This window comes from Apium graveolens, chromosome 3 (genome assembly GCF_009905375.1).
Source record: "Apium graveolens cultivar Ventura chromosome 3, ASM990537v1, whole genome shotgun sequence".
NCBI lineage: Eukaryota > Viridiplantae > Streptophyta > Magnoliopsida > Apiales > Apiaceae > Apium > Apium graveolens.
Window position 1 is genome coordinate 47,544,029 of NC_133649.1, and position 144,179 is coordinate 47,688,207.

General features: G+C 34.3%; 6 protein-coding genes across 18 annotated transcripts; 3 read left to right on the top strand and 3 right to left on the bottom strand.

Moving 5' to 3' along the window:
• Positions 1–30,403: 30,403 nt before the first annotated feature.
• Positions 30,404–39,070, top strand: LOC141712235 (phenylalanine--tRNA ligase beta subunit, cytoplasmic). The gene is made up of 19 exons (XM_074515086.1): positions 30,404–30,560; positions 30,644–30,699; positions 30,840–30,937; positions 31,035–31,167; positions 31,261–31,376; positions 31,902–31,968; positions 32,145–32,186; positions 32,893–32,934; positions 33,103–33,179; positions 33,503–33,629; positions 33,717–33,884; positions 34,944–35,072; positions 35,232–35,333; positions 35,733–35,867; positions 36,600–36,674; positions 36,746–36,853; positions 38,082–38,180; positions 38,274–38,357; positions 38,786–39,070. Exons 1-19 carry the CDS (start codon positions 30,503–30,505, stop codon positions 38,852–38,854), a joined length of 1,785 nt encoding a protein of 594 aa, XP_074371187.1. The 5' UTR covers positions 30,404–30,502; the 3' UTR covers positions 38,855–39,070.
• A 424-nt stretch (positions 39,071–39,494) lies between these two features.
• LOC141712236 (uncharacterized) lies at positions 39,495–41,531 on the top strand. Its single transcript, XM_074515087.1, has 2 exons — positions 39,495–39,644; positions 40,278–41,531. The coding sequence occupies exon 2, from the start codon at positions 40,309–40,311 to the stop codon at positions 41,353–41,355; it is 1,047 nt and encodes a 348-aa protein (XP_074371188.1). The 5' UTR covers positions 39,495–39,644; positions 40,278–40,308; the 3' UTR covers positions 41,356–41,531.
• An 816-nt stretch (positions 41,532–42,347) lies between these two features.
• Positions 42,348–45,685, bottom strand: LOC141712237 (ABC transporter G family member STR-like). Its single transcript, XM_074515088.1, has 4 exons — positions 44,953–45,685; positions 44,659–44,838; positions 44,283–44,551; positions 42,348–44,205 (listed from the first exon to the last, which is right to left on the bottom strand). Exons 1-4 carry the CDS (start codon positions 45,301–45,303, stop codon positions 42,555–42,557), a joined length of 2,451 nt encoding a protein of 816 aa, XP_074371189.1. The 5' UTR covers positions 45,304–45,685; the 3' UTR covers positions 42,348–42,554.
• A 498-nt stretch (positions 45,686–46,183) lies between these two features.
• Positions 46,184–53,969, bottom strand: LOC141712239 (serine/threonine-protein phosphatase 7 long form homolog). Of its 11 annotated transcripts, XM_074515096.1 has the most exons (7): positions 53,707–53,969; positions 51,541–51,602; positions 50,196–50,269; positions 49,652–50,011; positions 47,331–48,175; positions 46,763–47,243; positions 46,184–46,668 (listed from the first exon to the last, which is right to left on the bottom strand). In XM_074515096.1, the coding sequence occupies exons 5-7, from the start codon at positions 48,170–48,172 to the stop codon at positions 46,441–46,443; spliced, it is 1,551 nt and encodes a 516-aa protein (XP_074371197.1). In that variant the 5' UTR covers positions 48,173–48,175; positions 49,652–50,011; positions 50,196–50,269; positions 51,541–51,602; positions 53,707–53,969; the 3' UTR covers positions 46,184–46,440. The 11 variants fall into 11 exon arrangements, with proteins under 11 accessions (XP_074371197.1, XP_074371199.1, XP_074371198.1 ...); XM_074515098.1 differs by lacking the exon at positions 51,541–51,602 and having other exon boundaries at positions 49,652–49,987; positions 53,749–53,969; XM_074515097.1 differs by lacking the exon at positions 51,541–51,602 and having other exon boundaries at positions 53,749–53,969.
• Positions 53,970–56,537: 2,568 nt separating this feature from the next.
• On the bottom strand, positions 56,538–67,747 carry LOC141712240 (uncharacterized). 2 transcript variants are annotated; one of them, XM_074515101.1, is made up of 11 exons: positions 67,185–67,746; positions 65,684–65,941; positions 63,514–63,756; positions 63,225–63,374; positions 61,574–63,042; positions 59,733–59,806; positions 59,526–59,607; positions 59,280–59,405; positions 58,366–58,472; positions 57,492–57,649; positions 56,538–56,801 (listed from the first exon to the last, which is right to left on the bottom strand). In XM_074515101.1, exons 1-11 carry the CDS (start codon positions 67,623–67,625, stop codon positions 56,568–56,570), a joined length of 3,342 nt encoding a protein of 1,113 aa, XP_074371202.1. In that variant the 5' UTR covers positions 67,626–67,746; the 3' UTR covers positions 56,538–56,567. The 2 variants fall into 2 exon arrangements, with proteins under 2 accessions (XP_074371202.1, XP_074371203.1); XM_074515102.1 differs by having other exon boundaries at positions 56,666–56,801; positions 57,418–57,649; positions 67,185–67,747.
• Positions 67,748–109,592: 41,845 nt separating this feature from the next.
• On the top strand, positions 109,593–113,215 carry LOC141710702 (UDP-galactose transporter 1-like). Of its 2 annotated transcripts, XM_074513244.1 has the most exons (6): positions 109,593–109,840; positions 110,041–110,226; positions 111,604–111,853; positions 111,938–112,145; positions 112,385–112,616; positions 112,795–113,215. In XM_074513244.1, the coding sequence occupies exons 3-6, from the start codon at positions 111,607–111,609 to the stop codon at positions 113,005–113,007; spliced, it is 900 nt and encodes a 299-aa protein (XP_074369345.1). In that variant the 5' UTR covers positions 109,593–109,840; positions 110,041–110,226; positions 111,604–111,606; the 3' UTR covers positions 113,008–113,215. The 2 variants fall into 2 exon arrangements, with proteins under 2 accessions (XP_074369345.1, XP_074369344.1); XM_074513243.1 differs by lacking the exon at positions 110,041–110,226.
• The last annotated feature ends 30,964 nt before the right edge of the window (positions 113,216–144,179 follow it).

A 144,179-nucleotide genomic window follows, 5' to 3' on the forward strand; every position in this document is an offset into this window, starting at 1 on the left:
TCTTTTCCTGCTTCAATCTTGCCTTTTCTTCTCTCTTTGCTTGAGCAAATTGAGGATGTCCAGCCACTACACAAATTTCTTTCCCATTCATGAAAACTTTAGCAATTCTTCTTTTTAAAGCAGAATCAGCTGGATCCTTGTAGAAGGCAATTAACCTTGACAGAAGCTTCTTCTCATCAGGTTTAGGTGTCTCATACACTGTATCCAAAGGGTTCTTTAATGATGATTTTGGATAGTTCACCCTTGGCTTCAGAATAATTTCAGCTTTTGGAGATTTGATGCAGGATGGCTGTCATCTTTCCAGATAGTTCATGCTCATTTCATTCACAGAGATCTGTTTGACTTCAGAGAGATGAATGACTGACTTTACTGGCTCCTTTACTAGCCCAAACTTCCTTTGTATGTCCTCATCAATTTTCTCCCAGTTGATTGGCTTCAACTGCTCCTTTTCAGCTTCTCTTAAATTGGTTGCTGCTGCATTGATCAGATCTATACTATTTGTTACTGGTGGCTTGGTGAAAGTAATTGTGGGCACAATTACTTTGCTGATTTGAATTTGAAGCTTCTCCCCCTCACTTGGTCCTTTCTCCCCCTTTTTGTTATCATCAAATTGAGTAGAGGAGGAGGTTTGAGCAGCCACCAGTTTCTGAAGTAAATCTGTCTGTTGAGCTTGATACAGATGAATGGCAGTTAGAGATGCTTCCATAGTTGTCATCCTTGTGTCCAAGGCATCTATCTTTGTGGCAAGATCAGAATTCTTTCTGAGCTGCCTCTTGATGTCAAGCATTGTGGCTTCTGGAAGTTTAGAATCTATTTTGTCTGAAATGGCCTTCTTCATCTCATCAATGTCACCCTTGATGATGTTAACATCTCTAGCATGTTAGAAGCCTTGAATCTGTTGTAGTTGCAGAGAAGCAAGATGTGCTTGAAGGAGCTTCTTGGTGTTGGCATTCGTAGTGGTTTGAAGAGCAGTATTTGTCTGATTGATTAGTTGAATCAGGGTTGTCTTGAAGTAGTGCTCATCACAGTGCTTTGAAAATGCCCATGATGGCATTCCTGATCTTGAACTTGAACCTACTTTTCCCCCTATGTCCAATGCCTCTTCTTCACTATCTCCACCTTCATCACCAAAGAAATCTGCTGAACCACCAGTCTCATAATCCACATCACCAGCTGTAGAAGGCAAAGTTGTGATGGCATCCTTAGCTCTTAGCATTGACTGAGTGGTATGCACCAAATTAAGCATCCTTTCTGCATTGTCATTTCTCTGTTCAACTAGAAGTTGATAAGCTGGAACAGGGTGAGTAAATGCCTCAGCATCAAGGGAGGTGGAATCTATAACAGCTTGAGGTTGCTGAGATAGTCCCTTCCTGTCTGCATCTTGGACATTCATTGACTCACTAGCAATGACATTCATCCTTATAGCTCATGTACCTGCATTTCTCTTGTGTTCTCTCTTTTATTGCATCAGGGTCTCACCCTGGCTCCCCACCCTCACACCCTCACCTTCACCATCTAAGGCGGGACTCCTATCACTCTCTTTTGTCAATCCTGAAGAAATGGATTGCATAGTTTCACTCTTTTCCTCTCCTTTTTCCTGGGAGCAACCCAGACTCTAACTCATAACACTCTCTTCCCTCAATCCTAAGAGTGACTGGACAACCACTAAGTCTTCTACACTTGAAATAAATGAAGTTTGAAACTGTGCAGAGACACTCGACGGATGAGTAATATCCACCGAGTTAGTGATTTTGCTAACCGACGGATAACTGTTGTTAAGCTTATCCGTCAGGATATAGTCACTACTCGATGGATGAGCAATATCCATCGAGAGAGTATAAATGAATGAACTTGGAATAGAAACTATTGTGGACTCTGTGCTGATTGATGATATTTTGGGCACATATGATTCAACAATTCCTGAAAGAATTGGCAAGTGAGCCAACAAATCATCTAAAAGATGTTGCTCACTTGTATTAGATTTTGGCTTCCCCAACAAAGTTAAAGAAGGGGAACAGGAATTGATGTGTTGATCATATCCACATCCATAGAATATGTGGGAGAATTTGGTGTGTGAGGTGCTTCTATTACTAGAGATTTTGGCTGAATTTGAGAATATGCAGTGATTGTGTCTTTAGTACCAGTTTGCACAGTGTGTGTACCCTGTGCATCCCCAAGGGTTTTGGATTTCTTCTTTCTGGCATAAGTTTGGGATGAGCTTGTGACCCTTACCCTCTTGGCATGTGCTCTTGGTTGAGAGCTTTGTTCAATAGTTACATCCTTTTGGGAGGATACAACTAGAAATGAGATTTTATCCTTTTTAAGCACTGCAGTTTGTTGGGAAACTACAGTGTGGCTAGGCTGGGAACCACTCAACTCTCCATCCTTATCCTTAGAGTTTCTTTTATGTTCACTCTTTCCCTCACCTACCTTGCCCACCTTCACACTCCCCTCTTTGGTTTTGGTGGATTTTGCAACTGGCATCTTTTGAGAGATACCAGAGGGGGCTTTCTTTGATTTGGATTTTGAAATTTTTGTTGGTTTGGAAGCTTGGGTAGGCAACTGTTGCATCATTGACACAGTTGCCATAGCTACACTAGAACTCAAAGAAACTAGTGAGGTTGGAATAGTAGTAGGGATAGATGAACTTACTTCACTTACCTGAGGTGCATCCATTACAGGGAAATAGAAAAGTGGCACTTCTCTGTGATGATTTGCCCTGTTCAAATCTGCAATGATTCTTCTCTCTTGAACCCAACAATCTAATTTGTTGTTTAGGTTCTCAAGCACAATTTCCTCAAAGAGGTGGTTAGCTAACATCATGAAAAATCTAGCATAATAAACACTTTTACCCCTCTTATTTAACTCTCCTAATTTAAAACTCAACTCAAACATAACAAGGTCACTAAAGTTAAAGTACTTATCTGTAACTAGCATGTAGAGCATGTTAAGCATGGAAATATTGACATAATTAAAATTACTGATTTTACCAGAAAAGACCTTGGTCACTATATCACACATGAAACTCCATTCCTTCCTAAGACCCAATCTCCTAATGTCACTCAACTTAGATGTAGAAAGAGCAAAGTTCATGGAATTAAGCATATTAACTATATCAGTATATGTGTATGGTGAGGTCACAGTATTATCAGGAATCTTGAAACATGCTTTAATAACATCACTATTAATACAGAATTCATTACATTTGATAGTGAGTGTGATGGTTTTATCAGTTGAGTTATATGTAGCAGTGGTCCACATCTCCTCAACAACTTCACAAAAGATGGTGGGTGATTCCAGCATGGCATAGCTAAGCTTGCAGTTCTTCACAAAATCCATCATTTTATGGTAGTCACCAGAATGTTGAATCCCCTTATTCACTAAGGCTTTGAAGTTATTCTTCTCATAAATGAACCCAGTTTGAGACATAATCTTGACAACAGGTGCCATTGTTAGAGAATAAGAGCTTGCAGAGAGAGAGTGAGTGCTTTAAAAGAGAAAGAAATTGGAGCAGATAATTTGAGAATGATAAAAGAAAAGCAATGGAAATGAAATAAGTTTTTATACTATCTAAAAAAATAACTGCCAAAATTAATAAAGTAAAATAAAGTAGCCAATTAAAATTGCCTAAAATAGCCTTTTAAAAAATAAACTATAAAAATTCCATCAATTATCCGTCGTGTTATGCTTACAAATTGTAAGTATACTCGATGGATAATGTTCAGGAAATTAACGGCTAAGATTAAGACAATTCGACGGAGGAGGATAACCTGTTATCCGTCGAGTTATAAAATATTCCAAAAAAATAATTGATTTTTATTAGCAAATAGTATTCTGACGGATGATCAAACTCGATGGATAAAGATCATCCGTCGAGGTGTAAATTTTGACTTAGCCAAAATTTCATCCATGACTGAAAAATCAATTTAAATTTCTGGCTGAATTACAACTTGCAAATTATCTCATAAGGATTTAAGAATAATTAAGCATACCCAACTCACTTACCAACCTTGAGAAGGTGGATTCATCCAGTGGCTTGGTAAAAATATCTGCAAGCTGCTTTTCACTTGGAACAAAACGTAGTTCCACAGTACCATTCATTACATGTTCCCTTATGAAGTGGTACTTGATGTCTATGTGCTTTGTCCTTGAATGTTGTACTGGATTTTCAATGATGGCAATTGCACTTGTGTTATCACTGAAAATAGGAATACTTTCAACTTGCAAACCATAGTCTAGCAGTTGATTTTTCATCCACAAAATTTGTGCACAACAACTGCCAGCAGCAATATATTCAGCTTCAGCTGTAGAAGTAGAAACTAAATTTTGCTTTTTACTGAACCAGGACACAAGCTTGTTTCCTAGAAATTGACAGGTTCATGTAGTACTTTTTCTATCAAATCTACAACATGCATAGTCTGCATCTGAGTAACTAGTTAGATCAAAACCAGAATCTCTAGGGTACCAAATGCCAAGTTTTGGTGTTCCCTTGAGATATCTAAAAATTCTCTTAATAGCTACTAAGTGAGATTCTCTAGGGTCAGCCTGAAATCTAGCACACAAACATGTAGAAAATATTATATCTGGCCTACTAGCTGTTTAAGTACAGAAGTGAGCCAACCATGCCCCTATAACTTGAAATATCCACAGACTTTTCAGTAGTGTTTAATTCAAGCTTAGTTGCAGTAACCATGGGAGTTTTGCAGATGTGCAATCTATTAGATCAAACTTTTTTAAAAGATCAAAAATGTATTTAGTTTGACTAATGAATATTCCATCACTAACTTGCTTAACTTGCAAACCAAGAAAGTAAGTTAGTTCTCCCATCATACTCATTTCATACTTACTTTGCATCAATTTGGCAAAGTTTCTCATCTGTAGAGCCAAAAATAATATCATCTACATAAATTTGAACAAGTATGCTAGAGCCATTAACATTTCTAAAGAATAAAGTTTTATCTACAGTACCTCTTATGAAGTGTTTTTCCAATGCAACAAGAATTACAGAAGGGGGGTTGAATAGAAGTTTTATCTACAGTACCTCTTATGATTGACCTCAGTTATTGTTATTGTGACTTGTTAGTCCCTTAACAATGCAACAAGAATTACAGAAGGGGGGTTGAATAGAATTCTTGAAACTTTTTACAAATAGAATTGCTCTAACTTAAATATATATATATATATATATATCAGTGTGAATTGATTTGCAGAGTGCGGAATAATAACTTGAAATGAATCAAAACATAAGTAATTAAAAAAATAAGTCTTTAAAAACTTTGTGGTGGATTTGAATGTATCCATCAGAGATATATAATATATATCGAGAGAACTATGTGTAGCAAAGAGCTCACAGCTGCTTACAAATGAACAACTAAGAATACAGAGAAATAATGAGAATACAGCTTACAAATGTTTCTCTCTTGGTTGCTTAGTTAGATATTCTATTTGCTACTTCTTGGTTTATATATCACCAAGATTACAAAGTAATAAGACAAGATAATAAAACAAAAACTATCAAGTCTAATACTATGCTCCTTCATTACTCTATTCCAGCATCTTTGAATATCTTCATAATAGCATGGAAATGGCAATGCTTCTTTGTTCTCTAAAACCCAGTTGAATAGGCTTTCACATTCCATTTGCATACACTCGACGAATGTGATTGTGTTGTCACTGTCAACAGATGTTTGAATTCTTTATCCGTCAGGTTCATGATCATCCGTCGAGTTCATGATTATCCGGCGGGTTATCTTGTTGATCATCCGTCGAATGGCATTGTTGTTTATCCGTCGGGTAGTAATCTGGCACTTGATTTCATTTCATTTATGCAGGATTACAAGACATCGTCTATGTATAATTAATCAACTTATTCTGCATATCTAGATAAAGTCAACATGACTTGAGTACTACTTACAGAATCTAAATAATGTGTATGCAGAAATGTGCTACAGACTTATTGTTACATAAGCTACTCACTCGATAGATAATAAATCATCATCCGTCGGGACTATATTGAGTCATCCGTCGGGACTATAATCCTTATCCGTCAAGTGCTACATTTTTCACTAAGTAAAATCTACCAAGGTGTTTTGTTAATGAAATCATCAAGTACACAACATATACACAACATGACTTGCTGAGCTAGTTAGCTCACTCTTGCTAATCTTTTTATATATTTTATAGTTAAAAAGGATATGGATGATAGTGAAGTTCCTCAGTCCAAAGTACGAGTTAGGGTTCCAGTTTGAGTTGGATCGAGCTAGCAGGAGCTTCATACGGTAGTGAGATAGTAAGATTGTAAGAATAATTTCATTATCAGTTGTAAGTTAAATTAGTTGGGATTTGGTATGTTGTAATAAAAGTTAAGGTTGTGGCTTGTTTTCATACTTTAACCTGTTGTGATCCGTGGTTATGTAAAGCAGGGTCATTGCAAATGTTATTTTTTATACAGGTTTATATATTGAGTAAGTGTTGTGGATCCCAAAATTCTGACCCGGGTTTGGAGGGCGTCACATAACATGTTGTTTATCAGAGTTTATATCAGACTTTGTATAAGACTTTACACTAGATTGAATTAAAGTAACTTTCTTCAAAGAAGGTTTTATTTGATAATAATCATAGTACAGACTATGATATTCCTTACAAGTATAAATGGAATGCCATAAAACCACAATGAAAATAAGGATTTTGTGGCTTAAACCTAACAGACTAACTCTTAACTCCTGATCTAGGAGGTAAAGAGTTTATATCTTTATTTTTCCTGCAAAAAGAAGCAAGATGGTTAGAGTTTCCATAGTTATAACATTTCTTTCTAGGAGCATTAGGAACAGGCATATAATTATTGCTTTTATTCACACCTTCCTTTCCATTCCTATTTATCCTAGCTTCCTTTACCTTGTTGACATTCCTAATCTCTTTTAGCTTATGCTTAAGCTACTTCTTTGTCATTAAGCCTATGTTGACTTCAGCTGGTTTATCCTGTTTTAATTTGTCAGAAGTTGACTTATCCTTAACTTTTGTCACAGACTCTTTCATTTTTTCAGAATCAGACTTTACAATTTTTGCTACAAACTTAACAGGATTTTCCTTTGGCTTAGCAGTCTGTTTAACAACAATTGGCTCAATTTGTTTAGTTCATTTTCCACTTTTATCATCTCCATAACCTAAGCCCTCTTTCCAGTTTCCACTACTTAATAAATTTTGAGTTGTTCTGCCAGAGTTACTCCAAGTTCTGATAATCTCTCTTTCCTTTTTCTACATCAGCTTTTAAAGATTCATTCAGTTTTAATACTTCATCTCTAACATATAAAGCATCATCTTTTTCTTTCTTAGTTTAATGAAGAAAAACTAACTCCTTTTCTAAATAATCATTTCTCTTTTTATAAGCAAGATTTTCAGATGTTAATCTTTCACATGTTAAAGTCTGATCTATATAAATAATAAACATGGTTTTAAGATATAATCTCAACTCAGTAATATCATCAGTATGGAAGGCATAAGTTGTTTGAGGTACCTTCAATTCAATAGTTTCAGGGCTGATGTCAGCATTTGCCATCAGGGCATAGTTCACCTCATGTTCAAAATCTGAAGTGTATGTCCAGCTTCTCTTCTTTGTGACAAGTGCCTTGTCTTTGTCACTTTTTCCTTTCTTGTAGTCAGGAGATATGTGGCCTCTTTCACCACAATTGTAGCATTTAACATTTGAGTTGTCTCCTCTTTCAGACTTTCCTCCCTTGCCTTCTGACTTTCTGAACCCTTTCTTATCAGAACTTTCACTTTTCCTGGAAAACTTCTTGCCTTTTCTGAATTTCCTGTAGGCTATCTTTATGATACCCTTTACCATAAGAGCACACAATTTCATCATCTCTTCATCAGCATCTATTTCAGGTAAACTTTCAGTTTCTGAATCATCATCATCAGAATATGATGACTCTGAATCAGACTTTATGATGAGAGCCTTTCCTTTGCCCCTTTTTGAGGCAGCCATTTTAGGAGATTCCTCCCCATCCTTAAGAGCAACTTTCCTTGACTTTCTTCCATGCCTCTTGCTCCTTTGATCCATGTCAAGTTCTTAAGTCTTGAGCATACCATAAATTTCATCAAGAGTAGTTTCAGTAAGGTCATAGTTGTCTCTTATGGTAGTAGACTTCAAAACCCAATTTTCAGGAAGAGCTAAAAGAAATTTTAGATTTGAATCTTCAAGATCATATTCCTTGTCCATTAGTGACAGATAATTCAAGAGTTTGACAAACCTGTCATATAAGTCAGTTAAAGACTCATCAGCTTATGAGTCAAAGTGCTCATACTTTTGAGTGAGTGTAGTCCTCATGTTCTTCTTGATTGGATCAGTTCCCTGACATCTTATCTCCAAAGCATCCCATATCTCCTTTGCAGCTTTGCAATTAATTACCCTCAGTCAGCAAATTGGGTATGCTCTGATTACTCAATCTTATTTTGATTTTGCTATTGTTGTACTAGGATTCATAGGTGATAAGATGACATAAGATAGAAATACTATATATTTTGCTAGATTCTGTCAACTTATTTACAGCTTTTGTTACCCTGATACACCCCAATTAGCAAGTGAGTTGATTTCACCATTTAAACTTGCTAAGAGAGCATTTATTGACTTATTATCTGTTGATAATAAGAAAACTGTTTTGAGACCCCTCCAAATTCCAATTTCAGTCAAACAATTTTTAGTAAACTCTGATCCAGCCACATACACCTCCATATATATTGATGTCCAACCAACCCAACCTCCATCACCACTTACCACCACTACACAAACACCTCAAACTTCTCAACCTCAACCAACTCAACCCTCCATCAGGACATATTTCAAACCAACACAATCATCTCAACCTCAACCATCAGCATATACCATCGGACCTTCATCTTCCAGGCTAAAAAGGGCTCAATCTGTTCCTAAATCTCCAATAAAGAGAAGAAGGATGCTTCTAAAGGATAAGTCTGATGGTGAAGATGAAGCACAGGTTCATGCATCAGAACCTGTGACAGTTGAAGCTGAAACTCTGGATTTTCATAAAGCAACTGCAGCTGAAGGTTCTGATACCTAAAAGAGAAAGAGAACTGTAAACTCTGATGATAAAGCAACTCCTTCATTTGCAAGGAGATTAAAGAAAATGAGGGCTAAGAGGCATTTGGCTAAGCCTCCATCAGAGATTACTGAAGAAGCTGAGGAAAGGGATCAGGAATCTGTGATCTCAAATCCAATTGTAATTGAATCTCTACCACCTCCAGCTATAACCCAAGATAATGTTCCTGATACAGTGGTTACACCTCCAGTCTCTCCTCTTCATGAAGATATTACAGTTGAAGATTCAGGCTTAAGTCCTGAAATTGACATCAACAGGCTGCACACTCCTACTATTCTGTATTTGGAAACTCCTATAGCAGCTCAGACATCTCCAACTCATTCTCCAATCTTAAATGTTGATGCTGAGATAACATCTACACCAATTCTGGATCAAGAACCTGAAGATCATAATTTAGATGAAGTTGAATCAGAAACTCCTATAGCCTCACACACTGTTGTGTTATCAGAGGATAATGAGTCTTCTTCAAGCTCTGGAGATAGTGTTTCTGTACATACTCCTAATCTTGTACTTGGAAAGGAAGCATTGGTCAAGAAATTTGTTGAACAGGATGCTCCTGTACCTTAAGATGAAACTCATAGAGGAATAGAGTGGACCAAGAAGTGGAATGATTCTGATTTCATTCCAAGCTCTAAAGTTCTGACAGAGCACATTGTTAAAGCTGATGAGCTTGTGATAAATTCTGATATAAAGACACAACTCAAGATCACTGCTCTCTCTACCAAGAACCTTCAAGGTCTTCACTCTCAAACTCAAGTAAAGGCCGATACACTACAAGAATCATTTAACAAGCTAGTTATGCAAATCAAGCTTGACAAGACAAGGATTATCAGACCTACACTTGAGAAGGTGGAAGCAATTGAGAAAGCTCAAGAGAAGCAACAGGCCCAAATCTCTGAGGTTCTGGAAAATTAAGCTTCTCAACAGGCTCAATTGAATGATATTCAATCTTCAGTGGAACTTCTTCTCTCACTCCTACTATCAGATGATGCCAAAAAGGGGGAGAAGATAGTTAAGTCCAAATGCTCTAATGATCAAATACAAAAGAAGAAAGATGATGAAGCTGATGACCAGGGAAACCCTAGCAAGGGTAGAGGTCAAGTTCAAAGAAAGGGGAAGTAGCTCAATTGGTAGAGAATTTTCGGATCATGGATTCAATGGTCTCTTGTTGAGACACAGATCGAGAAGATTATACATCGTAACCTAGCAGCTCTTAGTGATATTTGTTCATCACTGAGAGAGAACAACGGTTCTTATTGTAACAGAGTTTATTCAATGTACTTGATCTTTAGTACATACTTTTGTTAAATAGATTTGATTGTATAAATACTATATTCAACCCCCTTCTATAGTGTTGTGTGACCTAACACTTCTTGCTCCTTTTGTGCTTTAGATCAGACTGCAAAGTCATGATCGGCCTCATATTTGATCTAACACAGAGTTTAGGAACAAGGAAGTGTTTGCTTTGTTTGGTTGTTGGGCAGATGTAGACTACTCCTTGGTGTGGATATAGATTAGCTTCAGGAAAAGCTGCTATCTGTGCTCATGGAGAAGTTGAGTGTCTTCTGGAATAACATGATTTACCTTGTCAATCATTATATCCAGTTCAGATGTTCTTCGAGTTTTAAGATTTAGAAGAGACACCTGAAGACATTTGTCTACACCCCCATCATTGATATTCACCACAATTTTTTTCTCCAAGAAATTATCAATCTTTACAACCACTGCCCAGATAAAGTTTATGTTCTTGGCCAAGGATTTCTTGTAGGTCATATAGTTGTTTTGAAGAGACATTCTTAGTACCGCAAGAAGTTTACTAAATTCTTGGTCTTGATTGGGTCCTTCTGCAGCCTTTTGAAGTCTTTCTTTGCCAACATCAACTTGAGCACTTGAGCACTTGAGCTTTGACCAACCTGAATAGGCTCTTTAGATTTAGCTTTAGGATCCCTGGATTGTTGAATCCTAGCCTCAATCTCCCCCTTAGTCTTGGTGACAGGCATGTGGAGGGGAGTTAAAAATTCTGGCCTTCTGTCTTCAGGTAGTGAGGGCAGTGGAATGTTGAGTTTCCCCATGATGACTCCCAAAGCAACAGAGTTCTGCATCTGCAGATGCTTGTGGGAGTCCACCAATGTCTTGATATCATATTGTTGACTTTTTACTAGAGAAGTCAAAGCCTGAACTTGAGCATTGAGAGAGGCATTTGAGGTCTATAGGGAAGCCACTTATGTCTTGAGAGCTTGAAAGGCTTGTGGAGAGGAGTGTGAAGTAGAGATAAAAGTAGATGGTCCAAATGTAGCTTGCACATGCTTCTGAATTTCATCCATAACAAAAAGAGAAGGAGTGTATCTTGCAGTATGCATTTGATCCAGCTTCCACCTTGTGTCATTGGAGTTGGTGATGTGATCTTGAACTACCTTGTGCAAAGCTACAAAGGACTTTTTTAGTTGTGTGACACTCTTATCAATCCCACTGAGATCATAACTTGACATTTGTGTTGAGAAAGTTTTGAATTGGTTTTTGATCTCAGTCTGAGAGGGGATGATTTGATCCATCTTTTCCCTCACCATTCTCAAAATCTTGTCTTGATGTCCATTCAATGTGATTTGGAGTGATTTTCCAAAATTATGAGAAGCCTTGATTTGAGCTTTGTAGGCATCATTGATGGCATCATAAAGCTATTGGGGAGTTAAGGATCTAGCATTGCTTCCCAAAATGGTGTTGTACCTCTCCCTGAACTTAGCTAGCATAACATCCATTTCAATAGTGAATTCCTTGTCCAGCCAAGCATCACAGTTAACATCCTGACCAGCTTCATCAACAATTTTTGCTTGGTTTTCTTCAACATCAGCCTGGTAGGTGAGCATTATAGTTTGATACTGGTTTGACATGTTGGATGTGAGTAGCTGTTGTGATATCTGTGCAAGGCCTCCAAGTTGATCAAATCTAAGATCTTCAATGGTGGAAGGTTGATTTGTAGTTTCTTGGAGCCATTGTGAGATTAAGTGTGGTTGTTGAGGTTGTGAGGTGGATGGTTGGGGGTCAGAATCACCTGTGACTGAAATCACAGTTAGACACAGATTTCTCTATGTTTATGACAAGTTGTTATTCCACACTAGTTGTGGGAACCTCAAATTGAATTGGAGGGGATTTGACTGGGTTACTGTCATGTGCACCAGTCTCAAACCCTTATGTGTCTTGCACCACACTGTCACTTGAATATGTTATTTTTGCCTCCTTTATGATAGGATCATTGGCAATTGTACTCCTAGCATCAACTGCTAATGCAATTTCTGCTAGGGTTTTGAGGGGAGTTATTCCTTGAACAGGAACCTCCAATTGAATTGGAGAGGATTTAGATAGCTCCCCCTTAGGAGTACTACCCTCAAACCTAACATCTTGTGAATGCTGATTTACACATGAAAGTGCATTTGTAACATCCATGGGGTCTTCAGTAAAAACTGATGAATCCCCCATGGTTTTGATGGTGTCATCAAGATCTACCCCAGCTAGTAGCCTCTCACCATCTGATTGTAGTGTCTGGGGGTGAGCAAGGTTTCTTGAACCAAGTCACTTGAATGAGCTTGCACTTGAGGAATGGATTCAAGTGCTGTATGTGAAGAAGAAATTTGTGAGATTAAGAGTTGTTGTTCAGTAATGAGTGTTGGCAGCTCCCCATGAATGGATGAGGTAGCTTTAATAGATGTGCTCTCACTATATATGTCATCCTTATTTCTTCTACCATACACTTGAATTTGATCAAGTGTTGGTTGTGCAGACTCTTTACAAGATGCATTGGGGAGAATGCTCTTTTCAATAGAAATACCCTGTTGAGAGGATGTATCTAGAGTCTGTTTTATCCCTATTTATACAACTGCATCTTTTTGGGAGGATACAGAGGTGGTTTGAGTGGTCAGCTCAGATTTCTTACCCTTTTTTGTCCTCTTGACCAATGGTGACTCAGCTTCTATTTGTTCATCACCACTCTCTTTCATAACAATTAAGGTTATCTCTTTTCTCTTCTTTTTACTCACTTCACCCTTTTGAGAGGGTGAAGTGGTTAGTTTCCTAGCTGCTAATGGTTGTGAAGAAATAGACTCAACATGGGTAGGTTCCTGTGGGTGTGCATGTGTTTGTGCTTTCACAGGCTCAGGAACCATTGTTGCACTAGGTTGGCTTGCACTGGTTCTCATGTCTGGCATAGAATAAGGGTAGGTCTTAAATCTTTCAATCATGAAAGGTGTTAACTTAAGACCTACTGGAACCTTATTCTTAGTAATAAGTGATCCAAATAGAATTTTGGACACTTGCTTACAGTTGCCAATTAATGACCTATTTACTCTTTTAAGCATATGTATGTCATTGTCTTTATGGTTTAAAGTAGACATAATAAATCTAGGAAGAAAAATGTCCTTACCTCTTAGCTCCAATGGCATCGGTAGCCTGGTGCTCAATTCCTCCAGTATGTAGTGTCCTGCATTGTTCTGTTTGTTGTGAGCCATTGAGTAGACCATCTTCTGGAAAACACTAGATATGTTGTCAAACCCTGACTTCCTGCAAGTGAAGGCCCTTTTCAGAATAGTTAATGAAGTCCATGAATTCATAGAGTTCATCCTGAGTTGGAGCCTCCACCAGCTTGTCAGTAGGTATTCCTAATGCTATATTGACATCATCCTCAAAGATCTCCACCTGTTGGCCCTTGATTATGCAGTTTATTACAATTGATACAGCCTGGTTCTCATGCATAATTGTCCTTGTCACTGTTGTGTTCCAAAAATCCCCTAACACATCCAAGTAAAGCACATGATTAGCAGTAAGAGCCCCTACAAAGTAGGTCTCAGACAAGAACTTGACAAAATATTTGAAAATTTCAGGTGCTTGGTTTGCATCTAAGAATGCAAGGAAGTTAGTCTCTTTTGGGATGAAAGGTACAATATTGTTAGATGTCATTGTTATGAGTATGAAGTTTAGTGGGTATGAAAAATTAGTAAGAAATGACTGAAAATGAGAGAGAAATCGGTTTTGGATTGAAAAGCTAGGTCACTTGAGTTCTCGAAGATGTAAGTATGTATATGTATCGAGATGTCTGGGTATTTAGAGTAAAAGAAAATGCCTTGTCGACAAGTCAAAAAATAGACGTTTGGAGTATACTTATCGAGAAGTCATTTTAAGATGTGAAAAATATATCGATAAGTCATTTTATATATTCTTGTAGAGAACTAAAAATTAACTTATCGATATGTCAAATAAATACCCAGTTTGTTCAAAATGGACTGAATTGTTTCCAATTTTTATTTGAATAAATTTAAAGTAAAATCATAATAAATTTGCCAAAAGTACTTTACCAGAATAATTAATTAAATTAAATTATTTCAGTTCTGAGTTATTGATAAGTCTAAAAGTTATACTTGTAGAAAACTCTGTGAGTTAACACTACTAGAGAACTCTACAATGACTTATCGATAATTTATAATAAAGCTTATCGAGAAGTCAGTAAATTGACTTATCGAGAACTCACTCGAGAAGTCTTAAAATGACTTGTCGATAAGTCAGTTAGACTTATTAAGAACTCAGTTCTCTATATACTCTTGATCATTTTGATTATGCCTTGTGTTAATTGTACATATTAAGAATGTAAATTAATCAGCTAGACAGTTTTCTTAGGATTTGAAAATTCCAAGCTGAAATTTTGTTTTTGAAAAATAAATATGCAGAGATCTCTGAAATATTTATAATTCATATTTCAGTTAATTTCCAATTAAATCAAATTAATTTTGATTTACTAGAAATTAATCTGCTGCAAAACATTAGCTGAGTTCTTGCCTTGGGATGAAGAATTAAGCATTCTAATTTCACCTACAAGTCTAGTGAAAGTTACTTCATCCGAAGGTTTAGTAAAAATATCAGCTAATTGTTTTTCCGTTGGAACAAAAATAAGCTTAATGGTACCATTTGCAGCATGTTCTCTAATAAAATGGTACTTTACATCAATGTAATTTGTTCTATAATGATTAACTGGATTAGCCACTATAGATATAACACTAGTATTATCACACATAATTGGAATTTTGTGTAACACTAGGCCATAGTCCATTAGCTGATTTCTAATCCAAGGCACTTGAGCACAACAACTTCTTGCAGCTATGTATTCAGCCTCTGCTGTAGAAGTTGACACAGATTGTTGTTTCTTGCTATAACAGGATACAAGTCTTTGTCCAAGAAATTGACAGCTTTCACCAGTGCTCTTTCTATCAACCCTGCATCCAGCAGAATCTGCATCCGTGTAGCCAACAGCTTCAAAATCAGTTCCCTTAGGATATCATAATCCCAAGTTTGGAGTCCGCTTCAAATATCTGAAAATTCTTTACAGCCATCAAATGTGATTCTTGTGGATTGAATTGAAATCTTGCACACAAACATGTAGCAAATATGATGTCTGGTCTACTTGCAGTTAAGTAAAGTAATGATCCAATCATCCCTCTATAGCTTGAAATATCTACACTTTTGCCCTTTTTATCTTCATCCAACTTTGTTGTTGTAGATATAGGTGTAGATGCGGGTGAACAATCAACCATACCGGACTTTTTTAATAAATCTTTGACATACTTAGTTTGGCTGATGAAGATTCCATCACTTTTTTGACTGACTTGAAGTCCAAGAAAGTAACTTAATTCCCCCATCATACTCATTTCATATTCACTCTGCATAAGCCTGGAGAATCTTTGACAAAGCTTTTCATTTGTAGAACCAATGATATAATCCACATAAATCTGAACTAGGATCATATCATCATCATGCTTCTTATAAAAGAGAGTCTTGTCTATAGTGCCTCTAGTAAAACCATGTTTAAGTAAGAATTCTGACAATGTATCATACCAAGCTCTAGGTGTCTGCTTTAGTCCATATAGAGCATGAGTAACTTGTACACAAAATCTGGAAATTCTGGATCTTCAAAGCCAGGTGGCTGTTGCACATAAACCTCTTCCTCTAGCTCACCATTTAGGAAGGCACTATTGACATCCATTTGATACAATTTGAAATTTGAATGTACAGCAAATGCTAGAAAAATCCTTATTGTTTCAAGTCTTGCAACTGGAGAAAAAGTTTCATCATAATCAATTCCTTCTTCCGGTGAGTAGCCTTTTGTAACCAACCTTGCCTTGTTTCTGGTAACTATACCATTTTCATCCTTCTTGTTTCTGAACACCCATTTTGTTCCAATTACACTTCTGTTCTTAGGTTCAGGAACTAACTCCCAAACTTTGTTTCTTTCAAACTGATTAAGCTCTTCTTGCATGGCAGATATCCAATTGCGATCCACAAGAGTTTCTTCAATTTTTTTGGGCTCTACTTGAGATAAAAAGCATGCATGTAGGCACTCATTAGCAGTTGCACTTCTAGTCCTTACACCAGCATTAGGATCACTAGTTATTGCATTTTGATTGTGACTCATATCCCAGTTTCTGGTATAAGTTTGTTGACTGGTGCCTTCATCTTTTTCTTCATTATTTGTATGATTGGTAGATTCTTCTTCTCTTTCTCCCCCCGAGTTTGTGCTATCAAATTCAGCTGTATGAGATGAGCTTCTATTTTCATGATTTTCCTGTTCAGTAATCTCTTTATTCATCATCTGTTGTGCATTGTCTTCATCCTCTTCATTAGAATCACTGTTAATATTGAGATTTTCAAATACAAGGGCTTCAACTTCATTTTCATCAAGACATTACAATCCTGAACACTTGTCATCATCAAAAGTCATATATGTGTTTTCCATAATCTTTTTTTGATCAATTACATAGACCTTGTAGGCAGTTCTCTCCAATGAATATCCCAGAAAAATTGCTTCAAAAATCTTTGAGTCAAATTTTCCCACATATTCAGAGTTGTCTTTTAAAATGTATTTTAAAAGATGCATTATTCTTGCAGCTTCTACTAATGTTATGTTCTTTCTCTCAACCACTCCATTTTGTTGAGGTGTTCTAGCAGCAGAAAATTCTTGAACAATACCTTTGTTTTTGTAGAATTCACTTAATATTGCATTTCTGAATTCTGTTCCATTATCACTTCTCAATCTCTTCACACGGTTTTGATCTTAAGCCTGTTTCTCTATCTTCTTTATGTGCTCAATTATGATGTGTGGAGTCTCATTTAGGATGCATAAATTCTACCCATGTGTATCTTGAGTAGTCATCCACCATCACAAGTGCATATTTGATAAGACATTTACTGGCCCAAACAGGTCCATGTGAATAAGTTGCAATGGTGCACTTATGGAATTCACAGCTTTTGACTTGTGACTTGATATTTTCATTTTTCCTTTCTGACAAGCTTCACAAACTTTAATTTTAGCAAACTCTAATTTTGGCATATTCCTTACTAACTCTTTTTTGACCAAGGTGTTTATTGCCTTGATGTTTAGATGTGAGAGTTTCTTATGCCATAAATTACTCTGCTCTATAGATGCCTTGGTGTAGAAGCAACAAATACCATCTTCATTTATTGAGTCCAAATCTGCAACAAACAAGCTTCCTTTCCTTTCTCCTTTCAAAGCAACTTCATTGGTTTTCTTGCTGATGAAAATATATTCTTCTTTGTCAAATAAAACTTTAAAACCTTTGTCTATAAACTGGTTAACAGTTGACACTAAGAAGATTTACTTCATGACCAACTACCAATACTACATCATCAATGACAACATTTCCAGAAATAATCTTTCCATATCCCATTGTGAATCATTTGTTGTTGTCTCCAAAGGTCACCAAAGGGTCGGTCTTCTCCTTAAACTGTGATAGCAGGGCCTTATCACCTGTCATATGTCTGGAACATCCACTGTCTATGATCCATATGACCTTCTTCAATTTTCCCTACACACAATGAATTTTGAGTATGTTTAGCAACCCAAGCAGTGTTGGGTACTTTTTCTTGTTAACTGATTTAGAAAAAGTAGAATGAGTTATTTTAGATAAAATAGAATTCATTGACTGTTATGCATTTTCCCTGTCTGTTATAGACCCAATTTTTGTTTCTTTGAGGTCTACTCTCAGCTTGTGGTAACTTTTCATTACTTTCAAGTTGCAAGGGATGCAATCAAACTTGTCACATAATGAGTAGGGATCATTTGCATCTGCTTCATTGTATTTGTAGGCTCCTTCAACTGGCTTGCTAACAGCCTTTTTACAAAGGTGAGTTAGGTGATTCACAGAGCCATATTTCTCACAGCAACATAAAGAACATTGTTGCCTTTGTTTATTCCAATCTTCCCATTTCTATTTTTCTTCTTCTTTCTTGCATCTTCAGTTTTTGTTTTCTTGACCGGTGTCATGAAATCTTGGTTGTCCATGAGCTTCTCTTCAGCTTTAGAAGATTGAGTTGTTTCTGCATTTTTATTCTCATTATCTTCATCAACAATCTCTTACTTTATAATCAACTCTTCTTCACTGAAGTTTACTTCACATGCTTTGAACACAGTTGAACCAACCTTTTTCAGAGTAACCGGAACATCATTATTTTCATTAGTTTTCCCTTTTTCACCTACAACTTTCTTCTTGTTATTCAAGGCATCATAGTCAAGACCAATAGCAATATTAGCACATGGCTTGCTTTTCTCATGGTATTGTTCAACCAACTCAGATGCATTCCTAAAAGATTTTAACTTGACTTCATTCTTTTCCAGCTTTTCCCTTAGCACTGCTTCGATTTCACTTGCACACTTGAGCTTATTCTTCGTATATGCATTTTCTTGTTTCACAGCTTCAAGGTCTACCAGCAACAATTCAGTTTCTTGTTTCTCATTTTTAAGTTTTTCATTTATCTTTGTTAGTCTGCTAACTTCTTCATTAGCAGCAACCATACTTGTATGAATGTGAAACATTTCTGTGCTCATCTTTTCTACAGTTTTCTTATATTGACTCACATTTAAATCAATGGTGGTAAGAGTTGGTACATGTGATTTTGATGAGGATGACTCTCCTTGCTCCAAGGCCATTAATGCATAATTTCCAACTTCCTCATCTTCATCTTTATCAAAATCATCCTAACTCTTTCCCTCAGCAATATAGGCTTTGCTTTGCTGTTTCTTCAGAAGAGCTTCATACTTTGCTTCCAGTTCAAGATAAGCTTTGTCTTTCTTTGCTTTCTTGGGTTTCCTGCATTCTGTAGCAAAATGGCCTAGCTCATCACAGTTATAGCACCTTATTTTTGATCTGTCAACATATCCAGTTTTGTAACCAGTTTTGCTATCAGATGTGTACTTCCCTTTTTCTTTCCAGCTACTGTCTTTGTTGAATGATCATTCTTTACCCTTGAAGAATCTTGGCTTCTTTACTCTAATATTAGAGAACTTTCTTGCCAAATAGGTCATTGACTGATCTAGCTCATCAAGTTCATCCAAGGTATAGAACTCATCTTCTTCCAATTCCAATATGACTTGTTCCTGTGAATCATTGTTTCTTTGCTCACTTGTTGAGGCAACCGAAGTCTGGGATCTTGGCTCATCATTAGAGGTCTGACTTTCATTGATAATTAGAGCACTTGAGCCATCTACTACATGCCCTTGACCAACCCTTAATGACTTCCTTTGAATCATTTCCAATTCATATGTTTTTAAGATTCCATACAGAACTTCTAGAGTTATTCTACTCAAGTCTCTCCCTTCTCTGATTGATGAAATTTTCTGTTCCAAATGGTCAGGGAGTGTGAGCAAAAACTTCAAGTTCACTACTTCAGCTTCATAATATTTGTCATGCAGCTGCAAGTCATTTATCAGCTTGTTAAACCTTTCAAAAACATCAGTGATACTTTCTTTTGGCTTGGCCATGAAACCCTCATACTGTGAAATCAGTATCCTTCTTTGATTTGACCTAACTTCCTCAGTTCCTTCACACAATATCTTTATCTTTTCCATATCTGCTTAGCAGTGTCACAGTTGACAATATTATTGTACATTGCATTGTCAAGTGACTCTATTAAGTTCAATTGCAAGCCACTGTCCAGGGAGACTTTATCTTTCTCATGCTCAGTGTACTCTGAAGGATCTTTAGGAAATAATGAGCTAGGATGACTATATCTCCATCTGTAGATTCCTCAACTCTAACCATAGGAGTGAAGGGCTCATTTTTGAGAATTTAAATGTATAGTGGATTGGCCATCCTGATAAACAATAACATTTTTTTCTTCCAAAGAGTGTAGTTAGTTTTGTCAAAATTAGGAATTTTAATGCTACTGTTTTCTGTGTATTCATTCTTCCAAGATGTTGAATCTGTTTGCTTTCGGATTTTGCTCTGATACCTCTTGTTACATAATAAATTACACACAGGGGATGAATGTGTTTTTGTGTTTTTCTGATTTTCTTGAATTATTTATGGTTATGAACAAAGTAAATTAAATCTTACAATGAGATGTGTTAAAACTTAATTTAAACGAGCAATAACGGTGAACACAAATCTTTTAAAATTCACTTAATTTTATATTAAAATTAAGAATGTTTTGCTACAAAATTTCTAGGCTCTTTGTTGCTAAAGAGCTTAGCTTCTTCCTTGAGAGAATGCAAGATTTTTATAATCTTAATTGTTACTTCTTACAAAGCATCCAATGTTTGCTTTATAGAATAGTAAACACTGGTTATTACACAACATGCAACAACATGTACTAAACCCTATTTTGGGAAATCAAATCTCTCTGATTTCCGACTTAGTGTATCTTTGCTAATCTTGCACGCGTGTGACTTTACTCTGTCAGTTAATCTTGGCTTTTGATCTTGTACTCTTCAAACTGCTTTTTGTAGACTTGTCAATCCAACTGATTGGATTGTTTGTTGATTGTTAATCTTGGATATTGAAATGGTCTGCACTTTGTACTTTGAGTTTTTACCTCGAGATCTCCAGTTTGGTATATAGAGAACTTGACATCTCGATAAATATAATGGCTTATCGAGATCTCTCATTGCTCTATAATTTTTTTGACTTTTAGAGGTCTCTGAGTTCTCTATAAGAGAATCTAGCTTTTCAAGATCTCTCATCTTCATGTCTTCACTTTGGCTTATCGATATCTCTGAGTTCTCTAGTGACTAATTGACTTGTCGATAACTCAAAGTCCTCTAGTGATATTTTGACTTGTCGATATCTCTGAGTTCTCTAGTGGTCAGTCAATTGATTTATCGATAACTCAGAGTTCTCTAGTGATATTTTGACTTGTCAATGTCTCAGAGTACTCTAGTGATATCTTGACTTGTCGATATCTCAGAGTTCTCTACTGATATTTTAACTTGTCGATATATCAAAGTTCTCTAGTGAAGAAATGACTTGTCGATATCTCCAATCTTCAGTATCCTCAGGACTCCCAGACCAGGGCTACCACCTTTGAAGAAAACTAAAACGGAGGCACCCGAGAAAGAGCCACTTGTGTTGTCTCCTGGGACGGTTGACCCTTCCTCTCTAACCGGTTAAAAGTGGTGGGTGTCCATTAATGGCCATGTCTTCAATTTGGCTTGTCGATATCTCTCAGTTCTCTAGTAGCTTTCCTGACTTCTCTATAAGTCATTCTGGAGTTCTCGAATGACTTCTCTATATCACTAAATTTGTAACTTGTAGAGATCTTGACTTAGAACATTTTTCACAAAACGGATTTATTCAACTTCAAGCTTCTTTATAATTCTTCTGAGGCATGATCTTCTTGATCTTCTTCCAGATAGAATTCTTAGGCTTGATACTGTTTACAGAAAAAAACTTCAGTCTGCTCTTTGACATTTTTACAGACTTTAAATGTTACAATACAAAATGCAAACTAAGATTACAATACAACTTACTTAGGGTTGTCAATTTGACTTAGTCTTGTTATAGTACAGGCATGTCTTGCACAACAATATGGATCTTTCTAATATGTGCACATAATAAGTGATAAATTCTATAAGTATGGATCATTTTTATTGGTGAAAATATTGTGCATGCAGGGGGTCCATTGACTAGAATGCCAATCAAAATACAGTAAACACATAAAATTTGGTATCTATTTTGTTCTTTTGGGCACATCGTAGAAAACCCGTATAAATATATTCATGATAATTGATAGCCACGACTCATCAACAACCAAGGTTTCCTTATATCTTCGGAGGAAAAAAAGTTTCATTTTTCGAAGAATCATCGTTCTGAAAATTATTTGAGTATAATCGATTAAAAATTAATGAGTAAAGTTTATTGGTCACATAATAAAATTATGCTAAATATGATTATAAATGGAATGATAAAGTTGCTAAAAACATTTGAACATTAGGTGTTTAAGGGGACACATATATGCTGATTTTTTTGAAATTTTAAATGTATGAGACTTATTGGGTGAGACTTAATTTTGGATTATTAATAGTTGATAATTGACTATTGAGTATTGATATATTTCAATTGTTAAAATTCTGGATTTTTTTTAAAAAAATGATGAGAAGATAAAAGTTCAATTTAATGATTAGGTCGTAATAATATGTGCTAAGATCTGAATAAAAAGTGAATAAACGATTACGAGTAAAGTCTTAGCCATAATTCTCGTTTGCAAGTAATGATAAATGAAAATGTAAGATATAAGATTAAAGTATTATGAGTACCTTAAAGCATGATATCCAATGTGATGCAACTACGTACGTATGGCGACAAAAAAGCTCGACACGCATTAGTGCACTAGTAAATGCATCTATTATTTTTTCAAAATTGGAATATTTGAATTCGATGATTAGTTTGTGCAACGCCCCCAAATTCGGGGTCAAAGCATTTGGTCGTCAAAGTGAAACCTCACAATAAAACAACTTGTTTAATCAATAAAAAATGCCAACAACTGCTCAGAAATTAAAATATATAGTTTCCAACCCCAATCTATATCAAGATCTTTTCAGGTTACAGTTCTAGAAATAAGAAATCCAAATTCCATAAAAAAAAATTGTTTCTTTTAAAACTCTTTTTTAACAATCTCAGATCTTATTACTAAACCCACTAGTATAACTTCGAAAAGAAGTATAGCAGGCCAAACTATACGATAGCACAACTATAATATATATACAAACAACTTTACATAATAGAACTTGCTCTAGTTCCGCAAACCCTGGATCAATCATCTTCATAAAAAATTTTCCTTTAATTTTCTCGAATTATGCGGCTAAACAGCGCAAGTTATTCCTCACTGGAAGGTTAAATTTAAAACAGGTAAGTGTGAGCGAAAAATGCTCAGCAAATTCAATATAACATATTATTGGTCTTTTGATATAAAACTGACATCTGCAATATAGCATAACATTTATAACAATAATTGATGAATTATAAAAATTTGTTAAGGAAACCAGTGATTGTTTCCTCAACCGTATTCAAATTTTTTTTAATATATTTGGGCAAAAGAGCTTCAGCAATAGTTTTGAATCTCATAAAAGATTAGAGCTAGTAAAATAGTGTTCACGAAAATATCATAAACAACAATATGAAATGGTGATTATGGACCGAATCATAAACTTTATATCATCTATATTCAAAACCCCAATCAAGCTATCAATACTCATTTTGATGTCAGCATCAAATTAGATATCAATACTATTTTTGCTGCTAACAACATCACATACAACTTAGATATTAATACCACTTTTTGATATTAACAACAAATTAAATATCAATATCAATTTTTAATGTAAACAACGTTACAATAATTTACAAAAAAATCATCTATTTTATGATTATCGACAAATGTTTAAAAGTCAACATCAATATATAGTTGTTAACACCAAATTAAGATTAAAACCAATTATAGACTATGTTGTCCCTGATGATCAGTCCCAAAATAACACAGGTATCCTGCATCCATACTGTAATTATAGGGCATCCCAAAAGGCATATATTCGCCTTGCAAGATATTACATTTTCAGATAATAGCTCACGTTGGACTCGTATCTCGGCCATTTACAATAATCAGTAACCTTGAAATCTCAAAACCAATTTATGAAAGGAGTCCAATCAATTGACATCCTTGCTAATTCAGTTCCCCCATTTCAAATGGTCAATAATGATCTTAAAACAAAATCATGTTTCTCAAAGTCTAAAACATTTATAAATCTAACATTTGGATATGTAAAAATACTTAACTATTTTGAACATAAAATAGCAGATGAGTACTTGCATAATCAGAATTAAACACTTTGATATGTAAAACATTTAACTATTTTGAAGGTAGAATATGGCAGGGATACTTGCCTTTAATTTTTAGCAGTTAAGCATACTCGCACTAACACAATATCTCTGCCATTCTGAATTTTCATGACATCACCCTTCTTTATTCCAATAATTCACTGATAATTCTCTGATTTGCCGTTCATGCGATTTCTAGACAGATATGTTGCAAACTCAATATTCAATACTATTCAACTTTACTCTTCATCCATTTCGCCTAGTCCTAGTAATCTCGAACGACCGACATCTATAATCAAATGTTATCACTTTAATCATCTTAACGATAATTATCTGACGAACTCCTCGTTTAAACTCTATCGTCTACCCATACGATAACCACACATTAAAAATACAATTAAGCACAAGACTATTGACCCACATAAACGCATAATTCATATAAGACATAAGTACATAATTCAGTTCGTCAAAAGATTCGACCCGGTGTTTAAAACTGATATCGAGTCAAAATACGACTTTTAGGTAATACGACCTTAAAAATGTTTACAAAACAAGCGACCTTTCGACACGAAAGAATTTATGTCTCGAAAATATTTTTAATAGAACGAAATATTTTTATGAGTCTAGACGCGTTCGTTTCGTATTAAAAGGACAACCGACCTATTTATTACGAATAAAATAAGAATTATTCAATTAATAATAATACTAATTGAATATTCAATACCTTTATATATTTTTAAAAGCTCGACATAATTTTAAAATATTATTTGGCTCAATTATAAATAATTTAATTTCATTTAACTATGTATCAATAAAATTAACTATTAAATAAATTACTAATCAACTAATTAAATTGATAAATAATAACCAGAATAAATTATAAACAATTAAATCAAATTAACATTCTTAAAAATAATAAAGAAAAAAAATCTGTAAATAAAATAATTTAGTTAATTATTTAAAAATAATTAACCAAATTAATTTTGAATTAGAAAAACATTTTTGGAATAAAAGAATATATTTTTGATTTATTTAAAAAAATAAATCACAGAAAATGTTTTGAAATAAGTTTAGGTGAGCAATAGGATCAAAGCCGAGTACAAAACGGGTCAAAACGGGTCATGAAGAACAACTAGAACTAGGGGTGTAATCGAGCCGAGTTGAGCCGAATACTGTCAGGCTCGGCTCGAACTCGACTAAAATAGTCGGGGTTGGAGCTCGAGGTCAAGCTCGATCGAGCCTTTAATTTCAAGTTCGAAACTCGGCTCGTAAATGGTTCGATAGGCTCGAGTTCGTCTCTAAAGCTCGAATTAATTCACTAAATATTAATAAAAAATCAAAATATGATCGGTTCGACACGAGTTCAGCTCGAGTTCGACTTGAGTTCGGCTCGAGTTCGACTCGAGTTCGACTCGATAAAAATAAATAATATATAATAAATATTAAATATTTACATAAAAATATATTTATAATAAAAAAAATTAAAAATAATAGAGGCTCGATAAGGCTCGCGAACCTTACGAGTCGAATAATTTGAAGCTCGAGCTCGGCTCGATTATTTTCGAGTCGAATTCAAATTTTTTACGAGACAAGCTCGAGTAGCTCATGAACATTTTGACTCGTTTACACCCCTAGTTAGAACCGACCGGAAAATCGGCAGATTCCGGTGAGCTGCAATTTTCCGACCAGGTTCCGACCATGACGTAAACTCAGCAAAATAACCCGATTTCGCACGCTTTTCATCCTGTTTTCGATCCAAATCGACCCAGCAATCCATAACCAACATCAACAACAACACTTGAGGAAGTTTTCATCGATTCCGGTCATGAGCGAAGCAAAATGACGGAAAATTACGGTCAACTACGGCATCGATTAAATTATTAACCATATACAACGCTTTTTTATCACAAATCAAAGCTTATGATACATAACATTTAATCCAACAATTAAAACAAGCAAACAATCCAAAACAAACTCGGGAAAAACGAATCAAAATCATGACCAATATTGAACTCGACCCGTCAATACGGCAATAAAAAACTATCAAATATATACATAAAACGATTGTAAATAACACGTAGAAGCTATATATAAAATCAACATCAACCAAATATTGATTAAAACCCCCCAAATTTCGACATAAACCCTAAAAATCAGGTTGAAGATTTACCCGTTTTTGGATGAGGATTTACCCGTTTTTGGATGGTTTGATGCTGGATACTGATGGAACTCTTCACGGGATTCAATTTGACTACAAACATGAGGTGATTTGCTTCTTAGATTACTACAAAATCATCGTTTGATCTTCACGAGCTTAAGAACAATTTTTGGAGAATTTTCTAATTTCTTTTTCCTATTTTATGATGTTTTGCAAATTTTCAATAATAAAAATAAATTTTCAACTAGTTATATTTAACAAATAATACCCCTGAAATTACTTAGGACCTAATTATATCATTTAGTAAAATTAATTAGCCCAAAATATATAATTATCGGGGAAAATTTTATTATTAAAAAAATAAAAAAGTTATGCCAAAATTTTCTAAAAATTACGATCTTTCCATAAATGCGAAAATATAAAATATTTGAAAGTCCCAGAATTTTATAAAAATAAAAATACAAATTTTGTGGGCTTTGACATCCCTGTAGGGACCCGGTCCGAAAATCTTTTGGAAAACGAAATATTTTTTAAATAACTGTAAACCCCGAAAACACATATAACAGATGCAAATGCACGCAGAATGAGACAAAACTGGTACTACGTACTAAACGCACCTTAATATTCGTCTAAATGACGTATAATTTCATATAAATGCATTTTAAACACGTAACAAATATCCGAAACATACTCCTTATGGGACCACACACAAATCTTTCGCATGTTACATTATGGCCAACGACATTTTAAACAGTAATAAACATATAATAATTAATTTAACACATAACAAAATAGTTGTCAAATATTAATTTTGAATATTTTAAAACTCACCCTATATTACAGTGAACTCGGACAAATTACAAAAAAAAAATTTAACGCGAATAAAAATATCCACTCGATCCCTAAAATTTAAAACGTTCTCAAATCACTGATACTGATAAAAAGTAAAATAATTTTTACAATACCTAGAGGAATCAAAACAGGACTAACATTTAACACATTGGTCATTTAATAACACGAACTAATCAGACACGAATAAAATATTCATTATTTTTTCTTTCACTTGGAAACTCACACAAAACAACCAGTTAATAATAATAATTTTCGAAAATATGGGATATTACAGTTTGTTAATATTTGAAATGGTATATAAAATACAAAATAAATAACATAAAAAGATGACAACAATACACCACGAAGGTTATAATAGCGAGTTGACTAATCTATACTATATTATATTAGCCGGAACAGAGATAATTTGGTTCAACGGTTTGGTTCAACGATAATTTCCTAATTTTGATTATTACAAAAATAGATAAATAGTGTTATATATCTAATAAACTACTAAATTATTAAACTACTACTAAATATAGTATACTTATCCTACTAAAGTACCAATACAACTTATCCTATTATTTAAAGATATAAATAATAGTGTTACATATCTGCTAAACTACTAAATTGTTAAAATACTAGAAATATTCTATTTATTCTAATAAATTACGACCACATGTTATTTTATTATTTTTATTATAAATTTATAATCATTATATATTCATATAAATATTTTAAAAATATAATATAACTTGATAAATAAAAATTTAAAATATTAATGGAAACCGTGCATCGCACGAGATTTATGCTAGTTTGGAAGTAAAAGGATATAATATATATATATATATTATATATGACTAAATTCAAATTTTCTTGAAATCAATTATTCAATAACATAATTATAAAAAATAAAAGGGTGAAATACCTAAATAACCATATTTAAATAATCATTGCCCAAAATACTCCAGTTATAAAAATGATACTCCACTGACAAAAGAGTATTACCTGACACTCTCCTGGAAGTGTCGTATTATCCTGATACTTTATTGATAGTGGAGTATTTGGTGGGTATTTAGGGCAGCTTATTTTAGAAGAGAATTTTGGGCAAACGAACATCCAAAAATAGGTAGTTTGGTCATTTTTTCAATATAAAAAACATTTAAAATAAATATTTATGTAATTTTTATCAAAGCACAAATAAAAAATAAATGTATTGAAAAATCATTATAAACTTGTATAATGCTGTGTTCAAAAAACCGTCGAGTTGTCCGAGTAGTCGGTTTAAGTACATTCCGAATAATGGGGTTCAAAAACGTTTTTATAAAAAATCAGTCAAAAACCTAGTTAGACTCCGATTACTCCCAATTAAACCCAAGTTTGGATTTCCCATTTTCTAAATATTTTATTTTAAAATTGTTTTGAAACAAGACCAAAAATGAAATTATATATATTTTAGTTTTTTTAAGTATTAATGTTTATTAGAAATGATATGTGTTTTATTATTAAAACCTACGTTTGATTCTTGTGCCAAAAATTATGAAACAAATAATATATATTTGAACTTCTGTATTTCGAGCATATTATTAATCTATTAGTAGTATCATTATCAGGTTATATAATTTTATTTTTTTATTAGTATTTAACTAAACATTAATTTGTTTTAATAAAAAATGATACTCGGTTACTCACTTCGAGTATTTTCAGAATTTCGAGTACTATTTTTTCGAAACAAAATCGAGTCGAACCGATTTCTGGTTTTAATTAATCATTAGCTTTACAACCCGTCTTTATTAATATTTTTATATTATATAAAATTATAATAAATTTTTTTAGTTGATATTAAATAGTATATAATTGATAAGATTTGGACCATTAACTTTATTAGTATGTTTATAAATAATAATATTAATATTTTTTGTTGGTGAGATTCAAACTTGAAACTTGAATGACATATAAATAATAATATAAATATTTGTTATTGGCGGGGTTCGAACCCGGGAGTTTGAGTATTGTAATATAATAATATAAAAAATTTCTTGTTGATTATAAATAATAATATAAATATTTATTTTTGGCGGGGTTCGAACCTGAAAGCTTGAGTAGTGTAAAATAATCATATAAATATTTGTTGTTGGTGGGATTCGAACATAGAAACTTGAGTAGTGTATATTATTTTAGTATTTGGATCTAATGACCCTGATCAGTTGATTAAAAAAGATCCAGCGGTTATAAATGGGGATAACCAAACCAACCAAAAAAAGAGATATCCAAATATACCCCATTCGGGTTATTATATATACTAGCCTATAACCCGTGCGATGCATAAATTGCTTCTAACACTCCAATAATTTTTAATAATATATTTTATCTTAAAATTATTAATATATTGATATAGATTTTCATTAGTTGAAAAATAAATTGATGAACATATAGTTATAACAATATATGTTTTATGATAATTTGAGTGTTGACTGAAAATAAATAATATAATATATAATATGTTGTTTACAGGACTCGGACCCTGAACATGTAGAAATTGTTAAAATTAAAGAATATAAAAGTTTAAATATATTACACTGTTGACGCCATTCGAACCCTGAACCTATGAAAACAATTTAAATATTAATATAATATTATTTTATTATTACATCCAACAGTTTCCATCTATCTGTCTTTATATCTACCACCAACTACCAAATAGAAGATGTTCTCCTTATAATAGTATAATATAGATATATATACTATTATATTAAAGATGAAATATTGAAAGTTTGATTGTTGGTCCTGATCACTTAATCCAGAGCCGTCAAATTAAATTGACGAGATCTGTTAGATTTAGTCTTAAAAATTAGTATTACTTAAGAGATATAAGAGTGAGAAACAAAGGTTCAAATCATCTGAGCAACATATTAAAATTAGAATTTATAATATATAATGATAAAAATAACTGTGTATTGCACAATTTATAAACTAATATTAGTATATTATAGTATAGAAGTAATGATAGATAATATATAGATTTATAAACTTGTATCCTATAATATTGTAATGTTATTTTTATCAAAATTACATACATTTTTTATAGTTTTCTCAAAATTTGAAATTGGAAAAAGTCAATGGAGAAAATGTTACAAGATAAATAAACCTAGAAACTCAAAAACATTGGTCATCGCAGTAACAAAGCTCTTGGTGAATATACACAAATACGCATAAACCCTAGCTTTATCTCCCTCGAAATCTGTGCCGCAATGCCGACTGTTAGCGTTGGGAGAGACCGCTTATTCGAAGCTCTCGGACGAACTTACAGTACTACTATTACTTACATTTTTCAATTAAAACACATTTATTATTAAATTGAAGTTTAATTTATTTAATTTTTTGATTTTCAGCAGAAGAAGAGTTCGATAATTTGTGCTTCGAGTTCGGTATAGAGCTAGATGATGTGGTTAGTATTTATGATTACTTCAGATCTTGTATGTATATGTTGTGTTACTTGTATGTATAGGTTTGTCGAGGATGTTGAATTTATATGTTATGTTGGTTGTAAGTATAGGTTTGTTAATTATGTGATGTGTGTGTGTGTAGACGACGGAGAAGGCGATTATAAGAAAAGAAAAACATATAGATGGCGAAGTAGCGGATAATGAAGAGGTGATTTACAAAATTGATATTCCGGCAAATAGGTAATTAAATTGATTTTGAGGAAATACGATTGGATTGAATGTGGAACTTGTGATTAGGCGGTGTGATTATGTTTTTATTTTTCGAATTGGTGTGCAGATATGATTTGCTTTGTCTCGAGGGAATTGTGCAGTCTCTTCGGATATTTATCGGACTTGATCCGATACCTGTGTACAGGGTTAGTGAGCCTATACGTAAGGAATCCATGCTTAAAATGCACGTCAAACCAGAGGTTTGTTTTGTTAAAATGGGGAATATACCTTTATTATAATATCTTTTGTGAAATATGAATTTTGCTCACTAGTTAATGTTTTTGTTATTGTAGACTGCTAAAATCCGCCCATATATTGTATGTGCTGTTTTGAGAGATATAACATTTGACGAAGCAAGATATAACAGCTTTATCGATCTTCAGGATAGGCTTCACCAGAACATTTGTCGGTAAGGCATAGTTTTTACACTCAAATGTGGGTTGACCTGATGATTTTATCTGGTTTTAAGAGACTGATTCTTGTGAGATTTCATCATGTTAAACTTGGAAACTCAATTCAGTAATATGATCAACAGTGTGTTAGTATTGTTAAAGGAATATAATCACATGTATTGTGTCTGTTGGATCATTTGCAAATAGCGTAGTTGCATAGGTATTGAAATAGATATATTTCAAAGAAGGCTGTCTATGTGATCAAATATAAGAATTACCCGTGATTCAAATTGATGGATATGTATTACAAATTTTATTCGGGTCTATAATTCTATTGTCCTTTACATTGTGTTGTGCTAGTTATTTCCATACTTCTTTTGCTTAAATTAAGTAAATCTGTGTCGGTCACTAGAAGAGAACTGAGTTATTGAAATCAATATATTAAGAATTGGGTAAAGCAAGCTCATTTGCATCTTAGCAAGTGATAATGCTAACGTTCCATGATTCCTGCATTGATTTTTTGTTTGGATTTCATTTCCTAGGCGGAGAACCCTTGTTGCTATTGGTACACATGACTTGGATACAATAGAAGGGCCTTTCACATATGAGGTAAGTATTGCACTTTTTCTTTTGTTAAAGCAGCTATTATTTGGCGAATCAGAGTTTGTTAATCTTTGTAGATTCCAAAGCATGTTTTGGCCTTTTATGTTTCATCAAAGTTTCTGTATGATAAATGATTATTACATATTCTGTATTCTAATATATGTTCTGTTTTTTTTTCTTAGGCTTTATCACCTACAGATATAAACTTTGTCCCACTGAAACAGGTAATCTGTTTAATACTATGCCAAGTATTTTGTAGTGTTTTTAATATTGACGTTTTTTGTTATCATTAGACTAGTTGTATATCTTTGGGTACTTTCTTGGCTGTGACTCTGATAACAACTTTTTGTACAAGCCCAAGCATCCTCCATGTAATTAGCATTATGAATCTAACTGCAAAACCACCCAATAAATCCTATGCCTAGCATTTAGTTTTAACAAATTTGCATTGCTGTTTAGAAATAAGTTTCACAATCCGTGACCATGTCGAGTAACTTCTTGTTTGGAGTTGTTTTCGTACTGTGGTGGTGGTTTATAACGAGTGGTATATTTATGTTGATAAGTTAGAGTGTTCGACTACAAATACATATAAATACTTAAATTAAGCAAAGGAGATGAAAAAACCATAAAATACAGTGATGAATAGAAATGATACGGTTCTGTTATCCAATTCATGCATCTACATACTTCATGCTTGCGCTAAATTAATGCACTAGCAAAGGTAATATCCAACCGTGAACAAGAGATCCTAAAGTAATATGTGCCTAGTCATGTCAACTAACTTCTTGTTATAAATGATAGTTGGCAATAATGTTTTTGTTCTTTAATTTCTCAGTTGTCTTTAGATTGTGTCTTCATAGTCCCTGCATAATTTTAGATGGTTTGCTAAAATAATGGATTAATGATTATTAATATTATGTTTGATTGCAGGAGAAAAGCTTCAGAGCAAATGAGCTAATGAAGTTTTATGAAGTAAGCTATTACTTGTGTTATTTTATTTTGGACCCTGAGTAGTTTAAAATTTTATCATGCTATAATTATATTTCTGATGTACATTACCTTAATTTTTATGTTTTTTGTTTGTTATGTTTCTGGACTGTACAAGCATGTGTTAATATTCTTTTGTTTTCGATTTGTCAGTCAGACTTGAAGTTGAAAAAGTTCTTGCATATAATTGCAGAATCACCAGTGTTCCCTGTCATTTATGACCGTAAGAGGTATTTGTGTAGTTCGATTCATATGCTTCTTCTTCTTCTTTTAGAAGGGTTCTTAGCTTTGCTTACACTGAGTTCATATGGTATATATGCTTTTAAATTTTTTGGCGAATAGATTCGGTTTTCAGTGGTTTGTTAGTTACAATTTCATGCACCCCCCCTCTTACCAAGCTTATACATTTTAAGTGGGCACCTGTTGATCTATCTCTGCTCTCCACCAATGACATTGTTTTAAGCTGTGCGCACTGGATTATATAAATTAAAGTTCACTATTATTAAATTTGAAGGTGTATTTTATATTGAGATAATTTTGATATTTGTTCCAGAACTGTGCTCTCTTTGCCACCGATAATAAATGGTGCACATTCAGCCATTACGTTAAAGACCAAGAATGTTTTCATTGAGTGCACAGCTACTGATTTAACAAAGGCCAAAATTGTTCTGAACACAATGGTAGGATCATAACAGGTTGTACTATATGTTGGTTGTTTATAACCTTCACACACTGCTAGATAACTCTTGTTCTTTATAATTTTGTAGGTGACCATGTTTTCTGTGTACTGTGATAAAAAATTCGAGGCTGAACCAGTTGAAGTAATTTATCCTGATGAAACATCACATATTTATCCTGATCTTTCGTCATACAATATGGAAGTGTCGCTATCGTACATCACTCGCGTATTGGGAGTCTCATTGGAGGCCAACAAGGTATTTTATTCTATCTGTCCAATAATTTAACATGCTAAACACTTTATTAAGTTTTTTTCTGTTGTATGAATGTTTGCTGTTTGAGGCAAACATACAAGAAATTTCAAACTTGCTTTCTGAAATTTTATGACATCTGAAAAACAAAAGACATAGAGCTACTACCGGAATTGTATTTGCTTGAATTGATTTTTGCCTTTTTCTGATGTACTATAGTTTTCCAAAGTTTTTGGATTTGTATGTTGAGAAGAGCTCAACTCGGAATTTGTGGTTGAAAGGAAAAGCAAAATTGCCAAGACTGCGATAAAATAAGCAGAATTCTAAATTCAGAGGAAGAAGAGAGTTTGTATCTAATTATTTAAAGAATGATACGAGAGAGATTTGCTACAAACGTCAATCAAATATTGAGACTGGGGGTTGCATTAGAAGAATATTATAAAGAAGCTAGGAATTTCACCTGTGGAAGTATTAATTGTGGTTGTTTAAGTTAACAGCTAAAATATGCAGATACATTTTAATCACTTTAAAAACTAATAACTTCCTTTTAGAAGTTTTTGGCCATTTTTTTTTGTAGAACATGTCTGGCGCAGTGCCATTATATGGTTTTGAGAAAGAGTCCAATCTTTAAATTAATTTATTGATTTATTGATTTCTAGTACAATGTGATTGCTTGACAGCTTAGTTTTAGAAACTTATTGTTTTATTAATTTAATTTTAAAAAGATTAAGTGTTTGATAGATAAATCCTTCTTAAACCACTTTCTTGATAAAAAAAATTGTATGATACGCGGGGGTGGGTACGACGAGGCATTAATCGAAACATAATACATGATATTCGATGATTGTCGGCGCCTGAATTTTTACCGTGGCATCCCCTTCTGAAAAATTATTCAGTAGGTTGGTGGCCCCTTTTGGTATATGTGTGTGTGTATATATTTTTTTTAAAATTTTTGTTGTTGTGTGTATATATATTTTTTATTTTTGTTGTTTGATCTTTGTTCTAATCTTGTTTCAGTAATTAGATTAAAAGCCTTTGAAACTCTTTATTTTTTCTATATTTCAGGTTGCTGGTTTGTTAAATAAAATGCAGTTACATGCTGAATCACATGCCTTGCCAAATGGAGATCACACTTTTAATGTATCGGTTCCACCAACAAGAAGTGATGTGCTTCATTCCTGTGATGTTGCAGAGGTATTAGGCTGATTAACATGTTAAATTATATATATATATGAATGATATATATATATGTATGTTATGTATGGATGTAAGTAGAATTTTAATGCTAGGTAGGGCTCATAGTACGATGTACTAAATATTGATAGCACGTTACTAATAGATCTCTTTCTCAAGGATGTTGCCATTGCTTATGGTTTCAATGAAATTCCCAGACGGAATCTCCCATCATTGAAGCCTTTGCCCCTCAATCAGTTCAGTGACCTTATTAGAGCAGAGGTAATTTTCATTCATACATCAAATTTAACTTTATGCCTATGATTTGAACTACGAAGTATTGCAGTTTGATGGAGGTTTTTGGAATGTTCTCTGTAGATAAGTTTTTTTATTACCTTGCTTTATTTGTTTCAATGTTAAATGGATGGCTATTTGCGTTGTTTAAAAACCTAAAGCACTAGCTTATGCTCTCCTTTTTTGTAATAGAAGTATGGTTATACAATTTGCATTTTGCCTGGATGTCGGAATTTTGGCAAGGGTTCATTAATTCGTTTAGCTGACATGACATTTTAGTGAAGATTTACTATTGAGAGATATATGCTACCTCTGCATTTAATGTTATATGCCATAGTGTCATGGTTCGCAGTGTTGGTTGACTTTTACTTTCTTTTGTTCTTTTAGATTGCGATGAGTGGTTATACAGAGGTATTGACATTTATATTGTGCTCTTACAAAGAGAATTTTGCAATGCTAAACCGTAAAGATGACAAATCAACTGCAGTGGAAATTGGGAATCCTCGCTCTTCGGATTTTGAGGTTGGTTATATTTAAGTAAATTATAATAATGTTAGTATGTTTTCTGTTGGTTGTCATATTGTTAGCAACTATGTACTTTATTATGCTTATGAATCTATTATCTATCCTTTAAAACCCCCTGGTTACGACTGCAGAATAGGCATATTTACGTACTCAACATAAAATATTTACCTATAACCAGCAATAACCATAGAAGTCCATGATATACCTGATCGATTTCTTTTGACATAGGTAATTGATTTATAATGTAATAATGGTTAATTTTCCCTAAAGCGTGTTGTATATATAGATAAATGTATATCTTTTGTTCCAAAAGTACCTGAATGGAGACCGTGGATAGCCCTTGATCTTGGCAGTCTTGGGCCTCCCTGTGTTCTTCATTTCCTTAAATCAAGCCACCATTACAACTTCATCATAAAATGTGCTGGATCTTTAAGTCTGGTTTCTTTCAGGAGCTCATGCATATTCACTCCAAGAATTTGACTGTATTTGAAATTGTTTAGCTTCATAATTTATTACATGATCAATGTTGGCACCGATATCACACTTTCAATTTACTCTTCAGTTTGGAGTTTGTAGTTCATAATTCATATTGTTCATGAAGGAGACCAAAGAGAGGTGGCTTTTATTCATGATCTTTAGTAGTGAAATTTTAGATTGCAATTAATTACGTAGCTCAGCATTTTTATTAACAATCAAGTATATATGGTTTTAATTGGATGTTTGCTTTAGGCTGTCCGAACTACTTTGATGCCTGGCTTACTGAAAATTGTTGGACAAAACAAAGACCATCCTAAGCCTATAAAGGTGTGTTTACTCTTCATAGAAAATTATCTCCTTCTCAATGGTTTAGTAAATGTCTTTGATCTGAATCATAGATATTCGAAGTGGGGGATATAGCAGTTCGGGATGAATCAAAGGATGTTGGTGCCACAAATCGCCGTCAACTTGCAGCTCTGTATTGTGGTGCCACCTCAGGATTTGAGGTAGAAATTCACTGGCTACTATATAGTTTACTTGGCGAATAGTTTAGAACTTTAGACTGGGGAAATATGGCCATTCTTCTTCTCAATTGATTTGGTTTTAGCAGTCTCTTGTTAATTAGAAGCTACGTATTTTACATGTTTTTCAGTTGATGATACTTTATCTTTGATCATATATTAACCAAACTTAAATTTGTTAGGATTCAACCTGAACTCAAATAGCCTACAGGCATCTACATGCCTACATCTCTTAATATCTTCTTTGACTCTCAAGGTGGTGGTTTTTTTTTCTATTTACTGGGAACACATCTAATTTTAATTGTTCCCTCAGCCCAATTGAAGTGCCCAAGTAAAGAGGCATGACAATATTAACGTTAGCCTATTGTGCGAAACCCACTATATTTTGGAATGAACTACGTATTATTGATCCCTTAAATTATCTATGTACTGTTTATATGTAGCTGTGTGTATATATTAATATATTTGTTAATATTTTATAGTTCCAATAATATAAAATATTAAATTTTATATGTTACTGATGATATATAAAACTTTAATAATCTTTTAGTATCTTTAGAGCTAATAATATAAATATTATATTTTACCCATACATATTATGAAGTAGCTTAGAATTATTATTAAAAATAAAATTTAATGTGTAGTTGACTAGTTGGTGAGATTCGAACCCTGAACCTTACTTCTAGAGATAACTAATACCTTAAATATTAGATTTTAATACAGTATGTTATTAATGGGATTGAATGACGTATCTGGCCGACTGCGGATTATGCCCATGTTGGATTATAATAATATATAGTATAGAGGTGTTGATTATCAGAGATGATGTATCCTTCCCTTTGACCTGCCACCCTCAAGGGTAGCTCAATGTTCATATGGACGTCTCTGTATCTGCTGCGAATCAATTTTCATCCCCATTGAGCAGATATAGAAGATGAATATGAAATATATGATTACTTGTATGTGTATGCAAATGTATTGGCATCTTCCTCTCTTAATTTAGACACTACGCAAATACAGTATGTTGGATTTTAGTTCTCGAAAATTTTGTTTTAATTAATTCTGTATAATAGGAGATGAGGTTTATATTGCACATCTTTGCTTTTTCTACGCAACTTCATAGTTACTTTCCTGACACACACGGTCTGTAAGCCGAATTTTAGTTTTTCCCACTGTTACCTAACCTATTGATCTTTTGTGTTATGCTAATCAGCTAATTCATGGCCTACTGGATAGAATTATGGAAGTAACTGGAACACCATTCGTTGATCCTAAAAAGGATACAACAGGCTATTATATAAAATCCTCATTTGTAAGCTGCATTTACATATTTATCTTTCAAATGTTGTATAAAAGTTAAAAAATATTTTACTTATCATCTTATGACTACTTGATATATGCAAAGGAACCTGAATTTCTATCCGGTAGACAAGCCAGTATAATCTACAAAGGGAAGCATATTGGAACTTTCGGCATCGTACACCCAGAGGTACTTAAAAGTTGTTTCAAATGTAGGACTGTATATGATTGCTGATATAATAGATGAGTAGGTTATATATATGTTTTGGTTTTGTTTTGCTGGAATATATACACCAGTAATCAACATTTTGACGAAGAGTATTAAAGAAAATAAGATAATAGGAATATAAAATATATACTTGTATGCCAATTTCATGTTGTGTGATCTATATTCTATAAATTTGTTTCACTAGAAATATTGACAATAGGTTAGTCTATTCACTCTTGGAAAAACAATTGTACCATACATGCTTCTATATGATGGAGATTTTTCGGCATGCTTTTATAGTATACTTTCTAGCCCTGTCCAATGATTTGAAATTGTCATGCGAAATTTGTATTTGAACAACTGTAAGGACAAAATATTGTTTGACTGATTTTTTTCGAATTGTTTTTCAGGTCCTATGCAATTTTGATATTCCTGATCCATGCTCCTTCCTGGAAATTTGTATAGAGCACTTCTTGTAGATAATGGGGTCTACAAACTGTTTATGCTCTCCTAGCATTTAAGCACTGGGTAAAGTTTGCCTCGTCCGATTTGAGCACATAGACTAATTGAACCATAGTCAACTTTGGTGTAAAAATAGATTTGTTTTCCGTTAAATATAATTTTGTAAAATTAAATTGTAACATTGTATACAATCAGTTGGATACAAGTTTATGTTTAACTAGCTTTCATATTAATTGAAATATGAAACTTACATTAAAAATTGAAATGGACAAGTAATTTGAAGCGGAGGTGTACATATAAATGTGAGATGAACAATTGGTTTAAATGTTATTGTCTATTACATCTCAATTTGACCTTTTATTGACCTAATTTTAATAAACTTTCAAGTTTTATTTCTATAAAATTGTGGTAATTTGTTGAAGAAAATTCAAAAATGAAAAATTGTTGATTAATCGTCAAGATTACTTAACTTTCCTTCTTGAAATAGTTTTGTTTGGTATATAATCAGATCGCATATTTGATATATTACTGACGTAAAAAGTAAAACAAAATATTTATTAAATTCTATAAGAAAGGTAGATAATTAGAGATTAAGAGTAGATGACAAAATGAGTAGAATAAAGATGAATTCCGAAAAACGAGGGAGTTTGAAAATTTGAAAAATGGAATAGGGAAAGGGGGGCTAGTATTTCAAATTAACGGCTTCCTGTCATCCCTAATTTGGGGTTTTCCAAGAACCAAAAACCAATAATTTCATCTCATGTACAAAACACAAACACATCATATACAGATACACACTCCTTTCTGGTAATATCTCTATTCTTTTTTCTTACTAGTTAATACTTTGTAATAATCTAAATTTATATCTGTACATATATTAATGCAATCATACAGTTATTTGTTTCTTGGTTCATGTAGTTGTCAACCGATTCACATTTGATTTGCTTAAGATATGCGTATGTCCTTTTGCTATGTTTTTTTACACATATGCTATGTGTTATCTGTAAATTATTATACACACTTTTAATGTTCAGTTTGAATTATGTTTATTTGTCATCACACATATTCATCTTGTCCTCCACTGCTTTCTTTTCGACTAATTTACCTTTGTGTTCATAATCTGGGAAGCTCTTGCCGCTTCATTCTGTTTTTTGTGCTTTTCACTTATAAAATGTCGCCTTTAATTGTCTTTGTCCCCTCTACTGCACAGGCATTTTCTTGCACTAGTTTTTGGCAGATTTTTTTTTTTTTTTTTAGATTTGCTCATTCCGCGTTTCACAACTATTTTTTCTTGCTGAAGCAACTAGTGAAATGTATGTGAACAATTAAGGTTTTCATCAATTGTGGCAGGGCTATTTATTAATCAATAATATGAGAACTTGTAGATAATTCTGCAAGTAATATCCTTTTTTAGCTCTAATGGTGAATTGATGCTTTTAGGTAAATTTCTTGACGAAGTTGACCAGAGTCGATGGAGTGCAATAAGGATGAAGCTGAAAGGGCTAAAGAAATCGCGGAGAAGAAGTTTTTGGTAAAAGATTTTGCGGGGGCTAAAAAATTTGCAGCCAAGGCACGGAGTCTGTACCCCCGTATTGATGGAATTTCACAATTGTTGGCAATGATTGATGTGTTTGTGTACGCAGATAACAAAATTAACGGGGAAGTAGATTGGTATGGGGTACTTGGTGTAAACCCACTGGATACTGAAGATGTTATAAGGAAAAAGTACAGGAAGTTGGTTCTCATGCTCCATCCTGATAAGAACAAAGCAAATGGAGCTAATGGGGCTTTTCTCCTTGTAACAGAAGCTTGGGAGTTGTTATCCGATAAAACCAAAAGGTCAGCTTACGATAGAATCACAAGTCTTCACAGGTGCCAGCATAATGTTCAATCTCAATGCGCTTCAACAACACCAGCACCAGCACCCGCACCAGCACCAGCACCAGCACCAGCGCAGAATGGTTTTCACAATTTTAAGGAAGGTTCAGATAAAAAAATTCCAGAGGATAAAAGTAGTTCTGTTCATGGGAATTTTCACAAAAAGAAAACAGCTTTTAATGATTCTCCGAAACCACCAAATGTTCCTTCACCTTTTAGAAATCAACAAAGTGCAGTCCCCCCCTCATCTAACAAACAAAAACCAGCTAATGCATCTGTTCCCCCTCATGAATATAAACCCAACACAGTTCCTCCTCCGTCTCATAAACATAATCGACGTCCTGCTCCTCCTGTTTCATCCCACGAAGAAAAATCATCCACTTTTTCTCCATCTCCTAAGCAGAAGCCAACTACAAAGCCTAGTTCATATCAGAAACAGAAACCACGAAAGGCTCCGTTTGCTTCTCAGAAACCGAACGGTGTGCCTAATCCACCTATAGAGACAAAACCGTATGCAAGTTTTCTGTCTGCGTGCCATGAATGCAAGAATCAGTATTACTGCCCAGCAATATATATCAATCAAGATTTGCTCTGCCGTGATTGTTTCAACGAAGTCTTCCATGGAAGAAAACCTCGTTGAAGCTCTCCCTCCAAAAACCTAAGGTCGGAAATTCCTAATGGAATAGCCAGCTTTTAATTTCGCATTCTTTTGTTACTGTTTTTTATGATAAACAGTAAGCTTTTGACATGGTAAAACTTGGAGAATTAGGTTTCCTGTTTCTTTAATGTTCTTTATGAATTGCCTGTTCAGTGTTAGCTCTTATATTGGAAAGCTTAGTCATGAAACTGTGTTACTGTTTATTGATCAATTTATTGCAAGATGACTAGCAAAAAAATAATAAAAGAAACACATGCATGTCAAAATATTTTGGAAAGCTACATATTGATAAACAGATAAAAAATTACCACGATTCCACGATTACAAGTCAAGAAAGATTAAATGTTTAAGATATTAGTTCCAAGTTCTGGCAATTACATGTTGTACGCATAATTCTGAAGTTAATGCAGATGGCGATCAACTAATAACTTGATCTATGATGAACATAAAGTAGATGATGACGATGATGTAGAATTGGATATCGATTTGGATGATGCTCACAAGTCCATGTAAAATTTGATATAGAGTTGAATGAAGATAAACCTCATCTTTTGTTCTGTGATAATTTCTTGCAGGTTCTCAAAACTTTTAGAACCCTCTCTAATCCTAAGAAATATTTATATAATTTTTCTATTTGTTTTTTAATTCGTAGTGTAGAGGGAAATAACCTCCCCACTAGTAGCAGTAATTAGGTCTGTGACATACCAGGTAGTAGGTAATATCATTATCTGCATTTCAAGTTTTTTTTTTTAAAAAAAAAATTCATCATAACAGTCGATTCTTGAACAATATAAACTTGCTTGGGTCATCAAATACCAAACAGACTGTCTAACTTTTTCATGATAGCGCATTTCACATTATTAGCAACATCCAAGTATATAGATCCTAGTTTCTGCTATTATATGGCTACGGAGGAGATGTTGTGTGCTAGCTTGAATGATGGTTTTCTTCCTCTAATTTACTGTGTAAGATGTAGTTTAGAGGCTTTAAGCAAGCTTTGAAGCAAGGCACACATGTTCTTTCCTATCAGAATTACCCCTTCCCAATTTAATTTGGCACGTATTTTGCAATGATTTACGCTAGCTTTGAAACAGAATGTTATTATCATTGACCGGGTTATTATTTGATAACAAAATTCAGGGAATGAGTACTTGATTTATAGTGTACAGAACACATAAACTTCATTTTCTAACATTCTTAGAGTAGAATCTGAGGACGACATAGAAAAGGAGGCGGTAAAGTACACCCCACGCCAGCAAGATGCCGATATCATACCAGATGTCCTCTTTTGTAATACCCATGGAGAAGAGAACATCTTCTCCTATCAATGCACAGTCCTGAAATATTCCCGAGGTTTTGTGCTGTGAGCTGATATTCACCTCTCCTAAAGGCCCAGGTGAGAGATCTGCTGCATCACCATTGTAACAGTTCTCGTTTTTAAATTCGTTGATCAGCAATGCCTCAAACGGATATGTGATTGCAGATACGTAATGCAGCCACCTCCAGTACATGGGAATGTGAGTCACCTTCAAGAAGAATCCACAGGTCAAGAAGAAGAGAGCAGTGGTGGCAATGACAACTGCATATCCTGTGATGTAACTTGGAACCAGAGCGCTAACAAGCATCACATATGCGTTGGTTGTGATGAGCGATGAGAAAAGTATTATCCAGAATCTAAGAAGATTGCTGCGTAGATCAAGTATGAACTGTGTGATTGCTGCAAATGTAAATGCCTGAACAGCAAAAAATGGGAGGTAAACAATGAGGGAAGAGACGACATAGGAAGAAGCTCGATAGGAATTATGGGAAGTTTCTCGAATAAAGATGAATCTTTCTTGTATAAATGTAGGGACTGCATCATTTGAAGAAAAGAAGACTAGGCATACTGCAAAGATGTAAAAGTTAAGAAGGCGGTTGATAGTTTTGAAATCCAAATCATGCAAGTTTTTAAATAGGGAGGCAAGAACGAGGCCCATGACAGCCAGAACAATCTCCCGGGAGAGAAAAAGTTCAGGAGTTCGAACCACATTAAGTACTGTGCGCCATGAGAGGACTGCTACCTCACGGAGCCATGGGTTTGCAAACTTAGGCCCGTGATTTGCAGGTTCGTCAAGCACTTGCATGTCAAATTGGTCATAAGAAACTGAGTAAGGTTCTGCTGTTGATGGGCTGAAAACTACGGGGACCTGAGATTGGGTACGAGTTTGTTGAGGTGTTGAATATCTGCTGGACATATGACTTCTTGCACCGGAAACAGGTGTTATTCCAGGTGTTCTCCCCGGAGTTCTTGCCGGGGTCCATGATGGCTGACGACGAGGGGTTCCCTTGACTCCGTGGTAGATCCAGACCGAGAAATCTGTATAGAACTGAGAAGCTAAACGTGGATTATAGACGCCACTACTTTGTATATGCATTGGTGTTTTAATAGTTCTATTAACAGTTTTGCTGCGTTCCAGGGAATTGTCAAAATCATCATCGTCGTCATCATCATCATCATAGTTGAATGATCTTCCAGATTCTGTTCTGGTTGTCGATTTACCAGCAGTGAATTGATGGCTACGTAGGCTGATGTGTTTGGGGCCATGGTTCTTCCCTCGTGGTGTTTTGGGTGTCTTTGGTGTCCTCTGAACGGGAGTTCTAGCCTCTTGATCAGGTTTAATGCCATCACATTGATATAAAACAAGTGGATCAAGCCCCACAGTTGATTCATCATACTCTTTTATCACGTCAAGGAGATACTCCAAGCTATTCTCACTCTCCGGAACTGGCCTTCCAAATCCCGAGAGATGAGCAGGAAGAGCAGTTGGGCTACCCATATATATAAGCCTTCCCCTGATCAGTTAGATGGTGCCTAGTTTAGTATATAACTTCTAATTTAGTAAGAAAAAATTCAGAACTTAAATAGGTACCTAGCCAGGACAGTGATGCGGTCTAGGAGCATTTGAATCCTGAAAGAAGGCTGGTGGATTGTCATGAGGACAATGCTACCGCTTCTAGCAATGTCCTTCACTTTGTCTACAACACTGAAAGCACTTGTAGAATCAAGACCAGAAGTTGGTTCATCGAGGAACAGCAAAGATGGCTTGTGGATTATGTCGATTCCTATAGAGACCCTGCGTCGCTCGCCACCAGACACTCCTCTCCTTCCTTCATCTCCAATATAAGTATGTGCTGAACTCTGCATACATATAAAAGAACTGATTAATATATAGTACATTGTACAGAGCTATACAAGTAGGCATCTTGCTATTTTTGTCTTCTAAATGTAGGAGGATTTAAATGTACCGTTAAACCAAGTTGGTCGAGAAGCTCATAGACTCTCGCCTTCTTCTCAGACCTGGAAATGGAAGGAGGAAGCCTGACCTCTGCTGCAAACATGAATGTCTCATAGACTGTCAGCATAGCGAAGAGCTGGTCATCTTGCATGACATAGGATGAAATCATCTTCATGTAGCTTGTTGATACCTGTGAGTGACAACGGATATACACATCATATATACGCTCTCAATGTTCTGGGACATCTTGATGTAATATATATACCTACAAATGCGCAATTTACATAGGAAGAAAAAGACTAACCGGTTTGGAATCAATTCTAACAGATCCCTCGAGGCTCCCTTGATGAATCCTCCCAGCCAAAGCATCAAGAAAAGTTGATTTTCCAGCTCCACTAGGCCCCATAATTGCCAAAACTTCCCCCCTCAAGGCCTGTCCAGAAATATCGTTGAGAAGGAAAGACTCTTTGTTGATCCACACACCATCTTTCTTAACCTTTTTTACTACACTATAAGATAAGTTGTTGAACTCAAGTCCTTGCCCAGGTATCAACTTTCGAGACTGGTTTCTGACTAAATTTTTCTTCACCTTAGATTGGTCCATGTCTAGCAGACTCTCCAGGCTTTTGGTGTTGGTCCTAACAAATTTTGCCATGTTGAGATGCTCTACTGCTCCCTTAGCTGGAGTGTTTGAACTCAATCTATATATGCATTTAGTTAAATGAAGTGATGGGGCTTTCGTTAAGTAAAGACAATATGAGATGATTACAAGTCTTAAAGGAGGGGGTGAAGAAACAGAGAAAACAATTTTTTGCCTGGACGGCAACACTGAGAAGGGACTTAATTTCTTCTGCTTGTCTCTGCTTTGGGTTCATCGCCAGAATTTTGGATAAACTGAAAAAACAATAACCCAACTCACAACTAATGCATAATAAAATTTTGGATATACAGAAAAAAACAATAACTCAAACTCACAGGAGTCGAAATTCTGGTTGAATCCACAAACACAGTAACAAATGCATGACATGTCATTCACATCAAACCCACCATTCAATACAACAGTACCAACAACCCCATAGCAAATGTTTCTTCTATTTTGAATAATCTGGGGTTAGCCTGCTAAATGAATAATATGGAGTTGACTATATCAATTTTAGTGATCTTTTGTATGTGTGTTGGGGCAATAACTCCAGTACAGCAATTTTCAAATTTTTACAAGGTATTATGTACTAACCCTTTGAATTTGTTTAAAGGCAGCTGACATTAACTTGAATTAGCAATTAAGTGCTTCGTTAAAACTTAAAAGTAGTCTGGAGAATGGCGAAATACACGCATACCTGAGCCATACTAAACAAGATGTTTCTGCAACTATTATTAGCTTCAAAGAAAAACGCTTGATCTGCTTTGAAGATAATTTATGCTTGTCACTAGCTATGTTGAAAATTGTAAATTTTGATAAGATTTTGAAAACCAGTAAACATATTGAATCAGAGGGTAAAAGTTTAAAAAAGGTAACTGCAAATATGTACCAGGGGAAAAGGAAATACGGAAGGTAATATGCAAAAACCCAGTTAGACAGAAACAAGTTACAATCACCATTCCAAGCAAAAGAAGAAGAAATCCAAGGCCTAACTAAAGATTTCTTTTGTAACTCTCTGGTCACTAGGTTTACAATATTAGGTGCCACTTGAGGATGTCCTCTAATTCCACAAAAGGAGTCCTCAGCTCTCTATTGTAAATGCTTGTCTAACACAAAAGGATGCATTTCCAACATACATGTCTTGTCTAATTTTTAGTTCTTTGGTGTAGTGCCCTTCTTTACCCTTTTCTTTCGTTTTGATCCAACCACCTTCGTGCCCTCCTCCCTCTCTTTCTCCCGATGGTTGTCTGCGGATAAATCCTCAAACAACCCCAAATGAGACTGCACCTGAATGTGGTGCCAACCTTCAAGGGCTATGGAAGTCACATCTCCAGGTATTTCCCCCCTTGCTACATCAACTATTTTTCTCAGTAAATCCCCCTGCAAGATGAATATATATAGGAAACGCATGTTCAAAGAAAGATTTGTAAAGTGACATCAAATTAACAAATAACATACAAACAGTAATACTCACAGTGTATACATGAACACCACCAATGCGGGAGTGAAATCTGCGAGTCCTATCAGTGTACCAAGTATGATACTCAGGAACTGCACCATCACCAACAATTCCTCCGGCCAGGTAATCCAAACGACATTTCCAGATATGGATACTTTCCTGGTGCTTTTGGTTCCAATTACACTCTGCTTTCCCTTTCAATGTTATCTTATGCATCTCGTGTGAATACTCAGCATCAATTGGTATGTTCTGAATCATTCCAAACTGTCTCAATACCCTATCAGCCATATGCGGTTCCACAATAAATATGCAAACTAGAGGACCACGATAGCGCCAGATATCCTGACCATTAAAACAATATTCTGGCAATGCATTAATAATTTCTTGTTTATAGGGCTGCCATTTGAAGTGAGAGGATGCAAGCTCATCCAGTGCTACTCGATAAAGTGAGACAGTACGCCCAGTTGTCTCCGAAAATGCATGACGGACAAGCCACCTAACATATAAATTACACATCAGAATATTACACGCAATTATATGTACAAATGAGAGTACAATATCAAATTTATGAATAATTACTTACCTCGAACCAAGTGGCCCTTTTGGATGTGCAGCCCAGAAAGCCTCGTCAATTAAGGAGTGATTGGTACGCAATGGGGCAATAGTTGGTAATCTCTCCCATGCCCACAACTGCAACAATATGAGACAACCAGCAATCTCTTCTGTATCTATCTTGGTGGCTTTGCATAGCTCCCTATACAAATATGCAAGTACAGCAGCACCCCAAGCATATTTTCCGCAGACCTCCAAATCTTGTATAATAGGTACCCACATGCAATGCACCAGCCCACCTGAATGATCAGTAAACATCGTCCCTGCAATCAACTGTAGCAAGTAGGACTGTGTGTAACGTATCAACTCTTCCTCAGATGCATCATCTGCTAATCTCGGGAAAACAGACTGAAACCAGCTCAACTGAAGTCTGGCTCCATTAAATCGGCCGGGGGGAGGTGACTGTCCAAACACATGCCCAACAATGTCACTCCACGACCCACCCTCAGCTTGACTTACACCTACAACTGGCTCCCCATCAACAGGCAAACCCAAGAGAATCGCTACATCCTGAAGTGTAATTGTACACTCTCCAATTGGGAGATGGAATGTGTGAGTCTCTGGTCTCCATCTCTCAACCAAAGCACTAATCAGATTCCAATCAAGCTGAAGGGATGTCACCCTAGAAATTCCATAAAATCCCATTTGTAGCAGCAAAGGAATCATTCTAGGATGCAAACGAGGAAACTTATCCTGATTCGGGTTGCGGCGTCGACATCTCTGAGGGTCACCACCTCCTGCTAGCCAAATCTCTGTAGATCGGTGCTTGGATTGTAAATGCAGAACACTAGTATCTCTAGGTCCCGGTTCCATTTCCTATCAATCAAAATATCAAAATGGTTAGGAAGGAGAACATTAGGTAACATATGAGCCAATACATCATGCATTATACACACAATTAATGATGTTAGCAATCAAGCCGGTAAACATAAATTAGTAAACATGGTTCCACGTCTATCTATAATGCTGATAAATAATACTAATAAAACAAGTGACAGTGTCCATCATTTGCTAGCTACATTAGTAAATTAATTGCTTGCAAAACAGTGGCATGTTAATATTGTGGCTTAATTATAATTCTACCATTGAAATTGAAGTATAACATGTTGTACACATAAACCCTTAAACAAAGAGGTTATATATTTGTACCCCTTAACTACAAGTTTTGAACACTGCAACCCTTTTTCAGAATTTTTTTCCAATATTACCCTTATATGTTGTACATCTTACCCCTTAACTACGAGTTTTGTACACATTAACCCTTTGATTATTTTTTATATACTTGTTTTGATTTTTTTGTAAATGATTTAAATTTTCATAATAACTAATATTATTATTATATTATTTATCATGGGTCATGTTCCTTTTAGAACCCTTAGCCTAAGAACTCTTAGAAGTGAGACATCTTAGGTAAGATATCTAAGATTCACCAGCAGAATTTGCTTTATTTCGTAGTTTTGTATTCTCGGCTAAAATTTTTGTTTTGTATTTAAATTATGAGATATTTTAATAATTGAATTCGAAGAGTTCATTCAAAATTTAGGGTTCTGCAGCAAAACGCTCATGAGAGTCTATTTAAAATTTAGGGCCGTGCATCAAAATTTGCCTTATTTGTAGTATTAATTGGGGTTCCGCAACAAAATTTGTTTTATTGTGTAGTATTAAATTCATATTTACGTAAAGTTCAGGTGTTAAACATAAGTTTGCACAGCTGGATTCGCTTTATTCTGTAGTATTAATGTGCTATTTACGTCGTCGTAGAGTTGAGGTGTAGAACTTTACCTTATTTGTAGTATTAATTAGGGTTCTGTAGCAGAATTGCATGTCGTGTTTATATATTATATATTGGAAACATTTTTAAGCATACACAACGATGCAAAAAGCATATATCTTGGTTTAGATTCTTAGAGTCTATTTAAAATTTAGGGTTGTGCAGCGGAATTTATCTTATATTGTAATGGTTCTAAGGTTCTATTTTAAGGAGGGGTTCTAAGTTGAGCGCGACCCTATTCATCATATTAAGCCTAATACAATTTTTTTTTGTTTAAGGGTTTATCTGTACAATGTGTCATACTTTAAGGTTTAAGTTATAATTAAGCATAATATTGTAGTACAACTACCAAGATATACACACTTTCGCAACTTACAGTCACATACAATTAATTATTTGCATGTCTTCTACAAACTATTCCATGCACATCTTGGCTCTTGTTCTATGTATCTACATGTGCTAAAGCGTCCACTTTGATATCATGTGTTGTAAAGTTGGCGCTAATCACAAGTAGTCGCAACCTTTATTTATCGTGGCACTGTTGTTGTCAAGTAATAAAGAAAGCAACTCTTCTTTTTCCTCCATTTCATCCTTGGATCGGTGCCCTCCTTTGTGTCATGTTAAAGATACATGAATTCTTATAAATTAGCATAAATTAAGGTAATATATCCATGTTGGCATGGTAGATTCTACTCGTCATTGTCATTTTAAACAACATCAAATGTCATTATATTTAACCCAACTCCTTCAACGACGAGCAATTCCGGAGAGACAATCCAAATATGACCCTGAATAGTGAATCTTATAATGGCATGATATCACATTTATGAACGCCAACACGTCCCGTAAACCAATATCTGCACCATTACTTAATATCTAAGCTGTTACACAATTATTGAATTAGTAGTACTTCAAACAAATTGATTTCAGCGTCGTAAATCTTTCACATGAGAGACAAATATAAATACTTATATCTCTAGTCAACAGAGCAGCCTAGATCCTCAAAATCTGAACATATACATTGAAGATACACATGCAAAGAAGTATGATTAGTAAATTTGATACCTCCATAGCTAAGAATGGGGACCCACACAGAAAAAACTGGGAATTGACCTGAGTTTGATATGCCAAGACTGTATCTGCAATTATATTCAATGATAAAATGAAATGAAACGCATGATAAAATAAACCGAAACGCAGGAGAAAGTTATTTTTCTGGTTTATGAATCTGGGGTCGAAATAAACCCTAGAACATATATAAGAACACTTTTATGGCATGCGCACAGATATAACGAACCCCTTCAAATTTATATGCAATTTTCTACCTCTATTTTTTTGTAGATCACATTTTCTGATTTCTTTGTTTCTACTTTTACAATTTTCTGTACTACCCAAATTATTGGTGCTTTAGATTCTTTCCTAATTTCTGTACTACCCAAGATTTTTATTTTTCTAGACGGTGTCAAACTTCAATACTAAAAGAACTTAAATTTAAAAAAAGATATCTAAATCTATTTACTTGTAGATTTAAAAAAAAAAAACAAAATTTAGGATCAATATCTAAATCTTTTACACTTAACTCGACTAGCTCAATAATCACCTTAGTTCTATTAATTCGACCGAGAATTTAATATCACTTTTACTTTTCTGCTTGCGATGAAAAAATAAACTTAGAACTCTTCTAGAAAAGAATTATAGCACTAAATATTTTGATTCAGCTTTACTAAACGACACCTTAGTTCAACTATGTTTTAGAGGTGTCATATAATCATAAGATACAGACACAGACACATATACTTGCAGGCCTTCTTCTTTCTGTTTTTTTAAATATAAAAATGACCTTTACTAAACTAGAAAAGGAGAAGAGAATAACAGGAAGTAAATATAGAAAAGACAAGACCAGCATCTAAAAGATTTCAAAGAATGAAGAAAATAAACTGACCTAACACAAACCAATATACATATAAAAACAAAAAAAGATACACGGAATTAAATATAAAACAAAAATACACACACACACAAAAAAAATGAATTCACATTTTATGTACCACGAATAAGGCTTCCGCTTTGATTTCATATTTTAAATGTTCTAAAGTTTGTGCTGATCAAATCCTTCATTTCTCATGCCACTGATTTTGGTTTGGTTGTTGCTATCAAGGAAGAAAATGTCTCTTATTTATTTATTTTTTAAATTTCATCCTTCAGTCAGTGACTTTCCTCCACTGTAACAGAGAGATACATGGATTCTTACACATTTGCATACATTAAGATAATATATGGTGTAGGTCAACTAGACCTGTCTTGGTCAATTCCAATGTTATCAATGTCATGACTCACAATATCCACTATTTCCTTAAGTTTCAAAACAATATATAGCATCAACAATTAAACCTAAATGAATGACTCTCACCTCGTGTATCCTGGTTTTTTGTGATTGAAACCCCCTAAACTCTGCAGTTTAGTTCTGTATGACTGTAAAAGTATTAGCATATTAATGCTCTGCAGTTTAATATATAAAAGTTCTGTATGCGTAATAATAATAATAAATGACAGTGGATTACTTTATTCAGCCTATCATAATCTGTATTCGGGGGATGCTAATTAACAGATTCATTGACTGTAATTAGGGATGCAAATAAGCGAACCGAGTAGTTCTGTTAAGATAAGTAGGCTGTAATTAGATAAGGTAAAAAGTGGATACTCACAAGATAGTTAGGCTATATTTGTGGTATAATGTGTGTATCTCTTGTGTATATAACTAAATAGATATACAGTGGGAAAAACATTCAATCCAACTTTGATATTGTATCAAAGAAATTAACATTTTTTGATTTAATGTTTGCAGTTTCTATGGCATTAGAATGTTACCTGGAATAATTATAGTTCAGCAAAAAATTGCTGGTTTAGTTAGCTCTTTACCAAGCATAATGTCAACCAACAATGATGATGTTTTTGGTCTGCGTTTTACCGGTAAACTTTATTCCAATAGGGAATTTCAGTTTCGTTTTTCGTCACGGGAAAGAGTAGTGGGGTCATGTCAATTGCCAGCTAGCAGGGTCATGTCGATTGCCAGCTCCAACTGACCCTACTTAGATAACTACATGAACTATATGGAAGGTGAAGGATGCTAGGGTCAAGACATGGATCATAAGTGTTGATCATGATATTGTGCTTAATTTGAAGCCATACAAGACTTCCAAGGAGATGAGGGAATACCTAAAGAAAGTGTACAATCAGGATAATGCAGTCAAGCGCTTCAAAATAGAGTATGTTATTTTTCATTATTCTCCCAACACTTTATATATTTAAAGAATTATTCTGGATTTCAGAATTTATGGGCTGAATTTACTGATATTGTTGATTCAAAAGTGCCAACCACATTTTATTTAGTTGATGAGGAACATAAGTGGGAAAACTTAATGTATGTTATTAAATAGTTTAGATCTATTTAGTTTAAAAAGAATTAATACTATTACCATTTCTAACTCTTATGCTCAAGTTGCTTCTCAAGAATGTTGAGAACAAGCCATGCAAGATGAAATTCAGGGTTTCCAAGAAAATCACACATGGGACCCTATGCCTTGTCCATCTAATGTTAATGTTAAACCAATTGCGCGTAATCTGGTGTACTAGAAAAGTTCAAGTCTAATGACTGACTTTATAGGTATAAAGTTCGTTGTATAATTCTAGGAAATCATCAAGAATATGGACTAAACTATTATGAAACTTTTGTTCTCTTGGCAACAATAACCATTGTTCAAAGTATTTCACAAGTTGTCCCCAAATGGTGATTTGAAACAAATGGATACGAAGAAATAGTAGCGACGACGGGTAAAGATTTAAGTGATTGAAATCCATGTTGATATCTACAAAGTCCATCTAATGTCAAAATGAGTCAAGCAACTGCACTACTGCATACTAAACACTTGGTTGTCGGTACGATTTGCAAACAAAATATTGGTAGTAGGTACGATTTGTAAATACATCTTATTCACTCTTTCAACAACGCGAAAAAAATGAATCCAACATGAAAAGACTTGAATCAACCCAAAATTGACACCGAATCTAAGTAAATGTATTAATGACAAGAAATCAAATATATAAAATAATTTACTTACATATATAATTAATCAGGATTTTTTTTGTTATTAGCAGGATCCTAAATTAGGACTTTGAAGTTTTATACATGTTCTGCATCTGTGTACTGCATGAGAGTTATTTACAGAATATTGCAGGACATGTAGTATTTCAGTTAGTACTCGAATTAACAATAATCGAATAATTTTTTTTTCATATAAATATAAGCAAACCATAATTGCAACGGCTATTAAAACATCTAAGCAATAAATCAAAGTAGAATATTGCACAAGGCCATAACTTGGTAGTACTTATAAAGAACTTGAGTAAAGATTTCACAAATACATAGCATTCAAAATCTTTACCATAATAAACTGGAAAGATATAGAAAATTAGAAATGCATTTCTAACCAAATTAGCTAAAACTATTGAAAAAGAAGAGTAAAAGGTAAAGATACATCATTAGTGCAGTAAAGTAAGAATTGTAATATTTCAATACCAAAGAATGGGACCCAGCCAGGACAACCGGAGCTTCACTTGCCTGAATTGATATGAATCTGTGACTGTAATTGAATTCTCTGACAAAATTCTCTGACACGAAGGAGCGAGCTGCGTGTTTCTAGTGTCTGAATTTGGGGACGAAATAAACCCTCGAATAGATGCAACAACCCTTCTTTGGATGCGTTACGTAAGAGCAGCTGTAACGCACTCCTTTAATTTCTTAAACATTTTTTTCTTTATTTCGATCTTTTGGGTGCTCCTCAAATTACACTGGTACGTTGCTATCTTTTGGGTGCTCCTCAAATTACACTGGTACGTTGCTAACTTTTAAGGGATTCCGGCTAGGGGTTAGCAACGGATCAGAATCGGACCGAATCGAATCGGAATCGAAAGAACCGAGAACCGAAATAGAAAAATTTTAAAAACCGAACCGGACCTGTTTACATGTAAGAACCGAACCGGAACCGAACCGTAAACCGAATTAAAAAATAAATTCGGTTCGGTTCGGTTTTTAGTATGTTAAGAACCGAACCGAACCAAGAACCAAAATTTCTAGAAAAACAAGAACCGAACCGGACCCGAATTAGTTAAGAACCGAACCGGAACCGCAATTTTTGATCGGTTCGGTTCTCGGTTTCGAACCAGGAAATGCTCACTCATAACTCCAGCCCTGAGGTTGAACATTATTATTCTAAAAGGGCAACTTATCAAATTTATAATTTTTTTATAAAATTATTTGGGATTTTATTTTTAAAATTAGTTATAATAATATTACATTATTTTAAAAATATTTGTAAAATTACGATATTGCATAATTAGTTGAGCTTTTGTTTGAATGGTGTTACTGTTTTATGTTATATTTTAGGTTACATTTTATATTTCATTTTGGGTCACAAATTATGTTGCAAATATGATTTCAAATTTGCAAAATGTATTTTTGCAAATATTTTTTAAATTTAAGTTGTAAACGTGGTTGAAAAATGGTTCCAAAATTACAAAACGTATTCTTGCAAATATTTTTAAAAAGTGATAGTATTTTTGCAAAAAAAATTAAAAATTGGATATTAATGAAAATACACCATTATAAATTTGAAAATTCACAATATTTCATCGTTAGTTAATCACTAAATTGGTAATTATCCGGAATGATAATTGAATATATTTTAATATTATGATAATGTTAAATATATTAGTTTTAATTATACTAAAATAAGTCATAAAAATAAATTTTTAATAATTATTAGAATTTCAAAAATTAAACTGGTAAGATCCAAGAATTATCATTTATTTAATGAAGATTTATACTCTTTTTTGGTTCAACATAACAAATTTGCCCCTGTTTAAATTTTTATAAATAATAATATAAATACGTGTTGACTAGATTTGAAACTGAAAATTTATATTATATTTAAATTCAAATTTAAATTAATCCGATATGAAATATAAAATAAGAGAACTTTAGTCAATAGGTGTACATTAAAAGGTAATTTATACAACTGCCATATGTTTCACCAACTTGCAATCACGAAATATTAAAAATTTAATAGTTGATCGGTCGGTATTCGCTGAAATTACCTAATTACCCTAATCCCTAACTTAATTATTCATGTTATTTCTACTTAATTGCCCCTAATTTAGTATATTTTGTACCTATTTATTTTAAAACTATTTAAATCCTTATTAATGTATAAATCAATTATCTTTTTCAACTAAAATACATTAATTTTATTTTTATCTTTTTTAATAAAACACCTCCTTTTACTAAATGATTTATCATGTCAACATGTCGAAATAACACACACAAAAATCACACAGATTCGGGATAGAGATATTGTACCCTTCAAATAATAATACAAAAATTTAGTAACTGCTCAACATATAAACTCGATTTCTTATTCTACCAAACCAATCACATGAAACTAAAAGTAAAAAAGGTTGATTACGAGATACACTATTTGGATCAACAAGTCATATTTAACATAAAAAGTTTGCATCTTTAATGAATTAAGCTCAAATTTGGTCAACATCAAAATCGCTAAAATTAATTCACCAATCGATACAACAAACCTAACAGATTATAATAAAAAATTTATTCGACTATATTTACTGACACATACTTTTAAAAAAAATATAATTAATAAAATAACAATTATCACGGGTTTTAGGCTAGTAATCATAGATTCAACAACAATATATATTTTGGGAGTTAATTTTACACCACCTATTCTTTGAAAACCTTGAGAATTACTTGTATTCTACGAGTAAAATATTACATAAAAAATGTTGCAAAATTTATTATTTTGTTAATCATACTCTATAAAAATTATTACTTTATTCAAAATCCTGAACAGTAGAACATTATAAAATATTTTATTTTATAAAACATATTTAATTACAAAACATTTGTTGAACTTACAAAACATACACATTCTACTTATTTATCTAAAAAAATCTTTGACAATTTTAATTAATTAGTGGTACTTGCCGAACATACTTCACATAAACTTCACTTAATGATAAATTTTATAGGGTTTTGATTACGGAACATACATGTCTCCCCTAAAATAATGGTCTTCATAAAACTTTCCTATTAAATTCTTCATCAAGAAAATGATCTTCATTAAACTTATACCAAAAAAGAGAGCTAGGAAATAACGCCTAAGAAGCTCACAGCTGGAAAAGATGTGGCTCAAAACTCCAGTGTCTTGACATCCTACAATGATGACTCACAAGACCAACCTTTACATCAAAGAATGAGGAAATAAAAGAGATATACGGACCTAACAAAAACCAATATACAGATACTAACGAAAAGATACACAGAAAGAATTGAATATATAAGACACACACAAAAAGAATTCACACTATATATTCCACAACTAAAGGAGACAATGTTGCTGAATCATGAAGGGCCTTAAATAATGACAAAAATTTGAAAAGACTTTCTTCTGAGAACCATCTTAGCTTCCATGTCAGAGGACCTGGCGGAGAGTGTGTAGTCTCCACTTCATCAGCTGTGTTGTCAAGGCATAGCTTTGACATGACCTTTTCAACAGTCAATGTTATGCAAAGATTTTCTCTGGTCTCAATGACCTGGAAATTGAGATGGATAAACATCATCTACATGTAATATAACAGAAATATTGATCTGACGCAAACACACAATTAGGACAAGTGAGACTTTTGCTGCGAAACAAGTTTACATTGTCAATACATTATGGTAGGAATAATAAGTCAACTTTAAAAAGGGAATCAACCAGATCATTACCACAGAGGTGTAGAGTATGAGTCAAGCAGCTATCGCTTGAAAGGAAGAGAAAAAAGCCATACACATGTATTCAAGGGAGGAAGGCGATTGTTTTTAGCAAAACATTATGACGAGCTTAAGAAGTTTTTTGATCACCATAGATATTGAGAAGTGTGGAGTTGTGTATTAAGTTTGAAGAAGATTGAGGAGGTCAACTTTTCCAATTTGTGCAAGAAGATACACCTATCTTCTACACAAATACCCAATTTCCAATATCTGAACATTTTCAACCTACCCAGTTAGATATCTTTGTTACCCATTCCATATAATTTAGACTTGTAGAAACATTAAGCAACTACTCTGAGCAGTTTCCCAACATTATGAGTTGATTCAATTCCCATCTGTGTAGATAAAATCAACTTATACAAAGATTATACAGCATCAGAACAGATAAACCCTTACATTTTTTCTCACACCAAAAGATTACAGTATGCTTAAAATGCTCAAGATTCGAGAAAGCCAAAGAACACACATACCAACTCCTGCACATCAACAATGGAGCAGCAAGTATCAAGTGAGAAGTATGAAGAGTGAGGTGAAATCTCAATTAATGATCCAAACTGCAAAAAGTCTTCCATGCAAAGAAGTAAATGTCTTTCCAGGACAAAAAAGGATCTTGAGAGCCACGAGTCCTCTGCATAACATGGAGACATTCAGTACTGCTAAGTTGAAACATGAAAAACATAGTTCTTAATGACAACAAAGTTAAGTCACAGAAAGCAAATCAATATAATGACATAATACATTAAAACTGAAATAGCACCTCCTCTGAGAATACATTTACTTTGACATTCAATGAATATTTAATGAATCAAAGAAATTTCCTCTCAAGACAGATGGAGATCTTAAAAAATCATCCAGCACGATAAGAAGAAACATTTTTTGTACTGCTGGAAAGTATATAATTATCATTCTTAAGCAAAGAGGAACTAAACATAAGCTTGTTTCAGGACTGACACGAGTAAATAATAAACATTACATGAAACATCTCATATCCTACAGTATAAATTCACACTGGCAAAGCTTTTGTTTTGTTCAACTAGTATGTAGTCTTCATTTGCATTTTATCATCCTACGGACATAGAATGGAGTCAACATATTCAGTTTCAGTAATATGCCAAAACAACCGGTGGATATCACTTCCTGTTTGTGTAAATAATTATCAGGATATCTTAAAAATACTATTAATATCCAACATTAACTTCATGCTCATTGTGATGCTTGATCTTGCAGTTCTGTAAACTATAATTTCTTACTCCTATTTGCTACTAGTGACTTATTTATTTCTTTTGCAACATGTCATGATCATAGTACACAGAAAAATAAGACGGACTTCTGATATTCACATACCATTTAAGCTACACCCCCGCTGGAGAACCATCGAGAACTGATAGATGCTCATATTGGAACCTCCAACGAAACTCCTAGAAAATAGATCTACTTGAACCTGCTCCAAGCTGCCATAATCAAAAACTTTAATATACCATCAGAGCAGAAAACAACACATAACTAGCTATCATGACATTTAATTGAAAATATAATCTACACATAAATACTACAAGGCATTGGCACAGTGGCATGAATACAAAACAAACCCAAGAACTATATGATCTGGCACCAGAAATTACAATTTTTCTGCAGAGCAGAATTACATAAATTTAGGACATCAATCCTAATATATTCTCCAAATAAATACAGCATTACTATGCAAAAGAAATCTATTACCATAGTGGCTTAATCATACATGTTATAAGCTGAAGATCTTTATAAGAACAGCCTTTCTACTCTTAAGAGTATATGTAAGGTCTGCAGAACCTTATCCTCCCCAACCCTGCTTTACACACACCAGGATGCGTGGTTTGGTTCGTTCATGTCAACATCAGTCAGAGTTACAATATGCAAGTTAATGGTCTAAGTTTAGCAATTAGCATCTGCATTAAGAACATAGGAAGGCCTTAAAGTATTTGTCAAATATTGCATCTAAAGTATTGTAGTCCTTTCCTAAAAAAATCATCTGGTGCCACTATGAGTCAGCAATTCCAAATTCTAAGGACGGGGGTGGAAGAAACAAAGTGCAACAAATTTTTGTTCAGTATTTGTGCTACAAATTTGTGCGACTACAAGTCCATTAACGCCCGTAACGACAATACATGGTCATTTGCGAAGTGCTCATGCCAAATAGTAGAAATTTACATGACCTTGTAAGTTGCATCAGAAGTAGCAACAATTTTGAAAGCTTAGTTAAGGCAGACTTGATGAATCACCTTCTTAAGATTAAGCTGTCCTTTGTGGTATATGGATCCAGGATGTCTAATATGCAGAATAGCTGCCTTGATTTCTCCAGACTCCTGGTAAGAAATTGATAGGTTCCATTCTTCTCAAAGGATACCCTAGCACATCCATTATAAAATTGATGCACCTTTAGAAAAATTGAAAACCTTGCTGATTTGCTGAACTTGAAAAAAATAATATATATATATATAGACACACACACACACACATTCCATTACCTTACTATCTGAAGTCCTAAGCCAACTAAAACCTCCTTAACATCCACAATTTTATGACAACCTATCAATTTTAAGGTTGTCTCTGCAACATGCCGAAAGAAATTAAAAAACAAATGTTAGCAATAGCCACAAATTCAGGCATAATAGACGAACATATAGTTTTTACAGAAGAAAACAGTAAAACATTCATACCATAACGAATCTAACCTGACCCATCATACTCGTTGCTGATGAGTAGCATATAAAGCTTTTCTTCACTACTCCGCAACACAACTAGTTCACTGTATGTAGAAAAGACCGAAATTAAGACGGAACAGAAGATAGAAGAAAATTCCAGGTAAATATATTATCAAAATCTCTAATTTAATTTAACTGATAAGAAACATGTTGAAACCTAATTTTAGAAAACATAATTCCACTCATTAACTATACAGTCCTGTATATGATTAGTATTGTTGACCTCCCATCATTTTTTATCTCCACTCGAACCAATTGTAACTAAAGCTCTGTAGCATAGAAATTAGCCGAGAAACGCTAACCCACAAGATTCTAATTATAATCCATTGCAAATTGAAGATAAATTACTAAAGTGTAAATTTGACCCCGTCACTTAGGCTCTGCAATCTGCACTGACCATAATATCGAGAAAACTAATTAATACTTAAAGAGATCATAAAGACCGCAAGGATGCACAAGAGGCGTAACTGGATCTGGGCTTTTCTTGTCATCCACGGTTAACCTGTGTTCCTAGCTATATATTTCCTCTGATATATTGTGTTCCACATAGCTTCATAACAAGGCAAAATGAAAAGATATATACAATGGGATACTATAATATAAGGATGAAATAGTGAGTAATACGACCTGCAGTAATACTTTTCTGGCTTTTTCCTAACAAGTACATCTTTTAATGCTTCAAACAGGAAAAAGTAAAAATTGAATTTCGAAAACTGAAACAAGGAAATTAGGAAACTATAAAATTGTGAACTTAAGACCTCAAACCACCACCAATCCTAAGCTTATGTACGTAGCATCACACGGTGGGAATCAAACAAAGAGAAATGCCACCTACTGGATGATACCACGATTGGAAGGAATGGCTTTGTTTCCTGCTTCACAATACCCAGATTGCAGGTTTGTGCTGGTACCAGAAAATCAGTGACAAAGATGATAATGGGACTTGCCAAACTAAAGTCCAACTAACACTTGAGCACAACGAGACTAATGCTAAGAAGTTCTATGAATATGCCTAAGATAGATTATGCAAGGAAACATATAAAATTTGAAATTGTAAGTTAAAGAACATAGTTCTAAGCTTGGAACACATCAGAATTTTGGAAGAATAAGTAAAATTTTTAGGGACTAAATGGGATATACACTAATAAGAAACCTAAATATCAATAGTACATGTCAGTATATCATAATACCTATTAGTTACGCACACCTAAAAATTGTAAGTTACAGAACATAGTTCTAAGCTTGGAACATATAAGAATATTGGAAGAATAAGTTTAATTTTTAGGGACTAAGAGCAAGTCCAACAGTATGCTAGTAACTTCTTTATAAATAATATAAAATATTGGCTCTTAGTAATTTTAGGATATGATTTTGTATTTTAACTCCAACAATGATCCCTATACTCCTTCCTTATTATTATTATATTAATAAATTTGAAAAAAGATTTGGACAAAAAATGGAAGAAAGAGAGAGAGAAAGGTAAAAAGTAGAGAGAGAAATGAATTTTTTATTAATAAAAGTGTTATAAGGGAGCACTAGAAGTTCCATAGAGATAAAGAATGAAGCTCATGTCTTAGTGATTTAATGAAGCACTAAGACACTGTTGGAGTGTCATTTTATGTCAAAATCCTTATAATTGAACTTAAGAGCTCATATAAGGGAGCTTTTGGACTTGCTCTATTGAGATTTACGCTGATAAGCTACCTAAATATCTATTGTACATGTCAGTATATCATAATACCTATTAGTTACGCATACCTAGTTTTTCTTTCAATAATATGACAATAAAGAATACAGCTAGCTAATGTTACCTTTCTTTGCAATCACCATTAGTACCAAGAATAGAATTGCAGCGTATATATTGTCCACAAGTTTCTTGGACTAAAGAATCAGAAATATTTGAATTGAAATGATTCACAATAAAATCATCTGATCCCATATATCCCAATTCCATTTCTGATAGCATATTTCCACTGTCTTTAGAATGTGATGTTACGCCTGCATTTTCACACGTATGTATCTCTCTGTCAAAGGAGACTGGTCTTTTTGCTATGTCTACCACATCATCCCTTGAAGCATCCAGAGAGACGGGCAACCTATCCAACAGTACCCCTGCATCATCCATATCATCTCTATCTGTCAGTGAAACAACTCTTTTCTTTGATATCCTTTTACAATTTTCATTCTGCCGACAATTGCCCTCCTGTTGTACACGACAATCTGTATCATGTAATATTTCAGAAGAGTTTGGTTCCCTGTCTTCAGCAATACCAGGTATTCGACTAGCGTCTGAGTCTAATGCATAGTTTCCGTTCTGTTTTAGTTCTGGAACATCAAATCTTTTGTTATAAGAAGTGTCACTGGAATAATTTACAGAAAAGTCGTTATCATCCACACTTGTGTCTGAAGGCTCCTCTATGCACCATACGTCAACATGAGGTGTATATACTTGAAATTCAGAAGAATCATCATCACTATAGCTTGTATTACTATCAGTAGATGCAGTTGAATAGGATTCTGCTGATAGCTGAAAAAGTTCTTCCTCTAAGTTTTGACGCCGATGCAAAATATCCTTCTGATAATGAGGAGGTGAACCCAGGCAAGCTGTTGAGGATTGTGATTCCATGATTTCATCAATAGCAGCCAAAGGTCTGATAGTTCTTTTCATCCTCACTGTGTTATCTTCTTGGACAGCACAAGAAACAAGGTAAGAGCTTTCATCCTTTACGGGCTGAGCATCATCTTTACAAGGCGATTCCTTACGCGCCAGATGAGAATTATTCCCTTTAACAAGAGGAATACCTTCTACATCAGCACGCCTCGTGGACAATGTTGTAGTTACATCACCAACTGGATCAAAGTACCGTTGGCCACTGGAACCTGGATCAGACTCCAGAGTATACAGACTACTCTCAACAGAAGAAGCTTGAGCAGAGTCATGCGCATATTTTGAGGACTTGCCTAGTTGGTGATATCTTGTATTGCTTTCTGGACAATTTGTCTGATCAGGATCAACTATATTGCCGCTATACTGAGCATCATTAACAGACAATTTTGGATCTTGATTTATCCATTCTTTAAGCTCGTCCAACCAGAGACTGGATCGCTCTCTTTTCATCAACTCAATTCTATTGATTAAATTAACTATTTCATCTTTCTCATCCAAACTATTGTCCTCTTTACCTTGAATTTCATGTTCACATTCAACTGACTCCTGATCAGAACCTATATATGGACTCTGCACTTCACTTTCGATATTTGCAAGACGAGAAATCTTTTTCTGCAGGAAATCAGAAAAAACAAATTAAAAAATTAAAAATTCAAACAAAATACTATCATGCAAAGTCGGAATTAGTGACTGTGGAATACTTCATACATTTATACATAAACATAAACATAAACTTACACACACACACACACACATATAGCAGGAGCAAAATAATATCTTCAGCATTAACTTACTGGTTTTGTGATGATGGGGACCTCTAAACCAGCATTATCTTTTGCTTTAAAATAAAAACCAAAACTAGCAGGCCTTGTCTGCCTTCTGGCAATAATAATATGTCGCTTCCAAAATTCTTCTCTACACATTTTCTTTTCATCCAACTGCATCTATAGATGTCAAAAAATAAAGAAGAGATGTAACCAAATTGGATATTTTTGCATCAATTATCATTGTTAACTCGAATGTAGTTCATATTCACAAACATATCTACGAAGTACAGAAATAATTTTCATCTTCGCGACTTACTTCATCTGGAAGAGGAAAAAAGCTAAATACTTGTGCACGGTACCATCTCGCACAACACAATGGATTTCCTTCTAACCACAGACTTTTCAAATGGGTGAGACCAGAAAGAATCTCTAGCTCTGAAAAATTGGAGAGAATGTTGTAGGAGAGATCAAGCCCCTCGAGTGACAGCAGATTTTCAATCCCACGTAATGTTGTAAGAGCATTGTTCCTCAGAACAAGTTTAACAACTTGACAAGAAAGCTGCATAGACAGTAATACAAGTTTTAGGTAAAATATGACATTTTAGGTTAGCTCATGGCAGCTAGAAAATATTTACCAGATCTAATCTTAAGCCTAAAAGATGACCTTAATTTGTGCATAAATTGTCCAACACGTACATGATGCATCATAGTGTAACAATTTAATAGCATCTCTTGTCATGCAAGCGCGTAAGTATGAATAATTAACCTACTTGGTATGTATAACTTGTTGCTGCCATTAATAGCATTATTTCGATGGATAATACCATAAAGTTTTTGAACATTGACATTTAGTAGTAGACAATCAGTATTAAAAATGTGTATAATAGAGGAAACAGTTAATGAGAAGTGTTGCACAAATTAACGTATAGAAAAAAACAAAAAAAAAAGTAATTACTGTAAAATATATCTAGATAGGTAAATATAACCAAAAATAAAAAATGACAAAAATAGTAAGTATGGTACTTTCCCAACGCTACATGAAATAGTTGTCCCATGCTCATTGTAACTATAGTAACGGCCCATGATATATATCACTTATTCCAGTCAGTTTTTTTCATATATATAAATCAAGAACTATGTCATGCCGAAAGCCAAGTCATATAAAAAATATAGACCTACAGCATTTGCAATGTAATCTGACAAAAACGATTACTAAATCTCATTCTTCAACTCCTTTCACGGTGTCGAATGGAGATAACATTCTGTTTAAGAACACAATTGTCGATCATGTACTAGGGTGAACCATCGACTAGAGAACCATCAACTCTTGAGACTACCCTTCTATTTTACTTTGGTTCATGAACAGGTAGTTTATTAAATGACATTTTGGATTCATAAAAAACCTAAATAACTACATGTTCCTTCTTATATGGATCCAAATCATGTAGACACATCATGCCAAAAGCTATCACCTATATTACCCGATCTTTATTATAGCCCATATCATTTAGACAGTTTCCCAAAAAGAAACTTGCTATAACAAGGTCATTAGATTCTACCACTTTATAAAATAGAGATTCCCTTTCCTTTCAACTCAAGAGCAAATTCTTTAATCATCTACTCCGGCTATTACCTATTAAAATGCTTATTATGTCGGGCTGTCTCTTAAGGATAATTGACTGGAAGCTTGCCACCATATCAAAATGTGTCTTACTTAATGACCAACCAGAAAAGCAAGTGGACTTGGCCTAGTCGATTAACCGGTTCATGATTGACCCGTATAACTTATCAAACTGAGATTGTTGAAGAAAAGTGAGTAGTGTTCTTTTTTGTTATATTTCTTGTATATAATTTCTAATTCTTTGTTGGTTGACCATGGTTCTAAATTTCAATATAGTTTGACATATTAGTTTATTATTTTATTAATATAAATGTAACACATAAATACTTTATCTTACTATATATCCTGCATTCACTAAATTAATAATGTATTCTCCCTCCACCCCCACCCCCCCCCCTTTTTTTTTTTTGCATTTGGGTCGTGCACATAGGACAAGAAAAGAGAAAAGGGAGGATAAAGTCATGGATTCAAATCCAATTAATATATAGTGGATAATAAATTTTGCAAATGTAAAGCCTTAGGTGTGGGTGGAGGGAATAATATATACCAAAAAGAAAAAAGGAGAAGGTTTATCCTACAATTCTTTCCAAGATATTGCACTTCCTAAAATTCTTTTGAAGATAAATACTATCAACTAACAAAACCATTATTGAATTGTACAACGTCTTGTAGCCATTAGCAAGGGAATAGATTTTCAAAAGAAATCCATAGATATGATCATTTCCATCTTTGTATATACAGGCTGAATTAAATCAGCGAGCCAAAAAGTGTATGCTTCTTAAATCAATTGTATGCATGTTTTAAGTACAACTGCAATGAGCCTGTAGCTACAAAGCAACATAAATACGTAGTGGATATATATTACCTCATTTAATGATGAAATTGTTCTCAGGTGATTGAACCCGAGATCAAGGTGCTTCAATTTGATACACTTACGGAGGTTATCTACCCTTGTAAACTTGTTTCTACTTAGATCTAAGGTTTCAACAACAGGAAGAAGTTGCAAAGACTCGTCCATAAGAAGCAATCCATTACAAGCACATGAAACAGAATTCAATCTATTCCATTGGGGAGAATCTTTTATCTCAGCAATTCTACTAGCGAAAACATGCCGGAGTGCATCCTGAGTTCAGAAAAGGGGGAAAACATTGAGCATCAGTTTTCCAGATGTGCACTATCATACGGTTAGTGAATATTAATCACCTAAAATATTCTAGGTAGTTCATTATGCAATTACCTTCGTACTTCATTTTATATTGAAAGCAAGAAAAGAAATGTACCTTCATATACAGCTTGGACTTTATAATACTACATTGCTACTGGTGGCCATTAATATAGCATATTTTTAACACTAATTAAAATGGTCTAAGAAATTGCATTTTACTCAAAAAAAACATATGATGCTCATTTGAAACGGGAAAAGAAGATTAAATTTGCACTACCATATCATGAAATACTTTTCAACTGTTAGATGAATAGATTGAATGATGGTAAAAGGAGGCAAAAATTAATTAGGGTAACTAAGCATTTTAATATCTAATTTCAAGGCATATTATGGTGATGAACGAACATTATGTCTCTGCTATGTGTACAACGACATAGGTGGAAAACTTTAACTTATCTAAAAAAGGCAACAATTTTCTTTGTCCGAGCATTTAACTATCCAAATGTACAGATACAAAAACCTTACAAATTTGCAAGATCAACTGAAACTTATAAAACAGGATGGAGGAGATGTGACAAAATAACAGTAATTTGGAATTCCGGTTAGAACTACAAGGTCAGGTTTGATTCACTGTGAAGACAAAGAAAACTTTTCCAAGTGTTGTACTGCACCAAGTACAATGAATCAATAATAGCTAAATGCTCTAAAAGTTTGGAGAAAATTACTGTAATTCTACTTACCACATTCTTATTCTGTTTGTTCTAATTTTTTTCAGTAAACTAATTCAAAACACTCCTATTTGATTACTTCCAATACTTAACATTACCATACAATATAATCATAGTGTGCAACACTTAACATTACCCCTAAATTTCAACCCCATCCTACAGAATTATGATTTCAGTATGGAGAATGTCAATGTAATTGAGTTTTCCAGAGAGAACTAACAAACAAATTAACTGTAAAATTTGGAATGAGATCACACTACTTCTAATTCAGTTTTTTCGCATATAAATATAAAACACGTTTACCCAAGTCAAACATTTCTAATTCAAAATCGCAACCAAACTAAACAATAAAACACTAAACTACTTCAAATAATCATAATTCATGACATAATTTTACTAACACGAAACTTTGAATTCAACATAACATTTCAACACAATATGGCAACCAATTAAAGAAACAAAGAAGCACTCACAGTCGAATTATGACACACAAATTTCTCCAAACTATGCCTCAATTCCAACAATCCTCGCGCCGCGGAAGTACTCAAATCACATCCACGTAGCTCCAACACCTTCAATCTCTCAAACGGCAACAACGACAACCGCGTCGGATCTCTAATATTGGCCGGAAGCACCGACACAACTTTCAACGACGTCAACAGCCGTAAAATCCGGCGGAGTTGTTCTAGGGCACGGTGATCACCTAAATCGGAGATATAAGCACGGAGATAATCCACAGGAGCTCCGGCGAGAAGCGATTCGAGCTCCGATAAAGCTTCAAGTCTCGATTGAACGTAGTGGAGACCTACCGGATTAAGCTTCAAAGTTACGGTGCCGTCGATTAGATTTCCGGCGAGTTTGTCGACGAATTTGACTAGAGATTCCAGGTAACGATCACCGGTGACGAGAGGCATAGCGATGAAGAAAAAGAGTTATGATATGTACATATATGTGTGTATATTGGTTGTATTATGAAATTGGGAAGTAATTGGAGAGAGAGAGTAATTAGGAAGGGATAGTAGTGGTATTATAGTCAGTAAATTAGAGTTGTTTGTATAAATAAATAAATGAACAGGGGGTTCGCTAATGATTGGGGTTGTGGAATATTTTGGGGGTACAGAGGACACGTGGACAGCATGCACTGTTCTCACCATGTGAACTGGTTGTCTCTTGGTACCAAATGATTTTAGTTGATTATTGAAAAACAATGCCAGAAACCAATATTTGTAACTATACCCATTAAATTATTTCATATTATTATATATTACAATATTAATCAATCCACAAACCTTTTTTTTACTATCAATAACAGGGGACAAACCAACTCAACTATTATCACTACTCTACTCGTAATAAAGGAAAGAACATAAGCAGGAGGTCAGGTCAATACAAATTTGTTGTTTGAAAGACTGTGGCACCAAAGAGAATCCAATCAAAAATTAGGATGACGTCATTTTAATCTTAATTTCTTGCTTTAATATTTTTTATGTAATAGTATATCACTCTACACCTGGCATAGAATTAAAATAAATTCTCCCATGAAAATTCTCTACTAGCAATTTAACATCTGATTCAAATACACTTTCAAGTCCTCCACTCCTTTGTTCATACTAGCGCCTCCCGTAAACTCACGGCTTCAGCCTCTCTAGCATGCAACTTGACTGTATAATTTCGATTTCGAATGAAGAGGCCTCCATCATCTCGCACTACACGTTCAAGACCCCCATACTCACTCCCAAGATTACAAGCAGTATCAACATTGATTTTAAACCACCCATCGTGGGGTTTACACTATGTCCGCCTTTGTTGTTGGTTACGTCCTTAATGACCCACCTCGTTCGTTCTAGCACGATTCCAATCTGCAAGGAGATTCAACATTATAGTCTTCATTCCAAATGCAGACATGTTTGTCTTTTTCCTGACCCACGTATTCCGCGTCTTACCTAAAGATTCCAGCAAAACAAACCAATTAAGACACTATTCCGTATTACCATTTCTGAAAACGTGCTTCACTACTTCCATTCTTGTATCCTGTATCCATCACTTCATCAAAAAACAGTTGTTGTATAAACCCACAAATTGCCACAACTCTCGACCAAAACAGTAGGTAAATAATGCATGTAAACCATTCTCTGTATGTTTAGGACACCAAGCACATACTGTATCCATATTCACATTTTTTACCTATAAAGGCAGCATATGTAGGATGAACTTCACGTAAAACCACTACGCCATATATCACCTGTTGTAATGGTTTTTTTCGGTATAACTAGCTAAAGTGTGACCATATGTATCTTAAAAAAAATTTAGGCTATCTATAATTACACTTTTTTTCATTATAAATATTGGTGTCATGTAGTGTAACTATAGAGAAAATGAGGCATTTACGGTCACACCAAAATTGATGTTACCGTTGTTCTTAAAAAAATGTAACGAAAAACCAAAATTTCAAGCAGTTGCATAAAAAACTATGGGTGGGGATTCAAATTATTAAAAATACAAGGGCGGGGAAATAAAATTTATTGAAAATTTATTTTTCTCCTGGAAGTAACAAGCCTGTCTCACACACTTCCGAGGGACAATTTTATATATTTCTTCCAAATCCTTCCTTTTTTTGGAACTGCCATTTAAAAATTACGCAACTCAACCCTTCTCTGTTGTTGGATGCGTCTCACTCATCTCTCTCGCTCTCTCTCACACCTCACTCTCTCGAATTTCTTCTCTTTCAATATCTGTTAGTTTTCAATCGTTCTCTGAGTTCTTCAAACGGATTCAATCAGTTTATCATGGCAATCAGGTGTTCTTATTTTACATTTGGGTTTCTCAATCGATTCACACACAATCAATTTGGGGCTTCACTATAATCGGGTCTTCTTGTTCTACAATCGAGATCTTCTCAATTAGGATTAATTCGAATGGTATTTTTTCAAATTGGGGGTTTTAATTAGGGTTTTTTTGTTTATTTATTTATCGGTTTTAATATGTTTAAATGTGTTTTTATCTGTTTTTTGGCCTCGAAACGTTATTGAAAATTTGGAAAAATGTAGGTAACATGTGAAAATTTAGATATATATTATTGCTTTATTTTAAGACCTGACCAGGCCGAGCGAGTCACTGGTACTCTTCTCAACTCTGTCTTGCCTGATGGCACAACAAATGTTGTTCCTCACAAGTTCGTTCAGGTGGAGACTCTTTCAAAATTTTTGAATTTATGTAAATTTGTTTTAGCTTATAATTTTGAATTATGTTGATATTTAAACAGTGCAAGTATGATAATTTAAATTTAATAATTATGATTTATAGATCAGAGATGAGTATAGTCTTGTAAGTTTTATGAATGACGAATTAACAGTAGCTTAATTTTGAATGTTGATAGTGTTCCCCAGTTTTTTGTTGTAGCGGAAAACATTAATATTATTAAATTGTGAGCTAAGATCTTTATGGAGTAATAAAAGAAATGTAAATATCTTCGTATCTTGTGGCAGAACAAGCTATTGCAATTAAGTGCAGGAAAATACTAGTTATAAATTTTAGAGACTGAATTTCTTGTTAATTTTACAGAGTTATTCTTGTATTTTTCTGCACATTTTTGAAATTTATGCAAGTAAATGCATAAAATTTTAGAATAAGTTCATCTTAAAAGAGTATCCTACAAGTGAAGACTATTATAATGGATATTTATATGCTACATTTTGTGTGGTTAGCTAGTATTTAAAAGCGTTGTTTCTCAATTTATTTAATAGTGTAAAAATATTCAATAGTAAATAATCTTAGAACATAGCGTATTAGTATATCTTTTAGCATTATATTTTTTCAGGAGCTCCAAGTAAATCTATATAATAAGTTTTCCTTGTTGAGACAGTATAATAATTCAGGGGGTACATCGATGAGTAAGTATTGAAATCATAAAGTGATTTTAATTGGGTGAGTCGTGAGTCTATGAGATGATAACAAATGCTAGATGCAAACCAAACCAATCCCTTATTTTGCATATACAATTATGATGCAAGTAGTTTTGTGCTTCTTGAAGTTGAGCTGGGGATAAACCTAAATAAATTTATATGTTTTTACTTCTTCATATGCTTGTTTTCTATCTAACATAAGTGTTATTCCAAAACAATACAACAAGAATTACAGAAAGGGGGGTTGAATGTAATTCTGGCTTCTTTATCTGATTTTAAGAATGTTCTAACTTATATATAACTGTGTTTGATTTTGCAAGAAGTGCGGAATCACAGTAAAATTGAAATAAAAACACAAGTCTCTAAAACTTTCTGGTGGATTTGAACTTATCCACCAGATATATATATATAAAGATGAGAACTCTGTGATGCTTGAATAGCACACAGCTACTTACAAGTGAATTTACAGAATTACAGAGAAATGCTTAACATATACAGCTTTATCTATCTCTCTGAAAAATTATGCTTACTTGGTTAGTTGTTCTACTTGCTTCACTTGGTTTATATATTACCAAGTTACATGATAGTAAGACAAGAAAATAAAACAAAATTGTATCTAGTCTAACTTCATGCTGCTACATTACTCTATCCAGCATCTTTGAATATCTTCACAATTGCATGGAAATGGTAATGCTTCTTTGTTCTCTAAATCCTGCAATTAGGCTGCCACATTCCACTTGCAAACACCCGACACATGTGACTGTGTTGTCATTATTAACTGCTATTGTGAATATTATCATCCATCGGGACTATATTGATCATCCGTCGGGAACCTTGTTGATTATCTGTCGGGAGCCTTTGTAGATCATCCTTCGGGAGACTTTCTGTCACTTGAATCTATTTCACTAATACAGAATTACAAGACATCTTATATTTACAATTAGCCAACCTATTCTGTATATTAATCTAGTAGTCAACATGACTTAATAATCCTACAGCATCTAGTAGTACATTGTTGTTTGCAGAAATGTGCTACAAGTCTTATTGTTACATAAGCTACACTCTCGATGGATGTTCAGTTATCATCCGTCGGGACTATAAAGTTCATCGGTCGGGACTGTTTTAGAACATCCGTCGAGAGCTACAAAAATACTAAGTTAAATCTACTAAGGTATTTTGTTCAACTTATCATCAAGTTCATAACATATTCCTAACAATCTCCCCCAATTTATGTCTACTGGAATTGTAGCCATAAATTAAGAGAAACTTAATGATAACAAAATACCCTAAATGTAGATATTGAATTATAGTAGATAGAACTTGTAAGTGCTACAGATTATTTGAAAATTGAACAAAGTAAAGTGCACAAAGAGTTCTCACAATCATTTTCAAGGTGCTCCTCTAGTCTGAGCAGATGATTTCTATTTCCTTGATTGTCTTGATTTCTTCCCAAACTTCCAGTTGTTTTCTTCTATTTAATTTTGGAGTTATATGTGAAATTCAAATTCTTCAGCATTTGATAGATCCAACTTTTCTTGCATTTCCAATAGAGTCTCATTGCTTGAGATGCTCAATTGGTCATCCAATCCGAAGAATCTCATAACACCTTTGTCATCCATGAATTCCATCAGCTAGTAAGGCCTCAAGTGCACTGTTTTTCCTGTGAAGGGAATTGATAGAGTTCTTGGAAGTGCATTTGAGGCTTTTTTGCTCCTTAGTTCTTCTATCTTTCTTCTATCTTCTTTAAAACCAATTTCTTCTAAGTCACATTGAATCCAAATTTTTTATTAAAAAATGAGAAGATCTTTATCAAAACAGAACAACTTTCTTGAAGAATCCTGTGAAGGGGCCATATCATCTCTTTTCCATCCTTGTATTTAAATACCAGTCTTTCAGGGAGATTTCTGTGAGCATCAATTGCTCTCACTTCTTCTAATTCATCCATGTAGAGATTTATATCTGAGAATTTTTTGATCTCACAGATGTATAGAAGATCTCCCTTGTTGACAGTTGGTTGAGCTTCGGTTAAGGTTTTGGTTTTGAGTTTCACAGGCTTGACCTTCTTGATTGCTCTTGTCTTTGTCTTCTTTAGCTTGTTAAAGATTGGTAAATTAAGCTCAGAAAGTGGCAAACTATCTCAGTCTATAGGCTCATCCTTGGGAACTATTGGCTCACTATGAAAGTTCTTTACAGGATCCACCTTAGATTCATCCTGCACTCCCGAGGGCTTGGATGTTTGAGTTGAAGTTGTAGACTGTTTGGGAATGTAATCTTCCATCTTATCATCATTGAAGTCCAATCTTCTTTTGGGAAGTATTTTGTATATGAACTTCCTTATCTATTGAGGTTTATTTTACATTTTCTGATCCTGAGCTTCAGCTATCACAGGTTGCTTCTCAAAAATCTCAGTTACAGTTTTCACAACTTGAATCTTGGCTACTATAGCAGCTTGCTTCTTCTTCTGTTTGAGATTTTTAGCATCTAAAGCATCCTGCTTCTTTTCTTGCTTGATTCTCTCTTTTTCTTCCTTCTTAGCTTCTGCAAACTGAGGGTGTCCAGCCACCACACATATTTATTTCCCATTCCCGTAGATCTTAGAAATTCTTCTTTTTAACACTGAGTCAGTTGGATCTTTGAAGAATTCAATGGACCTTGCCAACAGCTTCTTTTAATCTGGCCTTGGAGTCTCAAACATAAGATCCAAGGAATTTTTGTCAGATGACTTTGGATAATTTCTTTTGGGCTTCAAAACCAAGTTGGCTTTTGGAGACTTTATGCATGAAGGTTGGCCCTTTCCAAATTACCTAGACTCATGTCATTCACATAAATTTGCTTGACTTGAGAGAAGTGATGAAATGTCTTGTTTGGTTTCTCAATTGGACCAAATTTCTTTATGATTTCTTCATCAAACTTTCTACATTTGTCATCCAATTCCTTCTCAACAGCTGCAACATCAAGCTTCTTGAAATTTGTCTTTGAATCTAACTTAGCAACTGCTATCTGGATCAGATCAATGCTGTCCAAGACTGGTGGCTTAGGAAAAGTAATTTCTGGAATAATTACTTGACTGACTTGTATGTTTAGCACATTCTCCCCCTCACTTATTGGCTGCTCTTGGCTAACTTGAATAATTGAGTTTTTCTCCCCCTTTTTGTTAGCATCAAGTTGAGTAGAAGTAGAGAGTTGTGCAACGACCAGCTGTTAAAGCAAACTGGTTTGAACTTCTTGATTTGCAAGTATCTTGGCCACTGACTTTTCCACATTTGATAGTCTAGAGTCCATGGCCTCAACCTTTCTGTTCAAATCAGCTTCTTTCCTTAGCTTGTGAGCTATATCAGTCATAGTGGTTCCTGGAAGTCTAGCATCCAACCTTACTACAAAATCTTATTTGACTTCAATTTCTTGCTTGATTGCATCCACATTTTGACTTGTTGGAGATCTTGAATCTTGTGCAGCTGTAGAGATTCCAGGTGTGTTTTGAGTAACCTTTTGGTGCTGGCATTTATGGATGCCTGAATAGCTGTTTGGGTGTCATGAATAAGCTTGCATAAGGTGGATTGGAGATGTGAATATGAGCAGTCTTTACTTAGCATCCATGAAGAAATGTCTGCATCACCCCCTATGCTCATGCTATCATCCTCACCATCATCCCCAAATGAGTCTTCAGCTAATTCAAAGTCACTACCAGCTGTGGAAGGCATAACAGTTATAACATCCTTTGCCCTTTGCATGGAAGCAATAGTATGCACCAGATTTAGCATCCTCTCAGCATCCTCATTGCCCTGTCCAGCTAGAGTTTGACAAGCTGAAACATGATGAGTATGTTAGGTCACACACACTGTAAAAGGGGGTTGAATACAGTGTTTAGCACAATCAAATCGAATATAAGAACTCAAGTAACAGAAAATAGATTTTATTCAACACAATAAACTCTGTTACAATATGGAAATGTCCTCTCTCAGTGATGAACAAATTATCACAAGAGATGCTAGAGTTACAAAGAATAATAACTTCGATAATCGTAACACTTATATTGTAAACTCTATGCCTGTGTTTATATACTACACAGTTACAAGATAATCTTCTAATTGATATGGAATATAATCCTGCTTCCTAAAATATATCAACTAGTTATCTTTTCTTCCAAGCATTCTATTATTCATGCACAATTCTTTCTGTCTTAGTCTCGATCTTCTTTCCTTTCAATCAGCCGCCTGCCTTATTCTAGAAAGTCATCTTAAGTCCTGATATTATCTCCTGATAAATATCTTCTGAACCTTAAGTTCTGATAACTTAAGTTCTGATATCTTAAGTTCTGTCTTCAGTATAAGTGATGATTTCCAGTTAAGTACTGATATGTCCTGTTATGTAAGATCTGAAAACTAAACACAAATCATATTACACATGACATTATCAAATATATCTAACAATCTCCCCTAACTTGTAAATTAGCATAATATACAAGTTCAACAGATATTTGATGATGTCAAAAACATTAAGTACAAATGCATGAGAATTTGACTAGATAACTACAACTTACAGCCCTTTCAGCTTTACCATCTTTAACTTTTGATAACCGCTTCAGTTCTGTATAAACTTCAGAATTTAAGTAGTTGTAGATCTTTGACTTGGCTTCAATTTTCAATTTCTTCTGATCTTTTTGATATCAGGAGTTGTCCTGAGATAGTTCTTCAACAAACATCTCTCTGCATATTCAAGTTCATTGACCATCCTCCTTTTAGCATTTATCAATTCAGCTGTATCTTCTCCAGTTTGAAAAATAGCTGCTCTGAGATCATTTATCTTAGCTTTTCTTATCTCCTGATCTAGTCTAATCAGATATGCCTTGTCAGACTCTAGATTGAATTCCACAGCCTTATAACCCAGAAAAGTAGTTATAATCCTAGCAGAGTTAGGCTTTATATCGACAATATCACCCTTGTGATCTCTGTACTTGGGACAATATGTGTTGTCAGACTTTACAGAATAAAGCTTCTTCTGTCTTTGAATTTGAGACTTTAAATATCCTGCAGCACTATCTGTTAATCTGTCTTTCACTTGAAGTAGGAATAGAACATGTTCCAGTTCTTCAAAATACTTCAGTGGTATAACATTTTTCTTAATCTGGTATACCCTTCCATCTGTCATAAAATATAACAAGATATGTTCTTTCAAGAAGGTATGGTAAACCATTTGTACAGATTCAAGTCGATTCAATCTTTCAGAAGTTGCTCCAACACCTGGTTCACTTAAGGAAGTTGGATCATTGATAGTGTTATGTACTCTTCTTTCATTGGGACTACCCAACCCAGATTTATCTCCTGCTTCCTTTTCTGTAACAACTCTTGCTTCAAAACCACTTGTTGCAGTCTTCAAATATTGAGTCTGTTTAGCTTTGGTGAATCCTGGTAGGAGTATCTTTGAAAGTTTAACATGAGCAATGTCAGAGGTTTCCTTTTTCTTATCTTCTGATATCAAGCCAACTTGAGCTACGTCAGAGGTTGCTTGCTTCACTGTCATATCAGAACTTACTAAATCTTGACTCTGAACAACATGAGCCATGTCAGAGGTTGTTTGAAAAATCTTCTTTGAAATTAGAGTAAGATTAGCATCTGCTTCATCATCAATTATTTCTTCATCCATGACTGGCATATAAACCTTTACAGGTTCATCAACCTTTTCTTTGCCCTTGGACCTTGGATCAATTTCCATTTGTGATTTGGCCTTGGTTGCCTTAGAACTTGTTCTTTCCTTTATCACAATACCCTTAGGTTTTGGAAATTTCTTTTCAACAACAGATGCTTCAGATTTTGTCTTGACACCTTCTGCTTTGAGTCTAGCTTCTTCTTCCTTTAGACTCTCAAAGTCCATTCCTGGATTTTCTTTAAGAAATAACTGCTTTAAAATTTCTTCATCAAGTTCTAGATATCCACCAGAACTTATCCTTTTACCAGTATCAGAACTTATTCTTCTCCCAGTATCAGAACTTGTTCCTTGACTTGTAATTCTAGCTTTACTTGACGAAAGTCCTTTGCCTTGACCTTGACCTCTACCCTTATTAGAGTTTCCCTGGTCATCATTTCCATCATCCTTTCCTTTCAGTGTCTGAATAGATTTACATTTGGACTTAATCACTTTCTCCCCCTTTTTTGGCATCAGCAGGTAATAGAAGAGAGACAAGCAATTCTACTGAGGATTGGATCTCATTGAGTTAACTTTGGTGAGAAGCTTGATTCTTCAGAATTTCTTTAATTTGAGCTTGTTGCTTCTCATGAGTGTTCTCAATGTAGGCAATTCTGTCAAAGGATGGCTTGAAAAATCTGTTCTTTTCAAGTTTCACATTCATATCTTGCTGGATTAGAGCTTCCTGAATTTTGTTCACCTTGTCATGAGTTATTGAGTGTTGACCTTGAAGGTGCCTTGTACTCAATGCAGTAACTCTCAGTTGTGCCTTGAAATCATCATTTATCAGCATTTCATCAGCTTTTGCAAGATGCTCAACAAGAATCTTTTCAGAAGGAACAAAACTAACCGAGTTCCATTCTTTGGTCAACTCCTTTCCTCTAGGAGTTTCACTCCAAGGTACTGGTGCTTCCCCTGTAACAAACTTCTTGACTAAATCATCTTTATGAACAGTTTGTTGAGGTGCATGTCCTGATGGACCAGCTGCATCAACATCTAAATTATCAGCAGCTTCACCGGTAGTTTCTTCATTAGCAGCATCAGAACTTGTAGATCCTGCAGTATCAGCATCCTCTGATAAAATAGCAGTATGTGAGGCTATAGAGGCTTCAAAATTTTCCTCTAAAATCTGATCTGCAGCCAGGTTCTGATCAACATTCAAAAGTGATGTTGTTGGTGGAGTGAGTTGAATTGGTGGAGCTTCCAAGTACAAAACCTCAGGCATAATCATGTTATGAATATCAATTTCAGCACTTGTTCCTGGTTCTTCAGTATGTACTGGATCAACTATAGGTGACATAGAAGGTGTAGGTATTTTAGCTTGAGCAGTTTCATGTTGTGCAGAAGGAAGTAATTCAATAACAACTGGTTCTGTTGAGATCAGAGATTCCTGATCCCCTTCCTTAGCTGCTTCCACTACATCTTCTGAATCTGACTCAACTATGTCCATATGAGCTCTCTGTTTCTTTAATTTCCTCAAAGGTGGAGACATTATAGGAGCTTTATCATCAGAATTTAATTTTCTAAGCCTTTTAAGGGGCCTAGAACTCCCAGTTACAGTATCTTTCTGAGAAGAAACCTTCTCAGCTTCTACAACAACAGGTTCTGATATAGGAACCTGTTCCTCAGTTGTTTTCTCAAATCAACAGAATTTAATCAAAACATTCATCACAACATAAAATTAAAAGTCGATGAAGTAAAGATTAATAAATTACAATTAAACATGCACAGTCACAAATTTTGAGAAACAAAGAACAAATCTTGCAATTTAAAGAAAATTTCATTAATATATCAAATGATTACATCCGATGAAATTTATCAATTACATGCAAAAATTACAAGATAGTCCTATTCTACGATTCCTAACATCAACAGCCTTTGTCCTAGTCTAAGAAGCCTGAAAAAGCTGACGGTGAAGAGAAACGGATGGATAACAATTAATTCTTCTTCCTACTTTCAACAAAGAGAACAACGAGACGAATGATTTTCTCCTGCTGTCTAAGAATACAAAGATGAGCTTCTCTTTGGAAAGACAACAGATCATTTTTAATGTTCTCTGGAAGTTGAATCCCGATGACAAATGGAATGTTGTTGATAGAATATGAAGTCGGAAGTCCATTTCGAAAAATGGTCACAGTTTCTGTGCCATAAGAGTAAAACCAACTGGAATGAGCCATTGTTTGAGAGAAATGAACAAATGTGATTTTACTGATGAATGATCAGTCATTTAAATAGGCAATGGAATACCAAGGGATGCGAGAAATGGTTAAACAGTACAAGTAAAAAATAATGACCCCTCGACTCCCTAGACTGATGGGAAATAATAACAGTCAGTAAAAGATCGAAAGCCAGAGTTAATGGGCACGGGATATGATAATTATTACTGTGCGCATGCAGTTTTTTTTACTACATAGTCGTTAACCACTAACCCATAATGATGATGACTGTTTTACTCACATTAACCAATATTCTTTAAAAATATTATCGTTCAAGTCATGGCCAAAAATAAACCAAGTAAATAAATATTGTCACATCAGCATCAAAACTTGATTATTATCAGGATTTAAAAGTCATCAGAATATGGCTCCTTAACTCGAAAAATGAATGTGTATTCCTGTAATTCTTCACACAAATACTGATATGGTTTCATCAGAACTTAATCATCAGAACTTCCATTAGAACTTGTCCTCAGAATTTATGCAATCTGACACATAAACTGTTCATCAAAAATAACATTGATCACCACAGTAATTTTCATTATTCATATGGAGTGTATGTGTGTGCATTAAGCTAAATATCAGACAAAGAGTAAAGTCTGATTCACTTCAGTACATCTTAGAAATAAGGCATAACTAAGAACCTTACTTAAAATCTGTCATTATTCCAAAGTCTACTTTAGAATGAGTTCATGCATGAGTCCACCTCAACTATTTTGTGCTCATTTTATGCATTTTTTGAAATTCTATTTTACAGTGGCTTCTCAGTGTAAGTGAGTCACGACTGCTTATCAGAATTTATGCTGTTATCAGAGTATTTCTCCAGTAATCATAGAGTGTGAAAAGTCACCAAGAAAATTTTGTTTTGCTTTTCAAATGCATATTACTTAATACCAGCAATGCACTCGGGTCTTCCCTTCCATATTTTTACTCTAGATCTCAAAGGAGTACCTGATTTTTTTTTTGATAAGTGAGGCTTATCAGCACTTAGTACATTCACCAGATTTACTAACATCAGAACTTAACAAATAAGAAGCACTATTCTAGTTTTTGACTTAGTAATAAGATACACAAAGTAAACTTAACTAAGCTCAATATCATAATTTGCTTATGTTAAAAGATTTCTACATAAATAATTACTTCAAACATGGGATCTTTAGTATATTAAAGATTACTAGGTTAGCATCTAGCACAGTTATCCTCATTGGATTGAATGGTCACAGAAATATTCATATCACTATCAGAGTTTAGAAATTCACATCAGACAACAATCAACACTTAAGTAATTTTCAATTTAGGCACAAAATACACAAAGATAGTAATATCTGTAAATACTGATCATAAAGTCTGATGTTTCAGAACATAAACTAAGCAGATTTAGAGAAAGAACCTGAAACCATTCCAAGTTCATTTACCAATATTGTAAAAGTAGCTTCACACAGTGGTTTTGTGAAGATATCTGCTAGTTGTTGATCTGTGGGAATAAAATGCAATTCCACTGTACCTTCATCCACATGTTCCCTTATGAAGTGGTACATAATGCTGATGTGCTTTGTCATTGAGTGCTGAACTGGATTACCTGTCATAGCAATAACACTTTGATTATCACAGTAAATAGGGATTTTAGAAAATTCTAACCCATAATCCAGTAACTGATTCTTCATCCAAAGAATCTGTGCACAACAGCTTCCTGCATCAGTGTATTCTGCTTCTGCAGTTGATGTGGAAATTGACTTCTGTTTCTTGCTGAACCAAGAAACCAATCTACCTCCAAGAAATTGGCAGCTTCCACTTGTGCTTTTCCTGTCAATTTTGCATCCTGCAAAATCTGCATCTGAGTAACCTATTAGCTTAAAGTCTGATTCTCTAGGATATCACAATCCCAGATCAGCTGTACCCTTAAGGTACTTGAAAATTCTTTTCACAGCTGTTAAGTGAGGTTCTCTTGGATCTGCTTGAAATCTTGCACAAAGACAGGTAGCATACATGATATCAGGTCTACTTGCAGTTAGATAGAGTAGAGAGCCAATCATACCTCTGTAATCAGTAATATCTACTGATTTACCAGTATCCTTATCCAACTTAGTTGCAGTGGCCATAGGAGTGAATGCACTTGAACAATCCTGCATTCCAAATTTCTTCAACAAATTTCTGGTGTACTTAGATTGACAAATAAAAGTTCCTTCTTCATTCTGCTTGACTTGAAGGCCCAGAAAATAGTTAAGTTCTCCCATCATACTCATTTGATATCTTGACTGCATCAGTTTGGCAAACTTCTTACAAAGTCTGTCATTTGTAGAACCAAAAATGATATCATCAATATATATTTGCACCAAAAATAAGTCCTTTCCATGGTTGAGGTAGAACAATATTTTGTCAATAGTTCCTCTATTAAATCCACTTTCCAGAAGAAACTGAGCTAATGTCTCATACCATGCTCTTGGAGCTTGCTTAAGGCCATAAAGTGCTTTATCAAGCCTGTAGACATGATTGGGAAATTTGGGATCTACAAAGCCTGGAGGTTGTTCAACATATACTTCCTCTCCCAATTTTTCATTAAGAAAAGCACTTTTCACATCCATTTGAAAGACTTTAAACTTCTTGTGAGCAACATAAGCCAAAAATATTCTTATGGCTTCCAGTCTAGCAACTGGTGCAAATGTTTCATCATAATCAATTCCCTCCTGTTTAGAGTATCTTTTTGCAACCAGCCTTGCTTTGTTCCTTGTAAGTATGCCATCACTGTCAGTTTTATTTCTGAACACCCATTTTGTACCAACAACTGATCTATTCCTTGGTCTTGGCACTAAGGTCCAGACTTTATTTCTTTCAAATTCATTTAACTCTTCTTGCATTGCTTGAACCCAATCAGCATCTTGAAGAGCTTCTTCCACTTTCTTTGGTTCAGTCTGAGAAAGAAAAGAATGATAAAGACATTCATTTGATGTAGTTGTTCTAATTCTGACACCTGCATCAGGATTTCCAATAATTAAGTCAGGTGTATGTGCTTTAGTCCACTTCCTTGCAGATGAAATGTTTTCTCTAGAACTGGATGCTCCCCCATGATCCATGCTATCTTCATCAACATTTTCTGATGCTCCCCCTGAAATTATGCCCTCTGAGTTGGATCCTTCATTATTTTAGTTTTCATAAATATCAGAACATGAGTTTCCAGAATTATCAGAACTTGGCCCATCAGAACTTGAAGAGCCTGTTGTAGGTTCTGATGCTTCTTGAGATGTGGTTGGATCTTCAGTATGCTCCCCCTGTACAGGTGCATTTTCCTTAGACGTAGTCACCACAGTTTCAATAACATCAGAGTTTAATCCATCAGAGTTTGCAGTATCAGGATTTGCAGAATCAGAATTTAAAACTTCATTCTCGAATCTCAGCTGATCATGATCATTGAAATCTTCAAGTCCAGTAATCTTCTTATCATCAAAAGAGACATTAATAGATTCCATGGCAACCCTTGTTCTTAAATTGTAGACTCTGAAGGCTTTTGTAGAAAGTGGATATCCAACAAAAATTCCTTCATCAGCTTTTAGATCAAATTTGGATAGCTGTTCGGGATGAGTCTTAAGAACAAAACACTTGCATCCAAATACAAGAAAATACTTCATATTTGGCTTCTTTTTCTTCACCATCTCATATGGTGTTTTTCCATGCTTGTTAATGAGTGTTACATTCTGAGTAAACAAGCAGTCTGCACAGCTTCAGCCCAAAAGTAGGTTGGCAACTTTGCTTCATCAAGCATAGTTCGTGCAGCTTCAATAAGAGTTCTATTCTTTTTTTAAACAACTCCATTTTGTTGTGGAGTTCCAAGAGCAGAAAATTCTTGCTTTATTCCATAGTCTTTGCAGAACTCTTCCATGATCAAATTCTTGAACTCAGTGCCATTATCACTTCTTATGATCTTCACGGAATCTTTGACCAATTTATCTAGTTGCTTTACATGATCAATCAATATAGATGCAGTTTCACTTTTTGTGTGGAAGAAATACACCCATGTGTATCTGGTGAACTCATCCACTATGACTATATCATATTTCTTCTTTGCAATTGACATGACATTAACTGGACCAAATAGATCAACATGTAGTAGATGATAAGGCTCAAGAATTGATGATTCAGTCTTGCTCTTGAATGAAGATTTTCTTTGTTTTGCCTTCTGACATGAATCACAAAGGCCATCAGGAGCAAATACTGATTTTGGCAATCCTCTCACAAGATCTTTCTTGACTAGTTCATTTATATTGTTGAAATTTAAATGAGAGAGTTTCTTGTACCAATCCCAACTTTCTTCAATTGATGCTCTACTCAACAGACAGATTGCAGAACCATCAGTACTTGTTGAAAGCTTGGCTTCATAAATGTTACCATGCCTGTATCCTTTCAGAATAAATTTGATTGTAGATTTGCTTACAACTTCACAGTGTTCTTCAAAGAAATCCACATGATAACCTCTGTCACAGATTTGACTCACACTCAGTAGATTGTGTTTAAGTCCTGAGACCAGAGCTACTTTTTCAATGATGACATTCCCAAGATTGATATTGCCATATCCCAAAGTTTTTCCAATGTTGCCATCTCCATAAGAAATACCTGGGTCAGCTTTCTCCACAAAGTCTGATAGCAGGGCTTTATTTCCAGTCATATGCCCTAAACATCCACTGTCCAGAACTAGGATGTTCTTCCTATTGCCCTGCAATCACAAAGAGCACTAATGATTAGTTTTAAGGACCCAGACTTGCTTGGGTCCTTTGGCCTTTTTAAGTTTGTTAACATTTACAACGGATTTAGCATCATAGTTTATGTTAACAGTTTTCTTATCAGAATTTACAATATTAGACTTTGCATCAGAACTTATACTAGAAGGAATAATGCTAACTTTCTTTATAGAAGGTTTTATTTGATAATAATCATAGTACAAACTATGATATTCCTTACAAGTATAAATGGAATGCCATAAACTACCACAATGAAAACAAGGATTTTGTGGCTTATATCTAACAGACTGACTCTTAACTCCTGATTTTGAAGGTAAGGAGTTTATATTCTTATTCTTCCTGCAAAAAGAAGCCAGATGGTTAGAATTTCCACAGTTATGACATGTTTTTCTAGGAGCATTAGGAACTGGCTTATAATTGTTACTTTTGTTCACACCTTCCTTTCCATTCCTATTTTTCCTAGGTGGCTTTACCTTGTTTACATTCTTAACATCTTTCAGCTTATGCTTAAGCTGCTTCTTAGTCATTGAGCCTATGTTAACTTCGGTTGGCTTATCCTGTTTAGGTTTTTCAGAAGTTATTTTTTCCTTAACTTCTGATTTATCAATATCAGACTTTGCAGTTACAAACTTAACAAGATTGATCTTTGGTTTTTGTTTAATAACTATAGGCTCAGTTTCTACAGTTCCCTTACCGTTCTTATTATCTCCATAACCTAAGCCCTCTTTCCAGTTTCCACTACTAAGAATATCCTGAGTTGCTTTACCAGAGTTAGTCCAAGTCATGATAATCTCTCTTTCCTTTTCTAACTCAGTTTTTAGAGATTCATTCATTTTTAACACTTCATCCCTAACATAAAAGGCATCATCTCTATCTTTCTGAGTTTGATGGAACATGACTAACTCTTTTTCTAAATAATCATTCCTCTTTTTATAAGCAAGATTTTCAGAAGTTAATCTTTCACATGTTAAAGTTTGATCTTTATAACTAATGAACATGGTTTTAAGATATCTTCTCAACTCAATAATATCATCAGTATGAAAGGCATAAGTAGTTTGAGGTACCTTTATGTCAGCAGTATCAGAACTGCTATCAACATTTGCCATCAAGGCATAGTTTTCCTCATCCTCAGAATCTGAAGCATTGGACCAGCTTTTCTTCTTTGTGACAAGAGCCTTGCCTTTGTCACTTTTCCCTTTTCTGCAATCTGGAGATATATGGCCTTTCTCACCACAGTTGTAGCATTTAATATTTGAGTAATCTCCTCTGTCAGACTTTCCTCCTTTGCCTTCAAATTTTCTGAAACCTTTCTTTTCAGAACTTGCACCTTTCCTGGAAAACTTCTTTCCTCTCCTGAATTTTTTATACGCAATCTTTGTGATCCCTTTCACTATAAGAGCACACAGCTTCAACATCTCCTCATCATGGTCCATCTCAGGTATACTTTCAGTTTGGAGTCATCATCACTATCAGAACTTGATGACTCAGTATCAGACTTTATGATGAGAGCTTTTTCCTTGCCTTTTCTTGAGGCAGCTACTTTGGGACTTTCCTCTTCAGCCTCAAAGGCAACTGTTCTTGACTTTCTTCCATTCCTCTTGCTTCTTTGTTCCATCTCAAGTTCATGAGTCTTGAGCATCCCATAAATTTCATCAAGAGTTGTTTCATCAAGATTATAGTTGTCTCTTATTATTGCGGCCTTCAAATCCCATCTTTCAGGAAGAGCTAACAGGAACTTAAGATTTGAATCTTCAATATCATACTCTTTGTCAACTAGTGACAAATCATTCAAGAGTTTGACAAATCTGTCATATAAATCAGTCAATGACTCATCAGGCTTTGAGTCAAAGTGCTCATACTCTTGAATGAGTATTGTCTTCATGTTCTTCTTGATTGAATCAGTTCCCTGACACCTAATTTCCAAAGCATCCCATATCTCTTTTGCAGTCTTGTAATTAATTACCCTGTTTGACATGATATTATCTACGGCACTATGCAGCAAGTGTCTTACCTTTGCATCATTTGCAATTGATGAGATATCTTCAGCAGTGTAATCACTTTTCTCCTTTGGTACAGACTTTGCTGGCTGACCTGCAACTTCCACAGAGAGTTTAGTTTGGTTGGCATATGTGATCCTTCATAAATCCTGTCGAGATATTCTGGATCTGTAGCTTCCAGAAACATAACCATCTTCACTTTCCATATGGAGTACTCAGAAGGTTTCAACATGGGAACTCTTATAGTCTCATATCGACTATGAGTTACAGTTTTTGGAGGTTCTTCAGTTTTGGTGGGTTTGGTTGGAGTTTCTTCTTCAGACATGATTGATTTTGGATCTTAAACTGTTTGTGTGTTAACAGAAGGCTCTGATACCACTTGCTAGGTCACACACACTGTAGAAGGGGGTTGAATACAGTGTTTAGCACAATCAAATCGAATATAAGAACTCATGTAACAGAAAACAGATTTTATTCGACACAATAAACTCTGTTACAATATGGAACTGTCCTCTCTCAGTGATGAACAAATTATCACGAGAGCTACTAGAGTTACAAATAATAATAACTTCGATAATCGTAACACTTATAGTGTAAACTCTATGCCTGTGTTTATATACTACACAGTTACAAGATAATCTTCTAATTGATATGGAATATAATTCTGCTTCCTAAAATATATCAACTAGTTATCTTTTCTTCCATGTATTCTATTCTTCATAGAATTCCTTCTTCATGCACATTTCTTTCTGTCTTAGTCTCGATCTTCTTTTATTTCAATCAGCCGCCTGCCTTATCTGAAAGTCATCTTAAGTCCTGATATTATCTCCTGATAAATATCTTCTGAACCTTAAGTTCTGATAACTTAAGTTCTGATATATTAAGTTTTGTCTTCAGTATAAGTGCTGATTTCCAGTTAAGTACTGATATGTCCTGTTATATAAGATCTGAAAACTAAACATAAATTATATTACACATGACATTATCAAATATATCTAACAGAGTAAATGTCTCAGCATCCAAGGAGATGGATTCTATAACAGGTTGATATTCTTGCTGAAATAGTCTCTCCTTTTCTGCATCACTTGCATCCATTGACTCACTAGCAATGGTTTCCATCCTTATATCTCCTGTACCTGCATTTCTCTCATATTCTCTATTTTCTTGCATCAAGGGCTCCCCTTGGCTCACCACCCTCACACCCTCACCTCCGCATACTAAGATGAAACTCCCCTCACTCACTTTTTCCAGGCTGAAAGAAATAGCCTGCATAATTTCTCTCTTTTTCTCTCCTTTTTCCTGAGAGCAACTCAACCTCTCACTCTTTTCACTCCCTTCCCTCAATCCTAGAAGTGATTGTACAACTACTATCTCATCTACACTTGTAACAATTGTTGAGAATTTAGCGTGTGTAGTGAGTACCGACGGATGAGGAACATATATCGGGGTAGTAGTTAGGATAGCCGACGGATGATTGTTGTTAGGCACATCCGTCGGGATATAATCACTGGCCGACGGATGAACAATATCCACCAGAATAGAGGAAATGATAGAGTTTGGAGTTGAAACTATTGTGGACTCTGTGCAGATTGATGATAATTTAGGCACAGAAGTCTCAACAGTTCTTGAAAGAATTGGCACGTGAGCCAACAAATCATCTAAAAGATGATGCTCACTTGCACTGAATTTTGGCTTATCCAACAGAGTTAAAGAAGGGGAATCAGGGATTGATGTGTGAATCATATCCACATCCAGAGAATTGGTGGGAGAGTTTTGTGTGTTTGGTGCTTCTATTGTTAAAGATTTTGGCTGTGACTCCGCATTAATTGGAGCCACATCAAACTGAATTTGTGAGGGTGCAGTGACTGAGTCTTTAGCTATAGTTTGCACTGTGTGTGATCCCTGTGCATCCCAAAGTTTTCTAGATTTCTTCTTTCTTATATAAGTTTGGGGTGAATCTGTGTCCCTAACCCTTTTTACATGTGCTCCTAGTTGGGAGCTTATTTCAATAGAAGCATCCTTCTGGGAGGATGAAACTAGAGATCTGCTAATCTTATTAAGCACCACAGTTCATTGGGAAAATATGGCGTGGCTAGGTTTGGGTACACTCACCTCATCATCCTTATTTTTAGGGTTTCTTTTATATTCACCATGTCCCTCACCAACCTCACCACCCTTCACTGTCCTTCTTTAATTTTGGTAGATTTTGAAACTGACATCTCTTGAGAGTTACCAGAGTGTGGTTTATTTGATTTGGATTTTGAAGTTTTGGATTTTGTGGCTTGGGTAGGCATCTGTTGGGTCATTGACACGGATGTCATAGCCATAGTCAATGGAAAAGAAATTTGAGAGGTAGAAGGAGTAGGGACAGAAGCATTTACCTCACTTACCTGAGGGCCCTCCATGATAGGCTAATAGACAAGGGGCACCTCTTTGTGGTGATTGGTCCTGTTTAAATCTGCAAGTACTCTTCTTTCTTGAATCCAACAATCCAGTTTATTGGTTGGGTTCTCAATCACAAGATTTTCACACATATGGTTAGCAATAATCATAAAGAATTTAACATAATAAACATTCCTAGATCTCTTTTTAATCTCTCATAACTTGTAGCCTAACTCAAACATGATAGCATCACTAAAATTATAGTAATTATCAGTAAGGGTTAACTATCAAAGTGGTCACTCAACTGAAGGTCATATATCAGTTTAATCATCAAACTTAACGGGGTATCATTTGGATCACTAAAATAATAATAAATATCAAACAGATACCTCAAATATGTGTTCGAGAAATAAAATTTATTTTATGGAGTTTTAAATATTTTTTTTAAATCTTATTACAACCAAATGAAAAGTTATGAATTCATAGTATTTTAGATGATTTTTTGAGATTTTTAAAAATTTATCTACTAATTATTTTTATTTAAATAAAGCAAATGACTACAAAATTAAAAATAAATAGTAGATAAATTTTTAAAAATCTTATTATATTATAAAAAATACTAGAAATCATACATTTTCATTTGGTTGTAATATGATTCAAGAAAAATATATAGAACTCCATAAAATAAATTTTAATTCTCGAGCACATATTTTGAGGTACATGTATGATATTTATTATGACTTTAGTGATTCAAATGATACCCCGTTAACTTTGATGATTAAACTGATATCTGGCGTTCAATTGAGTGACCACTCTGATATTTAACCCTTATCAGTAACTAACATGTAGAGCATGTTAAACATAGCAGTATTAATAGAATCAAAGTTGCTTATTTTACCAGAAAACACCTTGGTAACTACATCACATTGGAAACTCCACTCTTTCCTAAATCCTAGTCTCCTAATCTCACTTAATTTAATGGTAGGAAGAGCATAGCCAATAGAAGTAAGCAAGTTAACTAAATCAGCATCTCTGTGTGGTTTAGTAGTAGTATTTTCAGGAATTTTAAAGCATGCTTGGATAATATCACTGTTAATACAAAATTCCTTACCTTTAATGGAGCAAGTTATGGTTATGTCAGTTGCTTAATACACAGCAGTGGTCCACATCTCCTCCACAACTTCACAGTAGATTGTGGGTGATTTCAGCATGGCATAGTTAAGCTTGCATCCCTTCACAAAATCCATCATTTTGCGATAATCTTCAGAGGCTGGAATTTCTTTATTCACAAGAGCTACGAAATTGTTCTTCTCATAAATGAATCCTGACTGAGACATGATCTTGACTACTGGTGCCATTGTTAAAACAAGGAAATTTGCAAAGAGAAAGAGGGTTTTGCTTTGAGGAAGAAGAGAGCAGTTAATTGCAATAGAGAAAGATAAAAGCTAAAATGAACTTGAAATAAGGCTTTTATGTAATCTCAGATAAAATGGGATAAAAATTAAAGACCCAATGAGAATTGCCCAAAATAACCGTTTAAAAGTAAAATAAACTGTCAAAATACTGTCAATTATTTGTCGTGATATACTTACAGACTGTAAGTAAATCCGATGGATAATGTTTAGAATTTTAATGGTTAAGATGTAGACAACTCAACGGATGAGAATAAAACAATTATCCCTTGGGTTTAAAATATTCCAGAAAAGTAACTGATTTTTACCAGGCTATTCTATTTTGACGGATGATCAAACTTGATGGATACTGAACATCATTCGAGATGTAAATTTTGACTTAGCCGAAATTTCATTCAAAACAGAAAAATCAATTAAGTTTCTGGCTGCATTACAACTTGCAAAATTATCAAAAATAATTTAAGAATAATTAAGCATACCTAACTCACTTACCAACCTAGTGAAGGTGGATTCTTCAAGTGGCTTGGTAAAGATATCTGCAAGTTGCTTCTCACTTGGAACAAAATAAAGTTCCACAGTACCATTCATTACATGTTCCCTAATGAAGTGGTACTTGATGTCTATGTGCTTTGTTCTTGAATGTTGTACTGGGTTTTCAGTGATGGCAATTGCACTTGTGTTATCACAGAAAATAGGAATTATGTCCACTTGCAGACCATAATCCAATAATTGGTTTTTTATCCATAAAATTTGTGCACAGCAACTGCCAACAACAATATATTCAGCCTTAGTTGTAGAAGTAGAGACTGAATTTTGCTTTTTACTGAACCAGGATACTAGCTTGTTTCCTAGAAATTGACAGGTTCCTGTAGTGCTTTTTCTATCAATCTTGCACCCTGCATAGTCTGCATCTGAATAACCAGTTAGATCAAAACCAGAATCTCTAGGGTACTAAATGCCAAGTTTTGGTATTCCCTTGAGATATCTGAAAATCCTCTTTATAGCTATTAAATGAGACTCTCTAGGATCAGCCTGAAATCTAGCACAAAGATAAGTAGCAAATATTATATCTGGCCTACTAGCTGTTAAATATAAAAGTGAACCAATCATGCCTCTATAGCTTGAAATATCCACAGACTTTTCAGTAATGTTTAATTCAAGTTTAATTGTAGTGGCCATGGGAGTTTTTTCAGATGTGCAATCCATTAAATCAAACTTCTTTAAAAGATCATAAATATATTTAGTTTGACTAATGAATATTCCATCACTAACTTGCTTAACTTGTAAACTAAGAAACTAAGTTAGTTCTTCCATCATGCTCATTTCATACTTACTTTGCATCAATTTGGAAAACTTTTTGCAAAGTTTTTCATCTGTAGAGCCAAAGATAATATCATCTACATAAATTTGAACAAGTATGCTAGAGCCATTAACATTTCTCAAGAATAAGGTTTTGTCAACAGTACCTCTTGTGAAGTGATTTTCTAAGAGAAACTTTGACAAAGTATCATACCAGGCTCTAGGTACTTGCTTCAATCCATAAAGTACTTTCAAAAGGTAGAAAACATATTCTGGAAAGTTTGGATCTTCAAAACCAGGAGGCTGACTAACATAGACTTCCTCCTCCAAATCTTCATTCAGAAATGCACTTTTGAGATCCATTTGATAGACTTTGAAATTGGCATGGGTTGCATAGGCTAAGAAAATTCTGATGGCTTCAAGTCTTGCAACAGGAGCAAAAGTTTTACCAAAATCTATTCCTTCTTGTTGACAGTAGCCCTTAGCAACCAATCTAGCTTTGTTCCTAAAAACTATGCCATTTTCATCCATCTTGTTTCTGAATACCCACTTGGTGTCAATTGGATTCTTTTCTTTAGGCTTGAGCACCAGCTTCCATACTTTATTTCTTTCAAATTGGTTTAGCTCCTCTTGCATAGCTAAAACCCAATCAGGATCCAACAGAGCTTCTTCTACCTTTTTAGGCTCTTCCTTAGATAGAAAGCTACTATATAGACATTCTTCTTGAGTCGTTTTCCTTGTTTGGACTCTAGAAGATGCATCACCAATAATGAGCTCAAAAGAGTGATCTTTAGTCCATTTTCTCTGTTATGGTAGATTAGCTCTAGATGAGGAGGCCTCATTGTTGTCTTGATGATTAGTAGAGTTTTGATGATTAGAAACTCCCCCTGAGTTTATGAATCTTTGACTTGAAGATGGGGTTCATTCTGACTGTGATCTTACTTGACTTTCAGCTTCTCTGATTGTTCCGACGGATGATGCACTTTGTATCCCGACGGACGAAGCTGACTGTCTTCCGAAGGATGATGTATTTTGTACCTCGACTGATGCTGAATTTTGTGCACCATTGGAGATAGATTTTTCTGCATTATCCTTAACCACTATTTCTTGATCACTATCATCATCATTGTCATCACAGATTATCTCAATATTGTCAAATTTGAGGCTGTCATGGAAACCTTCATCTTTTAGTCTTTCAATCTTCTTATCATCAAACACAACATGTACAGATTCCATAACAATGTTTGTTCTCAGATTGTAGACTCTATATGCTTTTCCAACAACATATCCAAAAAAAATTCCTTCATCTGCTTTAGCATCAAACTTTCCATGCTGTTCAGTTTGGTTCTTAGAATATAACATTTGCATCCAAAGATATGAAGAAAATTTAGAGCTGGCTTCCTATTCTTGAACAATTGGTAGGGGGTCATGCATTTTGCTTGATTGACCAAAGAAATATTCTGAGTGTAGCATGTAGTATTCACAGCTTCAGCCCAAAAATATGTTGGTAACTTTGATTCTTCTAGCATTGTCATTGCAGCTTCAATAAGAGATCTGTTTTTCCTTTCCACCACTCCATTTTGTTGTGAAGTTCTAGCTGCAGAAAATTCATGCATAATCCCATTCTCTTCACAAAATAATCTCATCACAGAATTCTTGAACTCGGTTCCATTGTCACTCCTGATTCTTCTTACTTTGAGATTAGAATGATTGTTGAATTGCCTTATGTGATTGATAATGATCTCACTAGCATCATCTTTGGATTTCAGAAAATATGTCCAAGAGAACTTTGAGAAATCATCTACAATTACTAGGCAATATCTTTTCTCTGAGATGGAAAACACATTGACTGGTCCAAACAAATCCATGTGCAATAGTTGTAAAGGTTCCTCAATTGTTGAATCAAGCTTCTTTTTGAATGATGCTTTAATCTGCTTTCCTTTGTGGAAGGCATCACACAATCCATCCTTTGAAAAGTCCACTTGAGGAATACCTCTAACCAATTCTTTCTTGACTAGCTCATTCATGGTCTTGAAGTTTAGATGAGACAGCTTCTTGTGCCACAACCAACTTTCATCTTGACTTGCTTTACTGAGAAGACAAGTTACAGATTCTGCATTTGTTGAGTTGAAGTCAGCTAGATAGACATTGCCTTTTCTCACTCCAGTGAGAACCACTTTGTTGCTCTTCTTGTTAGTCACAACACATGCTTCTACATTAAAAGTAACCGAGTTTCCCCTATCACAAAGATGGATGATACTCAACAGATTGTGCTTGAGACCATCCACTAGGGCAACTTCTTCAATGATGACATTATCCTTTGAAATCAAGCCATATCCTACAGTATAACCTTATTGTAATCTCCAAAAGTAATACTTGGGCCAGCTATTTCTCTAAAACCAGTGAGCAGGGTAGAATCTCCAGTCATGTGCCTTGAGCAACCACTATCCAGATACCAAAGATTCTTTCTGTTTCCCTGATTGCTAGATGAACTAACTTCTGCTTCATCTGATTTGGCCATTAGGGCTAGGTTGACATAGTTTGTTTCTTCATCTTCATCATATCCATCAGCTGCCCAATCATTTTTTTAAGTAATGAATGTCCTTTCCTTTTATTTGAGTAGCTCAAAATATTTTTATTTAAAATCAACAGGCTTAAACTTCTTTTTACCAGTAGAGCCCTCATAATTGTCCCTGGAGACTAAGAACTAAACCAAAGCATAGTTCAGTATACACAAGATGAATATTATGATCTCAAGTCTAAGGATACTTGTACAACTATCACTATGTGAACAACTGCTGACACGTGAGTGAACTCCATCAGTTGTTCAGCTGTGTGAGTCATGTTCAGTGAACTTATTCTATAATAAGCATCTACATACTAGCTATAGTGTCACCACACAAATGTCTATGAGAACAGACAACCTTCATAATGAAGCAAGCATAGTATGTACCGATCTTTGCGGATTATTAATTACCAGTTAGTAATCCTACAACCAGGAACTATTTAAGTTTAGAGTTATCATCTTTTAGGTCTCATTATTATGATCTCATCACAATCCATAAAAAGCTTTACTCTAAACTGTGGTATATCTTATTTAAACACTTAAAATAGATAGAGCCCGCAATAAAAACAAAACAAGTATTTTATTAATATCAATGAAATCAAAACAGATTACATAAAAGTTATTCCTAAATCCCCATACATGATTGGACTTAGGACACATCTCTTTCAATCTCCCACTTGTACTAAAGCCAATCACTCTGGTATCTAATACCCATCTTGTCTTTATGACGATCAAAGTGACTTTGAGAAAGTGGCTTTGTTAAAGGGTCTGCTATGTTTTTATGTGTGTCAACTCTCTCGACGTTGACATCTCATCTTTCAACAATCTCCCTAATCAGATGAAAGCGCCGCAGGACATGTTTGGAATTTTTTATGAGACCTAGGTTCCTTGGCTTGTGCTATTGCTGCGTTGTTATCACAATACAACACAATAGGCTCTTCAATGCTAGAAACAACTCCCAACTCATAAACAAATTTCCTCATCCAAACGGCTTCTTTTGCAGCCTCACTTGCAGCTATATATTCTGCTTTTGCTGTGGAGTCAACCGTTGTAGACTGTTTGGAACTCTTCCAACTAATCGCACCACCATTCAGAGTAAACACGTACCCTGACATGGATTTCCTATCATCACTTTCTGATTGAAAACTAGCGTCAGTATAACCCTCTATTTTCAACTCAGATTCACCACCAAAAATAAGAAAAATGTCCTTAGTCCTTCGCAAGTACTTATGGATGTTCTTCACTGCTTTCCAGTGGCCTTCACCTGGATTGGACTGATATCTACTCGTCACACTAATTGAATAAGCAACATCAGGCCTCGTATACAACATTGCGTACATGATAGATCCTATTACTGAAGCATAAGGAATCTTACTCATACGCTCTCTTTCCTCAGGTGTCTTAGGAGACATCTTTCGGGAAAGGGACACTCCATGGATCATCGGTATGAGACCTCTTTTGGAGTTTTCCATGCTAAACCTTTTAAGCACTTTCTGGATGTATGTACCCTGGGTAAGACCTATCATTCTTCTAGATCTATCTCTATAGATCTTCATACCGAGAATGTAGGATGCTTCTCCCAAGTCCTTCATGGAGAAGTTCTTCGATAGCCATATATTGACTGATTGCAGCATCGGTATATCATTTCCTATAAGAAGTATGTCATCCACATACAATACAAGAAATGTTACCGCGCTCTCACTAACCTTCTTGTAGACACATGGTTCATCTATGTTTTTGATAAAACCAAACTCTTTGATTGTCTCATCAAAATGGATGTTCCATCTACGAGAAGCTTGCCTTAAACTATATATGGTTCGCAGCAGCTTACACACTAGGTGTTCATTTCCCTTGGAAAGAAAACCCTCTGGCTGTGTCATATACACTTCCTCTTCAAGTTCCCCATTGAGGAAGGCCGTTTTCACGTCCATTTGCCAGATCTCATAGTCGTAGTAAGCATCAATCGCAAGCAAAATCCGAATTGATTTTAACAGGGCTACAGGCAAAAAAGTTTCATCAAAGTCAATCCCTTGCCTTTGTTTGAATCCTTTTGCCACGAGCCTGGCCTTATAGGTCTCCACCTGGCCATCTGCTCCAATCTTTCTTTTGTATACCCACTTGCACCCAATAGGCTTAACACCTTCAGGCGCCTCAACCAGAGTCCATACTTGGTTGGTATACATAGATTCCATTTCGTATTTCATGGCACTATGCCATTTCTCTGAGTCAACACTACTCATAGCCTCATTGTAGGTCACAGGGTCGTCATCATCAATGATTGATAACTCATTGTCATTCTCAATGACAAGGCCATACTACCTCTCAGGTTGGCGAGACACTCTCCTTGACCTACGAATGGGCTGTTCAACAGAAGGTTGTTTAGTCTGAACAGGTGTTTCCACTTGATCCGTAGTAGTTTGTGCTTCTTGAACTTCATCAAGTTCAATTTTTCTCCCACTGTTTCCTTCATGGATAAACTGCTTTTCCAAGAAGGTAGCATGTCTGGAGACAAACACCCGATGATCGGTGTAAAAGTAATACCCTAAATGCTCTTTAGGATATACCACAAAATTACATTTTATGGATCGAGATTCTAGCTTATCTGGGTCAACTTTCTTGACATAAGCTGGACATTCCCAAATCTTAACGTGTTTAAGACTCGGTTTCCTTTCTTTCCATATCTCATATGGAGTTTGAGGAACAGATTTGGAAGGCACCTTATTCAGTAAATATGCTGAGGTTTCCAATGCATAACCCCGTATGAATACTGGAAGATTCGCATAGCTCATCATGGACCGAACCATGTCTAACAAAGTTCGATTTCTCCTTTCAGATACCCCATTCAACTGTGGAGTATATGGAGGAGTCCACTGGGAGACTATACCATAATAATTAATCCACACATCAGAAAATTATGAAAAAAATACCCAGACGATCTACAACACTTGTAGAACCCAGATCTACAGTCAAAACAATTTTGTGAAACAATTTCTAATCAATCATAATTAATCCATGATATAACTTGCAAAAATCATAATAAATTCATACAATATAATAAAATTCTGAAATTTTTATCACAGATCTATATGCATACAACCTATGCTCTGATACCATTGTAGGATTTAATACATCACGGAAGCATGGTAAAACAATTTTCTTGATATAAAATCCAAATAAAGGCATACAAATCGTGATTAAATCATAAGTGATCGTTTCTAACCTTTAAAAGCGATCCAAGAACGACGAGCGGAGATCCCTAGCAGCTGCTCCTCAAGTGTGAAGCACTCCACCGGTATCCACCAAGAGATCAATGTGATGGAGGAGGAAGGGGTGAGAGAATTAGGGTTTTCTTAACTTTTTTTAGGTTAAAGCAAAAATAGGGTTTATAATAGTATATTTATAAGCAAAATTTTCAGCTGAAAATTTTCCCATAAAATATTATTATTATTAACCCTTTATTCTTATTAACCAATTAACTAATAATTAAAACACCTTTTAATTATTAATCCTTTTTCTAAACACTTTAGAAATAATTCTCTCACTTGATTTAATTTCCAAAAATTAAATTCTTAATTAATAATATTAATAACTTTTTCTTAATTAATTTATAATCAATTAAATCTCATTTAATCAATTATTAAATTTGCCAATTAATTATTTATTACATAAATAAATAATTATAAGCCATTATTAATTAATTCCTCCAGCATTAAATCATTCTCTTTTATGGTGTGACCCTGTAGGTTCAATATTAAGCCGGTAGTAGAAATAAATAATAATAAAACTATTTTATCATTATTTATATAAATTCTCTAATTCATTAAATATGATTAATTAATTAATCATATTTATTCTACATCGTGAGGGATACTTCTTAGCATATCGCGACTATCCGGATAATACGAATTCACTGCTTAGAATACCAAGAACCCATTCAGTGAATAGTTACCGTACAATCAATTCCTTCTACCCTGCAATGTCACGATTAAATACAAGGCATGGAACTTGTGTCAAGCCTATCTTATTTAATCATATGATTTCCCATTCACTATGCTTAGTTCTAATTAATGTAAATTAGAAACTCCTTTCTAATTTCATTCACTCTGGCCAGAGATTCCTGAACTAGCATAAGTGGATCAGCATTGAACATTCTCTTCCTTCACTGGAAGGGGTAGATCCTTTATTGATCATATACTATCTTCGTGTACAAATTCCTATACCCAGTAGAGCCCTCATAATTGTCCCTGGAGACTAAGAACTAAACCAAAGCATAGTTCAGTGTACACAAGATGAATATGATGATCTCAAGTCTAAGGATACTTGTACAACTATCACTATGTGAACAACTGCTGACACATGAGTGAACTCCATCAGTTGTTCAGCTGTGTGAGTCATGTTCAGTGGACTTATTCTATAATAAGCACCTAAATACTAGTTATAGTGTCACCACACAAATGTCTATGAGAACAGACAACCTTCATAATGAAGCAAGCATAGTATGTACCGATCTTTGCGGATTATTAATTACCAGTTAGTAATCCTACGACCAGAAACTATTTAAGTTTAGAGTTATCGTCTTTTAGGTCTCATTATTATGATCTCATCACAATCCATAAAAAGCTTTATTCTAAAATGTGGTATATCTTATTTAAACACTTAAAATAGATAAAGCCCGCAATAAAAACAAAACAAGTCTTTTATTAATATCAATGAAATCAAAACAGATTATATAAAAGTTATTCCTAAATCCTCATACATAATTTGACTTAGGACACATCTCTTTCAGTCCACATAAGCTTTATCTTGAGAAAAAAGATGTAGGTGCATCACCTTCCAGTGGTGATAATTGTCTTTGTCCAGATCTGGAATTTTCACTCCAACATCCTTCTTGATCATCTTTCTGATTGTGGTGATCTTTACACTCTTTGTACTTTAAGAGCTTGCTCTGATACCAATTGTTATTCCAAAACAATACAACAAGAATTATAGAAGGGGGGTTGAATGTAAATCTGGCTTCTTTATCTGATTTTAAGAATGTTCTAACTTATATATAGCTGTGTTTGATTTTGCAAGAAGTACAGAATCACAGTAAAATTGAAATCAAAACACAAAGCAATAAAACACAAGGCTTTAAAACTTTCTGGTGGATTTGAACTTATCCACCAGATATATATATATATATATATATATATATAAAGATGAGAACTTTGTGATGCTTGAATAGCACACAGCTGCTTACAAGTGAATTTACAGAATTACAAAGAAATGTTTAACGAAATACAACTTTATCTATCTCTCTGAAAAATTATGCTTACTTGGTTAGTTGTTCTACTTGCTTCACTTGGTTTATATATTACCAAGTTACATGATAGTAAGACAAGAAAATAAAACAAAACTGTATCTAGTCTAACTTCATGCTGCTACATTACTCTATCTAGCATCTTTGAATATCTTCACAATTGCATGGAAATGGTAATGCTTCTTTGTTCTCTAAATCCTGCAATTAGGCTGCCACATTCCACTTGCAAACACCCGACGCATGTGACTGTGTTGTCATTGTCAACTGCTATTTTGAATATTATCATCCGTCGGGACTATATTGATCATTCGTCGGGAACCTTGTTGATTATTTGTCGGGAGCCTTTGTAGATCATCTGTTGGGAGTCTTTCTGTCACTTGACTCCATTTCACTTATACAGAATTGCAAGACATCTTATATTTACAATTAGCCAACCTATTCTGTATATCAATCTAGTAGTCAAAATGACTTAAAGAATCCTACAACATCTAGTAGTACATTGTTATTTGCAGAAATGTGCTACAAGTCTTATTGTTACATAAGTTACACTCTCGATGGATGTTCAATTGTCATCCGCCGGGACTATAAAGTTCATCCTTCGGGACTGTTTTAGAACATTCGTCGAGAGCTACAAAAACACCAAGTTAAATCTACTAAGGTGTTTTGTAAAACTTATCATCAAGTTCATAACATATTCATAACAATAAGTGATCGAGCATGGATGCTAAGTGTGCTTTTTATTTGGTGTAGTGGCATCATTGAGTTTGACCAGTGTGGGATGACGTTATTTGCAGAAATGTCGGCTCATCCATCTGCCAAAGTTTCTCGAAAAGCCTATGACTTTTCGAAGAATATGAACTCAGAACTGGATTTCACGTTACTTCCTCTTGTTGAATGGTATCCAAGAATCTTCCAGGATGCAGGCCCTAGCAGAGAAGACATTGCTCTGTATTTTTATCCATCCATAGTTGATAGGTAATTTTAGACTTGTTGCATGAGACTTATGGTTTATTTCTCCAACTATTTAAGTTATTTCTTCTATTTTTAGGGAAAAGGGATATATTCCAATTTATTAAGAAACATGGTAGCAAGCCATTTAATGATGCATTCTCTTATTGATGGTGTAGAATTGCTGTTATTTCTATCAACAATCCTTCCGTCTAATTCTCAAAGTGAGCATAATAAATTTTGTAATACCGATCTTATGCTATTTCATGATAATTGATGTTTACAAGTTTTCCCATCCCTTGCAACATTTATCATAGCTTTTTATCTTTACTTTTTTAAGTTTGTCATTCTTGAAATTTATTTCAACAAGTGTTCTATGATAATGCGTTCACTATTTGAAAACATAGTGAGTTATTTAGCTATTTGATATACATAATTTTTTATTTTAATATTTTCTAATAAGAGTCACACAGGTTGTTAAATATGCAATTTTATGTAGGATGCTGAAGTGACAATGCTTGGTGTAATTTCCAGTATTGTGAAGACATGGAGAACTAATTATAAATGTATAGATGGGTATGGCTAGTCAGCCATTCGGTAAGTGAATATTTTATATTATACTTGACCTTAATAATGCAGTAGGCAATGTTATAGTTTCAGATTACAACAATTTAAAAATAGCTGGATATATCGTGTCCATGCTTTTGGTGTATGTATACATAGTTATTTCCTATTTAATTACAAGCCAAGTACAAGCATATCATTGAGTATCGTGGCGTTACTGATATTGGAGGTGGATTCGTAATTGGATCATACTGCAGCGTCAATCTTTGACAACCTTTATCATAGATTTTTTTTAATGAAATTGCAACGTGGAGTTCAGTGTAACATGTGCAAGTAACACAAATACTCTCTTTCAAATCCTTAAGAATACCATATCTACATTCTACTTTGATCCCCTATGTCCTTGACTTTTTTGTTTCCATGGTAAATAAATTAATTGTACTACTAATTTGATCACGAGTCATGTGAGGCAAACTAGTAATATTGATGTACTAATAGTTGTCGAATATGCAAGAAGAATAAATTTAAGCTATTCCTTTTATTTTTATCTGAAATATAAAGGATGTAAGAAAGTATTTAAGTCATGATGGTGTTGTAAACCTTGGTATTAAATACTATTAAGGTTCCTTCAAGAAGAACCACTTGAAAGGTGTATTTGGCGGAATCCAACTCCAGTTTTCGTTCTTCTTTTAAAGTGGTAAATTTTATATCAATGAGGGAAAGTGATTTCTTATAAAAATTAGATCGCCAAATAGAATGAAAATAAATTTTTGGCACATTCGCATGTCAGACTAAATATTACAACAATGGTGCTTGTGTGTACTATCATTTCTGGGAGTTCACTTTTTATCATGTGTAACACTTGTACGTTTTTGTTGTTATCAATTTTGCTTCTTGAAAGTATCATATTACTAATTCGCGATAACTTGCATTACAAAATACGAGCCCATGTTATCAATTTTTCTTCTTGAATGTGTCCTGAGATGAGGGAAGATCTTATTATAGCAGCGGTAGCAGCAGGAAGGAGCATGGTCAGGAGATGAGTAGTACTGGAAATGTGCAAGGTTTTAGCCCGTAAATACCAAAAACAACAATAGTTAATTTCAAGACATGCAATAGAAGAGTGTATTCCTTGCAAAGCTCCGACGGGTGGACTGATCATAGAATACTAGCTCAAATTTGTTTTTTTGTTTAAAATTACCTTTCGGAAAGTACTATTGTGGTACTTTATTCTATGAAAAATTAGTTATAAAGTTGGATTGTGATTGTTGATGATTGTGATTATTAACAAATTATGTAATGGGAACTGGTTTTTTTAATGCTATATTATCTTTTTTTGAAATAAAAATGGCTCCGAAGAAAGAAATTGGGGTTCCCAATGGCATAGCCCTTAAAAGTGTAGACAATAATATAAATGGTCAATATTATTGTGTTGGTAAAACTTTTAAAGGTGTAGGTAAAATTTAAAAATGTGTAGGAATAAGCCTTTTGATAACATCAATTCCGATGTAACAAAAACTATAGCAGTGTGACTATAGGTCTATGGTTGCAGTATTACAGATGTTACCATAAACGGGAAAGTGTCGGCATAGACCCTCTATGATCACAGTTTCGATAGTTTAACCTAAAAATCAAAAGTGTAATCATAAACCCCTATGATGACACCTACATTGGTGAAGAACTGGTTTTTTTAAAAAGTGTGATCATAGCCCTTTTTTTACTTATAACCACACTTTCTGACCTTCAACAACACTTTTTTACCGTTACAACAGGTCATACATGGTGTAAGGAATACACCATAGGAAATTGGATATTTTACCTGGAAATTGTAGTCCTCATAACTTTCTCCAAAATCTTATATTCTGACATTCAAACTCCCCCCGAATTTCTTGTAGCAACTCCGAACTGAGAACTCCCTATTATCGGCCAAAATCCAAAATCATGAATTCATTTTACTGCTCATAGGTATAGGAATTTGTTTAATGAGTTCCCTAACTCTTTCATTATATAAGTCCCGTAAAATGTCACCATCCCACCTTTGTAAGTTGTCATCAAATAAATTATTTACAGTTACATGTTCGAGCTCCTGATGCATTGGATTTGTAAGATACCCATTTTTCACACAGGGCAGCCAAGGCACCTACCAAACTTTCGTACTTTGACCATCTCCAATACGCTTTCTACACCCTTGTTTAATAATCTCATGAGTTTCCTAAATACTCTTCCAAATATAATTACGGATTACATATGATTACAAGTCAACTAAATATTAGGATTGTCATATTGACTTAGTCTTGTTATTTTAAGACATGTCTTGCACAATAAACTGCATTATACGTTTGAACTCCAAATGTGTCTCTTCTCGATCTCAGTCTCCTCAAACGATCTTGACAATTATTGATTTTCTGCTTAAACTCATTGCTAACGCCTCCTCCCCACTCCTGCAGCCGAAGACCGCAAACTTTATTGCTCTAATATATCCAACCTCGTCACACTTTCTTATCCATTCATAACAACCCTCTTACAATCATCTTCTCTCAGCCATGAATTCTCAAACCTAAATTGTTTCACTTTTGGCACGTAAATTTATCTAGTAGATAAAGATACAATGACGAATGATCTGATGTTGAAACCTTCATAACTCTGACTTCTGCTATGGGAAATAATTGTCGCCATTCTTAATTTACAAATGCCCTATCCAACCGTTCTTGAATCCAATTATACTTTCCCCTCGATTTCTCCCATGCGAATGTTTCTCCAACAAAACCTAGATCCATCAAGCCACATTTATTTACCATATTTGTAAAACCTATCAACAAATTAACTGGTTGCTCATACCCCCGCTTCTCATCCGTAAACATGAGGTCATTGAAACCACCAATTATACACCATGGAATACTAGAATTGCCGGCTAACCTTCAGAGAATATCCCAAGAATCACACCTCCTACTTCACTCAGGGCATCCATAATATCCCGTATATCGCCATCGCCCAACATGACCATTCTCCGCCTCAAAATCAATATAGTCGCTGTCACTATCCATTACCATACACCCTCCTTCATTTAATAATACCCATCTAAGAGTTTTTTGGGTGTTGGACCTAAATATAATTTTGGGGTGAAAAATGATCTAAAATGTCCCTTCCGATAATTATTACCCAAAATGTCACAACCCAAAATGCTACGCGATGTAGCGTTTTGTATCTTTTAAAAAAAAATCAATGCCACACGCTACATTATGTAGCGTTGTGTGGTTTCATCTTTTTTTTTTAAAAAAAAATAATGGTCAAAATGCTACATTAAGTAGTGTTTTGGCACTAAAACACAACATCATGTAGCGTTTTGGCCTCGAAACACTAATTCATCTAATGTTTTACACATTATTTTTTAACAAATTTTTTAACCCAAATAAAAAATTGTTAAACCATAAATTAATAAAATAACTAAATTATTCCTAACACCCAAAAAGAAAATGTTGAATCCTAAAATGTTAAAAATTATTAAATTAAGTTAACACCTTAAATTTTAAAATTACTTAATTTAAAATTTATATTTTTAGTTTAAACTCTGGATTAAATTAGGGTTTAGGCTCTAGGGTTCAAGGCATTTAACCCAAATCCTAAATCGGTGTAACTTTTATTAATTTTTTTTTTTTATATTTCTAAAATCCAAGAGGGGAATGGTAAATGCTAAAATGTTAAAAATTATTAAATTATATGTATCTTTTACTCAATTTTTTTAATTTTTCTAAAACCCAAAAGAGGATTATTGAACCCTACAAAATTTAAAGTTGTTAAATTATGGTATATCATTAAATTTAAAAATATTAATTTAAAAATAATTATTGAAAACTTAACATTAAGTGATGTTTTCGACCCCAAAGCGACACATGATAAAAGCTTAAAAAAAATAAATCAAAACCTTAATGCTACTTCATGTAGCGTGAGGTGTATCTTAACGCTACTTCGTGTAGTCTTTTGTCATATTTTCAAAATATTACACGATATCCCGTCTTGAATTGAAATTTTAGGCCATAATTTATAAAGTAACATTTTGGACATTTTTTATTGAAATTTTGACATTTTGATCCATTTCTCGCATTTTTCCGATACTAATTTTGTAGTTTGTTTACTGTGTCTTGTTCTAATAGTTTAGTATGTCTTGGTTGATAAGTTTTAAGTTATTTGTTGTTAAAAATGATTATAATGATGTATTGCTCACGTCACAATGTTGTTGAATGAAAAATTGTAAGAGCTCACCTTTACGATAGAAATTTGTTCATATTATGAATGTATTTGTACCACTGATTTTAGTTGGTACAAATGTAATATCTGAATACTAGAGTACATATAAATTTAGTTATCTAAATGTCAATTGTGATGCCACTGTTTTGTCGAAGACATTGAAAGTTGGCCTAAGCTAGATAGATGTGAGACCATTAAATTCATTTTTAGTTTCAAGAATATTTGTATATATTATGTTAAGTGATCTATAAAAATAACAGATAATTATTTAACTCGTTTATTTAATATTCAACCTGGTTGCATAGTCGGTTGTGGATAATTATTTAGCTCATTTATTTATTTTTCAACCTGGTTACATAGTTGGTTAGTGATACTATTGACCCAGAAAAAATCCCAACTGTTGAACAAAATGCAAAAACAATTATCTTTCTTAGGCATCACATCCATGAAGATCTAAAATCCGAATACCTCACTATCAAAAATCCACTCACCCTTTGAAATAATCTCAAGGATAGATTTGATCACCAGAAACTTGTTCACTTGCCATCTGCCCGATATGACTAGAATAATTTGAGGTTACAGGATTTCAAATCTGTAGCTGAATATAATTCTGTTCTTTTCAAGATAAGCTCAAAATTAATTTTATGTGGTGAAAATATTACTGATGCTGAAATGATTGAAAAGACCCTTTCAACCTTTCACCCCAACACTATGATCCTGGATCAACAATATAGGGAGCGGAATTTTCAGAAATATGGAGAACTGATATCTCTCCTTCTTGTGGCTGAAAAGAATAATGAGTTGCTACTGAAAAATCATCAGATATATCCCACAGGCTCTGTCCAGTTACCTGAAGTACATAACACGTCATTCCTGAAGAATGAACGTGGGAAAGGGCATAGAGGAGAACGGGGTTATGGACGAAACCGTGGACATGGAAATTTTCATGGTCAGTTTCGCAATCAGTAGCATTCTAGCCACCTGAAGTGGCAACGCGATGGTTACAACTCTGGCCACCAGAAATAGCAACGTGAAGTGCCAAATAAAAGAAAGGCACCCCAAGAAGGAGAGAACCGAGACATCTGTCATAGGTGCGGATCTGAGGGGCACTGGCAACGTACTTGTCGCACACCCAAACATCTTATTGATCTCTACGAGTCATCCAAAAGGAATAATGGAAAGAGAGTAGAAACCAACTTCGCTAATTATAATCTAGTTAATGAACCAGTCAATAAGGCCTCAAATGAAATAGACATTGGTGCTAATCATTATTATGGTTTAGACGACTAGACTTCATATATATTGTCTTGCTTTACTTATTTCCTTTGTGTTTTACTTATTTCCATTATGTACTCATTTTATGTACTTATTTCATGTCGTTGCTCTATGTACTCAGTGTTTTTTTAATAAAGATTTGTTTATATATGTATAGAGATGAAATATATATTCATTGTTGATTGCGCAATCACACACACTATTTTATAGAGTCAGAAATACTTCTCACAGTTGACTAAAACCAACTCACATGTCTGGACGGTATCGGGTACATCAAATATAATAGAATGTTTTGGGAAAGCCAGTTTTCTTATACCAAATAAGACACACATACATATACAAGAGGCTCTATACTCTAGTAAATTAACTAGAAACCTACTGAGTTTTAAAGATATCCATCTTAATGGGTTTCACGTTGAAACTACTAATGAGAATGAAAAAGAATGTCTTCTCATCACCTCAAACACCGTTGAAAATAAAAGGGTCTTAGAAAAATTCCACTCAGTTTCTTCAGGTTTATATGTTACGAGTATACGAGTTCTTGAATCTCATAGTGTCAACATCCCCAAAGTCATAGACCCAAAACTACTTTTCCTTTGGCACGAAAGACTCGGTCATCTAGGAGTATCTATGATGCGTCGTATCGTTGAAAATTTTGTGGGACATCCTCTTAAAACTCAAAAGATAATATCCCAAGATGAACTTCATTGTTCAGCATGTTCCTTAGGAAAACTGATTGTCCGACCATCTCCAGTTAAGCTTCAAGCTGAGTCCCCGAAATTCTTAGAAATAATTCAAGGTGACATTTGTGGTCCTATTCATCCATCTTCTGGCCCATTTAGGTACTTTATGGTTTCAATTGATGCGTCAACTCGATGGTCTCATGTATGTCTACTTACAACCCGAAATACAGCCTTTTCCAAATTACGTGCCCGAATAATTAAACTCCGAGCTGAATTTCCTGACCATCCCATTAAATCAATCCGTTTAGATAATGCTGCTAAATTTACATATGCAACTTTTAATGATTATTGTATGTCAGTAGGAATCTCAGTCGAACACCCGGTAGCTCACGTACATACACAAAATGGTTTAGCAGAATCCTTGAATAAAAGACTTCAACTTATTGCCCGTCCCTTACTCCTAAGAGCAAAGTTACCTATATCTGTTTGGGGTCACGCAATACTTCATGCTGCAAATATAATTAGAATAAGGTCTTTTGCTTATCACAAATAATCCCCTCAAGAATTAGTTCTTGGTTAAGTACCTAATATATCTCATTTAAAAGTTTTTGGTTGTGCTGTGTATGTTCCTATATCACCACCACAATGAACTAAAATGGGACCTCAAAGAAGAAGTGGTATATATGTTGGTTTTAATTCTCCATCTATTATAAGGTATCTGGAACCATTAACTGATGATGTTTTTACTGCTAGTTATGCTGATTGTCATTTTGATGAATCCATGTTCCCTAAATTAGGGGGAGATAATGATTTGCATAAATTAAATTCCGAAATATCATGGAATGCATCAGGATTAAATTCTATTGATTCACGTATTAATCAATGTGAATCTGAAGTTCAAAGAATTATTCATATGCAAAATATTGCTAATCAAATGCCGGATGTTTTTAGTGACTCTAGACATATTATAAGGTCACATATACCTGCTGTTAATGCTCCGGAACGAGTTGAAATCCCTACTAAGAAATCAATTCCTGAAGAATTGATTGGTGATTCAAAGCCACGCCAGAAGCGTGGTAGACCTGTTGGTGTAAAAGATGTTGTATCACGAAAACGGAAATTAATTGAACCTGCCCCTGAAGTGGCAAGTGTTCCAGAAAATACTCCAGAAGTGGTATTACCTTCTGAAAAGGTGCAATCCCCTGAAGTGGCTATAACAAAACTCCCAGACGTGGGATTGTCTCTAGAAGAGAATGTTGCCCTAGAAGTGGCACATGCCCCATAAGTGGCAAATGCTTCCACAGAAGCAAAGGTACCTGGATATTATGAGATCTTAATGAATTATGTCCATAACGCGAAATTACTGGATCGTGGGAGTATTGAGGTTGATGATGTATATGCTTTTTTTATGGCATCTAATATTATTATGAACTTCGATCCTGAACCACAAAGTGTGGAAGGGTGTCGACACCGAGATGATTGGTCAAAATGGAAAATTGTGATTCAAGAAGAATTGTAATCCTTGCGCAAGAGAAAGGTATTTGGACCTGCAGTCCAAACACCAGCTGGTGTAGTCCCCGTCGGGAATAGATGGGCGTTTGTACGAAAACGAAATGAGAAAAATGAAATTGTGAGATTAAGGCCCGACTAGTAGCCCAGGGATTCTATCAAAGACCTGCTTTTGATTACCAGGAAACATACTCTCCTGTGATGGATGGAGTTACTTTTCGTTTTCTAATGGGTATGGCTTGTATGGAAATATTGGAAACACCTTTGATGGACGTTGTGACAACATACCTATATGGATCACTTGATAGTGATATTTATATGAAAATTGCTGAAGGATTAAATACTGAGGACACTAAGCTTCGACATTTATATTATGTTAAATTACAACGATCATTGTATGGTTTTAAACAATCTTGTCGTATGTGGTATAACAGGCTCAGTGAATACTTATTGAATGATGCATATGTTAATAATCAAGTGTGTCCTTGCATTTTTATTAAACGATCATCAACTGCTTTTGTTATTATTGTTGTATATATGGATGATTTGAATATTATCGGTACTACTGAAGATATTACTAATGCTGCTAACTATTTAAAAAATAAGTTTGAAATGAAAGATCTTAGAAGGACAAGATTTTGTTTAGGTATACAAGTGGAGCACTTATCTTCAGGAATATATGTTCATCAATCAAACTACATTGAAAAAATTCTTGATCGATTCTACATGGACAAAGCTCATCCATTAACCATACCAATTGTTGTTCGATCACTCGAGGTTGAAATGGATCATTTCCGTCCTAGAAAATAAGATGAAGGCTCTTGGACCTGAAGTTCCATATCTCAGTACAATTGGCGCTCTCATGTATCTTACAAACAACACACGACCTGATATTGCATTTGCAGTGAACCTGTTGGCAAGATTTAGTTCTGACCCAATTAAAAGGCATTGGGATGGAATAAAACATATATTCAGATATCTTTAAGGGACAATCGATCTTGGACTATTCTTCCCAAACAATTCAAGATCACGGCTAGTTGGATATGCAGATGTTGGATACATATCAGATCCTCATTTTGGGCGATCACAAACAAGTTACCTATTTACATATTGTGATACTGCTATCTTTTGGAAGTCTACAAAACAGACTATGGCTGCAACTTCATCAAACTACGCAGAGTTACTAGCAATTCATGAAGCAAGCAGAGAATGTATTTGGCTAAGGTCGGTCATTCAACATATTCGAGAATCATGTGGATTATCAAGTATTTCAGACAGTCCTACAGTTTTATTCGAGGATAACTCGGCCTGCATCAAACAACTTAAGGAAGGATATATTAAAGGGGATCGAACAAAACACATATTGCCAAAATTCTTCTACACTCATGAACTTCAAGAAAATGGTGATATTGATGTCCAACAAGTTCGCTCATGCGATAATCTGGCGGATATACTTACAAAATCACTACCTACATCAACATTTGAGAAGCTGAGAAATAATATGGTATGCAGAGGTTAAAAAATTTGCTACATCAAAATGTCATAATGTGAGACATTTTATTCAGGGGGAGGCTGTACTCTTTTTCCTTCGTTAAGGTTTTTATCCCACTGAGTTTTTCCTTGCAAAGTTTTAACGAGACAGTCAATCTTTGCAATAACTCGCATTTGACAATCAATGGGGAGTGTTAAAATATTTGAATAAATATAAAGTGATTGTCAAAGCGTATCGAGGAAGTGTCTGAAATCTTGCTGAGAAAGACTTGCACAACTTCTTAAGAAAGAAACTTAATCAGGAGGACTTGTAAAGGTTATCGAGGAAGACTTGTAAAGTTTATCGATGAAATTTTGTAATACTTAATAAAGAAGATTTGAATAGTTTATTTAGTAAGACTTGTAAACCAACTACTATAAATAGCTCATTTAGCTAATAAAATGATGTACAACTTTCTCTTTATATCTTTCATTCTCCTATACTTTCTCTTCATTAAACATAACTAATATTTTTTAAGTAAAGGTTTATATCAAGAATCACTTATTTTCGCATATGGTATTTTTAGCGTATTTTTTTCTAATAAAACAGAATTTGGTGGTTAATAGCATAAGTAGCAGCTATATAGGATGGTGGTCATCAAATTGTAGTCTTCCCATAGAAAACGGGATGATTTAATTTAGAATCTCTTCTCTAACCATGCATGCCTCTCCCCTCTCTTCTGTAACAATTCACCATAATCCCCGTCAAAATACACAAACATGACACAACTGTTTGCATGCATTAATGGATTAGTAACTAATGTATTAGTAACAATCTAAATGTTTCTCAATTATTAATGGAGTTGGGTTCTATTCGATCTATTCTTTCCATCTTGCAATGGTGGGGTTTCAATGTCACTGTCATTATTATGAACAAATGGATCTTTCAGGTCTGTATGAATCACACTCTCTCTAATGTCACCTTCTATTTCAACTTCTTTGTCTATTTGTCACTTATTATTGATTTTGTTTTCTTGTATTTTTGTATTTCTTATGGCATCATTCATAATTGGGTTTTCTTGAATGTGACTATAATTTGCTTATTTTGAAATTATATTTTCCTTCTCATTTTGCATGTAAAATGAAGCAGTTTTGTATGTGGTCATAGCCTGTAACTTGGATCTGCATTTGAACAGTGTTGTGGACTTGTGGTTGATAGATTTAAGGGCCTGGGGAAGTGCCGTTAAATGTTTGGTAAATACAAAATAAAAGAAGTTTTAGGAGGCTGAAGGTTGCAAAGGGGTTAATATTGATCATTTTTCAATTTTTGGTGAAGGTAGGGGCTGTTTTTGCTGGAAATAAATTAACAACTACTAATGCTAATGTTTCTACAAAGCATCGAATTAGCTTTCCGAGATTTTAAGGAAAACAATTGTGGTTTTGTTGAATGTTGCTTTTAGCTGATGGAAGCTAAACTGCTTTTCAAGCCAGGAAGCAAAATGACATAGTACTCCGGTTGTTGCTACAACTGTTTTTTAAGTTTCATCCCAAGGCTCTAGTTATTAGGCTTTGAAGTTAAGATTACCTGAAATGAGCTCCATCCCCTCATTACTCCACATCGCAATAGGCTCAATTCTCATTACTCCACATCGCAATAGGCTCAATTAAGAATCTTCCGACAAAACTATTGACAAATATCAAGGTTGTTTCTTTAACTTGTAGCCTGGTAGGAATACACATCAAGGGCTCATATCAGCAAAGTTGGTTTAATCGAGCCATATATTATGACGGTGTCCCTCATATGGACTTAAAGCTGTGCACCTGGCTTGTATAAGGGCATAAGTTTTGTTGTATGATTCCCGGAAAGAAGCTAAAAATTTGTGTCAAATACAAAAGGTCTGAGATAGGAAATGATTTAGAAAAAAAACTCTAATATACACACTAAAGAGACTTAGGTAAGTACACTTCAATAAGATAAAACTTACAAAAATCTCTACTGTGAAGCAATCTGATTAAGCTTGTTATTTAACTTCTAATGATTCTTTTTTTTAGTGTCATAAATCAATGGGATAGCTTTTTATCAGCCTATGTAATCTTTGAGTTTTTAGATTCTTTATTTTCTATTTAAAACCGGTTTTAGTGAATTAGAAAAAAAAATAGTGCTGATGGTTGAATAGTAAATCTGTACTTACTACAATTCATAATGCAGAATAGAAAAACTGGATATTTGTTGCCAGATAGTTGCTTCCTCTGTTCAAGATGTGATTTGCATCCCCTCCCTCTCTAGATTAATAAACTCCTATTCCTCCTTCGTTTTTATATTTTTATCGTAATTTTGTAAACTTTATTTTTGTTTATTATACAATTGCATACAAAGTAATTATCAATTCAACTCTCACCATTGGTCCGAGGCTCTGTTTGTCTAGATCCGATCAATGAACATAGGTACTTTAAGTATTGACCATTGAGTTAATTTGAAGTCGGTGTTTAAAGTCCAACCATGTTCAACCAAAATTTCTTTTAAGATTTTATGATTAGATATTATTGTTTGTTATACTGTATCTACATGGAAGCAGGGATTATTCTCTTGTTCTCGAAGCCTGTTATTTGCTCTAGTATTTCTTGAACTGTACATTTAAATTTAATTTACTAACATCAAATAAGTTTACCACGTCTTATGCATTACTGATTGTTGTTCTTTCTTTATTTACAGAAAATGGACTTCAAGTTTCCTTTGTCAGTTTCATGTATACACTTCATATGTTCTGCATTTGGTGCCTACCTGGTTATTAAAGTATTGAGGCTAAAGCCACTTGTAATAGTCGACCCTGAAGATGTTTGGAGAAGGGTGTTTCCGATGTCCTTTATTTTTTGTATTAATATAGTATTAGGGAATGTAAGCTTGCGGTACATTCCTGTTTCATTCATGCAAACCATCAAGTCATTTACACCTGCAACTACAGGTTGAGTTTGCAATATTGAATTATATTTCCTTTATCCTTGTATAAAGTTCCACAAATGAATCTAAACTTATCCATTTTGCACAGTTATCTTGCAGTGGCTAGTCTGGAGAAAGTACTTTGACTGGAGAATTTGGGCTTCACTTATTCCTATTGTTGGAGGAATTCTTGTCACTTCTGTTACTGAACTGAGCTTTAATTTACTTGGATTCTGTGCGGCCTTGTTTGGCTGTCTTGCTACTTCAACCAAAACTATCCTTGCTGAATCATTGCTGCATGGCTACAAGTTTGATAGGTATCATACTAGCTTTCTCCAGAAATTGCTTTAATACCAGGTTTTTGTTTATATATGCATTAAGATTAGTTTGAATCTCACAGCAACAAACTCTCTCCTTTTTGCTTTAAAATCGGCATCTTTAGATATTCTGGGACTTTTGTGTTGTAGTGTGTTAAGAAACAAATATAACTTCTTTTGTATTAAAACAATGATTTGACAAAGTATAATCCCAATGTTTCCCTTCTCTCTATCTTCAGCATAAATACAGTGTACTACATGGCACCTTTTGCAACAATGATCTTGGCAGCGCCAGCATTAATACTTGAAGGAGCCGGGGTTTGGGAATGGTTCAGCACATGTGAAACACTTTTTTCTTCCCTTGTGATTATTATAAGCTCTGGCATAATGGCATTCTGCCTGAATTTCTCTATATTTTATGTTATTCATTCAACAACTGCAGTGACATTTAATGTAGCTGGAAATCTCAAGGTGAGGTCAAGTAGAATCGAAGTTAAATTCATGAGCCTTGTTTTTATCAGATATATCTTTTTAATTGCCTCCATTGCTGAAATCATTATCAGAAGAATGCGTACTGTAACATCTCATAGCAATGATAAATAGTTTTTTGTCAATAGCTATAACTCCACAAATGTTCCCCGTTTGACAGGTTGCAGTTGCTGTGACATTTTCATGGCTGATATTCCGTAACCCCATTTCGCTTATGAATGCCGTTGGGTGTTCGATAACACTTATAGGGTGTACATTTTACGGGTATGTGAGGCAGTTGATCACCCAAGCAGGAAGTCCTCGTACTCCTCGGTCTCCTCAAAATCGAGCAGACATTATACCTCTTGTAAAAGAGAAGTTAGATGCCATCTAGTTAGTTGTCAGGTTTTAGATGGAAGGTAGGCTCTCTTTTTTCGAAAGATGGAAGGTAGGCACATGACATGTAAGAAATATGTGAAAAATACATACTCTACTGTATTTTTTTTACACGCTCTATTTGTTCCAAGCCTCAGGCCAGTCTTGTAAAAACTAATGTTACAGCACAATTTTCTTTAGCCTGTTAGCTTCTATGAATTGCTACATGTATTCCTTCTAGTATGTAGTGAATCTAATCGTGTTCTGTTAGAAATAAAGGTTGCAGCGGAGTAATTCTGAGAAAAGCTCTTCTCACTTCTAGTGTTATTCATATTAGTGATTATTTTGCTGTTGTAACCAGAAATTTAGTTTATATAACATCCAACGCAATAACCTAATATAAATCGGAACCTTTCTTAGACTATACTCTTTATTTTATTAATAAGCTAATATAAATGGAACCTTTCTTTGACTATACTTTTTATTTTATTAATACGGGCCAAGTACCAAAATACTCACGGGACATTACATAACTATTTTTCCCGCTTAATATTATACTAACTTATAACCGGTGCCATGCACGAACTGATATAATATTTGTAATTTTATTATTTTAATAATTTATAAAATAAATTCTAAAAATAATAATTATAAAAAAATTAAATTATATATTATTTAGATTAATGAACTTAAAATATTTATATATTATTTTGTATATATTTTATTATTAAAGTTTTCAAAATTTAGATAGTTAAAATCTTAAAAAGTCATCATATCATAGCCTATAAATCACTTTGTTATTAGAAGGCGGCAGTGGTGTACGTGACATTTAAAATTTAGATAGTTAAAATATTAAAAAGTCCTCCTATCACAGCCCATAGATCGCTTTGCTATAAGAAGGCGGAAGTCTAAATAGCAGTGGTGTACGTTGATGATTTGGTATTGATTTTTTTTAAAATTATGTTTTTTATTTGTTTCTCGATTTATTAATTTTTTTTGTTATGTTATAATTTAAGTTATTAAAATTAATTTTGGAAGTGTTTGGTTTTCAAAAAAAGAGGCAACAAAAAAGTTGAGTGCGATTAGAAATTAAGTTGGATAATAATTCATAGATACATGATTTTTTTTAATTAAATTATATTTTTTTAAACTTTATTTTGGAAAGTATTAACATACATTTTACGAATGTGTAAACCAAATGAAACAATGGTTCACTTATAACAGTATAGTATAGATAGATTAATTAGTTTGTTATATTATAATTTAAATTACTAAAATTAATTTTGGAAGTGTTTGGTTCACTACAAAAGAGATAAGAAGAAGTTGAGTATAATTAGAAATTAAGTTGGACAATAATTCATAGAATTTGTAGTTATATTAGATACATGATTTAATTTTTTAATTAAATTATATTTTTTTAACTTTGCTTTTGGAAGGTGTTAACGTATTTTTTTAGGAAAACTTTATTTTAGAAGATATTAACATACTTTTTACGAATGTGTTAACCAAATGAAACAATGTTTTGCTTATAATAATATACTCCCTCCGTCCCATTAGATTGTTTACGTTATTTTTCGGCACACTTTTCAATGCTCGTTTAAAGTATAATTTCATAAAAAAAAAAATTTTGAATAAAAGTTTTATGTTTAAACTTTTATTCAAATTTTTTTTTTTGAAAAAACATTATAAACTATACTTTATAGCAGTCTCGAAATGCGTGCCGAATAGTACTGTAAACATCCCACTGGGATGGAGGGAGTAGTATAGATAGATTAATTAGTTTGTTATATTATAATTTAAATTACTAAAATTAATTTTGGAAGTGTTTGGTTCCCTTCAAAAGAGATAAGAAAGATATTGAGTATAATTAGAAATTAAGTTAGATAATAATTCATAAAATTTGTAGTTATATTAGATCCCTGATTAATTTTTTAATTAAATTATATTTTTTAAACTTTGCTTTTGGAAGGTGTTAACGTATTTTTTAGGAAGGTGTAACCAACCGATCAAACGAAACCATATTTCGCTTATAATATTATACTATAGATAGATAACTATTTTTAAAATTTATAATAATAAATCTCAATTATTTGCCGGCAAGGCTTGACTCAGTTAGTTAAACAGGGTATAACTATCCTCTTGGTCACATGTTCGAATTCCACGGGAGGAGAATTTATGATTATGCCTCCTCAGCCAGAGCATGTCGTTTAAATGCGGTTTATTTTGATTCACGTGATTGCAGGCTATTGCGTGTGTCCGTAGTGTTTACCTAATACACACCCGAAGGATAGCGGCCGAAGGTTATCTACGATAAAAAAATTATAAAATACAAATTGACTTTGGTTCTTTGAAAATTTTATTTTCTATTAATTAGTATCATGATTATATAGCTATTTTTAAAATTTTATAATATTATTAAAATATCAACTATTAACATAAATTAACTTTTATTCTCTATTCTCTTCTCGTATACTTTGTTTTCCATTAGTGAGCGACTTACTTTCCATTCAGTCATCCATTTGATTTAATTAAATAGATAAATAATTTTTAAGAAGCGATATTAAACAAATTATAATTAGAAAATAATTATTTTAATTTCAAAAATAGCTTCTTATCAATAATTAAATAATATTAAACAATTATCTTGGAAAGGATTAACAAATAATATTGAAAATAATGATTATTTTAATTTAAAAACAACTTTTTTATCAATAATTAATCTTCTTTTGCATCATTAAACAAGTGAAATATATCATATACCACGAGTCATTCACTACGTTGATTGTTTTTATAACCAGTTAGGTTAAAAATATGGACTATCTTATTATTTAGAGTCATTTGTCTCATCATGTCTTTTGTCTTATTCTTTCAATATAATTATTTTAATTTCAAAAACAACTTCTCATTAGTAATTAAGTACTTTTAAATAAATTATATAAAAAAATAAAGATAAATATTAAGTAATATAAAAATTTATATATTCTCTATTAATAGGCGAAATCATGTTTGTCTCGGGAAAGTATCAAAATACCAAAATTATCAAATTTGGCACTCACTAAATAATTATATAACTATTTTTAAAAAATTTATATTATTAAATCATCTATCGATCTATATTATATTAAATAATAAAAATTTAGTAGTTAGTCTCACAATATTTGCCGAAATTACTTAATTAGCCTTATCTAATATTAAACAATATCCTAATATTAAAAAATAAATAAATTCATATTCTAATTTTAAACAATATCGTAGTACTTCTTCACCTGTACAGAATTATTTTTGGACCGAATATTCAAATTTAGGAGCACCTGATACATTGAACTAATCTTGCGACAGTTTCCTCCTCCCACCGATACTGATGGCTTCTCCAACCAATAGTCCAGGAAATCTCTTAAAATCAAAACTAACCTTATTTAATAATTTTAGTTATTATCGTTGCTTAATTAGTACATAAATCAATTATTATTTTTTCAAGTAAAATACATTATATTTTTCTCAGTGATAATTACTCAATTGCCTCTTTTTCTACTCAAAAACATTACCCTCTCAATTATAAAAAAAACTAAGATATAAATAATTATATAAAATACAAATATAATTAAATATTTATGACAGTTCATGCCAAAATAAAATAAGATATAATATTTACTCGGGCCAAAAAACAATTATATTATTAAACCTTTTAAAACAAAATTCAAATCAAAAGATAATTGATTGACATGTATAAAAGCATTGAATTTAATAAATTACAACCTTTGACAATACGGTTAGACATCAATTCAGGCTTCCAATTTTAAGTAAAACTCTTACCGATATATGTGCGTATATATATTATTATCAAATCGTGTTATTAAACATTTTAAATGATAAATTTAATGTCTAAATTTTTTTTAATTCAAAATAATTTTAATATATATACATATATAATATTAAAAAAAATCTATGTATCACACTGAATTTAATAAACTACAAACTTTGACAATACGGTTAGACATCAATTCAAGCTTCCAAATTTAAGTAAAACTCTGGCCGATACATGTCCTGAGTTGCATTTTTGTTTTGAACTCATACCAAACTCGAAATATGCGAGAAGATATATATCGATATTAACACTAACAAGTTAACATCTCTATGGCTAAACCACTAGTAAAAAATTATGTCAATCTCCCGTCAACTCGGTGGTAGTTTGGTCGTTTAAACTCTAATCCTTGAATTTTTCTAATTTAAATTTATGATTAAATATAATATTAATAGTTATTATATAAATTGGTTCATGATTTAAATCTTATCGACAATTAAGTAATTCTAAAGTAAAATATTTTTATTGAAACACATTACCTATTTTTAAATGGTCGGTTATTTCACAATATATTTACTCGCTCAGTTTATGGGCTTATTTATTTTAAAATCTAATTATAAATAGGTAATATAATATAATGGAAAATATATTCGGCTAAACTTATTCTTACATACTTATTTTTTTTAACAAATATAATTTTAAAAGAGAATTTGTAAAATATATCGCAAATTAATAGGATACTTTATAAATGTATCCCTTTTTCTTTAACAATTATAAATATATCCCATGGTTAATTTTTAACTCAAACTAGCCTAAACCCTGTGCGATGCACGGTTGTTTTAAAATTTTGTTATTATTTTTATTTTGATATTGTATTAAATATAGTTGTTAAAAGAGTTAGCAATATGTTATTTTTTTAACTCGATTTCATCATATCGACCAACGAATTATTTTTTACTTTATTTTGTTATCTCGGTTCAATAGTATAATTGTTTTGACACCGTCAGTAGTATCTGTTATTTCATTTTTGCACGAACACCGTCTATGGCCCCGTTTGGTATTGTTGTTGTAGAGAGCAACAAAGTTTTTTGCTGAAAATATGTCAGAAAAGTGTTTGGTAAATTATAAAGGCTGTTATATGGAGAAACGCTTTTGGTCTAAAAGTTGCTGTTAGCAAAAATATGTCCCCATACTTTTGGAAAAAGCTTTTTTCAACTTTTGTAAGAAGTAGCTATCAGTTTCACCATCAAACTCAAAAACATTATTTTTATATATTATATCTCAAAATATGCATAAATTAAAAAAATTACCAAACAGTCATCAAATTTTCCTCACAGCACTTTTTCCACCGACACTTTTTCTCACAGCACGACAGTTTTCAACAGCATTCCCAAACAAAGCCTATACCTACCCAAATATTGTCTCATACTCGCGTACTATATCGGTTATATATAACATTATTTTAGGTGTTTTATAATTTCTAACGATAATATTTTGTAAGATAATTATTTCAAAATAATAAATTAATTAAGTGAGGGAATTAAGTAATTTAGGCAAGTCCTGACTGACTATCAAACTTTCAATGTTTAGTGTAAACTCGTGCGATGCACGATTGTTTTATAAATAATTGTTATTTTAATGTTAATATTTTATTAATTATATTTGTGAAAACTGTAAGTATGTCTGAATAAGTAAAGAAGAATATATATTTTATTATATCATAATACCTATTTTATAATAATTTGGTTTTAGAAAAGATAATTTAATAAACTCGCTCAATAATATAGGTTCAGTTTCCATCCGTAACAATTTACCATTAATGTTGGAGAACTGTTCTCAGCCAAAATATGTTTAGTTCAAACTTTTTGGTTTATCAACATTAGTTTGAGAGCTGTGAATATGAATCTTATCTAATTAATGGTAAAACTCTCTTTTTTCCCATCCATTCATTTGTAATATTATAGTTAATAATTAAGTTAAAATAATAAATTAATTAAGTTTAACAATTATATAATTTCAGCGAATACCGATCAAATACAAAATTTTTAATATATTATCTATTTTATTATATTATAGATTGATAGATAGATAATCAGTATATATTAAAAAGAATTGTCCATAATATTTTTAGAGAAATATTTGTTTTAGTTGAAGAAAATATAAATGGCGACATGTTTTACTTAAAAAAAGGTTATAGATTAAAATGAATTGTCTAAAATACATGTAGAGAAATAGTTGTTCTAGTTGGTGAAAATAAAAAAAAAGCAACGAATGTTACTTATAAAGGTAATTTGTTATATATTAATTAACTAAGGATAATTGAGTAAATTATTGAAATTTTCTAACGAAGGACAATTATGTAATTGAAGATACCGACCAAACTTTTAACGTTTCGTTTATTATATAATAGTATAGGCTATAGCATAAAACCCGTGCGATGCATGTATTGTTTTTAATATTATATAATTTTTTGAGTTATTTTTAATATATAAAATTATTTTATATAAATTTTTTGGTAATAATTTGATAATAATGATAAATGTACACGTGTGTATAAATTAGTGATATTTTTTAAATAAGTGGTATTTTAGTTTAAAAAATAAAATTAATGATTGAAAAATAATTTTTTTATTGATATTTATAGGTCTATTCAGAGAAGATAATTTATGTTTTAATTAAAAGGTAATTTTAAATCATATCAATAATATTCGAATTATCTTTTGTTTGGTTTTAATAAAAATAATATGAATATTATAAAAATTAAAAAAAATATGTCATTATATGAACCCAAACATTCTGACTAACTATCAAAATTTTAATATGTTCTCTATTAAGGGTGGATCCCCCGTAATCCGACTCACTTTTAATCCTACATTCTATCTACCAACGAATTAAATACATTTTAGTTTTATTCTTGGTTGGATCAACAATATAAGAATTTATTATAATTTCAATTTTATTCTTGATTTTAGCGTAGAAATGATTTTGTTTTAACCTAAGTGCTCGTTATATTTACATCAATCGCCTAATTGTATTTAATTTATTTGAATTTTATTTTAGTCCTAGGTGAATATTATTTTGTATTAAATTCTAAAATTAATTAATAAAACCAAAGTATCGTACCGACCGTCCGACCAACTATATCATTTTAAAAGATATTTAAAACATGAAATTCATTGGTTTAAAATTTTTAAAATTAAGTAATAAAGTCCGAGTACCATATCGAGCGACCGATTATATCTTTTAAAAATATTTAAAATTTTTTGGCCCTAATTTTGTGTTTATATTGTATTTTGGGAAAAAATAAAATAGAGTAATAAAATCATAATATATTTATATTTTTTAATTAAAATTTATATATGAAATAGTTAGGCTCGTATTTATTTTAATTAAAATAGTTTTGTAGAATAGTTACGCCTATTACAAATAAGTTTTAAATAAATAAGAAGGTAAAACTACTATAGATTTATATTTGTCTTATTTCGCTAGATCATTGTACTGAATTCGATTAACGAATTAACTTTAATTTGGATTTAATAAAGTAGTACGTAGAAAGAATAATTAAATAAGGGTAATTAAATAAAAATAAAATAGAAAGGTTATTAAATAAACCAGCTAAATAATTACAAAAAACTATATACTGTAACAAAATTTTAATATTTCGTGTATTATAATATAGTAATAGTATATATATATATATATTGATTACATATTATTATAGATAAAGTAGAATATCAAAAATAATAAAAATATATAATATATAACTTAAAATAATATAATATATGCAATTTAATTAAAACAGCTAAAAAAGAAAATTAGATGTTTGAGAGGCAACAACAGCAAGAGGGGGAGTTTGACGATGAATAAGAATTATTTTTACTTGTGTTTTGAGATCTGATGACATGTGTATCGGTTTGAATTAAAGTCTCTAATGCATTAACGTTAACAACTTAACACAGAGGCATACATATATAAAACTATACAGCTTTGTAATTATTAGGCTCTATTTTTTTGTTTAGATTATACGATTTGGCTTGAAAACATGATATATTAAAAAGTTATATATATATATATATAGGAACGGAATCAAGATCTTGAAAAGAAAATTACAATTCAATTCTTATACAATTTTTTTAGTATTTGTTTGATCGGCTGATTATTAATTCTAAGGATAATTAAATAAAATTTAGATAAATATGTAAAATATAATTTATAAGTAAGGATAATTAAGTAAATTTAGCGTGTACCATAAAACAGGCACCGTACCAAAACTTTCAATATTTCGTCTTTTATATAATAGTATATATAGATATAACTCATTTTCATATAATCAATTATATAATTGTTATAATATAATAACTATTGTCAAAACTTAATCAAGAAGACTCATAAAGCTTATCGAGGAAGCCTTTCAAAACTTATCGAGGAAGACTTGCATAGCTTCTCATTAGTAAGGAAGAATTTTGATTAAAATCTCATCTTATCTTTTCGCAGTACGTGCAATCCTATCTTATCTTTCCGTAGCACGTGCAATCCTATCTTATCTTTTCATAGTACGTGCAATCATATCTTATCTTTTCGTAGTACGTACATTCCTATCTAATCTTTCAGTAAGTATAAATAGGACCTTCAGTTATTGAAATTATATACACCGAAAAATATATTGAAATACAATTCTCTCTTCAACTTCTACTCTCTCTATATGTGCATTTATTAAGTCATACATTATATAGTAATTCAAGGTTTACAACACGTTATCAACACGAGTCTCTAGAACTGCCTGTGGAATTCCAGTTCATCAGATTATTAGAGATTTAGCTTTCCTTGCATTTCCAAAAGAGTCTCATTGTTGGAGATGCTCAATTGATCTTCTAATATGAAAAATCTTCTCACACCTTTGTCATCCATGAACTCCATCAGCCAGTAGGGCCTTAGAGCACTCTTCTCCCTGTGTAAGGAATAATTAGAGTCATTGGAAGTGCATCTTTAGCTCTAACACTCCTTATCTTCAATCTTCTTCAGTACCAATCTTCTGGCAGTAATGTTGAACCCAAAGTTCTTCTTGAAGGATGAATAAACTTTAATCAGTACAGCTTGGCTTTCTTGAAGGATCCTGTGAAGTGGCCACTGAATCTCCTTTCCCCCTTTGTACTTGAACACTAACCTTTCAGGTAGGTTTCTGTATGCATCAATTCCTCTCACTTCATCTAGTTCATCTAGATAGAGGTTTAGATCAGAAAATTCTTTGATGTCACACAAGTACATGTAATCTCCCTTACTGACTTTAGATTGAGCTTTGACTAGAGATTTGGATTTGAGAGGTGACATCTTCACTTTCTTGACTGCTCTTGACTTTGTTCTTCTTGGCTTGCTAAGGATTGGTAGATTGAAGTCAGGAATTGATATGTTCTCCCATTCTATTGGCTCATCCTTGGGCACAATAGGTTCACCATGAATATTCCTGTAGGGATCCACCACCCTGTTATCTTCAAATACCACAGAGGGCTTTGATGCTTGAGTTGTAGATGTTGTGGATTCCTTAGGAAATTGATCTTCCAATTCCTTGGCAACAATATCCAGTTTCCTTTTAGTTCTTTTAGCCAATACCTTGATTCTTGGAGATTTCTTCTGTTGTTCAACTTGCTTATTTGATTCAGTAATTTCAGATGGCTGAACAGGAATTTGTTGTAATGAATTTACAACATGTAGCTTGGCTAAGATAGCAATTTGCTCTTTCTTCTGTTTAGTCTTTTTAGCATCCAGAGCAGCTTGCTTCTTTTCCTGCTTCAATCTAGCATTTTCTTCTCTCTTTGCTTGAGCAAATTGAGGATGTCCAGCCACCACACAAATTTCTTTCCCATTTCTGAAAATCTTTGCAATCCTCCTTTTAGAAGCTGAATCAGTTGGATCTTTGTAGAAAACAATTGATCTTGACAGAAGTTTCTTCTCATCAGGCTTAGATGTCTCATATACAGTATCCAAAGAGTTCTTCAATGATGATTTTGAATAATTTACCCTTGGTTTCAGAATTGTTTCAGCCTTTGGAGATTTGATGCAGGAAGGTTGTCCTCTTTACAGATAATTCATGCTCATCTCATTCACAATAATTTTCTTGACTTGAGAGTGATGGATGGTTGACTTAACTGGCTCCTTGACAAGTTCAAACTTCTTCTGTATTTCCTCATCAATCTTCTCCCAGTTGACTAAAATCAACTTCTCCTTATCAGCTGCTCTTATGTTGGCTGCTGCTGCATTGATCAGATCTATATTATCTGTAACTGATGACTTTGAGATAATAATTGAAGGCACAATTACTTTGTTGATTTGAATTTGAAGCCTCTCCCCCTCACTTGGTCCTTTCTCCCCCTTTTTGTTATCATCAAGTTGAGGTGAGGAGGGGGTTTGAGCAACCACCAGTTTTTGTAGTAAATTTGTCTGTTGGGCTTGATGAAGATGAATGGAAATTAAAGATGCTTCCATGGCTGACATTCTTGTGTCCAAGGCATCTATCTTGGTCGACAGATCAGAATTTTTCCTAAATTGCCTCTTGATGTCAAGCATTTTAGCTTCTGAAAGTTTAGAATCTATCATGTCTGAAAGAGCCTTCTTCATCTCCTCAATATCACCCTTCATGGTGTTTACATCCCTAACATGCTGGAATCCCTGGATTTGTTGAAGTTGCATGGAGGCTAGATGTTCCTGAAGGAGCTTCTTGGTGCTGACATTGGTAGTGGTTTGAAGAGCAGTATTTATCTGATTGATTAACTGGATCAGGGTTGTCTTGAAGTAATGCTCATCACAGTGCTTTAAGAAGGCCCATGATGGCATACCTGATCTTGAACTTGAACCTACTTCTCCCTCTATGTCCATTGCTTCATCTTCACTATCCCCACTCCTATCTCTAAAGAAATCAGCTGAACCACCAGTCTCATAGTCCACATCACCAGCTGTAGAAGGCAAAGTTGTGATGGCATCCTTAGCTCTCATCATAGACTGTGTGGTATGCACCAAATTCAGCATCCTTTCTGCATTATCATTGCCCTGTTCAGCTAGAAGTTGATAAGCTGGAACAGGGTGAGTAATGCCTCAGCATCAAGGGAAGTGGAATCTATAACAACTTTAGGATGCTGAGATAGTCCTTCCCTGTCTGCATCCTGGACATTCATTGACTCATTAGCAATGACGTACATCCTTGTTGCTCCAATACCTGCATTTCTCTCGTTTTCTCTCTTTTATTGCATCAGGGTCTCACCCTGGCTCCCCACCCTCACACCCTCACCTTCACCTACTAAGGTGGGACTCCTCTCACTCTCTTTTTCCAATCCTGAAGAAATGGATTGCAGAGTTTTACTCATTTCCTCTCCTTTTTCCTGGGAGCAACCCAGACTCTCACTCAAAACACTCTTCTCTCTCAATCCTAAGAGTGACTGTACAACCACTAAATCTTCTGCACTTGAAATAAATGAAGTTTGAAGCTGTGTAGAGATACTCGACGAATGAGTGATATCCATCGAGTGAGTGGTTTTGCTATCCGACGGATGACTGCTGTCAAGCTTATCCGTCAGGATACAATCACTACTCGACGGATGAGCAATATCCGTCGAGAGAGAGTAGAAATGAATGAGCTGGGAATATAAACTATTGTTTACTCTGTGCTGATTGAAGATATTTTGGGCACAGATGATACAACGGTTCCTGAAAGAATTGGCAAGTGAGCCAATAAATTATCTAAAAGATGATGCTCACTTGCACTAGATTTTGGCTTCCCCAGCAGAGTTAAATAAGGGGAATCAGGAATTGATGTGTTTATCATATCCACATCCAGAGAATTTGTTGGTGAGTTGGGTGTTTGAAGTACTTCTATAACTAGAGATTTTGGCTGTGACTCCACATTTATTGGAGCCACATCAAACTGAATTTGTGAAGGTGCAGCGACTGTGTCTGTTGCACCAGTTTGCACTGTGTGTGTACCTTGTGCATCCCCAATGGTTTTTGATTTCTTCTTTCTGGCATAAGTTTGGGGTGAGCTTGTGTCCCTAATCCTCTTAGCATGTTCTCTTGGTTGAGAGCTTTGTTCAATAGCTACATCCTTTTGGGAGGATGCAGCTAGAAATGAGCTTTTGTCCTTTTTAAGCTCTGCAGTTTGTTGGGAAACTGCAGTGTGGCTAGGCTGGGATTCACTCAACTCTCCAACCTTATTCTTGGGGTTTCTTTTATGTTCACCCATTCCCTCACCTAACTTACCCTCCTTCACACTCCCCTCTTTGGCTTTAGTGGATTTTTCAACTGGTATCTTTTGGGAGATACCAGAGGGGGCTTTCTTTGATTTGGATTTTGAAATAATTGCAGGTTTGGTAGCTTGGGTAGACAATTGTTTGGTAATTGACATAGTTGCCACATCCATACTTGAACTCAAAGAAATTGTTGAGGTTGGAACAGTTGTAAGGATAGGTGAACTTACCTCACTTACCTGAGGTGCTTGCATTACAGGAAAGTAGAATATTAGCACATCCTTGTGATGATTGGCCCTGTTCAAATCTGCAATGAGCCTTCTCTCTTGAACCCAACAATCTAATTTTTTGTTAGGGTTCTCAAGCACAATCTCTTCACAAAGGTGGTTAGCTAACATCATAAGAAATCTAGCATAATACACATTCTTACCTCTTTTATTTAACTCTCCTAATTTAAAACCTAACTCAAACAAGAAAAGGTCACTAAAATTAAAATACTTATCTATAACTAGCATGTAGAGCATGTTAAGCATGAAAATATTCACTGAATCAAAATTACTGATCTTTCCTGAGAAAACCTTTGTAACTACATCACACATGAAACTCCATTCTTTTCTAAGACCCATTCTCCTAATGTCACTCAGTTTAGAAGTAAGAAGTGCATAGTTCATGGAATTGAGCATATTGATTATATCAGTGTCAGTGTGTGGTGAGGTCACATTGTCATCAGGTTTTTTGAAACATGCTTTTATCACATCACTATTGATACAGAATTCTTTACCTTTAATGGTGAGTGTGATGGTCTTATCCGTAGAGTCGTAGGTAGCAGTGTTCCACATCTCTTCAACAAATTCACAGAAGATTGTGGGTGATTCCAGCATGGCGTAATTAAGCTTGCAATTCTTCACAAAGTCCATCATCTTGTGATAATCACCAGAATGCTGAATACCCTTGTTCACTAGTGCAGTGAAATTATTCTTCTCATAAATGGACCCAGTTTGAGACATAATCTTTACAACAGGTGCCATTTGAGAGAGAATGAAATTAGAGCAGTTGAATTGAGAATGATAAAAGAAAAGTGATTGAAATGAAATAAGCTTTTATACTATCTCAAAAATAACTAATAAAATAATAAAGTAAAATAAAGTAACCAATAGAAATTGCCTAAAATAGCCGTTTAAAAAAAACTGTAAAAATTCCACCCATTATCCGTCATGTTATGCTTACAAACTGTAAGTATACTCGATGGATAATGTACAGGGAATTAACGGCTGAGATTAAGACACTTCGACGGATGAGGATAAACTGTTATCCGTCGAGACATAAAATATTCCAAAAAAATAATTGATTTTTATTAGCAAATAATATACCGACGGATGATCAAACTCGATGGATAAAGATCATCCGTCGAGATGTAAATTTTGACTTAGCCACAATTTCATCTATAACTAAAAAATCAATTAAATTTCTGGCTGCTTTTCAACTTGCAAATTAACTCATATAGATTTAAGAATAATTAAGTATACCTAACTCACTTACCAACCTTGAAAAGGTGGATTCATCCAGTGGCTTGGTAAAGATATCTGCAAGCTGCTTCTCACTTGGAACAAAATGTAATTCTACAGTACCGTTCATTACATGTTCCCTTATGAAGTGGTACTTGATATCTATGTGCTTTGTCCTTGAATGTTGTACTGGATTTTCAGTGATGGCAATTGCACTTGTGTTATCACAGAAAATAGGAATCCTCTCAACTTGCAAACAATAGTTTAGCAATTGATTTTTCATCCATAATATATGTGCACAGCAACTACCAACAGTAATATATTCAGCTTCAGCTGTAGAAGTAGAAACTGAATTTTGTTTTTTACTGAACCAGGACATAAGCTTGTTTCCTAGAAATTGACAGGTTCCTGTTGTACTTTTTCTATCAATTCTACAACCTGCATAATCTGCATCTGAATAACCAGTTAGATCAAAACCAGAATCTCTAGAGTACCAAATGCCAAGTTTTGGTGTTCCATTGAGATATCTGAAAATTCTCTTAATAGCTATTAGGTGAGATTCTCTAGGATCAGCCTGAAATCTAGCACATACATATGTAGCAAACATAATATCTGGCCTACTAGCTGTTAAGTACAGAAGTGAGCCAACCATGCCTCTATAACTTGAAATATCCACAGACTTTTCAGTAGTGTTTAATTCAAGCTTAGTTGCAGTGGCCATGGGAGTTTTTGCAGATGTGCAATCCACTAGATCTAACTTCTTTAAAAGATCAAAAATGTATTTAGTTTGACTAATGAATATTCCATCACTAACTTGCTTAACTTGTAAACCAAGAAAGTAAGTTAGTTCTCCCATCATACTCATTTCATACTTACTTTGCATCAGTTTGGCAAACTTTTTGCAAAGTTTCTCATCTGTAGAGCTAAAAATAATATCATCTACATAAATTTGAACAAGTATACTAGAGCCATTAACATTTCTGAAAAATAAAGTTTTATCTACAGTACCTCTTGCGAAATGATTTTCCAAAAGGAACTTTGATAAAGTGTCATACCAGGCTCTAGGTGCTTGCTTCAGTCCATAAAATGCTTTCAAAAGATAATAGACATGATCCGGAAAATTTGGATCTTCAAAACCAGGAGGTTGAATGACATAGACTTCCTCCTCCAAATCTCCAATCAGAAAGGCACTTTTGACATCCATTTGATAGACCTTGAAATTGGCATGGGCTGCATAGGCTAAGAAAATTCTGATGGCTTCAAGTCTTGCAACATGAGCAAATGTTTCATCAAAATCTATTCCTTCTTGTTGATAGTTTCCTTTAGCAATCAATCTTGCTTTGTTCCTGACAACTATGCCATTTTCTTCCATCTTGTTTCTGAATACCCACTTGGTGTCTATTGAATTCTTTCCTTTAGGTTTGGGCACCAACTTCCATACATTATTCCTTTCAAATTGGTTTAGCTCCTCCTGCATAGCTAAAATCCAATCAGGATCCAACAAAGCTTCTTCTACTTTCTTTGGCTCTTCCTTGGAAAGAAAGCTACTGTATAGACATTCTTCTTGAGTTGCTCTCCTTGTTTGAACTCTAGAAGAAACATCACCAACAATGAGCTCAAAGGGGTGATCTTTTGTCCATTTTCTTTGTTGAAGTAGATTAGCTCTAGATGAAGAAACCTCATTGTTGTCTTGATGTGTGATTGAGTTTTGATTGTTAGAAACTCCCCCTGAGTTTGTGGATCTTTGATTTGAGAAATGGGAACTTTCTATAGGCGATCAATCTTGACTTCCTGCTTCTTTTGATAACCCGCCGGATGGTGAATTTTGAGTACTGACGAATGAAGCTGGTTGTCTTCCGACGGATAACACAGATTGCCTCCCGACGGATGAAGCATTATGCAACTCAACAGATGTTGAGTTTTGTGCTTCATTGGTAGTAGATTTATCTTTGACAGATCTTGATCACTTTCATCATCACTGTCATCACTAACCATCTCCGCATTTTTGAATTTGAGGCTCTCATGGTAATCTCCATCTTTCAGTCCTTCAATCTTTTTATCATCAAACACAACATGTATTGATTCCACAACAATGTTGGTTCTTAGATTGTAAACTCTATATGCTTTACCAACAGCATATCCAACAAAAATTCCTTCATCTGTTTTAGTATCAAATTTCCCATTTTGATCAGTTTGATTTCTCAGAATATAGCATTTGCAGCCAAAGATATGAAGAAAATTTAGAGTTGGCTTCTTGTTCTTGAACAATTGATAGGGAGTCATGCATCTTGCTTGATTAACCAGAGAAATATTCTGAGTGTAGCATGCAGTATTTACAGCTTCAGCCCAGAAATAGATTGGCAGTTTAGATTCTTCAAGCATTGTCCTTGCAGCTTCAATAAGCGATCTGTTCTTCCTTTCCACTACTCCATTCTGTTGTGGAGTCCTTGCTGCTGAAAATTCATGCAGAATCCCACTTTCCTCACAAAATGCTCTCATGACAGAATTCTTGAACTCAGTTCCATTGTCACTCCTGATTCTTCTAACCTTGAAATCATGATGATTATTGACTTGCCTTATGTGATTGATGATGATTTCACTAGCCTCATCTTTATACTTTAGGAAATATGTCCAAGAGAACTTTGATAAATCATCTATAATTACTAGGCAAAATCTTTTCCTTGAAATGGACAACACATTGACTGGTCCAAACAAATCCATGTGTAGCAATTGCAAAGGTTCTTCAATTATTGAATCAAGTTTCTTCCTGAATGATGCTTTAATCTGCTTCACTTTTTGGCAGGCATCACACAATCCATCCTTAGAAAACTCCACTAGAGGAATGCCTCTAACCAGTTCTTTCTTTACTATCTCATTCATGGTCTTGAAGTTTAAATGGGATAGCTTCTTGTGCCATAGCCAACTTTCATCCTGACTTGCTTTACTGAGAAGACAAGTAACATATTCTGCATTAGATGAGTTGAAATCAGCTAGGTACACATTTCCTTTTCTCACACCAGTGAGAACTACTTTATTGCTTCTTTTGTTAGTCACAACACAGACTACTGAGTTGTAGGTTACTGAGTTGCCTTTATCACAAAGCTTGCTGATACTCAACAAGTTGTGTTTGAGACCATCCACTAAGGCAACCTCCTCTATGATGACATTGTCCTTTGAAATCAAGCCATATCCCACAGTATAACCCTTGTTGTCATCTCCAAAAGTAATACTTGGGCCAGCTCTCTCCTTGAACTCTGTGACAGGGTAGAATCACCAGTCACGTGTCTTGAACAACCACTATCCAAGTACCAAATATTCTTTCTGTTTCCCTGCACACATCAAAATCAAATCAAGTTGATTTTGGTACCCAAGTTTCCTTGGGTCCTGCCTTGTTAGCTTTCTTTTTCTGTTTCTTAGGCTTTATCTCATTTGACTTAGGGATATCAGATTCATCCTTGGTCATTTGAGTTTGGCCTTTGAAACCATTCATTGCAACAGAATTATCATGCATATTATTATTAACAGGGAGTGGCATGCTATTAGTAAACATGTTATTCCAGTATGGCATGCTAAATGGCATTTGTGGCATACTAAATGCAGCATAATAAGGATTAGATGCAAATGGCATGTTTGCAAACTGTGCATTCATATTCTGTGTAGACATGGCATTCATAGGCATGGGAGGCATGCCATTCATGTTAGGAAATTGAGGTGGCACAGACATGGAAGTAGGCATGGCAGATTTGCAATTAACAGACAAATGATTTACACTACCACACTTGACACAGATTTTTCTAGGAACATATTTATCAGGTGTGTAGTTATTGTGTTTGTTAATCCCTACTTTACCATTTCTATTGTTTTTCCTTTTAGTCTCTCTTTTTACCTCAATCTTTTCAAGTCTGTCACTTAACTGTTTGACAGTCATGTGACCAACATTAGCCTTTTCCCTTTCTTAACCTGACTCGATTCTCCTGAAACAAAGTTCTTGGAAACAGACCCATACTTCTCATTTAGCTTAGCTAATTTGGCTTTACTGATAGGCTTGCTCACAACCGACGGATGAGGATTTTCATCATTCGACGGATAGCCCTTTTTGTTATCCGACGGATGATCCTCATCATCCGTCGAGTCAACATCTGTCAGCACTCCATCTACCAAATTTGGTTATAGTTTCTCTTTGTTCTTTTTCCAGGCTGCGTCACAGAAGGACTCAATTCCTTGGACTTTGGTGATTTGCGCATGGACATCCCTGGATGTTTTCCAGGCCTTAATTACCTCTTGTTCATGCTCGAGCTGCTTCTTCAAAATTTCTTCTTTCTTCAAGGACTAAGTTAATTCCTCCTTGGCAATCTTACACTCAATTCTTAACTTTTCAAAATCAATGAACTGAGACTCAAGCACATTATTTCTCTGACTCAAAAACAAATTGTTTTCTTTGATTTTAGCATTTTCTTTAGTAAGAGACTTAAGTGTAACACGCAAATAATATAACTCTGTAGACATGTCATTTATGGCATCATTACACTCAGCTTTAGATAAATGTGCAAGGTTTGTAGTAATTACCTGATTACTTGAATAACTTGTCTCTGTTTCATCAGACTTGGCCATTAGGGCTAGATTAACATAGCTGACATCTTCATCTTCATCCAGACCATCTGCTGCCCAGTCATTTTCTTGTGTTATGAAAGCCCTTTCCTTTTGTTTGAGCAATTCAAAGTATTTTTGCTTATAATCCACAGGCTCAAACTTTTTCTTGCTGGAATCTGACTTTCTACACTCACTGACAAAATGCCCTGCCAAGCCATATTTGAAACATTTGAATTTTGATTTATCCACCATGTTTCTATTTGGCTTGGCTGCTCCAAAGTTCTTCTTGAACTTGAGCTTGGCAAATATCCTGGAAAGAAATGCTAGGTGCTCATCAATGTCCTCCATGCCATCTTGGCTCAAAGAATCTTCACTTTCTACTGCAAGCCCCTTGCCCTTGTTCTCACAGACCCTTGAAGTTGATTCAACAGCTTCCATCTTCATCTCCTTCTCTTTCTCCAACTCAGCAACTAGTGCAATGGATCCTCCTTTCTTCTTTCCTCTCTCCATCCTCTCATCTTGCTCTATTTGAAGCTCATAAATTTTCAGGATGCCATACAGTCTCTCCAAAGTAAACTCCTTATAATCTTATGAGTTTCTTAATGAGACTGTCATTGGTTTCCATTCCTTTGGAAGAGATCTAAGGAATTTCAGATTGGAGTCTTTTGTCTAATAGACCCTTCCATGTAACTTTAGAGCATTTAGTAGTTTTTGAAACCTACTAAAAATATCAGTGAGTGACTCACTTTCTTCATTATGAAAATGCTCATATTGCTGAATCAAGAGCTACATCTTGTTTTCTCTAAATTATTCAGTGCCATCACAGATGATCTATATTGTATCTCAAACATCCTTGGCAGTTTTGCAGTTGATAATGTTGTCAAACATATCTCCATCAACTCCATTAAACAGGATGTTCATGGCCTTTTTATCCTTCCTGACTTGTTCAATGTCAGGATCAGACCATTATGCCTTGGCTTGGGGACTGATGGCTCGTTTCCTGTTGCTGCTCTCATTGGAACATGAGGGCCTCTTTCTATGCAGTCAATATAGGCCTCATCTTGAGAAAGCAAATGAAGATGCATCTTTACCTTCCAATGATGGTAATTATCTTTATCCAGAAAAGGGATCTTGACTCCAACATCCTTCTTGTTCATCTTGCTGTATTGTTTTGGTCTTTAAACTCTTTTTAAGTTAAGAGCTTGCTCTGATACCAATTGTTAGTCCCTTAACAATATAACAAGAATTACAGAAGGGAGGTTGAATGGAATTCTTGAAACTTTTTCTTGAAATACAAATGTTCTAACTCAAATATATATATATAAGTGAATTGATTAGCACAATGCGGAATAAAAACTTAAATGAATCAAATCACAAGTAATTAAAAACAGGAGTCTTTAAAAACTTTCTGGTGGATTTGAATAATTCCACCAGAGATATATATTATATATCGAGAGAACCCTGTGTGCAAAATGCTCACAGCTGCTTACAACAATTGAACAACTAAGGCTACAGAGAAATGCTAAGAATTCTGCTTACAAATGTTTCTCTGCTATGTTGCTTAGATCGATAGTTTCTTAGTTGCTACTTCTTGGTTTATATATCACCAAGATTACAAAGTAATGAGACAGGATAATAAAATAAAACTATCTAGTCTATTACAATGCTACTTCATTACTCTATTCCACCATCTTTGAATATCTTCATAATAGCATGGAAATGGCAATGCTTCTTTGTTCTCGAAAACCCAGTTGAATAGGCTACCACATTCCATTTGCATCCACTCGACGCATGTGACTGTGTTGCCACTGTCAACGGATGTTTGAATTCTTTATCCGTCGGGTTAATGATCATCCGTCGAGTTATTGATCATCTGTCAGGTTGTCTAGTTGATCATCCGTCGACTTCATTGTAGTTTATCCGTCGGGTAGCAATCTGGCACTTGACTTTATTTCATTTATGCAGAATTACAAGATATCATCTATGTACAATTAATCAACCTATTCTGCATATCTAGTTAAAGTCAACATGACTTGAATACTACTTACAGAATCTATACAATGGTGTATGCAGAAATGTGCTACAGACTTATTGTTACATAAGCTACTCACTCGATGGATAATAAGTCATCATCCGTCGGGACTATAATTAGTCATCCGTCGGAACTATAAATCTTATCCGTCGAGTGCTACAAAACTTCACTAAGTAAAATCTACCAAGGTGTTTTGTTCATGAAATCATCAAGTACACAACATATACACAACATTCCTTTTCTTTCCGAATCTGAATAAACCTTTCTAGGGAGATATTTTTAACAATACTTTGTCTCCTGGTTCGAATTGCACATCTTTTCGATCTTGATCTGCGTACTTCTTTTGTCGATCTTGAGCAGCAATTAGCCTTTTATGAATTATTTCCACTTTCTCTTTCATTTGTTGAACTAGCTCTGGGCCAATTAGTTTGCGCTCACCAACCTCGTCCCAATATGTAGGGGATCTGCATTTTCTTCCGTACAACGCTTCATAAGGCGGCATGTCAATACTCGCGTGATAACTGTTATTGTAGGAAAACTCAATCAATGGAAAATGATCGTCCTAATTTCCTTTGAAATATATTGCACAGGTTCGCAACATATCCTCGATCGTTTGAATTGTCCTTTCACTTTTTCCGTCGGTCTGCGGATGATATGTTGTACTCATTTTCAGCTTTGTTCCCAAATGATCATGAAATTGTTGCCAAAATCTCGAGTTAAATCTCGGATCTCTATCAGACACGATAGATACTGGAACTCCGTGATGCATCACATTCTCGTCCAAATACAATTTGATGAACTTTTCCAATGAAAATCTTTCGTTGATAGGCAAGAAATATGCTGATTTTGTCAGTCGATCGACTATCACCCAAATCGCATCATGATTAGACTTGGTTTTGGGCAATCCTACCATGAAATTCATCGCGATATCTTCCCATTTCCATTCAGGTATGTCTAGTGGTTGAAGCAATCCACTCGGTCGTTGATATTCCGCTTTTACTCTTTGACACGTATAGCATTTACTTATTTATTCCGCGGTCTCCTTTTTCATGTTTGGCCACCAATAACTCACTTTTAAGTCCTTGTACATCTTTGTACTTCCGGGGTGAATTGAGAATCTGGAGTTATGCGCTTCATGCAAAATTTAATGCTTTAGCACCACAATCTTAGGTATCCAAATGCACGAGTTAACGCGATATATTCCCTTTTCATCCTTTTGAGCTTTAACTTCCTGTCCAATCAACTTATCTTTCTCGTGGTTCATCACTTGTTCTTGACAACATCGAATCTTTTCCAAAATTTCTGGTTGAAATGACATTGCACACATGGCTCCTCTTTCTAGATCTGGAATCTGCACTTCTATTTCCAGCTTTTCAAAATCTTTGATCAATTCCTTTGATGAAGTTAACACATTCAATCTTTCTTTGCGGCTTAAAGCATCTGCTACCACATTCGCCTTTCCAGGGTGGTAACTTATCATACAATCGTAATCTTTGATCAATTCTACTCACCTTCCATATCTCATATTCAACTCCTTCTGAGTTAAAATATACTTTAAACTCTTATGATCCGTATAGATCTAACATTTTTCTCCATATAATTAATGCCTCCAAATTTTAAGAGCAAACACAATCGCTGCTAATTCCAAATCATGAGTGGGATACTTTTGTTCATGCGGCTTTAGTTGCCTTGACGCATATGCTATTACTTTCCCATGTTGTATTAACACACATCCTAGCCCTTTATACGAAGCATCGTTCAAGATCACAAACTCTCCCTTTTCATCTGGTAACACCAAAACTGGGGCGGTTACCAACCTCTTCTTTAATTCTTGAAAACTTTCTTCGCATTTATCCGTCCACACAAACTTCTCGTTCTTCCTTATCAACTTAGTTAATGGGACCGCAATCTTAGAGAAATCTTGCACAAACCTTCTATAGTATCCTGTTAATCCCAGGAAACTTCTGACCTCCATAGGGGTCTTGGGCCTTTCCCAATTTATTACAGCTTCTATCTTGGCTGGGTCTACTTTAATTCCTTCACTATTTACTACATGTCCAAGAAACTGTTCCTTCAGCCAAAACTTCACATTTTGAAAACTTGGCATATAACTTTCCTTTTCTCAAGATTTCTAAAGAAATCCTCAAATGCTCCATATGGTCTTCCGCCGTCTTGGAGTATATCAAAATATCATCGATAATCACTATAACGAACTTATCCAAATACTGCTTGAACACTCTGTTCATAAGATCGATAAATGCGGCTGGCGCGTTTGTCAAACCAAACGCCATTACCAAAAACTCATAGTGTCCATATCTCGTTCGAAACGTTGTCTTGGGTATATCTTCCACTTAATCTTTAGCTGATGATACCCAGATCTTAAATCCATCTTGGAAAATAAGTAGCTCCTTTTAACTGATCAAACAAGTCATCGATTCGCGGTAGAGGGTTCTTATTCTTAATCGTCAACTTATTCATTCGCGATAATTAATGCACAACCTCATACTTCTATCTTTCTTTTTCATAAATAACACCGGTGCACCCCACGGGGATACACTTAGGCGTATTACTCCTTTATTCAATAATTCTTGTAACTGTGCTGCTAACTCATTCATCTCGTCTCGCGCCATACAATAGGGAGCTTTCGATACTGGTTCCGTTCCAGGAGCCAAATCAATCGTAAACTCGATCTCTCTATCTAAAGGTAGTCTAGGTAATTCATCTGGAAACACATCGGGAAAATCTCTTACTACCGGAATATCCTCAATTCTTACGGATTCTTCCTCTATATCTTTGACATGAGCCAAATAAGCTTCGCATCCTTGACGTAACAATCACCTCATCTGAATAGCCGTTAGAAATTTCTTTTCTTGTCTTTTCCCCTTACATATCACTTCAACACCATCCTTGGTCTTTAACTTCACCTTCTTACTTGCACACTCAATTTGCGCCTCATGGTTTGACAACCAATCCATTCCTAAGATAACATCGAATTCTCCTAACTTAAAAGGAATTAAGTCAGCGAAAAAGTACCGACCTTCTATAATCAAATCGCAATTGGGACAAATTCTATTAGCAGTAACTCTCTCTTGATTTTCTACTTCTATAATCAAATTGGGTTTAAGAGGGTATGCAACACATTTTAATCTATCAAGAATACTTTCAGCAATAAATGATCTAGTTGCTCCAGAATCCATTAACACTTTTACTTCTAATGAGTTTATAATGAGCATACCTGCCACCACATCCACATCTTGCACCGCATCTTTCATTGTCATGTTAAAGGTTCTAGCTCTGGGTTGAGCTGTTGGTGCTGGGAGAAGCGGCGGTCCAGCAATCCTAAGAACATTTGCCTTTTGAACAGGCTCCTTGCAGTTTCTGTCCATATGGCCACCTTTCCACACTTAAAACAAGTTAATTCAGGCTTCCTTGCTCCATTTGGGCACTTCGACGAATAATGCCCTTTCTGATTACACATAAAACAAGTCACATCCAGCTTATTACATCTCCCTGTGTGTTTCTTCCCACAAACTTTACACTCTTGAATCTAAGGTCTACTATGCTTCCCCATTTGTCCGGTCTTCTGAAAACGATTCTTTTGAGCTCCATTCCCGGGTTTAAACTTTTGAAACTTTTGATTCTGACCTCCACAATTCTTACCAAACTTCCCTCTAAACTTTGAACTTCCTTGCTCTTGCTCCGAGCTCTCAAACTTCCTTTTCCTACCTTCATCTTCTCTTTTTGCAGCTTCACGCTCTCCTTCCACTATTATTGCCTTCTGCACCAAGGCGACATAATTCTTGATCTCCAACAGTGCCACTTGACTCCGTATCCATGGCCTAAGTCCCTGTTGGAACCTTTTGGCCTTCTTTACCTCCGTATTCACATACTCGGGTACAAACCTAGATAACTCCAAAAATTTCACTTCATATTCTGCCACCGACATATCCTCTTGTCTAAGATTCAGAAACTTCATCTCCAACTGATCTTGCATATAGCTTGGCAAATACTTCTCCAGAAATATCTCGATAAACTTTTCCCACGACAAATCTTTTCCTTCAAGTAAAGCCTTAAAAGATTCCCACCAGAAACTTAACTCGCCCTTAAGATTCCCTTTTATTTCACTTAATTCGAACCAAAACCACCAAATAAACCATTTAATTCCAAGAAATCTTACATGCATTCAATCGGTGAAATCGTAGGATCAAATTAACTCCTTTTATACCCTTAACTATTCGGCCCTTACAACCAAACACAATCAAGTGTACTCAATTACAATCACACATAATCAAACACAAATAAACCTCTTTTAGTAACATGCAAGTACAAGAATCACTTACACAATCAAGTCTCGTCCTTTTTTAATCCAAATACCGAATCAAAATCAAAAATCAAAACCCTCTTTTAATTATCAAAAATTCGAACCTAAAATCAACACAAACACCATCCAAAATTGACATGCAACCAAGTACTTATTTCGATTATCACTAGTAGCACATAATCCCACAAAAATCAACTTCATCCTTTTTCAATCATAAGACCCGTTCGGGTTTTTCAAAAAAAAAATACACATGCATAAACAAATTTTGACATGCAAGGCTTTAAATTACAATTTCAACTCACTTTGACCTTTAACCTAACCATTCAACTCATTTTCTTTACAAATCAAACTAAACTCATTTGATTATACTCAAACCTTACATTCATGCCATGAAACTTTCTTAGAAACAAAGATTTATATTCAATATCAAGTTTAACACTAAAACAATTAAGCAACTCATCATTTAAAATCAAAAACCCTTTTTTAACATCAAAACTCAAACCTTCATCAAACAAAACCAAAGAAAATACAATACAACATCTACTATACTTCTTTTATGAATATGCATTAAGAAATTGAGATTTTCTTAGGTAAAATCAAAAGAAGTTGATTTCAAAAATAGCTTAAACACTTGCATGCAAAAGGTAAACGGATAGAGAATGAGAAATAAGGAAGATTGATGGTGAAAACTTTAATTTCCAACTAGATTTAGGCTTTGCATGTAAGAGAGAGAAAGAGGGAGTGTATGAGAGAGAGAGAGAGAGAGTCGAGAGGGAGAGTTCGGGAGAGAAGAGAGAAAAGAGAGATGAGAGAAAAGAGAGAAAGAGAAAGGGAAGAGGTAGAATGAAATGGAAATGACCAAACTTCTCTCCTTTATACTTACAAGTTAGTGGAAAAGTGAAATTACCCTTGTACCATTCTCTCATTATTAGCACAAAATGCATGCAAGGATAGTATGGTCATTTGGTTAAGTTGAATGGAGATAGTGAGGTAGGAACTGACATATCTAACCTTCTCTCATGTTATGAGTAGAAATTCATGCAAGGGCAAGTTGGTAATTTAAAAAAATCTAAATTCTTAATTTCCTTTTATCCTTAATCAAAAATGAAGTTGATTAATATATTTTTGAATCATAACAGATAAACATTCCACGAATATCACTTTTAGAATATAGATCTTGAAATTAGCTTTTCAACCATATTTTTAAAATAATTTTTGAGCGAATGGTTGATTTATTACGGATTTTACAAGATTGCGCTCAAAATAGGATTATAGCTTAATAAAATTATTTAAAATCATCCAGATCACATAATCATGCATACAGACAAGCAAACACATATATTCACACATCACAGCTCATACTTGATCACAAAATTTTCCTTTTGATCATTACTTTCCTTTTTCGCGTAATGGGTCGCGTCCTGTCTGACGGCCCGATGCTGAACGTTTTTAGACACGCTTCATAATCATTCTCTTTATATCAACTGACACATCACTGGAATATAACATTCACGTAAACATTTCTATTTCACACAATAGCATATAGTTCATATTTAAATACTTTTAATCTCTTTTAAGACGGGTTCCGTTCTACTTGACGTCCCTACAACACAGCTTATCCCCTAAGCTGACTCATCAAACTGGAACACGTCATTTTACGTTCCCAGTTACTAATATACAATAAAGAAAATTAACCATCAAAATCATTTAATCCTTTTATTAGATCACATAAATTATAATTACACCACATAATTATACTTTATTCACTTAATTACGTCACGAAATTCCCAGTCGTTACAACAGGAGTCACAGTTTGAGTCACAGATTGCTCTGTGGTTATGACAAGTTGTTGTTCTCCACTTGTGGTAGGAACCTCCAGTTGAATTGGAGGGGATTTGACTGGGTTACTGTCATGTGCACCAGTCTCAAACCCTTGTGCTTCTTGCAAAGCACTGTCACATGAATGTAATGATCTTGCCTCTCCCATAACATGGTCATTAGCAATTGTACTCCCAGCTTCAATTGTTAATACAATTTCAGCTAGGGTTTTGAGGGGAGTTGTTCCTGTGACAGGAACCTCCAATTGAATTGGAGAGGATTTAGATAGCTCCCCCTCAAGAGTACTACCATCAAATCTTACAGCATGTGAAGGCTGATTTATACATGAAGGTGCATTTTTGATCACCATGGGGTCTTCAGTAAAAACTGATGAATCCCCCATGTTTGCGATGGTGTCATCAAAGTCTACCCCGTCTAGTAGCCTCTCACCATCTAAATTAGGTGTCTGAGTGGTTAGCAAGATTTCTTGAACTAAGTCACTTGAAAGTGGCAACACTTGAGGATTAGATTCAAGTGTCTCAGTGTAGGAGGAAGAAATATTAGATAGAAGATTTTAAATTTTAGAACTGAGTATTGGTAGCTCCCCCTGAATAGATGAGGGAGCTTCAAGGGATGTGCTCTCCTTATGTGTGCCATCCTTATTTCTCCTACCATACACTTGGATTTGTTCAAGTGATGGTTGTGCGGATCATTATAAGGTGTATTTGGGTTAATGCTCTTTTCAATAGAGACATCCTTTTGAGAGGGTGCCTCTAGAGTCTGTTTAAGTCCCTTGTTTATAACTACATCCTTTTGAGAGGATGCAGAGGTGGCTTGAGTGGTCAGCTCCAAGTTTTTAGCCTTCTTTGGTTTCTTGACCAAGGGTGACTCAATTTCTGTATTTTCCTCACCACTCTCATTTATGATTGTCAGATTTTCCTGCTTTCTCTTCTTTTTACTCACTTCACCCTTTTGGGAGGATGAAGTGGTTGGTTTCCTAGCCTCTAGTGGTATAGAAGAAGTGGTCTCAGCTTGGGAAGACCCTTTCTGGTTATCCTGCATTTGTACTTCTACAGGTTCATAGACCATAGCTGTACTAGACTGTGTATTTGATCTCATGTCAGGCATGGGGTAAGGGTAAGTCTTAAACCTCTCTATCATAAATGGAGTGATTTTTAGACTCACAATTACCTTGTTCTTTGTAGTAAGTGAGCCAAATATAATTTTGGATACTTGCTTATAATTGCCTATTTTTGAGCTTTTTATACCATTCAGCAAATGTATGTATGATACTTTATGATTTAAAGTAGACATAATAAATCTAGGAAATAAAATTTCCTTACCTCTTGATTCCAATGGCATTATTAGCTTGGTAGCAAGTTCATCTAGGATCAATAGACCAATATTCAAGTGTCTGTTGTGAGCTATTAAGAACACCAGCTTCTGCACTAAACTTGAGATGTTATCATATCCTGTCTTCCTGCATGTGAAGGCCCTCACTATAGAATCAAACACAAAGGACCATTCCTTTCTTAGGTTTGTTCTGTTCAGACTTGTCAGGTTGATCCTCCCACCATAGTTGATAAAATCCATGAACTCAAGAAGCTCATCTTATGTTGGCACCTCCACTAAATTTGCAGTTGGAAGACCCAAAACCGCATTCACATCTTGCTCATTGAACTCTATTTGTTGGCCTCCAATTGTGCTGGTCACCACCATGGACACAGAGTTATCATTCATAATAGTCCTTACTACAGCTGTTGTCCAGAACTCATGCAGGACATCCAAGTACAAGATTGGGTTAGCAGTTAAAGCACATGCAAGATAGAATTTAGACAAAAATTTTACAAACCTCTTGAAATTATCAGGGGCTTGGTTAGCATCAGTGAAAGCAAGGTAGTTGGTTCCTTGTTTGGGGATTTCAGCTCTAACAAGATTGAGTGCCATTGTAGTTGAGTAAGAAGGAATGGGTAAGAAAATTAGTGTAAAAGAGCTTGAAACGAGAGATAAATCGGTTTGGAATTGAAAAGGCTAGGTCACTTAGAGTTCTCGAAGACGTAAGTATGTGTATGTCGAGATATCTGAGTATTTATTGATAAAAGCAGATGACTTATCGAGAACTCAAAAATAAACGTTTGGACTTTGTTTATTGGGAAGTCATTTTGAAAAGAGAATTACATATCGAGAAGTCGTTTTAATTTACTCTTATAGAGAACTAAAACTGACTTGTCGAGATGTCTAATAAATACTCAGTTTGTCCAAAATGGACTGAATTGTTTCCAATTTTTATTTAAATAAGTCCAAATAAAATCAGAATAATTTTGCCAAAAGGATTTTACTAAAATAATTTATTGAATTAGATTATTCCAGTTTTGAGTTATTTATAAGTCTAAAATTACACTTGTAGAGAACTCTGTGAGTTAACACTTATAGAGAACTCTACAATGACTTATCGATAAGTCATAATAACGCTTATCGAGAAGTCACTCGAGAAGTCAGGAGATTGACTTATCGAGAACTCACTCGAAAAGTCTTAAAATGACTTGTCGATAAGTCAATTAGACTTATCGAGAACTCAGTTCTCTGAATACTTTTGATCACTAAAATTCTGCCTTGTGCTAATTTTACATATTGAAAATGTAAATCAATATTTAGACAGTTTTCTTAGAATTGAAAAATTCCAAGCTAAATTTTGATTTTTTGAAAAATAAATATGCAGAGATTTCTGAAATATTTATAATTCATATTTCAGTTAATTTCCAATTAATCAAATGAATTTTGATTTATTAGAAATTAATCTGCTGCAAAACATTAGCTGAGTTCTTGCCTTAGAATGAAGAATTGGGCATTCCAATTTCACCTACAAGTCTAGTAAAAGTTGCTTCATCCAAAGGTTTTGTAAAAATGTCAGCTAATTATTTTTCTGTTCGAACAAAAATAAGCTCAATGGTACCATTTGTAGCATATTCTCTAATAAAATGGTACTTTACATCAATGTGCTTTGTTCTAGAATGATTAACTGGATTAACCACCATAGATATAGCACTAGTATTGTCACACATAATTGGAATTTTGTGTAACACTAGGACATAATCTATTAGCTAATTTCTAATCCAAAACACTTGAGCACAACAACTTCCAACAGCTATGTATTCAGCCTCAGTTGTGGAAGTTGACATAGATTGTTGTTTCTTGCTATACCAGGATCCAAGTCTCTGTCCAAGAAACTGACAGCTTCCATTAGTGCTCTTTCTATCAACCCTGCATCCAGCAAAATCTGCATCTGTATATCCAATAGCTTCAAAACCAGTTCTCTTAGAATACCATAATCCCAAGTTAGTAGCCTCTCACCATCTAAATTTGGTATCTGGGTGGTGAGCAAGGTTTCTTGAACCAAGTCACTTGAGTGAGATTGCACTTGAGAATTAGATTCAAGTGTTGTGTAGAAATAATAAATTTTAGATAGAAGATTTTGAATTTCAGTATTAAGTGTTGGCAGCTCCCCCTGAATAGATGAGGGAACTTCAAGGGATGTGTTCTCCTTGTGTGTGTCGTCCTTATTTCTCCTCCCATACACTTGAATTGGTTCAAGTGATGGTTGTGCAGACTCATTACATGGTACACTAGGGAGAATGCTCTTTTCAATAAAGACACCCTGTTGAGAGGATGCCTTTAGAGTCTGTTTATTTCCCTATTTTACAACTACATCCTGTTGGGAGGATGCAAAGCTAGCTTGAGTGGTAAGCTCTAAGTTTTTAGCCTTCTTTGATTTCTTGACCAGGGTTGACTCTATCTGTATGTTACATCCTCACCATTCTCTTTGATAATTGGTAGGGTTGCCTGCTTTCTCTTCTTTTTACTCACTTCACCCTTTTGAGAGGATGAAGTGGTTGATTTCCTATCAGCTACTGGTATTGAAGAAGGGGTTTCAACATTGAAAGGTCCATGTTGGTGTTCCTGTGTTTGTACTTCCACAGGTTCAGGGACCATTGATGTACTAGATTGTGCATTTATCCTCATGTCAGGCATGGGGTAAGGGCAAGTCTTAAACCTCTCCAACATGAATGAATTGATTTTGAGACTTATAGTTACCTTGTTCTTTATAAATAGTGATCTAAATAGAATTTTGGACACTTGTTTACAATTGCCTATTAATGTTCTATCTACACCATCTATCATATGTGTGTCATTTACTTTATAGTTTAAAGAAGACATAATGAATCTAGGAAGAAATATTTCCTTACCTCTTGATGTTAATGGCATTGTTAGCCTAATGCTCAATTCCTCCAAGATGCAGTGTCCTACATTGATCTATTTGTTGTGAGCCATTGAGTAGACCAACTTCTGGAAAACACTAGAAATATTATCAAACCCAGACTTTCTGCAAATAAAAGCTCTTATTACTGAATCAAAGAGAAAAGACCATTCCCTCCTCAGGTTCTTTTTGTTTATGCTTGCCATTTTAACTCTTTCTGAATAGTTGATGAAGTCCATGAATTCATAAAGCTCATCCTGATTTGGAGCCTCCACCAGCTTGTCAGTAGGTATGCCTAAAGCCATGTTGACATCATTTTCAGAGATCCCCCCTTGATTGTACAATTTATCATAATTACTACAGCCTGATTCTCATGCACCACTGTTCTTGTCATTACTGTAGTCCATAAATCCCTTAAAACATTCAAGTAGAGTACAAGATTAGCAGTAAGAGCCCCCACAAAGTATGTCTCAGATAAAAACTTCACAAAGCTTTTAAAAGCTTCAGGAGCTTGATTTGCCCAGAAATGCAAGAAAATTGGTTTCTTTTGGGATAAAGGGTACAATAATGTTTGATGTCATTGAGGAGAGTATGAAGTTTAGTGGGTAAGAAAAATTGAAGAGAAAGAGTTCGAAAC

Coding starts and splice junctions, on each gene's coding strand:
- LOC141712240 (XM_074515101.1), bottom strand. CDS start 67,625: ATGCCTCTCGTCACCGGTGATCGTTACCTGGAATCTCTAGTCAAATTC. Junction 63,375..63,513: donor TTTTTCCTCTTCCAGATGAA/GTAAGTCGCGAA, acceptor TGACATCTATAG/ATGCAGTTGGATGAAAAGAA. Junction 59,608..59,732: donor CAACGAGTATGATGGGTCAG/GTTAGATTCGTT, acceptor GGCATGTTGCAG/AGACAACCTTAAAATTGATA.
- LOC141712239 (XM_074515091.1), bottom strand. Junction 47,244..47,330: donor AAAGGGCCACTTGGTTCGAG/GTAAGTAATTAT, acceptor TTTATATGTTAG/GTGGCTTGTCCGTCATGCAT. Junction 46,669..46,762: donor GTGGTGTTCATGTATACACT/GTGAGTATTACT, acceptor TTCATCTTGCAG/GGGGATTTACTGAGAAAAAT.
- LOC141712235 (XM_074515086.1), top strand. CDS start 30,503: ATGCCGACTGTTAGCGTTGGGAGAGACCGCTTATTCGAAGCTCTCGGA. Junction 32,935..33,102: donor AGCTAATGAAGTTTTATGAA/GTAAGCTATTAC, acceptor TCGATTTGTCAG/TCAGACTTGAAGTTGAAAAA. Junction 36,675..36,745: donor ACCATCCTAAGCCTATAAAG/GTGTGTTTACTC, acceptor TCTGAATCATAG/ATATTCGAAGTGGGGGATAT.
- LOC141712236 (XM_074515087.1), top strand. CDS start 40,309: ATGGAGTGCAATAAGGATGAAGCTGAAAGGGCTAAAGAAATCGCGGAG.
- LOC141712237 (XM_074515088.1), bottom strand. CDS start 45,303: ATGGCAAAATTTGTTAGGACCAACACCAAAAGCCTGGAGAGTCTGCTA. Junction 44,552..44,658: donor TCGACCAACTTGGTTTAACG/GTACATTTAAAT, acceptor ATATGTATGCAG/AGTTCAGCACATACTTATAT. Junction 44,206..44,282: donor CGCATCACTGTCCTGGCTAG/GTACCTATTTAA, acceptor CTAACTGATCAG/GGGAAGGCTTATATATATGG.
- LOC141710702 (XM_074513243.1), top strand. CDS start 109,748: ATGGAGTTGGGTTCTATTCGATCTATTCTTTCCATCTTGCAATGGTGG. Junction 111,854..111,937: donor ATTTACACCTGCAACTACAG/GTTGAGTTTGCA, acceptor CATTTTGCACAG/TTATCTTGCAGTGGCTAGTC. Junction 112,617..112,794: donor ATGTAGCTGGAAATCTCAAG/GTGAGGTCAAGT, acceptor CCCGTTTGACAG/GTTGCAGTTGCTGTGACATT.